The sequence below is a fragment of the Anolis carolinensis genome, chromosome 1 (genome assembly GCF_035594765.1).
Source record: "Anolis carolinensis isolate JA03-04 chromosome 1, rAnoCar3.1.pri, whole genome shotgun sequence".
In the NCBI taxonomy this organism is placed as follows: domain Eukaryota; kingdom Metazoa; phylum Chordata; class Lepidosauria; order Squamata; family Dactyloidae; genus Anolis; species Anolis carolinensis.
In genome coordinates, this window is record NC_085841.1 from 174,800,502 (window position 1) to 174,916,692 (window position 116,191).

A 116,191-nucleotide genomic window follows, 5' to 3' on the forward strand; every position below is an offset into this window, starting at 1 on the left:
GAAAACTTCCACCAGACCATGAGACAGTGAATTCCACAGTCAAACAGATCTTACCATCAGGAAGTTCTTCCTAATGTTTAGATGAAATCTCTTTTCCTATAATTTGAATCCATTGCTCCAGGTCCTGGTCCAAGCTTGCCTCTTCCTCAATGTGACATCCTTTCAAATATTTCAACATGGCTCTCATCTCCCCTCTGTTTACATCAGTGGTTCCCAACCTGTGGTCCGTGGACCACCAGTGGTCCGCAAGAACTAAAATATGGTCCTAGGTCTCACAATTACTACTACGGATAATAACACAGCCCATGTCATAACAATAACACAGCCCAATGAAAAACTTTGTATTTGCGTCTTCATTTTCAGGCCTGTTCCTGGGGTTATTTGGGGTGCTGATTCAGAAAATTGTTTTCCTGAGTATCATAGGACTCAAGCAGATTTATACAGGATGATATGGCCATTCAGGTGTCCTATACTTGACATGTATATTAGTTTATAGAGTATAATCAGAACTTTCAATTGTGCCTAGAAACAAACAAGTAGCTCTTGGTACTTTGTAACAGGTATACATAATCTAACTTGCAATTTTAGCCAACTGCAGTATCTGAGTACTTTTCAAAACCAGTTCCATATGCCTCAGTCATCCAAACAGCATTGGCACATGTCATTGTGTCCGACATTTCAAGGGATATTCATAACTGGAGCATGTTTTAATTTTAATCAGCATTCCTGGCTGATACAGAAATCTGGGCCCCACAACCTCAGGGCCAAGTTCAGGAGTACATCCCAATTGTGAAACTGCATTTTCCTGGAGAATATAACCCTATCCAGCACAATGTGAACCCCCATTTTCTGATCTCAGCTTAACTTTAGCTACCTAAGGATCTAACATGGGATGTAATTATAGAACTATCATTTCACATTAGAGAACTGTCAGACTATAATGCTTCAGACAGAATTACAACTCCAAGACTTCTATAGGAAATAGCCATGACAGTTAAAGTGAAATCATAGTGTTCTAACTACCCTGTTTCCCCGAAAATAAGACAGGGTCTTATATTAATTTTTGCTCCCAAAGACGCACTAGGTCTTATTTTCAGGGGATGTCTTATTTTTCCATGAAGAAGAGCTCACATTTATTGTTGAACAACAAAATGAACATTTATTATATACTGTAAAGTAGTTGTCATCACAAACCAGCATAACCAGACAAACTGTGAATCCTATCAAGAATTTCTTGTTACTACCATTATTTACATGTACAACAATCTATGGTACCTCTTGCAATTTAGGTTTCACAAGGTTTCCACGCTGATTTCTCTCTATTCTAGTTTCAGTGTAGTCATGAATGATGAATAATATAATATACTATAATAATAATATGATAATATAATAATAATATAATGATATACAATATATTAATTAGATAATATAATAATAGGATATAATAATAATAGAATATGATAATAATATGGTATTAATAGGATAATATAATAATGAGATATAATAACAGAATAGCATAATAATATAATAATAATAGGATAATATAATAGAATAATAGAATGGAATAGAATGATATAAAATATATTAATAAGATAATATAAAATGGAATATAATAATAATAAAAGAATATGCTAATAATGATAAAATAATAATATGATAATATAATTGAATAATAGTATAGAATATAATGATATAAAATATATTAATAGGATAATATAAAATGGAATATAATAATAATAGAATAATAATAGAATAATATGAAAATATAATAGAATAATAATATAATGATATAATAATAATAATAGAAAAATATAATATAATGATTTAAAATATATTAATAGGATAATATAATAATGGGATATAATAATAGTAACAGAATATGATGATAATAATATGGCAATAGAATAATAGTATAAAATAATGTTTCAGGGCATAGGATAGGAATAAGGATGAGAGGAGAATCCCAATGCGTCCTGTACCTTTAAGAAACTGAAAGAGCAGGACGAGTGGAAAGCCCTCTTCCTTCCCTCCCTCCTTCCCTTGCCCTGGCTCCAGGAGCCAATCAGAAGCCTTGGGGGCGAAGCAAGCATGGCCAGGAAGCATGGCCTTGTCTCCGGAGGAAGAAACGGCAGCGCAGCAGCAGCCACGGAGGCTGGGGGACAGGCAAGGCAAGGCCAGCAAGCACTTTCTCTCCCTCCCTCCGGTGTGTATGAGGAGTGCTGCTTTAGCCCTGCAGCCATGCTTCCCAATGGAACTCTGCTGCAGCCTTAGTTGCTAGGTCTTACTTTCAGGGGAGGCCTTATATTTGGCAATCCCCCCAAACCCCTGCTAGGTCTTATTCTTTGGGGAGGTCTTATTTTCGGGGAAACACGGTATGTATTGTGAAAAGGCCCCAGGAGAACCATTTCATATATAGAAATAAATACAGATATAGTTGTTACTATGATATGCAAGTTGGAGAAAGGAACACCTACAATTTAAGATAAATTCATGATACGAATAGTGTTGTGGTTTATTCATTCAGTCGCTTCTGCCTCTTTGTGACCTCATGGACCAGCCAACGCCAGAGCTCCCTGTCGGCTATCGGCACCCCCAGCTCCTTCAAGGTCCAGCCAGTCCTTTCAAGGATACCATCCATCCATCTTGACCTTGGTCGGCCTCTCTTCCTTTTTCCTTCCTTTTTCCCCAGCATCATTCTCTTCCCCAAACTTTCCTGTCTTCTCATGATGTGGCCAATGTACTTCATCTTTGCCTCTAATATCCTTCCCTCCAGTGAGCAGCTGGGCATTATTTCCTGGAGTATGGACTGGTTGGATCTTCTTGCGGTCCAAGGCACTCTCAGGATTTTCCTCCAAAACCACAGTTCAAAGGCGTCGATCTTCCTTCGCTCAGCCTTCCTTATAGTCCAGTTCTCGCATCCATAGGCTACTATGGGGAATACCATTGCTTTCACTATGCGGACCTTCATTGCCAGTGTGATGTCTCTACTCTTCACTATTTTATTAAAGTTGGTCATTACTCTCCTCCCAAGAAGTAAATGACTTCTGATTTCCTGGCTGCAGTCTGCATCTGCAATAATCTTTGTGCCTAGAAATACAAAGTCTGTCACTTCCGCCATGTTTTCTCCCTCTATTTGCCAGTTATCAATCCATCTGGTTGCCATAATCTTGGTATTCTTGATGTTTAACTGCAACCCAGCTTTTGCACTTTCTTCTTTCACCGTGGTGATAAGGCTCCTCAGCTCCTCCTCACTTTCAGCCATCAAAGTGGTATCATCTGCGTATCTAAGGTTGTTAATGTTTCTTCCAGGCATTTTAACTCCAGGCTTGGATTTGTCAAGCCCTGCACGTCGCATGATGTGTTCTGCGTACAAGTTGAATAGGGAGGGTGAAAGTATGCAGCCCTGCCATACTCCTTTCCCAATTTTGAACCAGTCTGTTGTTCCGTGGTCTGTTCTTACTGTGTCTACTTGGTCATTATACAGATTCTTCTGGAGACAGACATGGTGATTTGATACCAATAGTACTAGCAGAAAATATGAAAGTCTGGGAACAGCAATTGGGGAAATATGAAGACAAGCAAAAGTAGAGTTGCAGTTGGATGTCCAAAAAGCAATGATAATGGCTACAGATGATGTACATAATGTTGAAAACTGAAATAGTTAAACAGTAATAAATCAAAATGGAGACTGCAGTCAAGAAATCAGAAGACTAGGACCTAGAGGAACAACTATGAAGAACTAGACAAAATCATCAATTTTAAATATGTATCACTGAATAACAAAGTCAGGAGCGTTCTTGCATAGTATTTCAGATTTCTGTCTGTGGTTGTGAAAGTTGAACAGTGAAGAAAAAAGAATAGTGCTTTATTAAGGTAGAAGGCAGAAGAACATTTTCCAAGTGGATAGACTCTGTCGAGGAAGTCTTTATGACCTTAGTTGGGGTTTTTTTTTTTAGGCTTTGTGTGGTAAGTTAGTACCTGCACAGTTGAGTAACTGTGACTACAGGAAATGTACTAGATGACAGGTGACCTAGTTTCCTTTCTCTAACTGAATACTGAGGTGTGGGAATGGTAAGCATATATTCATTGTGTTATTGCCAGGTAGTGTATCAAGTGGAAAAGCATTATTACAGATAATATGAAGGCTAGAATTGCCTAACAAAATTTCCATCAGTGCCTTCCTCTACTGCTGCTGCTGCTGCTCAGTCGCATAGTCATTTCCAACTCTTCATGACCTCATGGACCAGTCCATGCCAGAGCTCCCTGTCGGCCGTCGCCGCTCCCAGTTCCTTCAAGGTGAAGCCAGTCACTTCAAGGATCCCATCCATCCATCTTGCCCTTGGTCAGCCTCTCTTCCTTTTTCCTTCCTTTTTCCACAGCATCATGATCTTTTCCAAGCTTTCCTGTTGCCTCATTATGTGGCCTTCCTCTATTTTTACAAGAATCTAGTCCGGTAAATGTTGTCATTTGCATCAAAATATTTCTGTTCAGACTTACATCGATTTGATTTTTTACAAATGTGGGGTATGAGTGGTTAAAGCCAATATGATACATAATGAGAGATGTCAATAAATATCCAAACAAAACCATTTTCTCATTGGCAGAATATTTTTGTTTTTATTTCTATGCAACAACCACCTCCAATCCAAATGACATCTTTTAGGGTTACATTTCTTTCATTCAGAAATTGCGCTTACTATGCTTACTATGTGTTTGTTCACACACTTTCCTTGGGTTTTTAAGATCTCCAGATCTTAGTATCTTAAAGTTAAGCAGCGCTGCTTTTGAACTGAGCTATTTATTTGAACTATGTTGCTGTTTAATGTCTATTCTGCTTGTTTACATTTTTAATTTGTTTTAAATTTTTCTAATTTTATTTCTGTTGTATCTTGCTGTCTTGTTTACCCTAGTAACATAAATTTATTTCAAAGATAAGGTTTGAACAATATGAAATACTTTCCATGTACTCTCCAAGAATTCTTAAAACAGGTGATATAAAAGTCATATAAAATGACTGATACATATACTGGAAATGCTTGAGAGACTAGTTTACTTCAGCACTTGTGAAAATGCAAGTTCAGTATAAATAATAGCAGCCATATCCCTAAAACCCTTAATTCCAGTACAACTTAAATGTACTAATGAGCCTATGGATTTTATTTGGAGTTTAATTAGACTGCTATATCAGTCTGCTTTGGACTGACATAAAGATGGCCCGCTGCTAAGCCATGCTAAGCTGTGTTAAGGGTAGAATGGTATTAAGTGTACTGAAAAAAACTGATTTCTTATATGTATTCAAACGTACTATATTTTGGCAATAAAAAAGAAATGCACAGATATAGGATGGGTGGAACCTGGTTTGAAAACAGTACATGTCAAAGGGATTAGTAGCTAAACATTTAATAGGAGTGTAATGTCTAGATTTTTTTTTCTCGTGTCAAGAGCGACTTGAGAAACTGCAAGTCGCTTCTGGTGTGAGAGAATTGGCCGTCTGCAAGGACGTTGCCCAGGGGACACCCGGATGTTTGACGTTTTACCATCCTTTTGGGAGGCTTCTCTCATATCCCCACATGGGGAGCTGGAACTGACAGATGGGAGCTCACCCACACCCCAGATTCAAAAAGTCAAGATGACTAAACTGACTCTACATACTTATCATGGCCACTTTTGTAGTGAGTCATGTATTCTCATGATATGGCCATACATATAATGGCCATATCATGAGAATACATGACTCACTACAAAAGAATGAGATAAAAGACAGTAGAAAAAAATGGAACACCATATTACAATTGAATTGACTCAGTCAGGGAAGCCACAGTTCTGAGAGGTCTCTCATTCATATGGTTGCTCTAAGTCCAAGTACACTTGATAACAGTTACTATCTTATCACATTGAGAAATTTCCCCGTCATAGGACACTTCAGTCTCTTTTCAAGCATGGAGAGGCACTAAGCTCATCACATGAGTTACACTATTTCCAGCCATCGTGCATAGCCCCCCTTGGTTTAAAAAAGATAGAAGTGCTCTGAAAGGAGGGAACTCAAGCAATCGACCTCATCACATTGAGAAATTTCCCCCTGGTTTTATTATTTCGTGTCAAAAGCATTGTACATTTCAAATAATGGAAATAAAAATAAAATTAAAAAAAGAAAAAAAAATGAAATCACAAGCAACTAAATAGTTTTGGACCAAAAGCGGGCAACAGCAACCGCATTGTCTGTAGCTTTAAACAACTCCTCCTCCGTACATGAGGCAGGGCATTGTGGGCAAGCATACATATGATGAGTTGTTTGTTCAGCTCCACAGTCACACAAGGTGGAGAATTCCTCCAGGTAGTGCCACCTTGCCAAGTTGTCTTTAGATCTGCCCACTCCGCTTCTGAGTCTGTTCAGGGACTTCCAAATTGCCCATTCTTGGTTTGCCCCGGGAGGAAGCCATCCAGTTAGAATTGCCAGGTTTAGCTGCCCAGAGGGACACCCTTGCTGTTGCTGGAGGAACATCAAGAGGAGTGGTGGTTCTCATGAAGCCCTTCCTTGATTTGATTTCCCCCTGGTAGGACACTTTAGCTTCTTTTCAAGCATGGAGAGGCACAGAGCTCATCACATGTTCCGAGGTTAAAAAGAGGCAAAAATGTCCTGAAAGGTGGGAACTCTGAACACGTGCCAGGAATCATGTTCAAAGCTCCTACGTGTTATTGCACTTTACTTCCATGGTTCCAACTGAAAAACTGGTGGGATGGGAACCGTCAAGTTTCCTATCCTGTTTTATCACTCAAACATTAGCAGTTTCTTGTATCATATGGTGTTTGGGACAGAACAATATTATCCCATGGAAAGAAATGGTTTTAACCTGGAGCACTGTCTTTTGTATCATATGGGATTTGGGGCAGAATAATTTTATCCCATGGAAAGAAATAGTTTTAAACTGGTCTCAGTTTCTTTTAATGTAAGAGGCTTTGGGCAGGGCAAGGGATCTCTTGGTTTTCAAATACTTTTGTTTCTCCTGGTTAAAAAAAAAGTAATACTGTGTAATTAATGTAAGATGAATGTATTGCCAGCTCTTAGGTTTCTACATGTGTGATGAGGAGGCAGAACTCAAAATGGGACTGCTGATGATATAAGAGGGGTGATTCTCTACGCTAAAAGGACAGTCAACTGTGCTTTCCGATCTCAGTGTGATGAAGTTGTTAATATCAATATAAATGTCTATTTGAAAAGTGTTACTGACCTCAAAATGCAAAATAGGATTAATACTGCTTCAACAAAATTTAAGTTCATGCCTCTTTTCACTGAAATATACCATTAGTTGTGTGAGCCTAATAAAGATGAGAAATGATCCACAATATGCTTGGTCTCTAAATGAATGCCTCTATCCTGGAAATGGCTGTATGATATGAGGAACCTCCACAATGAATATGTAACTGCATAAGCTAGTTAGCTTTGACTCGTAAATATAAAAAAGGTTATAAACCTGCAAGTTTATTCTCTGGCTATATACATTTTCAAAAAATCCTCAACCTTGGAGATCCTTAATGATGGAAGATAGTAAGATTCAGTGGTTGATTTACACAAATAGACAAGAAAGTTTAGCCACAGGCTTGTTGAGGCATTAACTGCCCTCATATTGGGAGGATACGAGCCTTGTGGAAAGGGGCAGTGGTAGGCACATGTTGGTCAAGCAGCCGTAGCCCCAGCCAGGAACCCTAGAAGGCTGCAGCAGAGTCAATCCCTAACATTTAACGAATGGCAAGCACAGCTCCAAATTCAAGCAGGGCAGTTTTCAATTTTAACCAACAATCTACACAGCAGGGCTGAGTATGTAAACTATACACGATAAGAATCAAAAGTACCACCTCATTATTGGGCTAATTTTCATATGTTTCATATTTGCATATTACAAAGCTGCTAGAGATTTCTATCTTGAAAACCATTAGATTCGGAAAGCATTTGGAGGGAACAAGGGGGACTTAAATGTATTACATGTTAAAGAGACAGCACACTTGGACATATCTGACCTAGTGATTATAGCTTTCATCACCCCAATATATCCTGCCAAAATAGGGCAGAAGAGATGTAATTTCAACAGAGATACATAGGGAAGACTATGAACAGATGGCATGAGCCTCCTGAATCTGTTGCCCATGTGATAACCATGAAAAAGCTTGAACTCAAAATTGTATTCAGACAGAAAAGCCCTTCATATAGAGGAAGTTTATCTGAAAGCCCTTGAAATTCAACACCAGCCCTCTTTCTGTTATATGTCTTTGTGCAACTGTTTTCTTATACTCACAAGTAAAAAAAAATCAAATCAAGGTTGTGTGGAATAAAATAAAATCAGATTTGGGTATTGTTCCATTATCTGGGTGGAGGCCAAAAATAGGGTGCTAGACAGAGAAGGATAGTAATTTTACAGGGGGGAGTTGGAGGAAAACATTTCCCCCCATTTTCAGTTGTCATTTCCTCCCCCCACCCTTCCCATGTCATACACGAGGGTTGTTTCTATGACAGCAACATGGGTGGGGGGAATAACAGGAAAAAAGGGGGAAATAGTTTTACTCCTTCAACTCCCCGTCCCCGTAAAATGGACTATCCTTCTCTGTCTAGCACCCACCTTTGGCCTCCGCCCAGATAATGAAACATTACCCAGATTTGTAGCACCCATTGCCAGCCTGATTAGGAAGAAATAGACACCACCATCACCACCCCCCATGCATGCACACACAATCTCACACACCAAAAAAAGGTCCAGCACCACTGAACAGTGGGATGCTATTTCCAGTGTTTCATTGAAGGTGATGAACAGTCTACAATCAGCCTTGTACATTCATGAAAGTTAAGGGCACAGAACCCCTTGAAAGTGGGGAATACTTTAAGCCCCACCAATCATGCATGGAGCAGACTGTTTTCAACTGCACCACTCACTCATTTTCCCACCAAGATGCCTCAATCAGATTTCAAACCCCTTTCCAGCCCATCACCAAGTTCCTTTCCCTCCAATTCTCCTCCTCTCAATCTCATGTCATTCCAATAACTCAATCTAAGAGGTGTTTATAGTCTAGGAAAGGGGTTTAAAATATGGCTGGCACTATTGAAAGCACAGGAGATGGAGAGAATTGGGAGAAAGCAGAGTGATGCAAGGAGATTATTAGGCTGCAAAAGGATATTATTGAACTGTAGCGATCACGCCTCACCACTGGCATGTTGGCAGTAAACAGACATGAATGTCAGTAAGGGACAGCTTGCCACAAGTGGAGGATATGGGGAATTGGGCAGAGTAAAAAGTTACTAATTGTTCTGTGAGTCCTGCATTCCACCACTGATGTATGCAGTCATCACTGATAAACAAAACTTTTACTCATCCATACTAATATACTTTGTTTCCCTCTAATGCAGTGGTTCCCAAACTTATTTGGCCTACCGCCCCCTTTCCAGAAAAAATATTACTCAGCGCCTCCTGGAATTTTTTTTACAATTTTAATAGCAATTAAACAGAAAGATATATGTATCAATGTTTCTACCTTTTTCGTAAAATATAGTAAAGAAAGCTGTAAATTAGAAACATTGAAGTTTGAAATTATGAATCTATTTTTTGAACTCAGAATAGAAAGGTAATACAAAAAAAATTTAAAACCTGTGGCCATCACCGCCCCCCTGGATTGCTGCAGCGCCCGCCAGGGGGTGGTAGCGCCCACTTTGGGAATCACTGGTCTAATGGATTGTTATGATGAAAACCCTTTGTCTCCTTCTGAAAAAAGTGATCATTTTTAATGTACCCCAGCATATCTCAATACATTAAGCTAATTTCCTTATAAAAGCACCCAAAACACTGATTTTTGTTCCTGGTTTATAAATGCCATTTCCTAGTTGGTTCTATCATTAAAACACAGAAAAAGTTGATTAAATTGCAAAAACTTTGTTTTTGTGGTCTGCACAAAAGGTTAAAAATAGCATATGAAAGGTTAAAAATGGCAGCCACAAAAAACAAAGTTTCTGGAGTATAACAACTACAGTATGTCCCCTGCTACTTTGCAGTTCACTTATTGTGGACTCGCTGTTTTGCCAGAAATTTATTTATTTATTTGCCCCATTGCTGCTTCTCCTCCTCAGGGCTGCTCCCTTGCTTCGGCCCTGCCATGTGGCTCTGGCTGCCTCTGCCAGGGAAGAAGGAACGCCGCTCCACTTGGTGAGTGAGCGAGGGAGGGCGGCAGCAGCAGTGGCAGAAGGGCCTGGAAGAGGCAGCCAGACTCCTCTTCTGCTGCTGCTCCAGCTGGCCATACCGGGAAACGTGGAGGACTCACAAGAGGGGGCGGGACTCGTGGAGGACTCCGCCCCCTCTTCAGAGTCCTCCAAGTTTCCCGGCATGGCCGGCTGGAGCAGCAGTAGAAGAGGAGTCTGGCCCCCTCTTCCAGGACCTTCTGCCACCACCGCTGCCCTCCCTCCCTCGCTCACTCACCAAGCGTCATTCCTTCTTCCCTGGCAGAGGCAGCCAGAGCCGCATGGCAGAGCCAAAGCAAGGGGGCAGCCCTGAGGAGAAGCAGCAATGGGGTAAATAAAATAATGTATAAATATTAAAATTAAAACAATGTCCCTACTTCGCGGATTTCCACTTATCGCAGGTGGTCCTGGAACGTTACCCCCTTAATTAACACTGTACTTTCAAAGTAAGGACCACACAATTAAACAGGAAATAACACTTTCATACCAGGAACAAACTGTTTTCCAAATTTTGTTACATTGTGTAACAGTTACACTGCTTAATTGAGTTATATGTATACCATGAGAGACATCATGGTCAAATGGTTTGAGATTGTGCTTCTGGAGACCAGAAATTCAAATCCCCACTCAGCCATGAAGTGAGGATTCAATGGCTAACCTTGGGCAAATCATACTGTCTCAGAGGAGGGCAAAGGCAAATGCTAAACAAATCCGTCAGAAGAAACCCTGTAATATGTTTGCTTTAGGATTGTTGTTAGTCGGAAACGACGTCGCACCACACAACTTTGGCACTATTTTGCCACAATGGTGGGGCTGGATGCTCTTGTGAGGTAAAAGACTATGATGCAAAACACAGGCCCTTCCATGTCAAACAGACTTTTGCTGAAAAGCTAGGCTAAACGTACCATGCAGCTACTGGGTCGCAGTAGGAATGGGCTGTGACAATGGGAGAGGATTTTATTTATTTATTTATTTCAAATATTTCTATCCCGCCCTTCTCACCCGGAGGGACTCAGGGCGGCGTACAATTGGCAACAATTCGATGCCGATACATCATTAAAAACAACATATAAAAAATACAACCAATTAAATACAGTATAAAATATAAAACATAAAACGTGTTTAAAATCCGTTCATCCAATATCCTCCAACTTTATCCATATAACAATCTGGGTCGTCTTTATCATTTATTCATTAAAAGCCTGGGCACAAAGCCATGTTTTTAAGGCTTTTCTAAAACTCAAAAGGGTTGGGGCTTGCCGTATATCTCTGGGGAGGGTGTTCCATAGCCGGGGAGCCACCACCGAGAAGGCCCTGTCCCTTGTTCCCACCAGCCGCGCCTGTGAGGCAGGCGGGACTGAGAGCAGGGCCTCTCCAGATGACCTCAGGGATCTTCCTGGCTCATAGGAGGAGATACGTTCGGACAAGTAGATTGGGCCAGAACCGTTTAGGGCTTTATAGGTCAAAACCAGCACTTTGAATTGGGCTCGGTAGCATATCGGCAGCCAGTGGAGCTGGCTTAACAAGGGGGTGGTACGCTCCCTATAAGCCGCCCCAGTTATTAGTCTGGCTGCTGCCCGTTGTACTAGTTGGAGCTTCCGGGCCGTCTTCAGAGGCAACCCCACGTAGAGAGCGTTGCCGTAGTCCAAACGGGATGTAACCAGAGCGTGGAGCACCGTGGCCAAGTCAGACCTCCCAAGGAACGGGCGCAGCTGGCGCACAAGTCTTAGTTGTGCGAAGGCTCCCCTGGCCACCGCCGAGACCTGGGGTTCCAGGCTCAGCGATGAATCCAGGAGAACCCCCAGACTGCGAACCTGCGTCTTCAAGGGGAGTGCGACCCCGTCCAGCACAGGCTGTAACCCTATTCTCTGTTCAGCCCTGCGACAGACCAGGAGGACCTCTGTCTTGTCTGGATTAAGTTTCAATTTGTTCGCCCTCATCCAGTCCGATACAGCGGCCAGACACCTGTTCAGGACCTGAACAGCCTCCTTAGTGACAGGTGGAAAGGAGTGACAGAGCTGGACATCATATGCGTACAGATGACACTTCACCCCGAAACTCCGGATGATCTCTCCCAGCGGCTTCATGTAGATGTTAAACAACATGGGGGACAGTACTGAACCCTGCGAGGATATCTCGGACAACATAAGCACTTTATCTACCTTTTGTTGGTACTGAACTGAAGGTCGCAATGCCTTTTATATTAAAAAAAACATTGCAATTAGACAATGAAACTAACAAAAAGGGAGTGTTGGAAGGTGGAGTGCGAAGGCTCTCAACATGCTACTGGAGGACAGGTGAAGGCAAGTATGGATACCGTTGTGTATAAAGATACAACTGCATTCAAGCTGAAAAATGTTCAGCACTTGATATGCTCAGATGTGAAAGAAAAGTCCAAAGTATCCACTATTTTATTTAGTCAGGTCTACCTTCAGTTCTTAATTGATTGTGGTAGAAAGCTGTTTTAATGGAGTGCACTGTACTGCTATCTCTCTGATTTTGGAAAATGCGTTTAAAATTGTTTTCAAAATTAAACAACTTATTTAATGCTTTAAAACTTTTTTATTATTGGGGGTTTACTGCATTTTACTTTATTCTGCAATGTATAAAGCATTAAACCTTCAGTCATGTGTTGGGAGATAGGCAAGATATAAACACACATACACACACTTTGATACATTATCAACACAACCCATTGATGAATCTGGATGTATAACTGTGAGCAATTCTGTCTAAATTGTATTAAGCTTTATCCTACACCAAATTATGTTATATAGCATTAAATCTTTATTGCAATCTTTATATTTAAAATGGAATTGAATGGTTTTGCAGATTAGAATACAATGAAGTAAGGACCCAAGTCAGAATACAACTCTGCTTTCGTAATTCAACATAGTTACCACCATGTTGGGAGGCGGGGAGGGGGGAGGACATGCAAATGCAAATATAGAAACAACTCTCTCTAGATAAATGTAATACTAGGCCCAATTTCAGTGTTTTGAATCAGTTTACCACAGAAACCAAAGATATTCCAGGAAGAAGTTGGTGATTCAAAATGATTCTTTCCATGATTCAAATGACAATGTTGGTGGCAATGGAAAGAGATATATGCATGTATAGGCACATAGCTTGCAGTTCCTAATCATAGTGATGCCATGTTTGTTTGTAAATTCATTTTAATATGCTGTAATACACAATTCTATTAACATTAATAAAACTGATGACTGAAATTAAAGATACATAACCTAGGCTTTAATTCCCAGGGCAGCAGAAAGAATAAAGGGCAGGACTCTACCATACATCAATCTCTATTGTGAAAACATTGAACTGTAAGGGATCGGTGTTTTCCTTTCTTCCATCCAATGTGTCCTTCTAACTTGAAGAAGGGGGTTTCCTTTGGATTTGAAAGAAGGAAACCTTTATTCTTCATATCTACTCCTTGAACTCAAATAAGAAGCAAAAACCAAAAAACCAGTTTCATAACATAGATGCCAGATCCAGTTTTCCTTACACCAATCAACTCAAACCGAAGACAATGTTCTGATCACGAGTCCTCAGGTCAATCAAGCCAAGGGATAGTCCCTGCGCAGGAGGTATTAACAGAAGTCATATTAAAGCAGTGAAAAGAAATTCCTACTGGCCTAGGAGTCAGTTCAAATCAAGAAAATTATGTCATCTGACATCATGATTTGATTGTCATCTTGCATTTTTTCCAGGGCTATATTGACTTCTTCAGGAGAAAAAGGGCTTGGGTTGTCTTCATTGATGGATTTCATCAGACTCTTCAGGCCCACAGACTGTGCATGGGCCTCTCTGAACACCCCCAGAAGAGCACTCTTGAATTCTTTAAGCCTATGTGTGCAGAAGAAACACATTTTCAAAGAGTAAGATCCTACTAGTCCTATCATTTAGGACTGATTTAAAATACATCTAGAGGTTTCCACTGCATTGCTATGCCACTCATGCACTAACTCTCCTTACTAAAGCAGCTATAGGACAGTGAGAATAGTTTTCAGAGGGAACAATCAGAATGGGAGAGAAGCCCGAATGAAGCGACTGGAAATGCACCTTGATTTTCCAGGCAATCTGTCATCACAAAACAGTTGTTTCAATAAGGTCTCTCTGCCTTCTCTATAGCCATGTGCATTTTGGAACAGTTCAGCTTCAGACAAAATACCTAAACAGAATATCTAACCCCCCCCTTCCCACACACCCTTTTAATGGTGCAGGGGGAATAGTAAGCTCTTTGGGGTGTTGTGTCGCTTCCAGGCTGTATGGCCATGTTCTAGCAGCATTTCCTCCTGATGTTTCGCCTGCATCTGTGACTGCCCTCATTGCAGAGGATCCACAGATGCAGGTGAATCATCAGGAGAAAATGCTGCTAGAACATGGACATACAGCCCAGAAACCACGCACCACCCCAATGATTCTGGCCGTGAAAGCCTTCAACAGTAAGCTCTTTTATAACAAGTCAGATTTTTTCTGCATCTTGATCAGCAGTGCCTACTCTGAATGGAAACAATTTTCAACTTGATATATATTGCCATCACATTTCTTCTCTATTGATCCTTAAAGAAGTAAATAATTAATTATTACATTAATTTATAGGATGAAGGGGTGCTTCAATAAAACTGCAAACATTATTTTTATATTCTTAACCGCTTGGATTGGAATCCCTTGCAGCAAACTGTCAAGATTCAATAGCATTAAGGCAGCTCACTTATGCAATACTTTTCCAAATCACATGCTCTACAATATTAAAGCATATATTGCCCTTATGTAATCACATGGAGAATTCATCATTGAAACATAATACAGTATATAGGCACTTTAATAACAATATTCCGGCAATGGTCCATCAGGCAAGGAGACAGCAATATAAAAGTTGCTTGTTGTGTCAAAGATGTTTTGCCCAAGCAAATAACTTGAGGCTTTGAAAAGAATGAGGTGTCAGAATAAATATAATCTACTTTACTTTATTTTACTGCTATAAACCCTAGCAATTGTACACGAGCACTTGAGAAAAACATTTTATTAAAATCTGTCCTATAATACTTTGTTTCATACTACTCACCTCGATTCAGAGAGCTTTGATTTCATTTCCCCAGTGTCTGTGGGTTCAGAAGTCTTTGGAGTATGGGCTTGAACTAGAATATATCAAGGAAGGAGATGAAATGAGCAAGATGTTATGTATTTCTTGTTTATATCTACAAAAAAGGCCACTGAGGCAGTCTAACAAGAAGGCATAGGTTCAAATCTCACTTTAAAAGTAAACTAACTGTATATATTTGGATTTTACTTGATATCAGTTTGAATCCTCCATCCATAAAACACAGGCAAAAGGATGTACAGCTATTGATCTGCACAGAGGTGATAGGAAATTCAAAACTGCACAAAACATAGTATAGGAAAATGGAATGTGAGAAGCAAGAATCACAGGAGGCCATAAATAGCAAAGCAAGTAACAGGGCTTATAAATATTGCAATACTTGGTGTGTGTGTGCGTGTGTGTGCAAGCGCGCGCACGCGCTAAATTGGACAAAAAGGGGACATTTTCAGTCAATTACAGTTTTTCTCAAGAAATGGAAATGAATGAAGAAATGGGGCGGAATTAATATAGAGGAAGGATATAGATATAGATATAGTGGAGGAAGCAGTAAATAACCGAGAAATAATCAAATCTGCAAAGGTTTCAACCACAAATGTGGAGGGATGACTGTACATGGACATTATCAGAAATCAAATAGATTGCAAAGTTGTAAGATGAACAAGATGGTGGTCATTCCATTCTCTCTGACAAGCAAGACCTGGACAGACTATTTGACAGACTCTGGAGTAGTAAAATTAAAGTCAAGCTAAAGAGGCGCACTAAATCACCATCATGCCTAACTACAATCTGAAGAATATACCTGTAGAATTAAAGATAATGTAAAAATAGAATTGCACGATTAAAAGCCAGAAAAATTGTAGAATGAAGTCACAAGCACTGGCAATCCCTCATTCACAGGGCCACCATGTGTTAACTTTGGTTAACTTGATGGCAGTTATCAATGAACAATGCTATTAAAAAATTAAAATCCCGCTCAAATCTATTCAAAGCAAAGGATAGGGGGGATCTGTTCACCTTCTGGCATTTCTTCTTCAGTGGCTTTAAAGTCATAAGGATCGTAGGTTTCCTCTTCCATGGTCTCCTGATCACTAGACTGTGTCTTCCTTCTGCAAAATAATAAAAAGTTAGCAGCAATGTTTTTATCAATTCTGTATGAGAAATTATTCCATATTAGTGACTAACATAGATCATACTAACTCTACAATAGAGTCTGAATTATTTTGTGAAAATTAATTCATTTTATGTATTTTCCATGTCAGACTAAAAACTATTGGAAGTTGGAGGGAGGGACAAAGACAAAGTTCACTTTTTTTAATTTAATTTTTATTGGAAGAAATAAAGTAGCCATTTCGTTCATTCATTATTTTCAATGTCTAAAAACCAAAGGAAGAAAAAATATGGTGAACTAACATTCTGAAAGATGAAAAAAGACAAACAGAAAAAAAAACAAAAGTCAAAAAAGAAAAAAAAGTGGAGTTGAAGACTTCCAATCTTCTCCACTGATATTTTAATTATCTATTTCCCAAGTAATTATATTTCTAATCCCTCTTCGTGTCACTCTCCTTTGGAGAACAATTGTCCTAATAATTAATCCCTTCTGTCCATTTCATTTTTCTTGTTTCATAAATTTCGTCTGTGGTGTCCAATCTGTTACCTTCTTTTTTCCCTGAACATCTTGGTTCATTAATTGAGTTAATTTGGCCATTATTTGGCTAAATAATGTTTATTTTTAGCATCCATTGTTCCCTTTAGATCCTTTCAATTTCTGGAATTATTACAAAGCATACATCTAAATAGTGAACCATGCAATAATCAATCAGACAAATAGTTGGCTAGTTCCACAGTGACCTCAATGTATCAATTATAACAGACAGCTATAAGAGGATGAAAATAGTTATAAACCATCCAGTAGACCAGTGGTTCCCAACCTTTGGGCCTCTAGGTGTTTTGGACTTCAACTCCCAGAAATCCCAGCCAGCTTACCAGCTGTTAGGAGCTGAAGTCCAAAACACCTGGAGGCAAAAGGTTGAGAACCACCGCAGTAGACAATGGAGCATTATGTTTTGGTACTCCCTGAAAGCATAATATAAGATCAGATCTCCTGGGTAACTGAAACATTTGGAGAAAAAGGTTATAAACCATTGCTATAGACTCTAATAATAACGATAACAACAATAACAATAATAATCTTACCCCTCTTTTCCCCTTACCTCTTTTTTTGTTGTCTTTCATTTTCACCTGTAACTTCCTCATTTGTTTCCTGGTCTGTATCATCTTCAGTCTGCTTTCTACGTTTTCTTTCTTTTTTCAGGACCTTTTCAAATGAGAGAAGCCAACCAAGCTACAGTTATGCTTATCAGATGTCTTTAGCAGTTATAAAATAACAAAATTTCACTGAAGCAGCTAATTAGCAAAGTGGCACTTCACACAGGAATGGAAAATTTCAGTGGGGCAGTTCCAACTTCACATATACACTGATGATATTTATGCTAACAGTACTTGACCAAAAATGACATCTTGGACCAGTGGCAGATAAACTGATTAAAATGCTGAGCCTGTGTGTGTGTGTTGATTAAAAAGGCTAGCTCCATGTTCAATGTAAAACTCTCCTCTTCAAACTACCCTTACCCAAAGTTTTGGTATGACCACACTTGGAATACTGGTCAATGCACTGGAAAATCATATCAAAGAGCTGATAAAGGTGCAGAAAGGGGCAATAGAAAGATTAAGGAACTGGAGCTCTGAGGAAAGGCTACAACACTAGCTTTTTTAACTTTGGAAAAATATATAAGGGGGAAGTGTATCTACTGAATTTGAGTGGTATCACATAATAGAAAGACAAAGTACTTTTTTTTCACAAAGTACTAATTGGCTACTGAATGGAATGTTAGGAAATATGTTGATTAGTGAGATATCTAAGGGGATTTTAAAGAGGCCAGTTGGTCAGGGATGAGAGGGAGTCTTGTCAAGATCAGGCATTGGTAACGGGTTTAGGAGTCTGAGTGGTGAGGAAGGTCAGAGAGAAAGAAAAGTTTGTATCAGTGCCAAGGTCTACCTAACTCTGACCCCAACTAATGGGGATGAGTGTATGGGAGAGATGACTTAAATCACGTGTCAAACTCAATGCCAGTGCACTAAATCTGGCATTCAATGTCATTTTATGAGGCCCTCCAGATACTGGACGACAACTCCATTATTCCTCATCATCAGAAATCATGACCAGAGCTGATGGGAGTTGTGATACTGTAATATCTGGAAGGCTGCAGTTTGTTCTGATTAGTCAGAATAGTGGGTTTGAATTTAAATACAAGGCTTGTGGTTATGATGCCTGACTTTGAGATGTCCTTTAACCTTTCCCACACATCAGAGTCCCATGTGTTGTTGGGTTGCAGTTCCCATGATCCCCAGTCCTCATGGTGGATAATACAAAGTTATGGGAGTTGTCATTCAGTAAGACCTGGGGGCACAAACTGGGTAAAAAATATAGAGCATGGACCGCTATGTATAAAAATTATAGTTGGCCCTCTGTATCTGTGGATACTTTGTCCACTGATTCAACAGCCTTTTAAAGGTAACCATATGGCTGACGTGGCCCTTGATGAAAATAAGTTTGACACCTCTGACTTAAGATATATAAAATAAGCAATCTGTGATGTTATCTTCAATTTCTGTTGAATAAATATTTTTGCATTATAAACTTTTTCCTCTGAGAATGCTACATATTGTAAAGTTGCACTGCGACATGGTGTTTGTGGTGGTTTCAGAAAATAATCAGAGGGTGGTAGGTGGCGATTGCTGAAATGTCTGAGACTATTTGAATAAGGTGAGTGGATGACAGTTAACAGACTCATAGTTAGTTTATGATGGTGAGAAAGAATGAAAGAATGAAGTGAGGTTAAGAGAATCTAATAAGCAGACAGGAGGAATTGCTTACAGTGAGAGCAGAGGTGGGGAAAGGAAAACCCCTCACTGTTGGTGGTACCCAATGTTGGTGGCAGCAGTAGCAACCCTCTAAAGTCTCCAAAGCTGGCCACAAAGGTCAAAGGCGGTGCTTGGGATATATGAAAGCCCTCACATTTGATGGCAGCAGACGGTTAGACAGAACCTTGTAGGTGGCCACTAGGCAGAACGGTTTCCAAAGAAGACCAAAGAAGTCTGGCTGATAGTTATGTTAGCTATCTATTACTTCCACTATATTTCCCACTATGTTTCTCACTATGAGTCCCTAAACAACCCAAGTGGACACTATGTTAACAAGAACACCAGATAGGACAGGAAATTCATCAAAACCAGCATACCTTTTGTTTAAAATGTGAATGCACAACCCGAACTAAACTGCCAAATATTAGATCTGAGAACCACACTGCATCAGCTAAGTATCTATCCCAATTTGGCTTTGCATTTTGTTTCATTTGAAAGCAGGCAACATTACATTTGTCAACACACCTTTCTAAAGTAGGCAAATTGAACAAGCTCTAAAGCAGCTTCAGCATCTTGTTTGCCAATTGTTTTACTCATCCTTGCTTTAGCATGTGCAGTTGAGAGTCGAATCAGTGTCTCCAATGTGCGGGCTGTAATAGGAGAAGTCTGGAAAAGAACAAATGTGGGCAATCAGCCCCCAAAGGACAAGAAAGCAACAGATCCAGATATTTATGGTTGTAATGACTCAACAGGAGAAACCCACATTCAATGGGAACAACCAACATGACATAGCTGCTTGTTGCAACTGAAGCACAAGCATATCAACAGGAGAGCATTACCCACTTTATGTGATCTTCTGTGATATAAGAGACAGCAAGTGTCACAACTTAATCTAACTTGCAGGCTGCAGTGGATCATATTTGGCTGCCTTCCAACTGTATTGATATTAAACTGTGTCCAGTGCTGTAGTTTTGGCATGCAGGCCCTCCACCAGAATCTATTTGGTTCTCAAAGAAAGGAAGAAATTGTCTTCTCAAAATTTAGAGGTTTTTCTCAAAACAAAAAATTAAGACTTCCAGACAGAATTATCCTGATCCTACAAATAGCCAATCTACATTATCTGAAGGCAAAACATGCATCCATTCAGCAGCAGTATGTACATCCAGGACACTTTCTAATTTATCAGAAAGTTAAACCTTGGTTCAGCCATGTGCAGATACAATGCTCCAGCCACAAAAGTGCAAAAACAAACCAAATATAACATTCTGTCAGAGGCAGCATGTGGTATTCAAATCCAGTCTGCAGGATCTTTGGTCTAATTTGCTCTTCCCCCACCCTTTTCATTAAAAAAAAATCTCACTTGGTACTCACTCTGGCAATATCTGAGCTGATCTGATCCTGACTGCGAAGGGAAGAATATTCCTGTGCTATGAAGGCAGCAGCCTCCTCAGTCAAGACGGGCTTGAGCATCTTGGCAAAATGAATATATTTCCTCATGAATGCCACACTTACTATTTTCTCTCTGTGTAACAAAGCAATCAAGTTTCATAAATATATCAGCTTCAGTTGCAAACATACCAGGCTTCATGCTTTTAAGAATCAAATAACACAGCTCAAGGAGTGTGCCAATATGTAAAAGTAACCAAGTAAACACTTTCATTATTTAGAACAGTGTGGTCCAACCTGCAGCCCACCAATTCATTTTTGTTGGCCCTTGCCCTTCTTACTGGAAAAATATTTTAATTTAACATTTGGAAAAAATCATTTACCCTTCTTACTGCTTTAAGTTTTTAAGAAATGTTTTCTTTCTGGAATGTCTCTGGCCCTCACATTCCTATACTAAAGTTTGATTGGTCCTCGGGTAACTAAAGGTTGGGCCACACTGATTTAGAACTTGGGACTTGGTGCTTTAAAAGGAAAAAGAAATCTGAGAGATCAGGCTATATGACATGCTCAACAATGTACTCCCATTATCTCTTTTATCATAACACATAGGATCATCCCAATGAAGTCAGACTGGTATCAGATCCAAAATAAATGGATGTATTTTACCCAGTTCTCTATATAATATATAACAGTTGAGGAATTGTCTCCTGTTACACTCCTGCCTATGCAAATGTTGTCTCCCTCCCCCAGAAAACTGATCAAGTTTGTGAGAGTCATAACAAAAATGTTCCTGCCAACCACTGAGGGGTGCAAATTATCCCTTGCCACAGGCCCAACGTCATTAAACTTCAGACCGTGGTCCATGAAGCCAAATAATTTCTGGCAGCACTATCTGCAAAGCCAGGCATTGACTTCAATTATTCTCTTTTCTTGGGCCATGTCCTTGAACTGGAAAAGGGAATACTGCCCAGGAATCTTCCTAAGCATAAATATAATACATTAAACTTCCCTCATTCACTGTCTTCAACAATTAGCAGTTTCATTTGAAGCTGAGAAAATGCTGAATTAGTACACGTGGTTGATCATTCACCAACTGCCCTGGCTTTAGGGTGAGAGAAGAAGAGAAAGGTACAGCTTCACCATGCCTCGGCCCAGAAGCAGATGAAAGGCCCTCCCTCCCTCCAAGTGCCACTGCCCTGACTGTGGAGGGAGAGAAGAAGCAGGCTAGACTTTTTCAGGCACAGAAGCAGATGAAAAGTCCTCTCTCCATCCAAGATGCCACTACCGTGGAGCATACTGACTCCATCAAAGAGCCAGCATTTGCTGGACTTAATCCCCTCCCACAGTGCCATGCCATGTCCTTATGTCCAATTTAAATTGTGAGCCAGAGGTCATGGGACTGTTAAATTAACAATCTGTAAGGCTCTGAGAGTCTACACAGTGAAATATCAGGGTAATTAATATTCTTAATAAATAAATGCACACGGACTATCCTCAAAAAAGGCTACTGAAGAAAATGCTTACTTCCGCCTTTTAGGTCCATGTAGTAGGTCATCGTGTTTCTCATACACTTGTACCTCCTGGTTCTCCTCTGCAGCAAAAGCAGGATCATCGGTAGCCAGAAGGTCTACTGTGCTTCCTAATGGCATGGCTGCAAATATAAAGGAAGAGTTCCTGAAAGACACCCAGCTAGGATACTGGACAACATGATAACATATACAAGCTGCATTTTCAACACAAGAAAATCACATTGTTCTTTATTGCTATAGTGAGAGTGCAAATTTAGTAAAAACAGTGAAAACATTTGAGATATACTGATATGCCTCTGCAAAGACTGGTTTAAAATCAAGCACATCATGCTGATAGGAAATAAACCTTGGGCTTAATTATATTATTCTTATGCCTCTAATAATTATGTTGAAAAGTAATGTTTAGAGTTCTGTACCTTGTCCTATAGAGGAAAGAGCCACACTTGTCAAAGTTCATTCTAATAATCAAATATGTCTAACTGAAACAAGAACATATTCACTCCTTTTTGCAATTATCTCTACAGAAAGTTGTTTCCCTGTGCCTATTTTAGACTGTAAACCTCTTAGGGAAAGCAGCCCATTTTGTCAACCATCACATGCATTCAATCTAAAAGTATGTAATCCTTAACTGTTAGGAATACTTGGGTTCTCTTGATCCCCAATATTTGATATACAGATATACTACCTCTGAATTAGGACATTTAACCTGGTTATCTTGAAGGAGCCACTATTAAGGACACATAAGATGATTAGATAAGGATAGAAAAAGCAGTTTGTGGCTAAATTAAAAGATGACTAATAACAATTTTCAGTAGACAATCAGCATGTGAAACTTGTATCATGACTAACCTTTAACTCCTATTCCACTCTACTGTTGTTAATAGACCCTGAGACTTCTATTTTATAGAAGCTTTACTAAAGCTCCAAAGGCCTATAATGGATACCTCATAACCTCTGAGGATGCCTGCCATAGATGTGGGCAAAACATCAGGAGAGAATACTTCTGGAATATGGCCATACTGCCCGGAAAACATACAACAACCCTGTGATTCCAGCCATGAAAGCCTTTGTCAACACCTATAATGGATCCTTCGTGAAACACATCTTTCATCTTCTGTCTATGCAGTGAAGCTCCACTACAGCTACAACTCCTGCTTTTTATTCAGATCTTTTTATCAGAATTGGAAAATTTATTGCAGGAACAGTGTACATCCATAGTTGTAGGGACTGTTCCCTTGCATCTAGCAGGATTTTTCTATGCATCCAGTATCAATGTGACACACATAGGCAAATTCTGATTTTCCCTTTACCTTCCAGCCTGGATTCTGATTAGATGGGATAAATTGTCCTTTTGGCTATTATGTTAAGGAAACAGTCCTTGACTGCACAAAGGCAATAAAACATCTATGAAGATTTAGAAAGCAAAATGAAGGGCCAGAAAATTGTAACTCCATGAGACATTTTTACTAAATCTCCGCTTACTACACTGAAAGGAACAGGGAACAGACACTCACCATCCCCATCCTGTTCATCAGCTGCCCTGAAACGATGCATTCGCAAGACATGGTCTGAGATCTCTCTATCTCGTTCCGGATCCATTTGATCCAAAACGATGAAAAGCAAATCAAAACGAGACAGCAAAGAGTCTTGAAGGCCAATATTCTCCATGGGAGTTTTGTACTGATCATACTGTAAGGAGGAATCAAAGATGGCAATTTTATCGCTTGACTGTTAGAAAGTAAAATAAAACATGCAGTGTTAAAGGTGTGTGTGTCAAGTCGACTGTTAAGCCCATGAATTTCATTGGGTATTCTTAGGGAAGGAACCATCTCAGGTAGTTTTGCCAGATCCTTCTTCTGAAATATAGCCTATTACACCTGCTATTTATTGGAAGTCTCCCACCCGAGTACTAACTAGAGGTAACCTGCTAAGCTTCCAAGATTAGATGGGATCCAGTGACTTTAGGATATCTGGACCATGATACAGGTGTATAGGTATTCAAAAACATTTTATTAAACCAAATCTACAAATCTTCCCACTTGTAAGAAAAATCAACTGTTTTTCTGTTCTGAATATTTAGAGAAAGGCCATCCAGTGGTTGCTATGTCTTTTATTCTGCGATTCTTTCAGGAGGAAAATGGCAATGACCCTGATAAGTCTGATGCCATCTGAAAAAGCCAGTTATATTGTCACATGTCCATGTTTGGATCCTTGACACTCCTGCCAACCCTCCACTTGTGGATACCAAAATCTGTGAGTGCTCAAGTCCCATTATATACAATGGCATAGTGAAATGGTGTCCCTTATATAAAAAGGCAAAATCAATGTATAATAATAATAATAATAATAATAGTAAGTATTATTATTGACATAAAGACACAGTATGACACAGCAAATGAGATATATATGCTGGATGATGATGATGATGATTATTATTTATAAGCCATGGATATAGAGGGCTAACTATATTTAATCCCTTTAACTGTCACAACCATATTTATTTAAAATAGTCCCATTAGGGTTCAGTGTACTTACCCTGCCATACACTGGATTGGCAGCTGCCAGAACGCTGCAGCGAGCGTTGAGCTGAGCCTGAATGCCTGCTTTAGCAATGGTAACGTGGCCTTGCTCCATAACTTCATGGATAGCTGTGCGGTCAATATCAGACATTTTATCAAATTCGTCAATGCAAACCACACCCCGATCAGCCAGGACCATGGCACCTGCCTCTAGACAGCGCTCTCCTAAAGAGAAAATGTTAAGACCAGAGAGGGGATGGTTTTGAATACACACATGAACACAGGCATTTTCACTTGAGCGAATAGGCATGAATTTGTAGAAGCTCCACTAGGTGGCAGAATTACAAGGAGGATAAGTCCCAATACTATTCTAAATGTTTATCATTCCAAGCCTATGACACAAAAACAAGAGTGGCAGAAGACATTTTATTTTTATATATTAAATAGGTATACAACAAAGCACAATTCCTCCTCTTTGTTCATATGCTTTTTGGTCAAATGTTTTGCATCCTCCCCCCTTCACTTATGTGATTCTGTTTGGGGTCAAGACCCCTACTTAAGGAAGCTTTGTTCTAAACAAAATAGAAACAAGTAAACCTAGATACACTGACATACTCATTTATTGCAACCAATGAATATTTAATCTTCATATCCATGGCAGAAACTAAGAAGCCTCGTGTTAACCAAAGAATACTCAATCAGACCAGTGGCAAGGCCCAAGGCGGATTGATCAGCAAAAGACAAAAATTGCCCTAAAAGTCAATTTCCAGCTACAACAGATGTCAACCTCCACATGGTCTCTTGACATAACAGAATATGTATTTCTGGTATTCAATACAATCGTTTTACTGAACCTTCATTCCTGCTTTTAAAAAAACCCTGAATGAATTCAAAAAGAAAAAAGGAAATATATGAAATCTAAAGTATAACAAAAACTTCCAAATCACCACCTATTTATGATAAGAGGCACTTGGTCAAGCAAGTGGCAGACCAAGAAATCAGCTGCTTTAACATTAACAGTAGTCCAGTCCAGGGCTTCTTAAACTATGTGTCTCGAATCCAAACTCATGTTGGGATCACAAAAGAAAAATGGGAACAGTAAAAGGTTTCTGAGTGCCATTCATTTACACAATATATTAGCAACTCTGCAGAAAATGTTTTAGATGTACTTCACAAAAAGGAAAATCAGCCTGCTTAGCAAGCCTTGCAAATGCTGATTTGTTATCAGAAAATATTTGATTTTTATCTCAATCTTATACACCTATATACCTAAGTTCTTGTAAACATTTCTTGTGCGGAAAGGGGTTGCGAGTCAGAAAAGTTTAAGAAGCTCTGTTCTAGTGCCCAAAAGCAAATCTGCTACCCCTAGTTCCCTGTGAGCTTTAGGCTCACTGCAATGTTAAATTCCCACGCATGATGCATGAGAGCCAAACACTGTAGTCACTCTTTTGCCTTACAATCCAAAGTGCTCCTTACCAGTTTCTTGATCTGTGGTGACTGCAGCAGTCAAACCAACCCCAGAAGAGCCCCTGCCTGTCGTTGGGATGGCCCGGGGAGCTGTACACAACACGTAACGGAGCAACTGAGATTTTGCCACAGAAGGATCACCTGAAACAGAGGGAACAATCGTTGGATGCTCTGAGAAAAACTTCTCATTAAACACCGCATAATTCCCATAACTAGATGTGAATGTCCTCAAGAAATGTTACCCAAAGTCTGTCCCTCCAGTGCCCAGCCATACCAATGAGCAGGATGTTAATGTCCCCTCTGAGGCGGCTTCTGTTTTCCAGCACTTTCTCCACACCCCCCAGAAGCATGCACAGAATGGCCTTCTTGATATATTCATGCCCATGGATGCTGGGAGCCAGAGACTTGGAGAGCTGGTCGAATACATCCTATGACAGAGGAAGGAAAGAGGACTATAGAGGGGAAGATAATCATTTCAAGTGGCACCGAAAAGCAAAGTTTTTATTTCAAGGTACAAAGCAGCATATTCAGAGAAGGAGATTAATACCATTCTGTAGAGTATTTTGCCACAAAAAAACTCTAAACTAAATAAAGTTAAGCACTCAGGCTAAAAACGTTTTGATTCCGACAGGCTTTTACAAAAGGAAGTGTTTAAGATCATTTCAGTGATTTTAGCCACCAACAGGTTTTAATCAGTTTTAACTGTTTATTTTTAATACTGTTAATATTTAATTCTATTTTCATATTTGTTTGAATATTTCTAGGTTTTAAATGGTTGTGACGGCGCGAGTGGCGCCATCTATATGTTGAACTATAAGTTGCAAGATTTGAATTGTTGTATCATGCCTGATTTTGCCCTTACCCTGTAAATGTAGTTGGATTGGTTATTTATATCTGTCAATCAATGTTGTTTGTACCTGTTATATTGCTCACTCAGCAAAACTGTTTGGCTCCACCTCTTCCTGGAGTAGGACTGTGTTTCCTCCTTTTCATTCCATCAGCAAGTTCTCTATCGGATGGACGTGAAAGAGAGGCTTGGCTCAAAAAGCCCTTCAAAAGTTACCTCTCAGCATCAATTCTGAGGTTCTTACCCTTGGGACTCACACTTCATGTTCAGGGCCAACCTGAACAACGTTGAGGAGTTTCAAGCGCCTTCACATCAGTCCTTTGGCAACAGAGGAAGACTCTTGTCTTCAGATATAGGTCATTGGACTGAGGCTGAGTTTGCTCCGGCATTCACAGCCAGAGAAAGAGGGATCTGGACAAGCTTCATGGACTTAAACAATCAAAGACTGTAATGTATGTTTTCTTTTACCCCCCTTTGTGAACAATAAACCCAGTTTTTGAGTTATCTACAGTGTTTTGGTCCTTGGGAGTTCCAGTTTCCCTAAAGGAGGGCAAGAAGCAATCCCCTGGGGAAAGATGTCACGTCCATGCCTCTTTCACTAAGAGTACAGCCCCAGGCGCGACGGCACAATGGTATTGTATTGGTTTTGTTACAAGTTGCTTTTTGGGCTCTTTTTTAGAGAGAAGAAGTGGGATACAAATAAATAAAATAGTAACATTTAAGTAGAAGACTTGTGTAATTTAAAAAAAATGTTTTATGTAGTCTTGATTGTTTTTAGATTTTTACTGTGAGTATTTTAAACTGCTCTGGAAGCTGCCTCTATGAGAAAAGGAGCACACAGATTGAAAACAGGAAGCATTACTGAGTTCTGTACTCATGAGGGATTGTCATTATGAGAGAATAATGTAAACCTTCACTCAATATTCCTTTTCTTTATTATAGGCCATCATCTAACAAAATTCTTGGAGCAGCTTTCAGTAAAAGCTGACAGTATGTTAAGCTGACAGTATGTCAAACCTGACATTGCTATCGTAAGAATGTCACATCTGCCATACTGTCAGCTTAACAACTTAACAGTATTTTTTTTACTGAAAGCTGTTCCAAGAATTTTGTTGGATAGTGGCCTATGTGCTGTATTACTAACACCATTGATCTCTAGCATACCTTTTGGTGGGTTTTGCTGAATTTCTTAATCTTGTTAAGATCACTGGAAGAAAATTCAGGCTGAACTTCCTTGTTCATTTGCTTCACCTGGCAAGCGATCAGAATGGTCCTACGGATGGCAAAGGGAGAAAATGATGTCTTATTACAACCTTTCTACAGTCACTGTTGTGGTTTAGTGGTAAATATTTTCCTATCCAGTCCCATCCCCCTGCCAATACAACTTGTATACAAATATATTCTTTTTCAGACTCTTCAGAAGAAACAGCTGTTTTTATACCACACTCCAGATCTATTCCCAATGAACACTTCTGGACTTCAATAATTTATAAAAGGACTCACGACAAGTTAAAAGATGTCTACAAGTAATCAGGCATGGGATTTCTGAATATCTATGTAGGTAATATCATGTACTGAACTTCTAGTCCCAACTAGACCCACCAAATGATAAATCAACTTATCCTACTGATTCAATGGTCCTATTCTACTAGAACTTGCAAACGAACAACTGCAAACAGACCTCTTATTAAAAGGCCAATATAACTTCTGTCCAATATAGTGGGAATGCCCTTCTACAATTAACTTCAAATAGCCTAAAACAATATGCCTGTAGTTTTACTATAATCTGACTGATAAATAAAAATATAAACCTATACTCTATTTTTCCAGATAAGGCTATGTGTTTGTCCTAGTTAAACTGTAACGCTATGCTGTATCCATTTTTATCAGTTGTATAGGTCCAAGAGAAGTTCTCTCTTCTTCTATTTGTCTTGTAAGTTGATACAATATAATCAATAAAATGTATCTTGTTATTGTACTTATACAGCGAATCCCTTTACAAAACTTATCAGGGTGTCTGAGAAATGCAACATGTAAACACAGTATAAAATAATGCATTTTTAAAAATAGACTAAAAAACTCAAAGTAGGAAAGGCATAACTAGACAAAATGATTGTTTTTTCTGTGATCCCTTTTACATTGATCATTTAATGCAGCTTGAAGCTAGATTCAAGCTACAATGGCTAGACAATGAAGGCTCAAAAAAGTGTGTGATTGAAAGACCTTAAAGGTCTGTTGTTTACCACCTGGGCCACAGGCTGGTTATATGATTTTCTATGTAATTATTATCTGCATAGCGAAAACACTTTCTTCAATACTGGTTTCCAACTTCATTAAATGATCAGTGTAGATGTGTACTATATTGGTGGGATTATATTGTGTCCATCAAATGAAGCTGAATCCCTCCTTCAATTTTTCAAGGTTTACAATCTAGTTTTCTGAAAGGTCACCTTCTTTCAGAACTTCACTGAATGCCTTCCCAAAAAATAGTGAAGTAGGTATCTCCAGGGAGAGGGAGCCCCTTTAATGATGAACATGTTTTTTACAGGCTCCACCTGTCTTTTGCTATGTTTTCAGATTAAATCTTTTTATCCACTCAGATCTTTTGATTTCAGTTTAGGCCTGTTTTTTTTCTTACTGTTGCAGTTGTCCAGGGTCTACTGTTCTCACCAACAGCTGGGCTCACTCTATGTCTTTATATACACAGTTGCTGTATATGGCAATAATATTGTTTTATTTTTTAAAGCTAGTGCTTAACAAAGCAGCCAGATCTTCTGGGAACTTTTCAGGTAAAAAATAATACCGTCATGAGAAGAAAAAGATCATCGTATCATTTAGGAAAATTAGTTTCCTACTAGATAGCAATGAGAAGTACACATTGCACAGGAGCTCCACAGCAGTTATGCACTAAGTCAACAATAAGCAACTGTCTCGGCTCTTGCTGGGAAACTGAAATGTATGGTATCGAGTCAAAGGATTTCTTTCATACTGCACAAGTTACCTAAATGTTCCTGAAGTGTAGCCTCCTTTCTTCCCAGGAAGGCAGCGAAACGTCCCAATGACTTGCACTCGGTCTCCTGGCTTTACCCCATCCACCAAGTCATCATCTAAAATGATGTCTACGGAGCGAGGGAGCTGTCCAGCTGGTGCTTTTTCTGGCATCTCTTGAATTGTGATGGTCTGATGGTCCTTGTAAGTAGATAGGCCAAATTCTGTTTCAAGAGGATTGTTTTCTTCATCCTAGACAACACACATTTTTTAAAAAAGGTTACTTTGCTTTATTTGGAGAGATCTCAAAACTTGTTCAGAGCATAAAAACAGTAGTGTGCTTTTCTTTCCTTGATTATTAGGAGAGAAGAGATCTGAAAACTTGTTCAGAGTATATAAACAGTCCTTGCAAGCACTATAAGGCAGAAAATGTACATCAAGGAAAATGGAAGGTTAGCAGCATCTATTCCTTTTAGCTATAAAATAAAGCAAGGGGAAGGGGGATCAAAGCTGGAAGTGACGACACATTGGTTTTCAGTTCAGAGAGAGTCAGTTGCAGGTTTGAAGAGACTTCACAACTTTTTACATTAGTTCCAGGTGAAATGGAATGTGCTCTTAGTCCATAGAAATTAGAATATTGAGGGTACAGGGAAGAGCTTTCAAAACATTTAATTTTTATGACATACTTTATAGACATTTCATGACAAGTAATTCAGCAAATCGGGAAGGTAAAACAACTCCTTACAAGAGGTTTAGACACATACATAAATTGCAGTAACGAAATGTATGGGGACACAACTTATCTCATGAAAACCTTTCATTTATATTTTCAAAAATGTTATTTGTAAGGTAAGACATACATTTCCAAGATTTTTTGCCATTTCCTGATATGTTTGTGCAACACAGCTACACACTGTAGTTTCCACGCTAAAGTGTTGCAACACAAGAGTTTGGAAAGTTCTGGTATAGAGTATAATATGACGTAATTAGGCCTATTTTAAATAGTAACTTTCAAGCAACCAGAAACTACATTTATCCAGCATCTACCAATCCCCATGGGTGTCGGCCAGGGCTGTAGCCGGGAGGGGGGCGGGATGCAGATGGTGGTTAGGGGTTCAACCCCCCCCCCCCATTTTTTTAAGGTTTTACAAAAAACCTGGTTTACTCATGAATTTTAAGTGGTTAACCAAATCCCCATGAGTATCCACTGAAGTTTATCTGTCTTGAGTGTCCACTAAAGTTTATCGATGGAGCCTGATTTCTAAATTATTTTGCATTATGGAATATTCTTCATGATTCACCAATTTTTTTCTGGCTATGGTCCTGGTGTCGGCTATCTGAGAGTCTACTACATTTCATTTTTCTGGATTTACAGATTTTCAACCTGTAGAAAGAACATAGCTCAATTAAGCATAACTGAATAAAAGACCCTCTGAAGGACTCCTTTTTTATTTGAAGGAATGCTTTAAGAACATTAAATCAACTTAGTTCACCTTAGTAGGATAAGCAGCTGTGGAAGGAAAAGCTTCCAGAGATGTCATGTCTGTATACCGGCGCTCTATAGTTTTCTTTGTAGCAGGGCAGTAATGTACACTGCGGACTATCTTTGGGCGTATCAAGGAGCCTGTGTTTGGATGAGAAGGAAGCAAAATCTTGAGTTTGTACAGTTCACACCCTTCCCAAATGAGCATGTCAGGTAAGACAGTTCACTACTAAATTTCACTTCACAGAATATTATTTTTTATTCTAACACTAACATATTAATTTTATGTAGATTCCCTGAAAACTACATCCCTCTAATTGCAGTGTAATTTAATCTTAAGCTAACACGCAAACATTACAGGACTCTCATACCTTAGCTTTTGAATAGAGGATAAGTGAAACAAAATCTTCTGGACATAAAACCTGATGGCACCCACAGATGTGCTGGTTCCTACCTAATAACCAAATGCTAGTGCCTCCCTCAGTAACACATTACCAATATACCCATCAGAACTGGGGGCCATTCTCAGCCAGGATTGAAAATAATAATTATTAGTAGCATTTTATTTCTTTCCTGCCTCTCTTCGTGACTTAAGGTAGGTCACAACATACCTATACTTAGCTTTTCCTGTCAAAACATGATTATCTACCTAGTCTTCATCCCTAACATTTGGAAAGTACAAAAGGCACTTTGAAAAGTGAACAAGATAAAGATTGTATGGTTAAAAGTGCCAGCTTTTGGATATAATGTTGAAGACATGGGGGGGAAAGTGGCCTAAAAGACTGAAAGACATACTGTGCACTTTATTGGCCCAGCTCCAGATATTGGAATGATTGCACACATATATAATTTATCGCCTGACCCCACCGAATTCCATAACAGTGCTTTGCTTACTGTTTATTGTGTTTTATTGTTTATATGCTTGTTTTATATGCTTGTTTATGTGTTCTTGTATTAAATGTATTTGACACCGTATTTTATGATGTACCAGGCCTCGTCCCCATGTGAGCCACGCCAAGTCCCTTCGGGGAGATGGGGTGGGATACAAAAATAAAGTTATTGTTGTTATTGTTATTGTTATTATTATTATGATTATCTTAAAGAAATGTTCATAAATGATGTACAGACACCTGAACCCGACAAGACTATCTGAGGTGCATAAATGGTCCAAGAATACATGCTGGAAATGTAAAATGCAGGAGGGAATGCAAGGTATAAGCAGGAACTATCAAACGTCATTGACATGTGATAAATGTAAGAAGTAATGGAAGCAGTTATAGTTGCTAATGGAAAATATATTTAAAACAAGAATACAGTTGAGACCAGAGTTGTTTTTATGTGGATTACCAAATAAGCAGATAAGGGGCTTAGATTGTTCTATGCTCAAAAATGAAAAAACTCTGTAGTACCAACAAAAGAGGATATTGAAGATTTTTGAAGAGTTCCTTAGAAAGAAGTCTTTAGATATTTTTTTAAAAAAATGGGAAGTGTTCTTATATTTTGTAAAGAAGCAAGACTTCTTGGGGATTTTGAATACTGGGGAGTCTTTTGTATAATCATCAGGCAGAAGTTTACATGTTACTTAAGTAATAACGAGGAAGCAAACAATACTTTTTACAGTTATGTCTTTGGTATAGACTGGAGAAGTCAATTTGTAAACTGTTTTTGTTTGTGAATAGGGATGGAGAGTAGATCACTGTTTGCTTGTTTTATTTTGTTACTTCTGTTGTTTTGTGTGTGTTATAATAAAAAAGAAAACTGCAGAAGTCTAGGCACTTCTTGGAAAAATCAGTTCAGATCAATGGGACCATGCAAATATAAATCAGGCTCCTTCCCTTCCTCTCCTTTTCTTTTTATCTTTATTTTAGCAGAGAGGGATATACCATATGATAAAGTCTCCAACCATGAGAGCCAGAAGTGGAGGGTAAAGTTAACTGAGGCCCCTTCTACATTGACATACAACCCAGACTATCAAATCAGATAATTCACATTATCTGCTCTGAACTGAATTATACGAGACTAAACTGCCAAATAATCCAGATCAAAGCAGATAATGTGGATTTTATATGGCCTGAGAGGGGGCCTGAGAGACTGTCAGAATAAACTATATCACAAGACTACCACTGGGCATCCCCACCCAACCCCTTTCACTCACATTTTGTAACAATGCCTTCCACACAGACAATGCAGCTGAGAAATTGTGATGTCAATGTCCGAGGTGTCACATGTTTGGAACCAAAGCTCCCTTCAAGTCCAATGTAAAAATCTTCATACTGCTTCGAATAGGTTGCATCAATAGAAGCAACGAAGTCCTTCAGGGCACGTTGGAATGCCACCATCTCTTCAAAGGCACTGTTTAGCAAACTGAAAGAAATATGAGTCAGACTTGGGCCCCTTCTACACTGCCATATAATCCAGATTATCAAAGCAGATAGTCCACATTACCTGTTTTGAACTGGATTATGAGTCTACATGGCCATGTAATCCAGTTTAAAGTAGATAATCTGGATTTTATATGGCAGTGTAGATAGGGCACAGTCAATGCTACGCAGAAGGGGAAAAAAATCAAACTGTTGTGTCAGACTCTATTAAAATGTTAACAACTGCCAGGTGTTTGGGGGAAACAGGTTGAGTATCCATTTTCCAAAATGCCTTGGACGAAACATATTTTGGATTTCAGATTTTTTTGAATTTCAGAATATTTGTATCTGTACATAAGAACGTAATAAGATATATTGGACATGGGACCTATGTCTAAATGTCAAATTTATTTGTATTGCATATGCACCTTATACACATTGTGCATTTTATAAATAATATATTTTAATAATAATGTACATGAAAAAGTTTTGTGTACAGTAAACCATCTGAAAGCAAAGGTGGCACTATCTCAGCCAACTATGTGGGCAATTTTTTTTTCAGAACTCGGTTTTATTGAAGGAAACCTGTTACTTTTTCTCTCCAATCTGGCAAACTTACATCTTTGTTTATAAAGAGAAACTGCACCAGCTTTTGTCCCTCATTAGAACAGGGCTTCTTGAATTGTGGGCCCTGACCAAATGGGATCCAAAAAATTGGGGAACAGTAAGTAAAAGTTTTTTTGAACATTTACATAAATCTATTGTATAGTGTTTACAGTAGACTCTGCAGAAGATACTTCAGCTGTATTTCAAAAAAAGAAAAACCACCCTATTTAGCAAGCTTTGCAACTGCTGATTTGCTATCTGTAAATGTTTTGATTAGTATACCTGTATTATATACCTATATACCTGGGGTCACATAAAAATTTATCAGGCAGAGAAGGATTCCGAGTGGAAAAGGTTTAAGTCCTGGCATTAGAAAATTCTCGGGCACATTTACTAATTACAAATAGCAAGCTAGGGACTCTCTTCTGATATAGGAGCCCACATAAATATACTAATTTTTTAATGGCATAAATAATGACATAACTCTACAGTTTAGGTCTAGGCCGATACCTTTTATGCATATCACAGAAAACATGTGAATTAATTTCCCCCTCACTAAATCTTTTCTATGAGTACTCAATTTGTTACTGTAACATGTGCTTTTGAGAAGGAAACTTTTTGCCATTTACCATGGAGCATACATATACATGCAGCATGCTGTTCTTTGTGTTTCTATCTTCATGTGACTCAATATTCAATCCCCTGGAGCATTATATCTCTATTATTGTGAATTTAATACTTCTTTACATGCAGAAGTGTATTCATTTCTACAATAGTTGAAGCATATGTTCTTCATAATAGTTTATTTATTTATTATTTATTACAATATTTATATCCCGCCCTTCTCACCCAACAGGGGACTCAGGGTGGCTTACAATAAAACACACCTGTACAATACACTATAAATCAGTTAAAAATTAACTTACATAGGATATTCATAAAACGCATTATAAAATACAGATAGGCGTGTTCAAGTTTAAAAGACTGGGTCTGTCAATTGAGTTCCAGCGTACATAATAGTAATTAATGCTGCTGATTCTTATTCGAAAGCCTGGCCCCACAACCAAGTTTTAACCTTCCTACGGAAGGATAGGAGGGAGGGAGCCTGCCTGACTTCAATGTTGCACTACATGCAACAGTAGCAAGTGTATGTTTAAACTTATCTTGCTGCTTTTTGTAGGGCTAGCAGTTTTTAAACTGAGAAGATGTGAAAAAGAGGGAAGGAGAAACACTGCCCTGAAAACCCCTGGAGAACCCCTGGGAAAAAATACATAAGCCAGACCAAACTCCTTATAAGTAAAGGAGAGAGAAAGCAGAATACAATTACATGAAACACAATGCTGACAACACAGGTACATATATACCACATGCAAAAGACTTACCGACTGGCTCTTTTTTCATTCTTTCTTCGGAGATCATTGATATTCACAATCAGACGATACCGATTGTCACTGATCATGTTGCGGACTTTATTCTGGTAAATTCCCCGATCCTCCTGCAATAGAGTAAGTGTTACCAAGGTTGTGGCATTTATTTTTTGCTTCAGATCTCTCTGAAAGGAATTTCTTTAGGGTACAAATTAACATCCTTTCCCTGTTTTATTAAAGGTTATTCTTAATCTCCCCCCCCCCCCCCCGGTGGACCACTGAAAATTGAATACAACCATTTTCTTTTTCTGATGATGATAAACAGTTTAAGGAACTACACAAACTATTATATGAGAAATAGCAGGATACAATGGGTCCTCATAGAGTTTGAAAGGGGCCCCATGGGTGATCGGATCCAACTACCTGCTCAATGCAGGGTCACCAACTAAAGCTGCCCAAGCTTTTTGAAGAGTGCAACGTCTATATTGACCATTAGTTCTCTTCATTAACAGAACATCTGGATTTCTTTATCAATGACTTGGATGATATAATAGAAGGCATGCTTATCAAATGTGCAGATGACAACAAATCAGGAGGGGAAGATAATACTCCAGAAAACAGAATCAAAATCTCAAACGACCTTGACAGATTATAACTGGGCCAAAACTAATCAACTAATTTTGACAATGAGAAATACAGGACATTCCCTATGACGCACACTTACGTATGTCCTTGTGGTGCTGGCTCAGTGGAGACAATAAGAAATGTATTGTTATATTGTTCTTTCTACAGTGGCTTCCAACATACTTTTATCCATTCAATTCTACAAAGCATTCTTGGAAGAATTGATGAGTTTTATATACACTATTTGCTTGCAGATCAGAATCCAATGGTAACAATTAAAGTGGCCAGCTTTTGTGCAGCAGCACTCACTTGTCGGCAAAAAATAACATCATAAACTTAAGGGGATTTTTACCTGTATTTAATGGTATTTGTTTTTGTATGATCTTGTTATTGATATTGTTTGTTCGGTTCTACTTGTTTTGTCTGATCCGTTGATTACAATAAATCTTATTCAGCTAAAAACAGCAATGGGATTCAAGGGCTTCACCAATAAGCGTGTTGCTTTCTGCTGCTTCTAGGGACTAGGAAATGGAGCAATGCATTCAAATTTCAGGGGGGAAAGATTCCACCTAAGCGTAAGGAAGGACATTCTGACAAGAAGAGTTATTTGCTATCTGGGAAGTTTGATGGAGTCTCCTTCTCTTGAAATGTTTAAGCAAAAGCTGGATTGCTATCTGTCAGGAGTACTTTGATTGTATTGTCATGCATGGCAAAATGGGGCTGGACTGGATGGCCCTTAAGGTCTCTGCCAACTCTGGCCCCTTGCACACAGTTGTATAAAATCCACATTGAACAGAAAAGTTACATGATCACCATTATTAAATGACTGACCAGTGAGATAAGACATAAACCAGCTGAATACTAATCAATCAATCCTACATCATACAAAGAGTATGATCAACTATGTCAAAGGCTGCAGAGAGGACAGGGAGGATAAGAACTGGATAAGTCCTTTTGGGCCCCTTCCTCACAGCTGTATAAAATCCACATTGAACTGGATTATATAACATTGTGGACTCAGCTAACCCAGTTCAAAGTAGATATTGTGTATTATTTGCCTTGATATTCTGGATTATATGGCTGTGTGGAAGGGCCCTCTATGGGTCTGAGGTCTTGATGCCAATAGTAATAAGCTTATTGCTTTCATTAAACAGGAAAGGGGAAATTGATAACAGGATTCTCAAAACATTAGAAACCACCCTCCATTGAGCGCATTCCAGGCCCCTTCTATACTGCCCTATCAAAGCAGATAATCCACATTATCTGCTTTGACCTGGATTATATGAGTCTACCCTGCTATATAATCCAGTTCAATGCGAATAATCTGATTTTTATATGACAGTGTAGAAGGGGCCCAATTCTCCCTATGACACCTTCCACGCAGCAGTATAAAATCCACATTGAACTGGAATATATGGCAGTGTGGACTCAGATAACCCAGTTCAAAGCAGATATTGTGGGATTTTCTGTCTTGATATTCTGGGTTATATTGCTGTGTGGAAGGGCCCCTAGGACGATGAAGCTTGCAGTATTAGGAGTGGATAAAGCAAGCCTGAGGAAGGCTGCATCAACGTCTCAGCTGCCCCAAACGGCTCTCCCCCCCCCCCCCCCCGCTTTGAATTCTGCATGGCGCGAACTAAGGGCCAGGAACACAAGGGGGGCTTCCTTCCCCGCCTTTTCCTCTGCTCCCGGCTCACCTCGTCGTCCAAGAAGTCCAGGTAGTCTCGTTGAGCCTCTCGCAGCTCCGCGTCGTCCAGCGCGCCTGCCGTGGGGAGAGCCATGGCGACAGGAGACGATGCTTTCTTCCGCGGCCTAGAAGTCGCTTGTGCACAGCTTCTCCGGAGGCCTTGGCGCGAAAACCTGACACTTTTTCCCGCCAAGGGAGGAGCCAAGACGCGGCCTCGAACCTTGCCGCTCCATTGGTCTAGACAACGGGACTGCTGACCAATGGTGTGCCACAGATCGGAAGCACTCCCGCCTTTCCAAAGTGTAGCCAATCGGTGAATCTGCGTCTTTAAGGCGTGAGTCATTCTGAGTCTCTTGACTGTAGCTCTGCCAAACTGGGGGCCCTTCCACACAGCTGTATGCAATCCACATTGAACCGCGTTTTATGGGAGTGTGGACTCAGGGACTTTCCACACAGCCATATAACTCAAATCCCACAATATCTGTTTTGAATTGGATCATCTGAGTCTACACTACTATATATTCCAGTTCAAAGCAGATAAAGTGAGATTTTGTTCAGCTGTGTGGAAGGGGCCTCAGTTAACCCAGTTCAAAGCAGATATTGTGGATTATCTAACTTGATATTATGGGTTACATGGTTGTGTGGAAAGACCCTGGGTTATCTGAGTCCACACTGCTATATATCCGTTCGGGGCCGGGCTGTGGCGCAGCTGTTGAGCAGCTGCCTTAAATCACTCTGACCATGAGGTCATGAGTTCGAGGCCAGCCCGTGGCGGGGTGAGCACCCGTCAATTAAAAATAAAAAATAGCCCCTGCTCGTTGCTAACCTAGCAACCCGAAAGATAGTTGCATCTATCAAGTAGGAGATAAGGTACCACTTATAAAAAGTGGGGAGGCAAGATTAACTAATTTACGACCTGGAATGAGGAAGTGCCGTCAGTGTGGATGATGAAGCAGCTGCTCCCCCCTGTGGCCAGAATCGAACATCCCCTCAGAAGAAGGTTAACTTGCCTCTGCGTGTCTCTCTCTGTCTCTGTTTGATGTGTTTATGGGCATTGAATGTTTGCCCTATGTGTGTTATAATGTGATCCGCCCTGAGTCCCCTTCGGGGTGAGAAGGGCGGAATATAAATACTGTAAATAAATAAATAAATAAAGCAGATAATGAGGGATTTTGTACAGTTGTGTGGAAGGGGTCTCAGTTATTGTGGATTATCTGCCTTGATATTCTGCGTTATATGGCCGTGTAGAAGGGCCCCGTGCGTAAACCTTTGCATTTAATGTCTTGACAGTGTTCCGTGTCCAAAGAGGACTGCACCATGAATCAAAACGAGTCTTAATTGATTTACCTGCTAATTATGAAAAAGTTCAAAGTGCAGTGAAGAAGTTTAAACCTGAACACAATCCATATTGGAACAATCTTTATGTACAACATGACCCCCATATCGGCAGGGATTAGGTTCCAGAAAAGCGGAAATTTCTTAAGCAAATGGGGTTTCCGGGTCGTTGCAGGAAGCGTCGGCGGCGGACTTCTTCCAGCAAGACAGGAAAACTGGCGAGACGCGCTTTGTCTAATCTAACGAGGGCGCATGCGCACTCTGAATGTGTAGCGTTACCAAGGAAACGGTGGAAGCGTGTGGGCATGGCAACCCGCGGCCGCCGCGCGACAGAGACTCTGCCGTCCGCTGCCTGCCGCCATGAGTTCCCAGCCGGTGCAAGGGCTGCCCATCCTGCCGGGCTCGACGTTTCGAGACCCCACGGTGAGGAAACCCAAAAGCCTGGTCCTTTGCCTCGCCGCCCCACGTCCCACAGGAAGGCCCCCGGTGGCCTCTCCCCCTTCTTTGCGACGGTGCGGCATTTCTGCCCTCAGCTGCCGCCAAGAGGAGCCCTGTCCAGAAGGCCCAAAGGGGGCGGGGCAAGAGAAGCCCACCGGCAGTGTGCGCGCGTGCGCAATTGGGACATTCCTGGAATGCAAGGGTAAACCGCGGGGGAAATAAGGCCAAGAATGCCCCGTTTGCGCGAGCTTGAAGGCACCAGACACACAAAGCCTTATGGCCGGGGGCGTGGCTTGTTTTTCTTGTGTGTCTTGTGCCTCTTCCACACAGCTGAATAAAACTCCACATTACGTGCTTTGAACTGTGATATATGGCAGTGTGGACTCGGTTCAAAGCAGATATTGTGGGTTATTCTGTCTTGATATTCTGTGTGGAAGGGCCCTGAGACTCAGCCTTTGTGGGCACAAAGTCCTTGTGCAAGCTTTGGGTCTCATGTTGTGCAGACCTGCTCTAGAGACTAAGGGCTCTTCCACACAGCCACATAACCCAGAATATCAAGGCAGATAATCCACAACATCTGCTTTGAACTGGATTATCTGAGGCCCCTTCCACACAGCTTTATAAAATCCACATTGAGCTGGATTATATGGAAGTGTTGAATCAGATAACCCAGTTCAAAGCAGATATTCTGGGTTATATGGCTGTGTGGAAGGGCCCTAAATCCACACTGCCATATAATCCACTTCAATACAGCTGTGTGGAAAGGGCCTACGACAGAACTGGATTTAAATTGCTGGGGGGGGGGGGATGCAGGATTCCACCTAAACGTTAGGAAGGCATCCTGGTAAAAGCTGTTTGATAGTGGGACTCTGCCTCAGAATATGATGGAGTCTCCTTCTCTGGAGGTTTTTAAAGGCGGGATGTCCATCTGTCAGTGGTGCTTTGTTTCTGTGTTCCTACAGAATACACAGGCGGTTGAATTTGATGGCTCTTTTGCTCACTTACAATGCTATAATTCTATGATACTTTCCCCAAGTTGACGTTCACTTATGGTAACCTTAATAAGAGCATCACATTTCAAATTGATTTTGTTCCTATTAGCTTTCTTCACTGTCCAGTCTTCACATCCCATGTTCTATAATACTGTATTTCTTCAATTGTAAGACATCATTGATCATAATTTCAGTACTGCCACCACCAACAAAAAATATATAAGATACACCTGCATTTTAGAGATGTTAATATAGGGAAAAGTGCACTTTAGAATCAAAGTATGGTCTCTGAGAGGTCCACCAGTGTTACTCCCCACTACTGCATCATAATAGCTCTTTGGCATATTTAGTCTGATGTCTCAGCTGTGTAACATGAGGTACTCTACTATCAGCCCTGCTGCCATCAACATACCCTTGTGCCTCATAGGGGCACACAATCCCTCCACCACAGAAAGGTAGTTTCATGCTGGGGAGATTGTTTTATCTTAAGCCTATCACCAGAAGTTATGACTCATTAAGACAGACAATCGTATTTGGGTTTTGTGTGTGTGTGTGTGTGTGTGTGTGTGTGTCAGGAGCAACTTGAGAAACTGCAATTTGCTTCTGTTGTGTGAGAATTGAGCACATTTCTTGCAAGGACTTGTACAGGGGACACTTGGATGTTTGATGTGTTACATCCTATGGGAGGTTTCTCTCATGTCCCTGGATGGGAAGCTGGAGCTGACAGACGAGAACTCACCCCACTCCCCGGATTCAGACTGCAAACGATTCGGTCAGCAGTCCTGCCAGCACAAGGGTTTAACTCATCGTGCCATCGGGGGCTCCCTTAGTGTTTGATAAAGTATAAGGTAATCGGAAAATAGACAGACTGCATTACAGATAGATTGATTCCATTAAAAGGGCCATGGTTCTGAGTTTGGAAAACCTGAGCAGGATGATGGCCAGGAATCTTGGGGTCTGTCACCATAAGGCTCATCATAAGTCAAAGGCATCTTGATGGCAATTATTAACAACAAACTTACAGCTTTGCAACTAAATAAGACACTTTTTTGAAAGCCCTTGGAAGAATGAGAAGCCTTTACCTCTTTGTAAGTGAGCATATTTGCTTAGTTAATCATCATGTGACTTTTTTTCTTTCCATAGAAAACTGCTTTTCATCGTTCTCAGACTCTAAGTTATAAAAATGGTTTTGCCTTTAAGCAAACTCCAACTGTGGGCATAGGTGGAACTCGACTTTATGTAAATCAGCTGTCCCAAGCTGAACTGGATGAACTCTCCAACAAGAGACCCACATTAACGTATGGTCAACCAAAGCAAGCTCCACCATCGGATTTCATCCCTGCACATGTGGCTTTTGACAAAAAGGTATTGCCGAATAACATTAATTGGCAGATAGTGTGTGGAAATAGCCATAGAAATGCAAAACATGTGAGTATGGTGATGAGGCAACAATTTCAGTCTTAACAATGGTCGCTGAGGAACAAAGGTTGCCTGAAGCCAGGGTGTATAGATAACCCTATGAATTATGATTTTAATTTGAATGAGTGTGATGCTGGCTGGGAACCAGAAATGAGATTTTAAAAACCGACCAAGAGGTTCTGATAAGGCTAGGGTGTAATATGTGTAATGTGCCAAGAGGCTGTTTGACCTCATCACAAGGACTTCTTGCTCTGTCCTAGGATGCTGCTAGGACAGAATCTGATGGAACACTTCACACAACGCAGGATTACTTCTGGTGGGGCTCCGTCCTGGGAGTGTCCTAGAACAGAGCCCTGAGAACTCGTACTGTCATAGCCTATAACGGGGCCAGTGTAGGGGGAAGCCGGGCAGTGATGCTTTTCCCCTTGAGTTGGGGAAGGCGGCAATGTGGGACATGAAACAACGTTTTTCACACTGTCTCATGGATTTGCTATGTTGCTCGGCGAATTCCCAGGCTGTCATCCATGTTGGGGCCTCAATATGATGTTTGTTGTTTTCAAATTACTATCAATGGTCTGGAGTTTCTTGATATATTCCATTTCCACTGTTTATATTTCCAATCTTTTATAGTTGTTGTTGTTGTTGTTGTTATTCAAGGACAGCTGCCATGAGGTCAGAGATAGAACACCCAGGAAGATTTATGTGTTCTGCAGATGCATTTTGTGTATTCCCATTCCTAATATCTGATTTATGTCTATTTAAACTTTGGCACAGAGACTGACCATTTTGCCTAAAGTAACATTAGGCAAACTTGGGCAGGGAAAGAGAACTGGACAAAAATACAATAATTCAACAAAAATAGGCAAAAAAATTAAACAGCTAGATGAGAATGAACCATGGACATTTGGTGTCTCTACACTAATGCACAGAGCATGGGAAATAAACAAGATGAACTTGACCTCTTGGCACAACAAAACAAATACGACATACCAATTTCTTCAATCATAAGACACAATTTATTGTAAGATGCACCCTAATTTCAGTACCAACAACAACAAAAAGACACACCCCATTTTTAGAGATATTCACATAGGAAAAAGTGTGTTTTAGAACTGAAGAAATGCAGTAATTGGCATCACTGAAATATGGTGAGATGAGTCACATGATTGGAATGTAGTAATAGAGGGGTATAACCTATTTATAAAAAGTAAAACCAACAGGAAAGAAGAAGTAGAATTGTATGTCAAGGATGTTTACATTCATGATGTAAATTCTGAAAGCCAAATTGAAAGTATCTGGGTAAAAATTAAAGGAGGAAGAAATAACAGGGACATCACTGTGTGGGTTCCTGGAACAGATGGCTATACATTCAGTGTCTAAAGAAACCAGAATGGATGTCTAAGAAATGTGCAGATTTCAGCTAAACTATGTTTTAAAGGGCTATATACAAGAAATGGGAAAAGGGAGAAATCAGTAGAGAAGAATTCAGATAAATAGCCAGCTTGTGAGGGAAGAAAGTTAGAACAACCTAAGTGCAGAATGAGCTCAGTCTTGCTAGAGAAGTAAAACACATAAAAGGGCTTATTTAGTCCATAGCAAAACAAAGGATAATGAGACGGATGGGCCACTGCATATAAGTAATGGTGAAATGGTAACGGGACAGAGAAAAGGCAGAACTACTCAATACCTTCTTTGCCTCAGTCTTTTCCCAAAAGGTAACACTTGGTGATAATAGAGAAGAGGATGCAGTTGAGCAGTGGTTCTCAATCTGTGGGTCCCCAGGTGTTTTGGCCTACAACTCCCAGAAATCCCAGCTAGTTTACCAGCTGTTAGGGTTTCTGGGAGTTGAAGGCCAAAATGTCTGGGGACCCACAAGTTGAGAACCACTGCAGTAGAGGAATATAGCACAGGATATGTAAAGAGGCAGTACAGGAATATCTGGCTAATCTAAATGAATTCAAATCTCCTGGGCCAGGTAAACTACATCCAAGAGTAAGGAACTAGCAGAAGTAATTTCAGAACCATCTACAATAGTTTTTGAAAATTCCTGGAGAGCAGAAGTTCCATCAAACAAGGGGGGAAAGAGGACCCAAAGACCACATAGCCATCAATACCAGGACAATCTGTAAGCTTTTGGGAAGGAATACTATGGGCCCTTCTACACTGCCATATAATCCAGAATACCAAAGCAGATAATCCACGTTATCTGCTTTGAATTGGATTATTTGAACCTACACTGCCATATAATCCAGTTCAAATCAGATAATCTGAATTTTATTCAGCTGTGTAGAAGGGGCCAGAGTTATTTAAAGTCAACATGGTTTTTTCAAACACAAATCATGCTAGACTAATCTCTCTCTTTATGAGCTTGATAGATGAAGGGAATTCTCTGGATGTAACATATCTTTATTTCAGTGAGGCCTTTAACAAGGTTTCCCATGCCGTTCTCACAAAGAAACTAATAAAATATGGCCTAAAATGTTTTGACTTGCCACTCCTGCCAAAGAAATGTTTATGTTACCCCAGGAATATAGCTATATAAAGTAGGTATAAAAATCAAACATTTACTGATAATAAATCAGCATTTGCAAACTCTACAAGTTAGCTGGCATTGCCCCTCCTGACGTGCGACGGGAGGTTGCTGCTAACTGTGAGAGAAATAAGGTCGAACATTGTGAAAGCCACCCACTGCATGACTATCAGCCTCCTCCCACCAGACTCAAATCAAGGAAGGGGTTCATGAGAACCACCACTCCTCTTGATGTTCCTCCAGCAACAGCAAGGGTGTCCCTCTGGGCAGATAAATCAGGCAATTCCAACTGGATGGCCCCCCACGAGGGTCTTCTCCTGGGGCAAATCAAGAATGGGCAACTTGGAAGTCCTTGAACAGACTCAGAAGCGGAGTGGGCAGATCTAAAGACAACTTGGCAAGGTGGCACTACCTGGAGGAATCCTCCACCTTGTGTGACTGTGGAGCAGAACAAACAACTCCGCATATGTATGCTTGCCCACAATGTCCTGCCTCATGTACGGAGGAGGAGTTGTTTAAAGCTACGGACAATGCGGTTGCTGTTGCCCGCTTTTGGTCTAAAACTATTTAGTTGTTTGTGATTTCCTCTATTTTATTTCATCATTTTTAAAATGTATTTGTTATGCAATGCTTTTGACACGAAATATATAAAGCATTTGCAAGGCTTTCTTAACAGGCTGGTTTTCCATTTTGTAGAATATAACTCAAGCATTTTCCACAGGGCCCACTGTAAACAGTGCATGTTGTTGCTAACATTTGTGTAAATGAGTACATTACAAAATCCTTTACAGTTGCCAATTTTTGTGACCCCCAACATTGAGCTAAGAGCACTCCATTTGTGGTCGGGACCGATATTTTAAGAAGCAGTGAGCTAAACAATGCTGCTGTTAGGTGAATTGGAAATTGGTTGACTGGTTGAACGCAATAGCTCCTCTCCATCCTGGAGAGTAGTGACCGCTGTTGTGCCACAGGGTTCTGTCCTGGACTCACTGGTATTCAACATTTTTATCATTGACTTGGACGATGGAATAGAAGGGATGCTTATCAAATTTGCAAATGACACAACATTGGGAGGGCTACTTAATACGATTCCCAAACTGTGTGCCATGGAACCCTCACAGGGTTTTCACACAAAAAAAACAACTAAATTTTTTGTTAAAGCCCATGCCAGAGAATACAGGTCTTATTAAAATTTAATGCGCATTTGTTTTAAAAACAAAATTTAATTTTCTACCACTGAATGATTATTGGATAGGACTGACTGATAATATGTAAAGCCTTAAGTAGCCGAAAAGGTTGTCTGAATACTCCCCTTCATGTCTACCTATCAATGTGAATCAGGATTTTTAGCTAATGCTTATACCAAAATCAAATTTTGGAGGAAGTTGGATGCTGTCCCAAATTTACATATTCAGCTTTCAGACATAAAACCCATTTTCAAAACTATTTTAAGTACAAAAGCAAAATAATTTCATTTGTCCCATTAAGTGTGAATCCAGTATTTCCCTGTACCAAAATGTATGTTTGTGGGTATATTTAAAATATGTTCTCTTTATTTTAAAACCTACTATATTGTACAAAACGTACAAGCAATACTTACTTACTTAGGCGATCCCTCGTAGCTCGAGGACGATTGTCTTCCATCTCTGGTGTCTTGGGGGTGGGTTCTTAGGTGGCTGAAGAGACCTATTCTTGACCCGCATATTCTCCCGCAGTGAGGACATCGGTTTCCAGGTGGAAGGCGGTCCCGGTCAGGGTTAGCTTGATGCTCCTTCCTCTTGGCACGTTTCTCCCTTAAGCCCTCCATTCGTGCCTCTTCGAACTCCGCAGCACTGCTGGTCACAACTGACCTCCAATTAGAGCGCTCAAGGGCCAGGGCTTCCCAGTTCTCAGTGTCTATGCCACAGTTTTTAAGGTTGGCTTTAAGCCCATCTTTTAATCTCTTTTCCTGCCCACCAACATTCCGTTTCCCATTCTTGAGTTCAGAGTAGAGTAACTGCTTTGGGAGACTGTGATCGGGCATTTGGACAACGTGGCCAGTCCAGCGGAGTTGATGGCATAGGAGCATCGCTTCTATGCTGGTGGTCTTTGCTTCTTCCAGCACGCTGACATTTGTCCGTCTGTCTTCCCAAGAGATTTGCAGAATTTTTCTGAGGCAACGCTGATGGAAACGCTCCAGGAGTTTGGTGTGATGTCTGTAGACCGTCCACGTTTCGCAGGCGTAGAGCAGGGTTGGGAGGACAATGGCTTTATAAACAAGCACCTTGGTCTCTCTACGGATGTCCCGGTCATCAAACACTCTCTGCTTCATACGGAAAAATGCTGCACTCGCAGAGCTCAGGCAGTGTTGTATTTCAGTGTCGATGTTGACTTTTGTGGAGAGGTGGCTGCCAAGGTAGCGGAAATGGTCAACATTTTCTAATGTTACACCATTAAGCTGTATTCCTGGCTTTGCAGAGGGATTAGCTGGTGCCTGTTGGAAGAGCACTTTGGTTTTCTCGATGTTCAGTGAGAGGCTGAGCTTCTCGTATGCTTCTGCGAAGGTCTTTAGAGTGGCTGTACAAGCAATAGGAGCAGATGAAAGAAGGAAGAACTTTATGGGCTTGTAGGTTCACAGTATTGTGGAAAATATTTTGGGCATCAGGGAAAAAGATCTTCGGGAAGGGTCTCATGATTGAAAAAGCTTGGGAACCACTGCCCTAGAGGGCTAGATAATTCTACTGTTAGGTAGATTGAGAACTGGTTGACTGGCTGAACCCAAAGAGTGCTTCCCAATGACTCCTCATCCTGGAGAGAAGTGACCAGTAGGGTGCCACAGAGTTTGTCCCAGCCCAGTGCTATTCAACACCTCTATCAGCGAGTTGAACACTGGAATAGAAGACATGCTTTTCAAATTTATGGATGACACAAAATTGGGAGGGACAATTAATACTCCAGAGGACAAAATCAAAATCCAAAATGACTGTACCCAATTAGAGAGCTGCGCCAAAACTAACAAAATGAATTTCAATGGGGAGAAATCTAAGGTATTACACTTAGACAGAAAAAAATGAAATGCATAGGTATAGATGTTTGACATCTGGTTTTAAAACTATATATGAAAGTGATTTCGTGGACTTTTATTTTGTGTCAAAAGCATTGCATAATAAATAAATTTAAAAGTGATGAAATAAAGGAAACCACAAGCAGCTAAATGGTTTTAGACCAAAAGCGAGCAACAGCGACTGCATTGTCCGTAGCTTTAAACAACTCCTCCTCTGTACATGAGGCAGGACATTGTGGGCAAGCATACACATGTGGATTTGTTTGTTCTGCTCTACACACAAGGTGGAGGATTCTTCCAGGTAGTGCCACCTTGCCAAGTTGTCTTTTGATCTGCCCACTCTGCTTCTGAGTCTGTTTAGGGACTTCCAAGTTGCCCATTCTTGGTTTGCCCCTGGAGGAAGACCCTCATGGGGGGCCATCCAGTTAGAATTGCCTGGTTTAGCTGCCCACCCTTGCTGTTGCTGGAAGGAACATCAAGAGGAGTGGTGGTTCTCATGAAGCCCTTCCTTGATTTGAGTCTGGTGGGAGGAGGCTGATAGTCATGCAGTGGGTGGCTTTCACAATGTTCGACCTTATTTCTCTCACAGTTGGCAGCAACTTCAGGTAGCATTGCTTTTAAACTTTTAACATTTCATGGACTTAGTAGACCACAAGATGAACATGAGTCAGCAGTATGATGCAGCACAATCTGAATCAATCTGATTCCAGGCTGCATCAAAAGGAGTATAGTGTCAAGATCGAGGGAAGCCATGGTGGCCCTCTATTCTGCTATGGTCAGACCTCACCTGAACAAATGTATCCAGTTCTGGGCACCAAAATTCAAGAAAGATATTGTCAAAATGGAATGTGTCCAGAGAAGGGCAAGGATCTTTTATAATTTTATAATTTGGATCCTGATTGAGGCTCCCTTTTTTTTTTTTTTGCAGGTGCTGAAGTTTGATGGTTACTTTCAAGAAGATGTCCCTATATCTACAGAAGAGCATTTCCGCATCCGTCAAGTGGGCATATATTACTATCTGGAAGATGATAGTATGTCTGTCATGGAACCAATTGTGGAAAACTCTGGGATGCCTCAGGGCAAACTGATCAAACGGCAACGCCTACCAAAGAATGATTGTGGGGACCATTATCACTGGAAAGATCTGAACCGAGGAATCAATATCACTATCTATGGCAAGACTTTCCGGATAGTTGATTGCGATGCATTCACAGAGGTACTGTAAACTTGTACACTACAGAATCAACTTGACATAATATTGCTAAGAAATATAATTAAACAAAAATACTTTGAAGGCCAGCTATATAAAAATACTTGTCCATCCATAATGTCACAAAAGCTGTGCATGTATTTTACAGGCTGTTAGGGGAATCCTTAGATTTTTGCTTCTGTTTTATGTCTTAAATAAATCTCTGTCAGTAAGCTATTTAAAATACATTTTTACGGGGGGGGGGGGGGGGGGTTACATCTGAAAATATAATTGTGTAAAATATATCTAGGAATTTATCTAGATTAAAAAAGAATTATATAGACAAAAAACTGCCTAGGAATAACTAAGACATTGGTTAAGGTTTTAAAATTTATCTTCATAACCAAGAATTACTTTATAGGGAGCTCAAAAAAAAAAAAGATGTAGTAAAATCTGAAGCTATTCAGTTGTAAGATTCCAGCTTTTCTATGGAATAGAAAAATAAAAAATATGGTTTTATTTATCTATTTAAGACAAAGTATAGGCAATCAGAAATATCTCTCAATGTTTTCTCTTTACTCCTACCTCAATTTCTTTCTTCCTTTGTTACCTATAGTAGGTAAACAGCTGGGGTGATGAAATGCCATGCCTCTTTTCTATAAATTAACATGTTGCAATATAAACTAGTATTGTTGACATTGCTGTCTTTTTCTAGACTTTTCTGCAGAGCCAAGGAATTGAGCTGAATCCTCCAGAGAAAATGATTTTTGACCCTTACACAGAACTCCGTAATATGCCTCTGCGCATGTATGTCACACCTTCTGACTTCGACCAGCTCAAACAATTTTTAACCTTTGACAGAATGGTGAGTCTGGGTTTTGTTGCACTTGTTTTACATCGAATATTAAGCCAGAGTGTTCCAACTTGCCAGCACATTTTTTCTGGTGAGGGAACCTTAAAGGGATAGTTATATGTGTATGTTGGGGGATGGGAGTAGAATCTTCATCATTTATCAGATAGCAAAAAAAGTTTGCATGTAATCATTGCCCTGTCATTTCATAGCATTTGCACAATTATAATATCATTACGTTATATTGCTATTTGCCACTGTTTTCATGAAGATGACATTTTATTTGGTTTTTTGTACTGTAGTGTAAACTACTTTGAGTATATATTTAATAGAAAGAGGTATAAATATTGACTACATTTTTCATGTGTGACATTTTTCTTTTCTTATCATGACCATATCTGAACTCTTTGAAAGATTTTCAATGTATCATTTTTTATCTTTAATATGATTTCTGTCCAGAATGTGTCTTTGGCATAATGTCTCTAATTCATTTGGTGAGTCCCTGTCCCCAAAACATTTTATGACTGTTCTTAGCTTTAGTGTGATTGTGATGATAATTGTTTTGGGATTTTACAGCCTGACTGTATAAAAAAGAAAATGTAGCCGCTGAAGGGTACTGGTTAAAGGGAACAATTCATTAAAAGCAAGTTTGGAGAACATTATTTGGTTGAAATACAAGTCCAATCTATCATTAAAGTACATCTTTGAAAAGTTTTTTGTTTGTAACAAAGTTTGGGAAAATCAGGATTTTTTTTCCTCTTCTGTTTGGTTACGATTCCTTGTTTTTTATTTGAATAACATGTTCTGAGATCTATGGTAAGAGCAAATCCATACCATAAATAATCCAACATCTAAAGAATAGACAATGACAAAGCAAAAGACATTACAAGCCCCGTTGTTGTCATAGCAGAATGTTAGTATCCTGACAAAACACATACACCATGGAAATTACAAAGTGTATCATAATACATCACTAATAGAGCACATTTCTTGGCACATTTGTTCTTGGCAAACTACGTAAGCACCCCAAAGGACTTTTTCATTAGCTGCACTAAGACTGTGGAATGACCTGCCAGAAGAGCTCCAACAGCAAAATTATCTGTCAGAGGGCCCTTCTACACAGGCCAAAAATCCAAGAGGAATTGAGATTTTACATCCCACTTCCTCTCATGATGGAGGCCACACAGCTGGCCCAACGCCAGGATTTTGCAAGGAGGGTGCCTAGATGCTCTCCCATGCTGAACCCAGATCAGCACTGGTGGGCATTGGCACTGCCAGTCTCCCCCTCCCTGCCCTCCATTTCCCCCTCCACTTAAGAAGCCTCCCCCCAAGGGCTGAAAAAGGGCTTTGGCTAGGGGAGGGGGATTTTTCCTCCAGGGTCCCCTCTGGGCTTTTCCAGGGCGAAGGGAGGGAGGAGAAAGGCTCCAGGCCCGCATCGTAGGCTTCCTCCAGTAAGTTGAGAGGGAAATGGGGGCCACTGAAGAAGTTTACAGGGAGGGGGGAAGGAAAGCACATGTTTTCCATGCCTGCATGCCTGATTTAACCTGGGTTATAATGCATATGTTGAAAGACCCTAAGACGTAAGTGAAGACCACTCTCTTACAGCTGACCTATCTGGTCAATTTTAGCTTGTGAATTTTATCTGCATTTATCAGTGAATTTTAACATGAATTTTAACTATGTGTATCTTATATTTTAATAGTGTTTTATCTCTTTGTTTTCATGAAGTTGTACCCCACCTTCAGTTGAAAAGAGACTAGTAGTAAATGTGTTGTTATTGTTCAATTATTTCATTAGTACAGTAGCCCCATTGTTGGAGCTGTGTGATTTACTAGGACAGTGAGCAAAAACATCACAATTTAGACATTTTCTGTGGCCTTTTGTGCCAGCTAGAATAATTTTAGGTACCTTGCCTTGAAATTGCTTTAGAAATAAAAAGTGATGAAGATACTAAGTAAATTAATTTATAAAGTCAACTAGCTGTGCCCGGCCACGCGTTGCTGTGGCTTAGTCTGGTGGAGTTGGTCAGTCTACATTAGGTTGTATTTATGCTGTGACCTCCACCCTTCTTTATACTCACATTAGTAGTAGTATTTGAAGTCTGTTACTTTCTTCAATTTTTGTGTTGATTGATAATTGCTTGAGATCCCTGTTGTCTTTGGTTTGTTGTTAATTGTAATGTCTGATTCTGCTGAGTGCGGTTTATATTTTTATTATGGTACAATAGTCCTTTTTTTTGTTTTGCCTGTGTAGGTGTTTATTATTATTGTTGTTGTAGTGATTATGAAGGTTGGATAAGTTAGATGCTACTGTATTGTTTTTTGGAGGCTCAGTGTAGCACTGACTGGCCTCTCAGCCTCAGTACCTGGCTGCTTCTTGCCTGTGATGGTGTTGATTCTTATTGTTGTTGTTGTTGTCATTGTTATTATTGTAATTGTTTTTTTGGAGGCCAAGTGTGAATGTAGGGATTGGGGAGGTGGATGAGTTGTGTTGTCAAATGTTGTATTTGTTATAGTCACAATGCGTTGTTGTGAGTTTTGTGGGTCTGGATTGTGGTTTTGTGGTGTGGTTGTGTTGTTACAACTGAGAGGCAAGGCTTTTGTGTTGTGTTGCGAAGTTTTGTATTTCTGGGTCGTTTAGTTGTGTGCCAAGTTTTGTATTTCTGGGGCGTTTAGTTGTGTTGTTATAGTCACGATGCATTGTTGTGAGTTTTATGGGTCCGGATTGTGGTTTTGTGGTGTGGTTGTGTTGTTACAATCGGGAGGGAATGCTTTTGTGTTGTGTTGCCAAGTTTCGTATTTCTGGGGCGTTTAGTTGTGTTGTTATAGTCATGATGCGTTGTTGTGAGTTTTGTGGGTCCGGATTGTGGTTTTGTGTTGTGGTTGTGTTCTTACAACTGGGAGGCAAGGCTTTTGCGTTGTGTTGTCAAATTTTGTATTTCTGGGGTGTTTTGTTGTGTTATAGTCACAATGCGTTGTTGTGAGTTTTGTGGGTCCGGATTGTGGTTTTGTGGTGTAGTTGTGTTGTTACAACCGGGAGAAAAGGCTTTTGTGTTGTGTTGTCAAGTTTTGTATTTCTGGGGTGTTTAGTTGTGTGCCAAGTTTCATATTTCTGGGGCGTTTAGTTGTGTTGTTATAGTCACAATGCATTGTTGTGAGTTTTGTGGGTCCAGATTGTGGTTTTGTGGTGTGGTTGTGTTGTTACAACCGGGAGGCAAGGTTTTTGCGTTGTGTTGTCAAGTTTTATATTTCTGGGGCGTTTAGTTGTGTGCCAAGTTTTGTATTTCTGGGCGTTTAGTTGTGTTGATATAGTCACGATGCGTTGTTGTGAGTTTTATGGGTCCGGATTGTGGTTTTGTGGTGTGGTTGTGTTGTTACAACCTGGAGGGAAGGCTTTTGCCTTGTGCTGCCAAGTTTCGTATTTACGGGGCGTTTAGTTGTGTTGTTATAGTCACGATGCGTTGTTGTGAGTTTTGTGGGTCCTGTGTGGTTTTGTGGTGTGGTTGTGTCGTTACAACTGGGAGGCAAGGCTTTTGCATTGTGTTGCCAAGTTTTGTATTTCTGGGGCGTTTAGTTGTGTTGTTATCGCATGATGCGTTGTTGTGAGTGTTGTGGGTCTGGATTGTGGTTTTGTGGTGTGGTTGTGTTGTTGTAACCTGGAGGCAAGCCTTTTGTATTGTGTTGCCAAATTTCGTATTTCTGGGATGTTTAGTTTTGTTGTTATAGTCACTGCGCAAACAACTTTATCATTTTATATATATAGATATCTCTTTATCAGATGATAAAGAACTTTCTTGTACCCTGTCAGATCACTTGATACAGTACAATCTCATCCAATCTGTAACATCAAGATCTCTTTCTCAGATTTCTTCCCCAAGTCTCTTTTGAATGAAGACGTTGTAGATTTAAATGTATAACTTTATCTGACCAAAACATGCTGTATCACACTATGCTCTGGTCTCACAGGTCCTTCGTTTCTATGCCATATGGGATGACACAGTGAACATGTTTGGCGAGAACCGTTGTTTTATCATCCACTATTATTTGGCGGATGATACAGTAGAGGTGCGGGAAGTCCACGAGCGGAATGATGGCAGAGATCCTTTCCCAGTCCTGATAAGACGCCAGCGCCTGCCCAAAAGGATTGTGGAAAACAAAGGTGATAAGAGCATTAGTCCCTTCCATTTAAGGATTTTCAGGTTTAATGCATATAATGATAAGTAAATTGCCGTGCATGTAGCTATATGAATGCTGTTAAACACTGTCATGTCTGGAACATAGGAATCAAATATATGACAGGCACAGAATAGATTAACATCAAATTATCAATTATTCCACTAAAATATTTAATTCTAATCATAGTGTGATATCGAAGGCTTTCATGGCCGGAATCACAGGGTTGTGGTATGTTTTTCAGGCTTTATGCCCATATTCCAGAAGTATTCTCTCCTGACTTTTTGCCCACATTTATGGCAGGCATCCTCAGCGGTTGTGAGGTATATACCTCACAACCTCTGAGGATGCCTGGCATAGATGTGGATGAAATGTCAGGAGAGAATACTTCTGGAACATGGCCATATAGCCTGAAAAACACACAACAACCCTCTAATCATAGTCTTTGATTTATATACTATACTATGTATACTAAATACGAGGGCTATCCAGAAAGTTCATTACGTTTTGGAATTAAAAATAAAGAAAGTATAGGAGAAAACATTTACCATATTCAGTTGAAAGCCAGACCCAAATACTAGTTATCACCATAGTCCCCATTGAAATCTAGGCAGTTATCATAGCGATAAAAGTGCTTGAAAAGCCCTCCCCCCCCCAACATTTCCGCCTGGCTTGCGTCCTGAACCAGGCTGGCTTCCCTTCCCTCAGCTGTCAAGTGCTGCGAGCTCAGCTTTCTGCTGATTGCTCTTTTGTTTTGCAAATGCTTGCAAGGAAGGTTTTTTGGGACAGGAAAGGTGTGCTTCTTGCAAACCTTAGAAGAGCACCTTCCTTGCAAGCATCTGAAAAACAAAAGAGCGATCCAGGACGATCTGTGCGGAAAGCTGAGCGCAGCACTTGACAGCTGAGGGAAGGGAAGCCACCCTGGTTCAGGACGCAAGCCAGGCGGAAATGTTGGGGGGGGGGAGTGCTTTTCAAACACTTTTATCGCTATGATAACTGCTTAGATTTCAATGGGGACTATGGTGAGAACTAGTATTTGGGTCTGGCTTTCAACTGAATATGGTACATGTTTTCTCCTATACTTTGTTTATTTTTAATTCCAAAATGTAATCAACTCTCTGGATAACCCTCGTAAAATGTACACGGACACTATATATACACTACATCTCATCCTACATCTAGTTTTCTCTAAATGCTGTATGTTCTTTAGAATCTTGTTAAATATTGCCTAATGTTTCATGCACCTGTTTGAATTACTTCCAGAATCTACATATGCTTTGAACAGTTTCTTTCTTAATATGCCAGATTAAGGGAAGCCTAGTTATTTTCAGCTGTTTCTGGGAAAAGTCTGTTCTTCTTTTTGATATTTTTTTCTAGAATTTACACAAGGCTAATCCACATATCTTCATTTCATAAGGAACCTTCCCATCCTGTGTCCTTGAGATCTCCGATCAGGAGGTCTTGGAATGGTTTACATCTAAAGATTTTGCTGTTGGCAAATCTACTACTCTTCTTGGGCGCTCATTTTTTATATACAATTGTGATGAATTCACTCGGCAGTACTATCAAGATAAGTTTGGCATCACTGATTTCCAGCCAGTCAATATAAAGAAACAGCCCCCAGAAGAAATCAAACAGGTAATGGATAGATGTGAGAGCAATCACTTAAAGATAAAGCTTAGTTTCAGCTTATTTTCTTGCAAAATAATTTCAGTGGGTCATATTTCTAAATTTTGTGCTCCATCTTGCAAAGCTCTGAACAGTCACAGAACAGTATCTCTGTATTAGTCATTTCCTAAAATTCCACATAAAATAAAAAAATAAATGAAAAAGATGGTGGAGCTAACAAATTTTCTAACACAGAAAAGATTTAGAAAAATAGTATGACACAAAAATATGAAAACATCATGTGTTGTATGTAAAACTGCAAAACCAATTAGCAACTATCAAAAATATAAACAATACACCATTTCTCAAGAGGAAACAGAATTTCAGCAAAGAATATCCAATTTATAGTTATTTATAGAGTCATGTTTAAAGGAAAATCAACAATTAGTACAAAGCAAATGTAGTTCCAAGACAATAATCTGGCAGAACTGCAAGTAGGTTATTTGAAATTGTCCCTATCCATTCACTTGTTGTGTGTCCTTATCCATACATTGGTAGCACAGAAACAACACACATGAGATGAGACCAAAATATAACTGGCTGCGGGTGAATGAAATTAGAATTCTTAGTCCTGGGATGTATCCATAGTTATTTTGATTTTCCTGTCTTCTTCATTCAGAGTAGCTGAAAACCAATGTAAATTTCCAGTGATACCATAATTCAAACATATATATGAAATTACAACCCCCATTTCCAATAATACAGTAGACTCCCAGTTAACTGGAATGCAAGGTAACCGGAACATTCAAGGAACTGGCAAAATATATATCTAGCTAAAATTGCATACTGCATTCACAAAGCTGTAAAACTGTTGCATTAGGTTTGTCTTAATTTGCTTTTAATTATTGAAAAAAAAGATAATGCTAGTCTGGCATAACTTGTTTTTGAGAAACCCATGTGGACTATTGGTGAGCATCACATTCCTTTCTAAGTGCTTACAAATGTCCTGTTTGGTGATCTGCCTTAAAAGCTTCCCTGGTATTGATGTCAGGCTGGCTAGTCAGTAAGGAAATCATTCAGGAGTTTTCATGTTGGGTGCTGTCAGTATGCTGATGACACCTAGCTCTACCTTTCCTTGTCATTGATAATTGTGAAGGCACTGGAGTAGTGCCTGGATACTATAAAGGACTGGATTAGGGCCAATACAATGAAGCTGAATCCAGGAAAGATAGAGCTTTGTGAATTGATTGTGATTTAAGTCCCTGGAATTAGGTAGGCTATCTGCCTGGATGAAGTTGCACTCCCCCTGGAAAGACCAAATGTGTAATCTGTGAATACCACTAGACCAGGGTGTCAAACTCATTTTCAACCCTCAGCCTTCTGATTGCCTTCAAAGGGCCGTTGAATTCATGGATAGAGAATCCATGACTACAGAGGACCAACTATAATGTTTTAAAATAGTTTTAAAACTATTTTAAAGTTTAAACTAAATAGTTCTTAGTTTTTACCGAATTCTCATCATTTTTGATGATCTGCCATGTAGTCTGGGGATTATTGGAATTGTAACCCAATAGCTCTTGTGGCTCTGAGGTTAGGGAAAGATTAAATGACATATTGTGAGACATCATATCCAGAAGCCTTGTATTTCAGTTCAAACCCCACTATCCTGAACAAACAGAACAAACTGCAACCTTCCAGGGATCTTATGAGATGCAGTCTTCTCTGCGCGTCCCAGGAGTGCCTTTGGAGAAGTCTGGTGTTACCTGACTCCTAATTGGAGAACACAACTCCTTTACTTCTACACCAAAGCCATTTTTAATTTACATATGCTTTCTAGAACTGGGCTTTTTAATTGATGATGCTATAGTTTTTATCAAGGTCTGCAGCCTTCTAAAGCGTAGTCAGAGGCAGTCCAGGATTTAAAGCCATAGTCAATTCAATTAACAGGAGCAAGCAAGTCAATTCCAATGTCTGTTCCACTACGTTTAATACACAGAGTTTCACCAACAAGGCCAGGTCTGATATCCAAAAACATAGTCTGAGGTTCAAGGCACAAGTCCACCAAAGATTACCAGCTGTAGCACTAACCCAACAATCACTTCCAGCAGCCAACTGTTCCAAATGCCAGCCCTTTATCCTGCTCCTGAAATGTCTTTACAGCTGCAAGAATCTCTTTGAGCCTGCCAATTGGACCTTCGCAGCTGGATGGCATCGACCCTGAGCTAGAGCCGGGTCGGGCAAGTTAACACCTGCTCTTTCTCCTCCTCCTGCTTAGGTGCTTCCATTCCTGAAAGGTCCTGCCCCTGTTCAGCCTTAGCAGTATCATGCTGTCCCTCTTCCTGAGGCTCAGATTCTGCTGTTAGGAGGAAAATCTCCTACCCATCATCCTCATCTTGCCCCATGGTCCTGACACTTTTATTCTTGGCTGATAAATGTTTTAAGCTGTTTTAAATTAACGTTTTAATAGTAAAGCTTAGTTTGTTTTTCAACTTTTCATTACAATATGTGGCTGGAATCTTGTTGTGAAGGTTTTTGCCAGTTGATAGAAGTCTCAGGGAATTAGAATTTTGCAATTCTGTAATGTCCATATTCATTAAACAGCTGCTATTGCATAACACATAGAAAGCCGGCAAAATGCATCATTCCTGTTGTGCATCAGGGCACTAACTAGAGAATTACTTGCTTTTACCAGTTTCCTATTATGCATCTTTGGAATTTACTAACAGGGTTTCTTAGTGCCTCCGCTATGTTGCTAAATCTACCAGAGTCTCTCCCTTTTTTAAACCTTTATTTTGGTTAAACCTATACTGTAAACCACATTGGATCTTACAGTGATAGAACGATGATATATATGTATGAAATATATAATAAAAATATTATCCTTTCTTCTTGACTTTTTAAAATCTACAGATAATCCCACCTTACAATGGTTATGGATTCCTGGAGGACTCTCTCCAGAACTGCTTCAGCCTGATTCCACAACCACCTAGGAAAAATATTATTAAGATGCTAGAGAACGACCGTAAAGTGTTGCGCTATGCCGTTAGATTGGTGAGACATTCTAATACGTGATATGCTTTCTGGAAACCATCCAGTTTGCAAACTTCTCTGAATTTGAGCTTCCCATAAGCATCAGGTTTGTAGGCAGTTGCTACTACCTATCTAATTTTCGTCTTCTCTAAATTGCTACAGGAATCGCCACGTCCTGAGGATGAGAAGCGTCAATTTATCCTCTCTTACTGTCTTGCTACTGACATGATCAGTATCTATGAACCCCCTGTGCGTAATTCAGGAATTATCGGGGGGAAATTCCTAGGGAAGACGCGTGTTCCCAAGCCAGGGTCTTCTACAGAAAATCCTGTTTATTATGAACCATCTGACTTCACAGTTGGAGCTATGGTGGAAGGTATGTGGAAACTCTTTCAATGTCAACATTTAATTAGGGGTCATTGGGTAAATCTTAGGTTTTGGTAACCGTTTCCCATGATCCAATTTGATCGCACAATCTGTCAGATGATTGGGAGGGGCATGATTTATCATATAAGGGTTGTGTCCAAGATAATTTCCCACACAACAACCTACATTTTGTTGACACCATGGTGGCCAAGGCAACCTTGGTTTGAGACCCTTCTGCAAAATGCCAAGGGCAAATTTAATTGATTTCCTCACCACATTGACCCCACAATCAACGAGGGTCAGGTCTGCCACACAATAGTTGACTCTCTTTATCTTATGACCTTCCCCTTATCTCTGTGGTGATGAACCCTAAGTTTGATACCAGAAAGACAAGGTAGAGTCCCTCCTCCTTGAGAAGATGTTGCATTTAGATGTAAGATGGACACTTGCCTTTTACATCAATATAATAGCCTCCAAAAGGCAGACTTTCAGACTTTTTGCAAAATATTTTTCACCTGGGATGGGCTTATCTGTATCCCCCCCAAAGACTCTTGTAGTGGATAGTAGCCACAGTTCACCTGCCCTATGATCTTACAGGTTAACAGACTTCAGAGGATCTTCAGCCACCACACTCATGCACTGCCGTCTTTTTGAAGAGAGTACTACTGCAAGCAGAGCCGGTCCAACAATGAGGCGAATTAAGCAGTCACTTCGGGTGCAAAACATACAAGGGCGCAGTCGACACTGCTTTTTCTGTTGATTTGTTGTAAAACATGGTGTTTTGGTGCTTAATTTTTAAAATCTTAATGTAATTTGATGTTTAATAGGCTTTTCCTTAATCCCTCCTTATTATCCAACATTTTCGCTTATCCAATGCTTTTATTTTTCAGTGATTGGTTTTTTTTGGGGGGGGGGGGCGCCGAAATTCTGTTCGCCTACACTTGAAAAATACCTAGGGCCGGCTCTGACTGCAAGACATTGTCCACATTGCTTATCTTTGTATCCCATTATTGAATGTGTACAAGATAGACACTGCTTTTGACAGTGCTTTTCTTTTATCTTGTGTGGCATGACACCCACCATCTATGGTTAGTAGTAGTTTGCTAGTCACTCATTTGTGTGATTCACAAGAACCACGAAGGAGGACAGGTTGCTTACCTATAACTGTTTTTCTCCGATTAGTCACCTGTGAAACCACACAACCCCACCCATTCCTACTGGAGTCATGCCTTCCCTAACTGATATTGGCTGCTACTTGGTGGGCATGGAATTGGAGATTTGAGGTAGCTACCTGCTTATTCTGAATGGAAAAAGTGGACGGGGCTACTGCCAAAATGTATTTTCAGAGCTCTAGGAGGTTCTGATTATGCTCTATGCAGGTGCAAGTCAACCCATTTGTGATTGTAAGTAACCTGTCTTTCCTTGGATTGTATGTTTGTCTACAGAGAAAAATACTTCTCTATTTTTTGTAAGTGTCGTGATCAGTATTCATGATTATTATTTTTGTTTTCTTTCATGCAGTATTTAGTCACAGGTTCATCATTGTGGATGTTGATGAATATGTCATGAATTATATTGAACACAATTTGGAGAGCTTCCCAGCATCTGTTGTGGAGTCTATGAGGAATCACTTTGCACCTCGCAAGGCAGCAAAAGAGGCGCTAAAAAAGTGAGCTTCTAAAGAAAATATTCATTGAGATTTTAGTTGTTAGTCTGTTTGGATTTCTTAGCATGACACAGTGACTCTGAGGCTTTCATAAACAGTATATAAACTTACTTCCCTCATTATGATGAAGGCAAGCCTCAAGCCATATGGGAGAAGCATGAGCTATGGTTCCTTTACCAGTTTTGGGGCCACAAAAAATACAAACCAGGAAAATACTGTCTTATTTTTAAATCTCAGAGGAAGTATCTGTTACAGTGGGAAACGGGATACTGGATGAGATTTATGCTGTTGCAGGAGGGCACATCATCTGTTGTTTCTGTTCGCATTTTAATTCTGCAACAGTTAGGCTCATGTTCACTCAGACTTAATGAAGATAAGCAATTAGTAATCAAGATGCTCTAATCAGCATGTCATGTCTGCGTATATACACAAAATGTACCTTACTCAGAAAAGGGAAAGAAAAGTAGATAGTATGTCTGTTTTTTGTTATTAGAAAAAATTGCTGAAGATGAAAATTGTTAGTCATATTTTAAGTGATTTCAAAGGCATAAAGCTAAACCTTTCTCCCTGTTCTGCACATTTGTACATGCATAGGATTATTTCCTGTTGAGCATAAAAATGCAGTTTTCCAGTATAGTGTACCTAGCCCATATCCATTGTAGACTACCACACTAAGATACCTTGCTGCTGATAAACCAGCAGCAAAATGTAGTAGGGGAGAAATTATTGCAAATAAGCTTGCCTAGTTTATTCCATTTAATCAATCTCAGATATTGTTTGTGTGACAGATATTGTTAATGGCCAGTTGTGACAATTCAGTTTGAGGAATCATGTATTTTAACCAGAAAATGTTAATGCCTGTCAGAATACAGCTTGAAGGTTTTGAAATTTACAGTTGTTCATAGAATCATGCAGTTGGAAGAGACCCTCAGGACCATCCAGCCCCACCCATTCTCCTATGCAGGAAGAAACAGTCAAAGCACTCCTGCCATTCATCCTCTGTTTAAAAGTCTCCAGAGGAAACTCCACCAGACTCTGAGGCAGTGTATTCAACTACTGCTGTTCTTGTTGATGATTTAAAGAGATTTGTGATTTGTAGGGTTGGAAAGTTTATTTTGTAGGCTTAATTGATAAGATGATTGCTTCCAAATTTAGTAAACTCATATTTGGCGATGATTTTTAACTTGGTGTTTAGGGGCAAATGTGTGAACTTTGAGTCGCTTACATTAAACCATTGAAAGACTCATGCGATGTGACAGACCAGATTCGGCTTGTGGGCCCTTGTGTATTAAATGTGTGCAGTAGAGCAGGGGTCTCCAAGGTCATTTACCTGGCCCCCGCCCTCAGTTTTAGACTTAGGCTCACCCAAAGTCTGAAATGCTTGAAGGCACACAACAATAATCCTAATTAACTATCTCAGAAGCAGGCCCACACTCCCCATTGAAATTCTGATAGGTTTGTGTTGGTTAAAATTGTTCTTATTTTTAAATAGTGTATTGTTCTTTCATTGTTGTTATTTTTTTTTTGCACTACAAATAAGACAGTGTGCATAAGAATTTGTTCGGGTTTTTTTTCAAATGGTAATTCAGCCCTTCAACAGTCTGAAGGATTGTGGATCGGCCCTCTGCTTAAAAAGTTTGAGGACCCCTGCATTTGAGGATAGAAATAACAAAGGGAGAGAAGAACATATTACTGCTTGCCAGAATGCAACTCATGTTTTTTAAAAAAACTATTCTCATTACTTGAAAGATTGTAGATACATTGAACTATGTTTGACTTGTATTATTATGGTCAATATCTAGCTTGGATTGAATATGGTCAAGTCTTCTCTGATCCATATCAGCCACATACCTCCCCCTTTTCTTGGATGTTCTCACTTACTTGTTGTTTCTTCTTTTGATGCATTTCTTAAGCTTTTTACTCCTTGAAGACAGGGAGGAAAGATTTTGCAGTTACACCATCAAATCAAAACTACCCACCATAGTTCAATAACAGAATCTTTGTCTCCAAACAGAATACCTTCACATGAGTCTTATACACAGGAACTGGATGCATTCATTAAGCAGATACAGGAACATATGAGGCGACATAATTACTTGCCAGATAGCAACATGCATGCAGCCTTCCTTGAGCAAGACAAAAAAGGCTCAGGGCTACTGAACAAAGAAGAGTTCTTTGCTCTCTGTGATCATTTTAAAGTGCCTATTGATGACCCCATTTTCCAACAGGTAAATAGTTATAGTAGTAACACTAATTAGTGTGTCTTAATTCTAGCAGAAAATCTGTGTCTTCTTTTGCATACTGGCTTCTTAAATCTGGCGACCCCTTTTTATCTAAGAATTTTTTATGTGAATCTGGAGTATGTATGTATATAAAATAGGCATACAAATCAAATATATTTTGAATGTTAGAGGATTAAATCTGTGGATATGGAGGACCAGTTGTATCACAATAATAACAATTAGGACATACCTAACTTCCAAGTATGTGAAAACCAAACCCTTTTAGTAAAATAGAGTGGTCCTCAGCATCTGCAGGCATTTGGTTCCAGGACCTGCTGTGAATACCCTTGGTTGTTCAAATCCCATGATATACAAAGGTGTGGTAAAATGATATCTCTTATATAAAATGGCAACGTCAAAGTTTATATTGAACTGGGAATTGTTGAATTTGTGGGTGCAGGGGGCTCATACTATTGCAAGCCAATCTCTGTACAAAGATCAAGGTGCGAACAAAAAAAATCAAATTTCCTTCAAGCAAGGGGGTGTGGTAGAGCAGAAGGGCAGTAAATACCTGAAAAGGATGGCAAGGTTCCATTGCCTCCTCTTCCTCCTTATCCTCATCCTCCTCTGTTGCCGTGGCTTTTTTTTACTCTCCTCCATGTGGTTGGTTGCCTGGTTGGGCCTGTTTCCCTTCCCTTAGCAGCTTGAGCTGGGCTTTTTCTTTTTCTCCTTTGAGAGAAGGAGCAGCAACCAATCCTACTCTGTGGTGGTGGGGAAAAGCGGAGGAGCCTTTCATGACCCCATCACTGAGCTAAGGGGACACCATTTGAGGTCAGGACCCACAATTTAAGAAGCTCAGAGTTAGAAGAAAGGTAGAAAAATTCAGTTGAGAACATTGCAAGACTGGACTGAACTGTAATCATAATTTTGTAATTAGAAGGTAAGATGGAAGCCTTACTGGAATGAGTGAAACTCGGGAATGAAGCGAGGATTCAGCAGGGCCTCCTTAGAACAGTGCAGACCAACTTCTGTGTGGGAAGAGGTCTTCCCACAGAATGGTTTTCTGCCATTTAAGCAGCAGCTTAAACTCCTGCTGCTAAAAAAGTAAAGTCCAGTTTCCCCAGTTCCTTTTTTATTAATATGGGAAAGATGACAAAATGTATTTCAGGGAATGGGATAATGCTGAGTATGTTGCTTCCTTAACTGACTTAATACCCCACCCCCAGTGAAGTCATTTTTTGTTGTGGGTGTGGTAGAGAAAGTATCCAGCGTAGTGTTTCTTTCTTGTATCATGCCTACCCTTGGAATCTGCTCCTTGGGGAAACTATCTCTTACATTTTGGCACCAGGTGAGGACTGCTGCCTACTTTTTAAGGATGTTTAATTTAACTGATTTGGATTTATTAGAGGCTTCAAAATGCTGCCCCACTATAATCTTCTTCAGGAATGTTGCATTTTCGTTGATACTGCATAATTTGATAATTTTGTAAAATAAAAGTTGGGTGATTGTGTACTTTAAAAGTCATGTATACACATTGGGAAAAATCAACAATTTTACCCTGTCCAAATCACACAGAGCAAGCCAAACATGTCACAAATTCTGAGCCGTTGATTTACTCTCACCATGAAGTGGGAGAGGGAGATGTTTGTTGTATTTCTTTCAGTGCAGTAGACCTTATATCTGAAGAGTTGTAACTGACCTAGTATTTCTGTTCCTTGAACAACAACGCAAATAACTGGGATTGAAAGAAATACATATCTTATTGAGACCTAACTCAGGATATTTATGTGTGTTGGTCATATTTTGGTCCTCAAACTCTAGTTTATGATTTGACAGGAGAAAGGTTGTTAAATGATCTTAGAAATGTTATTTTTGGGAAATAGAATAGAGAGTATTCCCCAACTATTATATTGGTCACTTATGGAACCATCACAGAAATATCTGAAGGGAGGAAAAAATGTGTTGCAGTATACATAGCACTTTTGGGTACATATACTAGAAATCCAACATATCTGTTCATAGAAAGCTACTCACAGAAGAAAAAGAAGCAGTCTGTTTCCACTTCCTATGGGTAATCAGTTCTTCATCCATGGGGAAACAATGCCTATTTTTTTCTATAATGATAGCCAACACGTTTTAATCCTAATGAAATTATAGCATTTCCAGTTTTTCAATCACTTAGCATCTCTTGCTTTTGTCTTCCAGCTTATTAAACTGTGTTCTCATGGGGAAGACCAGATAAATTATCCGAGCTTTCTGAAAGCTTTCCAGTGCCAATTGCCATGAAAAAAAAATACAAGCAGGAACCCTATAGATCAATGTATTAAAAGGTGATCATTTTAAAGCATTTGTCTGGTCTCTGTCATCCAAACTCACTAAACAGTGTTCAGGTTGAGAGCAGCAGTTTGTAACATGGCTAGATCTCCCACTGTATATGATAGAACGAAGTAGCAAACGTATAATCACCAAGGCACATATATAAACTATTTTACAGCATTATATAAACTATTTCACAGCATTATAGCAAACATAGCATTCATGTTTATATATTGCCAAAATAAAGGAGTTCATAAACTGAGGTTAAAACTCAGTATTCAGTGTTGTCTTGAAGCTTGGTAGAAAAAGCATCTCAATTGATGATCTTTATAAATGAGGGTTGTACCCTTTAAACAAATTATCAAAGTCCCAAGCAAGAAAGAGTCTTCAGAATGTACATTCAAAGAAAGCAACAGCAAAAAACAACAAAGGTTCCCGGGGTATTCTATGTCCTTGTTTCAGGATGGGTGTCCCTTCTTCAGGTTTAGTTGCTTCTTGTATAGTCTTCTGAAGATTTTTACAAACTGTATTATAAGGAGACAATATAATAGATTTGCTGTTACCAGCACCCAGTAGCATGAAACAAAATTTAAGGATATTTGCAAAAAAAACTTACTTTCACTTTTCTAGGTAGTGGCTCTGCTGTAATTCCAGCTCAGGATAGCAACTTTTTCTTTTTCCAAGAGCGAGCAAATTGACTGATAAGGGCTACTCCCTTTTAAGGATTGTGAGCTAATTGCAAGGCTAATTCACAGGTAACAAGAGAGATCTAATTTATCATTCAGACCATGTGGCTGCATAGTTTGTAATTTGGAAATCCAGAAAGCTTCTCTCTGGAGTAGAACCCTTTTAACATCACCATGAGGTTTTATGGTGATCTTTTCTAAGGCACAAAAAGTAAAGCTGGTATATGAGTGGGCTTTCTCTAAAAAATGAGAGTAGAGGGTAGACTCTGATGATTTATTTTTGATGCGTGAGCAGTGTTCAAGTATTCTAATTTTTAACGATCTGGAGGTCATGCCTACATATAGAAGTCCACAGGGACACTGTATAACATAAATGACCTGGTCAGTGATACATGTAGTAAAACTTCGTAGTTGTATATGGATTTTTAGAGTTGGATGTAAAAAATGTTTAGTTCTGAGAGACTGTGTGCAACATTGACAATGTCCACAGTTTGAGTGGCCTCTAAGGTTAGATTTCTTGATAGTAGAAGTTGTTAAATCAGAGCTTATTAGCATATCCTTAAGATTTCTTGAGCGTTTATTAGCTATCATAGGTAAGTATTTGCAACCAGGGATATCTCTAATAAGATGCCAATGTTTCTTAAGTATTTTGTGAATTTTTGGAGTGAACTGAGTCAAAGTTAAGGGCCAGATGATACGGTCATTGTGTTTCTTTACTTGGTCTTTCAGTAAATTTCTTCTATCAATGGTTTCTACTTTCCTAATGGCAGTGTTTAGAATTCCTCTAGGATAACCTCTCTCATTAAATTGGTCTCTGAAGAGAGATACCTCTGCTACGAAATCCTCAGGTGTACTGGTGTTGCGTTTTAATCTCATTAATTGTGCAAAAGGTAAGTTGGTTTTTAACTTGTGGTGGTGAAAGCTGGAGTAATGCATAATAGAGTTTTTGTCTGTAGGCTTTCTATAGTTCTTGACCAACAGTTTATTATCCTTTTTGTAAACTGTGACGTCCAAAAAATTGACTAAATTGGCTAAATACTATACACAATAACATAAAATTTACTAGTACCCACAGCCATACCAGTGTCAATTTACTGAAGAAATTTACTGAAAGACCAAGTAAAGAAACACAATGACCGTATATCTGGCCCTTAACTTTGACTCAGTTCACTCCAAAAATTCACAAAATACTTAAGAAACATTGGCATCTTATTAGAGATATCCCTGGTTGCAAATACTTACCTATGATAGCTAATAAACGCTCAAGAAATCTTAAGGATATGCTAATAAGCTCTGATTTAACAACTTCTACTATCAAGAAATCTAACCTTAGAGGCCACTCAAACTGTGGACATTGTCAATGTTGCACACAGTCTCTCAGAACTAAACATTTTTTACATCCAACTCTAAAAATCCATATACAACTACGAAGTTTTACTACATGTATCACTGACCAGGTCATTTATGTTATACAGTGTCCCTGTGGACTTCTATATGTAGGCATGACCTCCAGATCGTTAAAAATTAGAATACTTGAACACTGCTCACGCATCAAAAATAAATCATCAGAGTCTACCCTCTACTCTCATTTTTTAGAGAAAGCCCACTCATATACCAGCTTTACTTTTTGTGCCTTAGAAAAGATCACCATAAAACCTCATGGTGATGTTAAAAGGGTTCTACTCCAGAGAGAAGCTTTCTGGATTTCCAAATTACAAACTATGCAGCCACATGGTCTGAATGATAAATTAGATCTCTCTTGTTACCTGTGAATTAGCCTTGCAATTAGCTCACAATCCTTAAAAGGGAGTAGCCCTTATCAGTCAATTTGCTCGCTCTTGGAAAAAGAAAAAGTTGCTATCCTGAGCTGGAATTACAGCAGAGCCACTACCTAGAAAAGTGAAAGTAAGTTTTTTTTGCAAATATCCTTAAATTTTGTTTCATGCTACTGGGTGCTGGTAACAGCAAATCTATTATATTGTCTCCTTATAATACAGTTTGTAAAAATCTTCAGAAGACTATACAAGAAGCAACTAAACCTGAAGAAGGGACACCCATCCTGAAACAAGGACATAGAATACCCCGGGAACCTTTGTTGTTTTTTGCTGTTGCTTTCTTTGAATGTACATTCTGAAGACTCTTTCTTGCTTGGGACTTTGATAATTTGTTTAAAGGGTACAACCCTCATTTATAAAGATCATCAATTGAGATGCTTTTTCTACCAAGCTTCAAGACAACACTGAATACTGAGTTTTAACCTCAGTTTATGAACTCCTTTATTTTGGCAATATATAAACATGAATGCTATGTTTGCTATAATGCTGTGAAATAGTTTATATAATGCTGTAAAATAGTTTATATATGTGCCTTGGTGATTATACGTTTGCTACTTCGTTCTATTATATACTGTGTGTAACAGGACAACCTTTCTCTACACTATATATAGGTTTCTGTGTTATATTAGTTTTAGATCTCCCACTGGCCTACACAAGTTTGGGTGCCTCAAATGTTAGCTGTATGTGGATATATTTGATGTATTGATTCCAAAAATGGCACAAGTTTTCTCTTATCCCTTATCTAGTTTTTGAGATAGAGAACATATGCCATCTACCAGTTGCCATCTGCTTGCCCATAGAGAAACGTTATAACCGTATCTAAGGAATTAGAGCTGACGCAGTCTATCTAATGCAATTTTCTGAATCAGTACCCAAATAACCCTAGGAACAAGCCTAAAAATCAAGACACCAAGATTTTTTTTGTTGGGCTGCGCAATTAATCTATGTGGCAGCCACCTCACTTTAGCAGTGTTGCATTTTTTAGCAAAAGGGAGCATATGGGCTTTTCTATTCTGAGCACCAAATAACTTGATCAGCATTTCTTCTGTGGCTATGCACCGTCATTTGGAGAAGAGAAATGTGCCCTTTGCTCTGGCAGTCAAATTCTTGGAGTTGGCATTTGCAGCAGGCAGGACTTTTTATTATGAATGAGCACTCTACATCTTCTCAGGGATGTTTTCAAAATCCCGCTACTATAAACGTCAGGCAGTGTGAAGAAACATGAGCTCCACCAGTGTCCATATTCATAGTCTCAAGTGCAGAATGGAACAGAACTCTGGGCTCTCTTGCAAACTATCCCTCTAAGCACCCGTTTGCCTCACTCGAGAAACGGAGTGTCCTTTGTATGTTATCAAAGAAGCATCCATGTGAAATTATCTAAAATACTCTTACCTTTGATTTCGTTTTGTAGACAAATACTGACATGTTTTTTTCTGGCTAAAATGATCTCAGAAAGGAGGGCAATTTAGGGATTGCACTGATAATCTCCATTCTACAGCCCATAGCAGTTCTAAAGCTGTTGCTCTTTTTCAGTCATCCAAACTGAAGATTAACCACAATGTCATAAGGACACATTTACTGTAGTAACCTTCAAGAAGAAGCCATGTTTCCTGAAGAGATTGATTTTGCCAATATCTGAGTGCCTGTGTAAAAGTTCTTGAATTAACAATTTTGATCATTCTATGCTTTTTTATTTCAGAAAATATTGTGTCACAGACAGCTTTTATAAAAACTGGATTAACAATAAAAATCTATACACAAAAATACAACCTTGAATTGTCAGGGGCAGAACTGAAATATACCAGGAGGAAAATTCTGAAAAGAAAATTCGATGCCTTTCCTTCCAGGAACCATCCAGATTAAATTTAAAAATAGTCAAGCAGGTTCCTGATTCAAATTTGAACTATAATTAGAGACATTCATGGCAGCCATGTACACACACACACACAATTTTCAGGTATATCCCTCCCTGTTGTCATTTTGCATAAAAATGGTAACAGTACTGAATATTAACAACATATTGATCTAGCTGTGTTCTCAGAATAATGAAGCATGTTCCTTTGGAAGACACAAAATCATTCTCCACATACAGCCACAGAAAGTTGTTTTTCACCATTAGCAACAGAGTTAACAACTAAAAGTCAATCTGTACTGAAATCCTCACAACTCATTTTTTATCCAGCTTCTGCATTGTTTCAGAAGTGTTCACTAAATACATTAAATTTCAGTGGGCAGGACAGTGAAAGGAAATTTGCTTTTCTTAACCGTTTTGCTAGATGAGTAGTTAAACACAAACCACAAATTAAGCTATTTTTAAAATATCCTGCTGTGGATAGATCTATGTACTGAGTTTCGGAAAGTTTCTCGTTAAACCCAAAAATGCTGCTACGGATCTTGAGACACCTAGGACAGGACAGGCAGGAAGGACTACGAGACTCCCTTTCTCCATACAGAGTAGGCAATCTTGGAAGAAGAGGAACATGGGTACGTTCCAAACATATATATCACCTCCCTCACAGAAACATGATCACATTAAAGATGAACCATTCTATTTCTTCTCTCATGGTGAGATTACTCCCAAGACATCTCAAGCCTTGGCAAGCTTTTAAATTGGCCAGCCTTAGAGGCCATTGCAGTACAGCCCTGGTTCATTTCTATATGAACAAGGCTATGCCTGTTTTCCTCTCCACATGCAGAAGGAATCCCCTCTCGGGTGGAAACAAATGTTACACAACATTCTGTGATGCGCCTGGAAAGCTCTTTGCACACACATGTGCACACAGACATGCTGCGATGGCTACGGCAGACTACCTGTGCAGGGGAGCCAGGTTTCAGAAGATATTTCCAGATGCCTGCTCACAAGCTGCCTTCATTTCTACTGTAAGAAGTCCACATCTTTTGTGAAAGTGTGAAAGCAGTGGACTTATGGAATGCAATTTTCAATGGAAAAGTGAAACAATGGGAGACATCTTCCCTTCCTTATAAACTGCAGCCTCCACAAACGCAGAGTGTTTCAAATAATTCCACAGCAAAATCGCAAAACTAGCTATAACTGTTCTATCAATAGCATTTCCTACTAAAGGACCTCAGAACAGAAATTAGACTTTTATGCTCTCTGTGATTTCAGAAATGGTTACATGAAATTAAAAGCAGGAAACAAACTGATCTGCAAAGTAAGTGAAAAATCGTATGGCTTGTGGTATTTTGCTATAACAGAACAAATACAAATATATCTAGCAGTGTTCCAATGAGAAGAAAGTATATATTTACCAAGAAGGATTGACTTACAGTCAAAAAGGCATAGAAACTGAGGCAATTCTGTTTAGCAAAGGCTGTCCCTTTTATAAAAAGCTAAACTAGTGTATATATATGAAACATCAAAACATACAAGAAAGACATAAATGAAAGGTAAAAAGGTACTAAAGGCAATGTAAGGCACTTTCACAAACTGTAATACACTATACTGTGGCATAATAACCTCGTGCATGACAAACGTAATTGAGCTAATGGAAAACTAATTTATTCAGCTTTTATTGCAATCCTCTGAAAAGCCTTGGAAGATGTTAGACTGGTGTTTGCCACAAAGCAGGCAAAATCCCATTTGATAAATGTGAGTTCAGTCACAGCAGCTCAAGATCCACATGAAATGGGAAGAGCTCCCAATTTAGAACTGTGATCTCTGTCTTTGGAATAGTGTCCAATTCCCTGTAGCAAAGAGGGTGGCCGAAAGAAAGCAGGATTGTTTCCATCAGTATGCCAAAGAATCTTGTAGCATGTTTCAGATTTAGGCTCCACTTACACTGTCATATAATGCAGACTGAACAGCATTGGATTATATAAGTCTACACTGCCATATAATCCAGTTTAATGCAATTAATCTGCATTCTGACATTGCAATATATGGCAGTGCAGATGGGACCTAACAGAAAGTAAAGAAGTTTATAGCATAAACTTTCACAAATTTAAGTTTTTCAGTTTCAAAGATGCTACAAAATCCCTTCACATACCGATTCAGCCTAACATGCCTATGTCTTTGGTTTTCAACAGGTTCTACTGACAGAACTGGTTCACTGCTCCATCATGCTAACTTGATCACACCCCACCTGACTTGCATAGCACCACTCAGTTTAACCCCTTCACTCCTACATATAGAAATTAACACAGATGAGGTAAATTTGGGACTCAGCAAGAGCTTAGAGGTGACAGGCACAATGTGGGAAAATTTGCTTCAGCTCAAATATTCCAAGGATCTGAAGAGGAAAATCAGCATAATACTTTCCAAAAAGTGCAAGCAGAACTAGAATGCACAGGAAAAGGGCAAGGAAAGAGCTGCACATAGTGCCAGATCAGTCAAATACAATAAGCAGTTTAGGCAGCTTTGTTCATCTCATAATGTAGTTAACACTCCCTAAAAAGCTTTAGTGCAGCCCCGTACCTGGGACCCATCAAGATGACTTTACTTTACTAGCTACACATTATGGTTTAACAGAGTTGTGGCAATCTATCAGGTAGGTATCTCCAGAGAAAAGTAATTGATGACTTGTAACACATGGCTGATGCACCACATTAGATTTTGTGAATCACAAGTTGTGCTAAGTTTAGGAACGTGAAGGAGGAATGGAAAGGCAACCTGAAAATGAAATCTTTATCATTTACTAACAGATTCCGATTTTGCTAAAATGATTTAAAACCTGTAAAACAGGTACTTCTCATTGACCTGAGGTGGTTGTTTTGCATCAGCCACAAGGCTAACTTTCAGTAAAATGAAGTATTCACTACTGTGAATGAACAGTCTCAACAGTCCATAGCCCTGTTCCATCGTGAAAAACAAAATGTCCTTAATGTGTATCAATCAGAAAGAACTGTTGTTGTGTCAAGAAAGAAGAGCTCTAAAGAAAACAATTATCTATTAAAGGGTATGGCCAAAAAGAGAGGGGAAAAATGATGTCCTTTCTTTGTGATTATCTAAAATTCAGGGGAGCCTCACAAAGAAAAATTTCATAATGTACCCAGTTGCATTTGATCTCAAGGTGGCCCTTAGGACAATCATAGTACTCAGACCTAAATCTCCTGAATGAACCTCAGCTGTCTAAGGATATGCCTTTTAAAAAAGGAACCAGTGTAGCAGTACAAATAACCCATTATTCCTGTGTAAGGGACCAATTCTCTTTCTTTTTCCTGTGTCACTTCTAATTCTGTTTTAAGAACAAGAAGCAATGTGAAAAAAAATTCAGAAAGCAGTGGCCTTTGAGGTAGAGTTCATATTTAACACTAATCACCACCTTTTAGGAAAAGATGGCCTAATAGCTGGAGAAATCCCCCCCTTATTCAATAATTTCCCTCTTATCACATTCATAATTCAGGCAAATTAGTAGGAAACAGTCCATGTAAGTCTCATTAGCAGGGGAAGAATATTGTTGACAGCCTCAGATCATCTTAGGCAAAACTTATGAAGAGGGAGATGTGGAAACAATAAAAGCCAAAGGTTGCAATCCAAAGGGCAATTGCTAGGATGGAAATCCATTTGAATATATTGGGGCATACCTCTGAGTAAATATGCAAAGGGTCGCACTACCTGCGTAACAATATTGCTATCCTGTGTTCAGTTGGTCTCAGGCATGCAAATCACACCACCACCATGTTGAAGAACACTGCTACTTAGGAATAAATGTTTTAGGGAAGCTGTCCCCATATTCAATAAAAAAGTCAGAGGCTATACATAAAGACTTATGTAGAGTATGAGCCCAGTCCATGGGAGAATACATTTCTGAACTTATTGTGGAAATAAGAAACTGGATAATAGAAACCCTACTGAAATTGACATCTTAGTTACCACATAGGCACCCTGAAGGACCTAAGACATTCTAGGAATTTGTTAGGTGTTCCAAGACAACCCCATGATAGCCTCCATTAGAAGCATACCATAGAATCACCTGGAGGACCCAGAGAGGACACATTTGTCAGATGTAGGTAGGTTAAACTGTGGGTAAAGGTGCAGAGACCATACTATATTGCCTGAATGGCTTTGAGTGAATGATGACACTGCTCCCTTCACTAAGGCACTGTAGGTTAAGCAAAATTATCTGAGGGAGTTGAGATGGAAAGTGCTCCACACAGATACTAAGAAGTTAGGCAGGCAGATCACCATTTTGGTGTTTTAAGGGGATTTCCATTCTTGCTAAGATATTAGCAAATCTATTTGAAAGAAGAGGTTTACATCTGCCTAACTTTCCAGAATTCAACAGAAGTCACAGGTTAATGTTTCACCCTCTGAAATATGCACTATACGGTTTTCTCTCTGTTGGTAGAACCTGCAACACTGTAAGTATTTGCTCTGTCTCCAGTATAAAGTGTTGCTAGATGAAGAGTGGCTGGAGTAAGGAATAGATTTCTGGAGAAAAGAAATGCCTGTCAAACGTGTCCAAGTGAAGGAAAACAAAGGAAGAAAGCATGTTGAAGAAGGATAGAGAAAAGATACACAATAAGGTAATACACCAGGCAGTGTGTTTGGTGTTCTTAAACCCCAATATAAAAGAAGTTTTCTTTTTCTTTTCTTTTTTGGTTTTCGCAAACTGATAAAGAGAAAATAAGATAGTTCCATAATGTGTCTTCAAGCTACTTGAGGTGGAACTTGATAAGGCCAAAAGAGAGGAATATGTTCCTCTTCCCAGAATCCTCCATCTCACTTTCACCACATCCTCGTCAAATATCCCTTGCAAGCTGTGGTTTGGCTCTATGGAGACTTGAGTTTCTTGGTCCGTGGTGAGGTACCGTTTTCTGCTTTTATAACTCCATTTTCATGGTAACCTATGGTGGGGTAAGGGAAATAAAGTAAATTTTTAAAAGATAAATAAAATCTACATATACTAACATATTAGCAAAAACAACCATTTGAAGAATATACACATTCTTCTATATGCTCCATACAATGGTAGATGCACCTCTTAAGATTCCACCATGTCTTTTAAACAGGATATTTAATAGAATCATACAGTTGGAAGAAACCCCACAAACCATCCAGTCCAACCCCCAGCCATGCAGGAAAAGCACAATCAAAGCATCCCAAACAGATGGCCATCCGGCCTGTTTAAAAGTCTCCAAAGAAGCTTCCACCACACTCTGAAGCAGGGAGTTCCACTGTTGAATAGTTCTTATGCTATAGCAATTTTGATAAATGTTTTAGAGATGACCAGCTATTTAATAAATCTGTTTAACTGATGGAAATATTTTTTCAGTGGTTTATGTCACTGACTTGACTGACTATGACACACATAAAATCAAGTATGATGCGCACCAGACTCCCTTTTCATGGCCTTGAGTTGTTGTTTGGCATGGACAGTGGCTGCAGTTCTTTTTCTTGCACTCTGTTCATTCCAGTACTCCCGCCAGCGTCGTAGCTGAAAGTGGATGAAATGCCACATCATCCAGGCCTGCGAGAAGCACACCAGAAGCAACACACACATCCTGGGAGAAGACAAGAGAGATAGGCTGTTAATTACCTATGGCCCACCCGATAACTTCTAAGGAGCTATCAAAGGGATGCACCTCAGCCCTCAAAACAATGAAATAATCCTTATGGATTTAAGTGATCTGCTCCCAAACCATCTTTCCTTACTGAAAAAGGTACAAGACCACTAATCCAAATCTTTCTCTGTCCAACAAACTAAAATATTGGAAAACAAAGACATTTATTTTGATTTACAGCAAGCTATCCATAAAACCTTCAAAACAAGGCTTCTTCACAAAAAAATAATTCATTTACTGCTGTTGCTACTGTGAAGGGCAACTCTTTTAAAAAAATAAAACAAAGAATCTCATATTAAAGATATGTCAATCCTGTGCATTACCACATAAAAATAACAGCTCACAGTGTTTAGGAGTGTAGTTATCTGTGTAATGTACCTGATTATTTATTAGAAACATCATGCATTCCTGGGATAAAGAAACGGAACTAAATGAGAGGTTGAATGTCTCTCCATCACCCCATGGAAGAAATGCTTACCATCTATTCCCCAGGTAGCCTTAATTACTAGTAACAGCTATGTCAGAACAATCACAGAGCAAGATTTGCTAATAGAACGTTGGTTTGAAATACTAGCCAAGAAGGGTTCTTTAATATGTAACTGTGTTTAAAACAAGGACAGGAGACAGAACATCCAACCTTGCAGCTGGCTCCCATTCTAACTCACTGAAAAGGAGAACATACATTTGCTCCAGCCCTACTATAAATGCCAAATGGATGAATTCTAGGACCCCTATTCTCCTATGTGCTAAACCCATCCTTTCTTTTCCTGTTGGAAATAAAAACTGTAAGAGTCTTACCTCAAAAGCAAAGTGTTGAAATTTCCTTTCTCTGGGTCAAACACTTGGTTTTCTTCCCGAGCCAATCCAAAACCAATGACCAACACAGAAAGGGTAAGAGTGAAAAGCCGAGTGATGACAAACACCACCGCCCATGCATGGAACCTTAGAAACAGAAACAGGAATTAATTTCACTACTAGCAACTGCAAATCAAAACGTACTGTGTTCTTGTGTGGTCCTATAAATCACCAACACAAATGTAGCCAGAGGTAACATTCAGCTTCTGCATCAAAATATCATATAAATCAAGGTAATTGCCCTTGGCTGCTGATTATGGAGATCCACCAATAATAAGCACGGATCTAAAAATTTTAGGACTGAAAACCAAATCATACACCTAGAATCATAGAGTTGGAAGAGACCACATCTAAAATACGTTATTTAAAACAATCACCAGATGGCATTCGCCTTTTACTGTTCCCAAAGATTTCGCTATCCCAACACACAGTTAATGCAATCCCATTTGGGGGTTTAAACCCACAGTTTAAAAAGCTTTGGTCTAGCCCACATTTTACTAGTTTCTTTTGAGAATATCATGAGGGACCTTGTCAAAGGCCTCACTGAAATTGCAATAGGCTATATCACTTCATCTAACAAGCTTGTAACCCTAACAAAAAGAAAGTTTGCCTGTCATGACCTGTTTTTGAGAAACCCATGTTGACTTTCAGTGATCACACCATTCTTTTCTAAGTGGTTACAGACTGCCTCCTTCATGATCTGCTCCAGAATCTTTCCTGGTATGAATGTTAGGCTGACTGTACTATAATTGTTTGGGTCCTCCCCCACCCCCACCCCCACCGCCTTTTAAAGATGGAAACAACATTTGCCCTCCTCCAGTCTGTTGGAACTTCTCCTGTTCTCCAAGAATTACCAAAGATTATTGCCAGTGGTTCTGAAATTGCTTCTGTTACTCCTTTTACCCTTGTATGTGATTAATCTGTCCCTGGAGGCTTAAATTAGCCAGGTATTATGGTACTGCCTCTATATTTATTCTGTGCTACATCTTCCCTACTGCATATTTTGCTCCATCGTTGAGCACTGGTAACCTTTTGAGTAAAGACTGAGGCAAAGAAAGCGTTGAATAGTTCTGCCTTTTCTCTGTCCCCTCTTAGCATTTTGCCATCACCTGTATGCAGCGGCACTATCATTTCCTTGTTCTTTCTTTTGCCATGGACCAATCAAGCCCTTTTATGGTATTAACTTCTTTATCAAGCCTCATTCTGTTCTAAGGCATTTCTAACTTTCCCCTGCGTATGCTGGCTATTTGTTTGAACCCCTCATTGGTGATTTCTCCCCTTTTCTATTTATTGTACATGCCCCTTTTAAATTTTAGCTCAATTAAAAGATCCTTAGACATCAATTCTGGGTTTTTTTTAGGCACCTGCCTTTTTCCCTCTCATTGGAACTGTTTGAATTTGTGCCTCCAAAATCTCACTTTTCAGAAACTCCCATCCACCTTGAACTCTCTTTTAGTATTCCCAACCATGGGCTCACACTAGGTTTTCTTCTAAGTTTACTAAAATTAACTTTTTAAAAGTGTAGAATGTGTGTCTATGCTTAACTTCCTTTCTCTGCTGCATCACAATCTTGGTTACTCCTGCCTAAGGAACCTACCACTTCTATCCCATATATCAAGTCACCACCTACGTGTCTTTTTACGAGTGCCAAGTATTTCATCTGTTATAATATCCAGAATATATAGAAAACAACACTCCCCCAGTTCCTAAAGGAAGCTACTGGAAAATGAAGGTGCACATTTTGTACAATTTGTATGAAAGCAGGAGGGAGATGAGCTTATTTATTTATTTATTTGCAGGACTTATACCCCACCCTTCTCACCTGAGGGGACTCAGGGCGGCTTACAGAGTTTGGCAAAATTTAATGCCCAAAAACACAAACATTAAAATCAAAACAATACATAGAAATCAGTTAATAATACTATTAAAATACATTATAAAACCTTAAAAGTATAAATCCATTCATCCAGAACCTTGAGCATAAACTTGTGTACACTTCCTACACATATTTACCAGGTAATTGTCCAGGATGTGGCTATTGCCAATGATGAGCACCCTTTGCTTAGTACTGTTAGCTCATTGAGCCACCAGCTCTATAAAGAAGAAGGAATATTTGGCTGGTGCTCTGCATGGATTAAGGGGTAGGGGAGTTTTTTACTTCCACCTGCTTTCCTGCCTATATGCCTTACTTTAATAGTAAGTACAGCAAGTAAGCTGCTTTCTCAATTTTTTGAAATAGAAAAGTAACTGCAAAAACATACTCTGATGAAAAAGCATACTAATTTGGGGAAAGGAAGACCAAGAATATTTAAGCAGAGAATCCCAGAATTCCAAGATTTGCATCAGATTTAACAGGTGAATAAAATATACAACTCTTATTGTGAGAAGCCTTCAGCTTATTCAACAATTTTATTAGCAGCTATCATTATGTAATTTTAAATCCAAAACACAAGAGATACTGAAGTGAAGACTCTGCCTGTGGAATCACTGAAAACTTTGCTAGTCGCCTTCAGAAGCTGTGCCTAAGCATGAAAAGGAAAGGCGTATCTTCAGTTCAAGCACACTCCAAAGAACTTACAGCTTTTCATTGTTTTCATCTGTGAAATAGAAAAGGCGAGCCATGTGGAAGAGGAATTCAGCCACGTACTGCAGCAGCAGCAAGATTAGTCCCAGGCGTGTGAGGCTGGAAAAATGGAAGACAAATGCTTAGTCTGATAAAGTGACCAACATTTAGTGAACTTTCTCCCCAGCCATACCACTCTGGCCAGCCCCCTCCCCAATATTTATTCCTAATGTCAAGATGTGTCTTGATCAAGATAGTTTTATTTTAACACGCACTTTACAACGCAACGCTAACAATACACAAACAGTAAAATCTGCAGAAATCAAGTACATATGCATTTGTAATGTTTGCTAATTCTGTAGCGTGTGCTATTTTCTCCAAAGAAAGTAGCACTCACCACACGAGACTCCACAAGCCCTGCAAGGACACATAATTAAGTTCCAATTCTATAACAGTACTAGCTGTGCCCGGCCACGCGTGGCTGTGGCATTGTCTGGTGGTGTTGGTGAGAACTTGTTGAGGTAGTGGTGGTATTGAATGTCTGTTGTATGGTTGTCTTTATGTTTAGTATACATTTGGTTGTTTGTGTACTGTGAAAGAGGGGGGTCTATGTCCCTGTGTAGTATTGTATAGTATTTATACGTTGTCCATGTGTTGTGAATGCTTGGATTGTGTCCTGCTGCATAGTAGAAAGGGTTGGGCTGGATGGCCCTGAGGGGTCTCTCCAAACTCTTGGATTCTATGCTGTTGTTGTTGTTGTTGTTGTTATTATTATTATTATTATCATCATCTTCATCATCATTATTATGTAGAGGCTGGATGGTCATCTGTCAGGAGTGCTTGGATTGTGTCCTCCTGAATGGTAGAAGTAAGTTGATCTGGATGATCCTTAGGGGTCACTCCAAACCTTAGGATTGTATGATGTTGTTGTTATTATTATTAGTATTAGTATTGAGAGGCTGGGTGGCCATCTTTTGGGAGTGCTTGGATTGTGTCCTGCATGGCAGAATTGGGTTGGACTGGATGGCCTTTAGGGGTGTCTCTAACTGTCTGATGCTATCATTCAATGTGTATTATTATTGTACAGATATTGGATGGCCATCTGTCAGGAGTGGTTGGATTGTGTCCTCCTGCATGATATAAGGAAACTGAACTGGATGATCCTTAGGGGTATCTGCTAACCTTAGGATTGTATGATATTATTATTATTATTATTATTATTATTATTATTATTATTATTATTATTATTATTATTGAGAGGCTGGCTGGTCATCTGTTGGGAGTGCTTGGATTGTATCGCCCAATGGCAGAGTTGGGTTGGACTGGATGGCCTTTAGGGGTCTCTCCTAACTGTCTGATTCTATGATTCGATTTGTATTATTACTGTGCAGATTTTGGATGGCCATCTGTCAGGAGTGCTTGGTTTGTGTCATCCTGCATGGTAGAAGCAAGTTGAACTGGATGATCCTTAGGGGTGTCTCCTAACCTTATGATTGTATGATATTATTATTATTATTATTATTATTATTATTATTATTATTATTATTATTGAGAGGCTGGCTGGCCATCTGTTGGGCGTGCTTGGATTGTGTCCTCCATGGCAGAATTGGGTTGGACTGGATTACCACAGTAATTATTTCATATTACAGTAGAATCTCATTTATCCAACATTCGCTTATCCAGTGTTCTGGATTATCCAACGCAGTCTGCCTTTTAGTAGTCAATGTTTTTGTAGTCAATGTTTTAAATTCATTGTGATATTTTGGTGCTAAATTTGTAAATACAGTAATTACAACATAGCATTACTGAGCACTGAACTACTTTTTGTCAAATTTGTTGTATAACATGATGTTTGGCGCTTAATTTGTATAATCATTACCTAATTTGATGTTTAATCGTCTTTTCCTGAATCCCTTCTTATTATCCAACTTATCCAACATTCTGCCGGCCTGTTTATGTTGGATAAGTAAGACTCTACTATATATTTATAATCTTATATTATCTGCTTAGAACTGGATTATATGAGGCCCCTTCTACACAGCTGTATAAAATGCACACCGAAGTGAATTATCTGGCAGTGTGGACTCAAGATAATCCAGTTCAAAGCAGATAATCTAAGATTATAAATGGGTAATATAGCTGTGTGGAAGGGCCTTGAGTCTACACTGCCATATAATCCAGTTAAAATCAGATAATCTGTATTTTATAGGCAGTGTGGAAGAGGCCTAAGTGAGGCCTAACTCTGCCTGTCCCCTGGGCTGAGTGGGTTGCTAGGAGACCACGTGGGCGGAGCTTAGCCTTCTAACAGGCAGCAATTGGATAAAAACAATTATTCCTCTCCCTCTAATTAGGACTTTATTTTTCTTTTCTTTTTGTTGTATGAACGTAGAGGCATGGATGAGGGGTTGTGCTGCCAAGTTTAGTGTTTCTGGGATGTGTAGTTTTGTTGTTTTGTCCTAGGCTGAAATTTCATTACCCTTATATATATATAGATGCAGGAGCTTCTCGAGGTGATGGGGCTACTTTGTTCCCGAAGAACGTTTGGTATGCCCCCATGCAGGCTACATAGCCTGATATCCTAGCCAAGAACGAGGTTGATGAATAGACATTGTAGTCCTGATTGTCCAGCTTCCCCACTCTTTATTTATAGGCATTAAATGGACTTATTGCAACATCCTGGACTATAATGTGAGTTGACTATGATGTGTTCTATCGAGGGTGTTTCATAAGTCAGTCAAGGGAGGTGTCATCTTTCCCCTCTTTCCTCCTCTTCTTTAATGGTTCTTGTGCGTGAAAAGAGTAATGTTCGCGTGAAGAAGAAAAGGCTTTCCTTAGACAGCATGGCCCCAGACTGAGTGCACAAAATCAACTCAAACTAGCTCGAGGTGCTCAGATGGCACAAAAAGCGGAGACTTTGAAAGGGCTCCTTTGCCCCTTCAATAAAAAAGATAAAGAGGAAAAAGCAATCTTTTAAAAAAAATGAAAAATGGGTAGCAGAAAATAGGAACAGAAAGAGAAATAGATGTAATAAGGTAAAGCTTGAAAAATGTGAAGAGACCCATGATGGGAGAAGCCAATTCAGTTTCATTAAAAAGTGCAATCCTGAGCAATGACAGGAGAGCCAAGGATCTGCTGTTCCCTTGTTAACAAGCAAGCTATCCAAGCTTCCATAGGAACAAAGTGCAAAAGTTTGGAAGGTCTCTTATTCTTATCCAACAAGATTAGAAAATAATGGAACAGAGAAAAGGGCATCTCTGAAAGATGTTGGAAGTTCTAACACGCTTATATTGCATCTCACAACTAGCCTGGACCTGATCCATGTAAGTTTCTGAATTGTGCCCAAAAACAGAAGAGCTACCAGTGGGGCTTTACAACAAGGGGGTTATGTGCTTCCTTTAGCTACCGTACCAATCTGGTAGCAGTTTTTTAGGCCAAGTGAAGTTTCTGAACACATTCTGGAAGATGCTTTCAGTCTCCTTGTGGAGAGAAAAAGCAGGGTATAAATAAACATAATAATAATTAATAATAATTTCAAAGGCATATAAAGCACATTATAGTATTCTGAACAGGATGTAAACAAAGTGCTACTTTTCACAGCCAGATCAGACTTCTGCAAGAATGCGTACAGTTGATGCACTAGCCCACAGGTCACTATCAAAACCTGGGACCTCCAAGCTCAAACAGATTCAAGAGTACATGCAAACCTCAATTTCGGGGTGACTCACCTAGCACAAACTGAATTAACATTCCAAAGTCTGCCTTTTAAAGGTTAACTCACCTAGCAAAACTGAATTTAACAAAATGCAAAAAAGGGGGGGAAACTAAAATATTTTTATAAAGTTGCAGATATGCTTTTTAGAAGAATATGAGCTCAGAAGCACTTACTTTAAGAGGTATGCTCCAGCTATATGCACCAAATAAAGGCTGATATATTGCAGTTGACGAGGAATCTCCTCCTGGAAAACAAGAAAAAAAAACCCAATGAGAATTCTAAGCCACCATAAATGGGTGCATAGCCCTGGCTACTCCCAATTAGATTTTGAAGTTAGATTCAGTACTTTTACAGATCTCCCATCAACACAATAGGTGCACCAGTACATGAAAAGGCTATAATTCCAGAAGGAGTCATTTCAGTGTAGTACTGATAATCTGGAGTACCTAGAGCTAGTAAACAAAGACAACTAGATACATTTCATACCACATTAGAATCTGGATAAGAACTTTGAAAGACATTTTCAAAATTCATTCTGCAAAGGAGACAATTAATTTGTGGATGTTCTTGTCTCAAGTTCAACATTTGATACATTCTTTCATCTGAAATATTGAGGGTCCCCCCCCCCCCCACTCAAATTTCTTTCCAAAGGCAATGAAGATTTCCATGTATATAAATGAGCTGGCTGGTGGTAGAGAAACATACTTCTTCTATCAGTTTAACTGGTTTTCATACTGACAGAAGAGGGAGAGAAGGCACTCTCTTAGCTGTGCTAACACATGTTGTAGAATGCATTTCATTGCTTCCATTAGCCTACTATAAGCCTAGTACCCTGTTTTTCAGAAGGAAGACGGGTTCTTTCTGCAGCCAGCATTAAGCGAAAATTTTAGGCTTGGAACCTGGCATTTGTTTAAGTTGTTTGGCATTTCATATTAGAGACACCACATGACTATACATCGTGGGACTGGAGCATTCATGAATTTTGATATCCACAGAAGGTTATAGAATCAACCCTCAGTGTATTATGTGTTTTTGTCCATTTAAATTATAATGGATCTTCATCAGAAAAATTTACGAATAACACACAGCACTCCAGTTTTTCTTAAACTCAACTATATAACCCCTCAATTCTGTAGACTAGTGGCTGCGAACACAAACCCAATTCCAATATCCTCTGAAGATGCCGGACACAGAAGCAGGAGAAACATCAGGAGAAAATGCTACTAGAACACAGCCATACAGCCTAAAAACCACACAACACAACTGACCCAATTGCCCAATTGAGTAAGTTCTTCATTCATTCTCAGTGGAAGTCCTGCCTCTTTAGACTATATGCTTAGAGAGAGTAGAATTATCAAAACAAACCTTCAAACAATTCATTCTAATTATTAGCCTTGATCCACAAAACACAATGTCATCCTTTTTTTGCCTCTGCACAGACTGAACTCCAGAGAATCCGACAGAAGCTCCATCACTCTGAGATATCATTTTAGAAAAAGTGGTCTATAAATATATTTAGTTAATCTATAAATATGTAAATAAATACACAACTGATTTAAAAAGAATTCATTGGTATCCAATTCTAACACAATGCCTATAAAGCAAAACTCCAACTCTATGTAACAGGTTGGAACTCACCTTTCGCACCTTCTGGAAATACAGTTCAGGTAGTGCATGCAGCCAATAGGACAGCTGGCAAAGGTAGAAAAACTTCACCTGGAACCTATTATTTAAGAATATCAAAGAGCATCATGATTTATTTTACTCATTTACAGCAATCAATACAACATCCCAGTTAAATATTTTTATATTCTCTTACTTAAATGCAAGGTGACCTGTCTCAAGTTCAGATGCTGCCTTGACTCTCTCCTCTCCTCTTCCAGAGACTGAGAGGAGGAGGAGACACGTTGTTGCAGAGAGCTCTCCAGAGAGCACTTGGCAGCCATGTGTCCCTGCCTTGGCCCTCCTCTTAGCCTGAGGAGAGGAGGGTTGAGGCAGATGAGGGTTAGAGCCCAAGGGCCCACAGGCCTAGGTTTGCCCATGCCTGGTATATAAGATAGTTGTCTTCAATGTGAGAACTGTAACTTAACTCTTATTAAAAATGGAATCATCTCCTTCTCTGAATAGAGTGCTGAAAGCCAAGAGATTAGTCCATCCTGGAAAAACTGAAAGAACCATTCGCCCTCATAATGCTTTTCATTGTGGCACTGTATCTGGCCTTTCTGAATGCTTAAGTGGAAAAATGGCAGTGGTTGTATTTCTAAAGATTAATTTTTTGACAGTACAGTATTTAAAAATGGAGGGTAGCATAGAATTGTTTAGTTTTAGTTGACAGGGGTGGGGGAGTTATGGGGAGGGAATATTATGGGATTATTTTGGGTTTTGTTTTCTATTTCAGTGTCTATTATTTGTTGATTTTCAAATTGTCAGATTTGTAATGTTCCAGTAAAAACATTTGACTACGACTCTGGACACCAAGATTCAATTCCTCATTTAGCTACAGAAACCCACTAGGTGATCTTGGATGAGTCATACACATTCAGACCCAGAAAATCCTGTGAGTCTTTGGATACCATAAGTTAGAAACTACTTTAAAGCACACATATATTGAATAATGATGCCCAGAGAATTCCGGTTTTGGAGAAATGCAGGAATACCGTAAAACATATGCATCTTGCTGGGGGTCACACACTTTTATTAACAACAGCATGAATAAATGTGTCAAGGACATCCAAGTTTTTCACAGAGGTATTCTAAGCAGTAGTGCTCTCTGGGGCAAGTATAGGGTTAAATTATGTATTTCACCTCTAAATTTCTATGAGAGATAGCTATTTGGAGTACTACTGGGGACCAGTCAGTCAGAATAACTGACTTTATGAAAGCTCTAAGATCTGGAATAATATTAAAGTAATACTGTGATTTAAATGCTTTAAGGAAAGAGATCACAAAAAGCCAAATTCTTGTATCTGCTAGAGGTTGCACTTCTTCGTTCCTCTTTTTAAAAAAAATTGTATTGGTTTTATAAGAAAATGGAGGGAGAGGAACATATATAAGATCACGTGAAGATCAAAAGATCAAAATGCAGTTGCAAATTAAATCAAAACAGAAGAGGATCAAGTATTATTTGACAATACATCATTCTACAGACCTACATTAATAGTTGGAGGGAAATGTTTTTCTGTTCCCATTTGTTTAAGTGATATAAGAAATAACGTTTCTTGATTTTCAAAAAACAAGGCTAAAAAAACATTCAAATATTCACTATCACTAATAGTTTCTACTTAGTTAGGCTTTTTTTCCAGTAATGCCACATAGCATCTTTTTTTTTTCTATTCCACTATTGAAGATCTTACTGTATTTAGTAAATTACCAACTGATCAGGGAAACTCATAAATTAAATTAGGAGTGTGTGAGACTAGTTATTGCTATAAAACTGAAAAACTAAATCTAGTTCTCGTGAAGATCTATGGTTGTGACTTAGATTTGTTATAATACATTTGTAACCAAAAGCAATTCAATAGTGGGCATAACCACCATGTCTGGATGAGATCCTACAATCCCATACCCATCCACTCTGTCTCCAACTCCAGCTAGGTAGATTTGACCCTCCACTTTCACAGGGGTTAGAAGTGACCATGCCTTTCTCCTGTCCCATCCCTCCCCAATCCCACCCACATAAAGTGACCCAACATGCAAACCCTCTTCCCATCCCAGTCTCTTTCCTGCCTGTGTGAGATAATAGGTGTGTACCCTACTCCTCTCCACGCAATCCCTTCTTGCCAATATGAGAGACTTAGTGAATAAACACTTGGCCCCACAATGCCAACAGTTTTATTTCCTCCAAACAATAGTGTCATTAAAGATCCTGTTAAAAATGGCATAAGGCGGCATCAGAGACAGCAGCAAATACAGCAGCTCACAAAAAAATCTGCAAATGCATGACTCATAAATGTGGAAAGCTAGATGTACTATTCTCCAATGTTTACACAGATTGGTTTAGTTGGTCCTAGGATTCTAACTAACCATTCTTAATTTCCACATGCTAGATACGGTCCCAGTTTTAGGAAATTTTGAGATAAAACACGTTAAAACTTTAGTATTCTCCTATACATACACAAGTAATTCTTCAAATAGGAACAAAAAGAGTGAATAGCACTAGTAAGAGGAAAATTTCTAAAAAAATCAACTGTAGCTTTTGGGAGCAACAAGCTGCATGAAATTATACAGCAGATAAATAAAAATATATTTCTACATAAATGAAAGTCTTCAATGGAATTAAAGTGGTGTTTGAAGTCTGAAAAGTGTCCCAAATTATTGTTTTTAACACTAGCATGCAGCTATTCAAGATAAAAGTAATTCAGTTCCCCTTTGGAAGGATTCTGTTTGTGATAAAACACAGTTCACTGGAGGGAGCTTTGAGATAATTTTTTAGGGAGTGAAAAAGCTATAGAAGCATTTGATGCAATATTATTGTTATCATCACTATGTTCTCACTAATATAGGCAAACTAAACCAGGAGAAAGGAGTTGTTTCATAGTATATAGGTTACTCTATGGCTACTTACGGGAGATGAATATGAGGGTAGCTCTCCCACAGACTCTTGGGATTTGATAAGTATCCTTCCTGAATAGAGAGGGAGGGGAAAGGGGAAGATGTTCAAAGTAAGTCAGCAGCCATATTTTGGTTTAGTAACAACCTTCCTAAGTTCTTCTGGGTCATACTGAGGCAAACTAATGATAGGCAAGCTCTCCAGACATAACATCTCTAACAGGTAGATGTCTTGCCTCATTTAGAAAACATCAAGAAAAGGAGACTCCTACAAGTCTCTAGGCATTGGTTCCATTGCTGAACTGCTCTATCAAAAAGTCCTTCTAATATTTATTCGAAATCTACCTTCCTGGAACTGCCCTCTGAAGGAGTAATGAACAAGCTTCATATCTCTTATAATCCTCTAAATACACCCCTATTTGTCTATATCCTTAAAATAAGGTGCTCATAATTGAAAACAGTACTCCAAATGAGGTCTGACCAGCACAGAATAGAGGGCAAATAAACTTCCTTAGAATCATAGTGTCGGAAGAGACCACAACGGTAATCCAGTCCAATCTCAAGCCATGCAGGAATACACATTCAAAACATTTTTGTCAGATAGCCATCCAGTCTCCATTTAAAAACCTCCAAAGGAGACTTCATGGCAGCGTATTCCAGTGTCAAACAGTTCTTACTGTGAGGAAAATCCCTAATTTTCAGGTGGAATATGTTTGGTTGTAGTTTGAATCCATTGACCCTGAATTTCTAAAGCAGTAGAAAATAAGCCTGCTCAGTTTTCAAAATGACATTTTGTCATGTGTCCTCTTAAACTTTCTCTTCCCAGGCTAAAGACATCCAGATCCCTAAACCACTCTTAACAGAATTAACAACAATCCCAAGATTCACATGTAGTACTGCTGAGCCGAGAGCTCACCATTCTATACCTGTGGATTTGGATTTTCTTGTTGAAATGCAAGATTTCACACTGTCCCTGTTAAATTTCATTTTATTAATTTCAACCCGGCTTTCTAGTTTATCAAGAACTTATTGCATTCTGCTCTAATTTCCAATGAGTTAGCCACCCTTTTAATTTTGTATTATCTGCAATTTTGATAAGGATTCCATCTACTACATCATCTAAATAATTGAGAAAAATAATGAAGTGTGTCAGCCCCAGGTCATTCTGAGAAAACAGATGGAGTCCATTTCTGTTTATTAAAAATTTATTGTTCTGTAATAAAAGGAAGGAACTGTTAAAACCAGCTCTGAGTATTCCCTGCTTAAGAAAAGGCCAGGTTGCTAACCTGTAACAGTAGTTCTTTGAGTGGTCATCTGTGTGGGCCTCCCATCTTTGCAGATCCATCCACAGAATTTTTCAGAGCTGAGTAGCTTCTGGAAGAAACCCCACCCATTTTAGGCACCAGCTACTACCTCTCATTTGCACCTTTTGCTATGAGTAGACTAGACCTGCAGAAAGAAAGGAGAGGAGGAAGGGTTGTGTGAGGGCACTGATGACCACTAGAAGAACTATAGTTATAGGTAAGCAACATGTTCCCTTTCTTCAGGGTCTGTGTCTCATACATTTGGGCTTACCATTAAAGGTAGGGCAGATCAAGCAAGAATAGACCACAGCATTTCCCTTCTAAACAAGGCATCAGCTGAGCTTGAAATCTATTCAATAGTGCCAGATGAAAGTAGACAGCTGACTCCAAGTAGATGCTCTGCCAATCTCTAACAATTTTTCCTTAGATATGTGTTGGAAATACAGGCTGCTCAGCTGGAACAGGATTTGAGGACTAATGCTTGAAGTTTATTGGCTAGTTGGTAAGTCTAATTGATCATTTTGACAACCCTTGTTGACAGTGTCTAAGCAGAAACAAAGAAACTTGCTTTCCCTTCTCCACAGTATATGAAGAATCTGGGGAGCTTCCTGACAGCAGCACTATAAATAGGCCAAGCAATACATCCAAGTAATGAAAAAGCCCTTTTCAGGTGGGATGAAGGGCCCTGGTGGAAGGCTGGTAATGCAATGTCTTGGTGAAAGTACAATGAAGACACCACCTTAAGAAAAATGCTAGGTCAAAGTGAAACATCACATTGTCCCTGTGGAACACTATAAAGGACTGGTCTAACCACAAGCTGCAGAGTTCCCCAGCCCACTTAATGAAGATGGAAGTCACTAGGAAGACTGCCTTGAGTGTAAGAATTTAGTAATCCACTGTAGCCATTGGTTTGAAGGGCTTCCAGATAAGCCTGTGTGAAGAGTGAAGTCAACTATGGCAGAACAGGGTCACTGACAAGTGGGTAGAGGTGAGATAAACCTGCGTAGAAACCTTTTGACAGTCACATATGTCAACACACTACTATGACTGCCAAGTAAGCCCTCAGAGAAGAGATAAGAGACCCATCTCTTGAGGTGTAGCAAGAACATCATTGCTGCCTTCATATTTGTTCATAGTGTCAAGAGATCTGAATCCCAGGTCAAGTAGTAAAAGCAAGTCATTTGGGAGTATAAGACTAATAAATGGAGGGCTTACATGAGACCAGTAGTAAATGTACATTTCTAGTACCTGAAGCCACCAAGTGACCAAGTAAAAAAGATTTGAAATCCAGGTGTTCCACTCCCCTGCCTTGGGTGAGTAAAATGGATAAACTCAGGAGACAAGAGTTACTCATGGTATGATATTTCCAAAAGTATCACAAGTCCTAGACCACCAATTAACAAAGACACAGAAATATCCTCCTGAATCTTGACCACCATTCTGATGATTAGAGGAAATGGTGGAAACAGGAAGACCAGAGACCTCAGCCAATGTACCCACCAGTGCACAATAACATGAAAGCATGCTAGGACAGGGATCATCTGAGTGCTTTCGCAAGTGCCTGATTAGAATCTGCTAGGAGATTGTCTTGTCCATGGGCAAGCAGAACCAATGGAAATATGAACTTGCAAATACACCAATCCTACTGGTGCATGTTGAGAGTGCTCACTGTGGAGAACTTGGTGCTGGGTTTTTTTTTTTAATGTAAAAGACTGTAGGCAAAACTGTCTGAAAGTACCACTATTACCAAGATGAAGCCTTCAAACACCCTGAAGTCTTTTGTGACTGCGATCTTCTCCAAGGTAGCATATCCACTTCCCTAACCATTTCCCCTGCACTGTGAGGATGTGCAGCAAATGCCCCATCTCAACCAGGAATCATCTAACATCGTGAGGGTTGAAGGCTGAGGGAATCAAAGGGCATGCTTTTGGCTTGGTTGACAGGCCGAAGCCATCAGCGCAGTGTGTCAACCAAATATGACAGGGAGAGATTAAGACAGGATGAAAAGAGATTTCTCGACATTCCTCTGGAGAACCAAATAAATGAGAAGGAAAAAAGCTCTACCTATATCTTTATGCAGTTTGTCTTCTACTGAGGTAATAACCAGCCAATCATCTAAATATGGGATGATCCTTAGCCCTTCGTTTTGGAAGTGAAAAGTGAACACTGTCATTACATTTGTGAAAACCTAGGAGTGATAGCCAAACTAATGGGAAGGAACTTGTACTGGTTCAGCTTGTAACCGATCATGAAATCCAATTATTTCCTGTACTGAGAGCAGATGTGAATATGGTAGACTTCTTGTAGCTCCAAAGAGGCAAAGCAGTCTCCACGTTTCAGGAGGAGAAGAATGATGGACAGCATGACCATTCACAGCCTTTTGGCCCAAATTTAACTGTTTACCCCTCTGAATTCCATGACAGACCTCAGCAAACCACATCTCTTTGGTATGGTGAAATACCAGGAGAAAGAAAAACTAAATATGAGTATATGGTGAGGAAACTATTTAATAGGATCCTTTTGAAACAGTGGCATGACCTCTTGCCAGAGGATCTGTAAATGGCAGATGTAGTGGAAGATGCTCAATGAAGACAGCAAGCACAGCCAATTGCATAGTTCAGGAGCATTTTGGGAGCAATGACAGATGACGAGGGGAGTAGTAGTTTAGTCACATTCCTATACATTTTCTAATGAATCCATTCATCAAATCCAAAACCAAACTATTATTTCTAATTATTATCCTTACCAAATGCCTAACTCGGGCATCACCAGGTATGTAAGCTAGTCGACTAATAAATAAAATCCACACAAAATAAAAAATCTACATAATTGAAAACAAAAGAAATGTCATAAAAACTGAAAGCAGTGGAAACAAGAACCATAGATGCTACAAGAATATCTGGTAAAGAAAAGCCAGAGATGACATGATATTTTTTCTTAATAAGAAAGCTCCACTGAAAAGTGATCAACTGCCATGAGATACCTTGTACTTGGATTTTTTAAAATAAAATTAATTTTTGTAAGGAAGTTTTTGTAGAAAACCAACAAAACCAAGTCACACAGAAATATTTTTTGCCGAAGTCATTTTTTTTTTTGCAAAAAACTCCTAAGTCATTGTAACATGCATCAAAAATCTCCTGCAATGGAAATAAAGTTTTTGAAAATAATCATTCCTGCATGTGGGAAGGAACTGTGGGAAGGGTCCTGCTAAGTTCAATTCAATGAAAGGAGGAAAAGGAAAAGCAAACAGAATGAGTCTCTCTGCAGCAGCTCCTTGGCCAAGGTCTCCTCCTCCTTGTGAGCCTCATTTCTCTCCTGAATAGACAGAGAATCCATCCTCTGCCGAAAAGAGGAAGTTGGTTGCACCCTTCTCTACTGTAGTAGGACAGAGGGCCCTTCTTTAACTGAGTGAAGCACGAGACGCATACTAAGCTGATTGGGTTTCTCTCCCATTGAAGGATGGAGAGATCTTCCTTGGCCAAGAAAACCCCAAGAAGCCTCCTGGGCCCTTCTCAGCCAAACAAAAAAGCCGTCTGAGCCGCACTCAGTCAAACTCACTGGACAAATATTGGAGGCTGGCTGTATCCTTTTCTTAAGTGTTGTAGAGCAGCAGCAGTGGAGGCAACAGTGGTAAGTCATCTACAAATAATCAGTCTGTGAAAGCTAAACCCACAAGTGTTGAGGTCCAACTGTACGTGGGTTGAAGCAGCCTAGAATGCCATTGAATGTTTTTTGCTACCACTGTAGACTCATTTTTAGCTTGTGAACTTTTGGCCTTTTCCTATTAGCTAATAGTTATCTATAACTCGCAATAGTTTGACACTGGATGAAACCAGTGGTGCAAAATCTATTAAAATACAAGCGACATCACCACAGTTTACAAATATCAGTTGACACACTGAGCTTGTTTTTACCTCAGTGCATGTGTATATACATACATATACTTATGAACAATTATTCTTTTTGAGATTAACATTTCAAAGTGATGAAGGGTCATATCAGGATAAAATGGCTTCTAAATGTCCAGGGGATGCATGTGCCTCCACCAGAGCTTGAAAGGTGGCACTCCCCCCATTTGCTGCATGTTCTTTTCCTGGGGAATGGGAAGCAGTACTGCTGTTTCCCCCTCCCTCTTCCATTGTTACAGGGCTGGAAGAGGCTTTTTTCAGAAGTAGACTGGCAGTCAAAGAATAATAATAACAACCTACCTCTCCCCACTGACACATCTCCAGATAGGGGGAAAACAACATAGGAAAACTGGCCACCCTTTTTTACCATCAAAATTAATTACCCACATTTTAAAAGAAATTAAATAACCTACCGTTATTACCACATATAAGCACCATGCTACAGAGGCAAGATGGAATGCTATCAGCTGTCCAGACTCATTGAACTTGCTGTGCTTGATCTTAGAGAGATGGAGCCTCCGGTTGATTTTCTAGAGAGGAAAGAAGGAAATGAGAAAAAAAATAGAGATAAGAAAAAATTACATCCCATCTACTTTCATAAAAGTATACAGTACTTTGGTCTATATGCCATCATAATAGCATTTGCATTTTTGACATCTTACTACCCGACAGCCATTATCTTGTCTGCTCTCTCTTTTCCCATTTCCTGATGTAAAGAAAGAAAGAACACAAATACACCAGAAAGGTAGTCAGTCTATGGGCACCTCTTGATAGAGAAAACTCTCTGAAAATCCCAGGTTTTGTTCCTGTACAAAACAATTTTATTCAGGTGATTTACATGATGTGTACCTCATTCTGAAGCCTTTCTCTGAAAACTTATTAACCTGACGCTTTCCAAAATGAATTGTATTTGCATGTGTCTCAAAACTTTTCTGGACTATACCAAGTAAAAACAGCTATTGTTTTCAGGACACAGATTCAACAGAGACTAAACAAGGGAAAGAGCAATGTTAGTATTAAAACAAAATGATCCTAATGCTTAATTAGTACATTATCATTAAAGCACTTTAGCACTTCGCTTATAATTCCTGTATTATAACAAAAATGGCTCAGTGGAAATGTGTGAAAATTTGTTCCAGAAATACTGCATGAGACTATATCGGCACATTATCAATGGGAAGAAGAGGTAGGTGGAAAGAAAAAAAAACATTTCAAGGAAGATGCAGGGACAAAAAAGAACTGGAAAGTCTTGCAACTTAATGAGATTTTCTTAGTCATCTGGAATCACCTTAAGCCTTCATTGAATCATAGTCTTGGTAAAGACCACAAGGGTCAACCAATCTAATCCCCTGCCATGCAAAAGCACACAATCAAAGCACTCACAACAGGTGATCATATAGCCTCCATTGTGGGAGTGGTTCCAACCACAGTTGCTCTGTTATTTCCACTGGAAACAATTGGAAAATACTAAACAATAAAGAATGCACACATCTCCCACACAGGAGTCTTCACTTATTTTCACCCATGCAACGTTGCCTTTGACACCTGCCCTGGGATGGGAAGGAAAAAGTGTTAAATATTCCTAGAGAAACTAACAGCATCAAATTATTCCTCCCAAAAGGGAGAGTATCTTTTTTAAGGAAAATTGATTATGAGAGTAAGCAGAAGAAATGAGAAACTTAAGTTATGCCACAGACAAGAGAAAACAGAAGTAAGAATTAAAGAAAAAGCAAATATTATTGAAGCAGCCACTAGCTCAGAAGTCAACGAATTCAGGCCCATGCTTTAATTAAAACCTAATGTGAAACAAAGACTGCTGGTTTCCTGCAAGTTCATTCAACTACAATATGAAACAATTCTGGCTTTATAGGGACAATGTGAAAAACCAATACCACATTCTCAATAGTCCCCTATGACAAGAAAAAAACGTAGGAGTGTAGTAACTTATTTTGAAAGCAAAACTTACATCCAAGACATATTCCTGCACCACAGCGTGCAAAATTATTGCTATGAAGATGTAGAAGAGTATTGTGACCAAATCCTTTAGCCCATAGTGATAAAGAACAAGTTCACCATCTAAAGAAAATGAATTGAAATGAAATTAATATCAACATTTAAGTTCAGAAGCCTCAGGCTGTTGATACTTAAAAGCATGTTATGACTGATGCAGAAAGCAAAAATAAAGTAAAATAAAATTGACAAGCTCACATTTTTCTTTACAAATAGTTGTGGTTTGGGGAATAAGCAAAAAAAATAAATAAATAGAAGAAGAGTATCACGCAGAAACTGATACTGCACCATTCATTCATGTGGTATTTCAACACTCTAGTTCCAAAATACAAATGTGAATACCCAAGGAAGCACATCCAAAACTGCATATGTTCCATAATTGGACAGCCCAGGTCAGAGCTAGAAGTGATACAGTTCAGGTCCAAATAGTCATACTGCCTGGAAATCAAGGGAGCAGTGGGCATAGCTATGATATACAGTTAAGAAACAGTACTGACATTACCATTGTGCTGATGAGGTCCTTATCTTATGGTATCTACAGCTATTTTTGGAAGGTTCAGCTGGTTTTACAATTTAGCAAGAATGAGAAGGAATATCAGTGTGTGGAAGTCAATGTCATGAAAGAACTTCCATAATAATCCTTAATTTCTGCTTTGTAGAAATGCATCTTACCTGTGAGACTATCCTTTCCTGTGAAAAGTGACTGGACATCCTAAATGTGGGGTAGTCCCCACTTTCATATAGGCAGGAACAACAGAACCCTTTGAGAGTGACCAGTAGGAAGAGCAATCCCATGTGACAGCTCATTGATTCGGTATAGAATAAAATTGTGAGCCTCTCTCATAGATAAGAATGAGCCTCATGATACAAATTTATTATCTCTCTCTTTATTTTTTAGAGTAGGGAGCTATCATAATACATTTCTGTAACAAAAGGGAACAAAAGACTGAAGGAATGCAGACAGAAGAAAAAACAGACAGAACCAATAGGTAAGAAATGGGCAAAAGGATAGCTACCCTCATTTCTATCCCCATGAAAATTATGTACAAAACCTGCTCAAATTCCAGGCCTGTGAAAAGGGAGGAAGACCCTTTCACAGGAAAACACTATCTCACAAATAAGACAGTCTGTTTCCTTGTGTAGGGGAGCTGAAAATCCTTAAATGTGCAAAACACCAAAGTACCTGGCTGTGTGAGAAGGCTGCAGCTCAATTAGAATTACTGATTTGTATTGTGCTGGAGAACCCACCTTCCAAAGCCCTCTTGGCTAAGGTAATCACATCACATTTGTAGTGTCTTACAAAGACAGAGGGAGATTTCCAAATCACCAAAGATCTCAACTAGTGATGACTTGGTTCCAAAAACAGCCAAAGTTGTTGCACTCAATTTTTTTTTGGTGGCAGGAGTTGCTAATTCCATGATCCACCTACTTTAAATGTGAAAACCTTCTTTTCTAGTGAACGCTGACTGTAAGAGATGACGAGGAAGTCCATCCGGTGCAGATCACTCAAGTACACTTCAAGTACACTTTAATGATATGGAGCATGTGCCAAATCCTCCCCAAGTTTTTGGAAGGCAAAAGGAATGCAGTAGGACTGCCGATATCTTTAGGGAATGGGGACTTCACTTTCAGAATGAAGATAGGATTCTACCTCAGAAGAATTAAGTTGGGCCTTACAATGCATTAGCTCCCCCCCTAGTGGCTCTCCCAGTTCAGAAACCCAGTGTGCTGAGGGGACTGCTGTTAACAGAAGAGACTTCCAAGTGAGGTACTTTAGTGATATCTTTATGACAGGCACAAACAGTGACACAGTGATTCTTCTGCGTGCCTTCGAAACAGTATGGAAATCCCAAGAAGACAATCTGTGGGTTGTTGTGAGAGCTGTAAATGTTAGCTCCTTGACAAAATGGTGTGGTTGAGATGAAATTCAAAGACCCTTCTGAGGAAAGAAGATGAATGTGATAGCAGCAGCCTATATTTTGATTGTACTGGCTCGCAATCCTCTCTCTACTCCCTCTTAGACAAACTATAGGAGCAAGGAATGGAAACTTTAGGGAAGTTCCGCTTCTTATGTTTTCACTAATGTCTGAATACTCAAAAAGTGTACCCATACATTCTGTTCTCAATGCCAAAATGGTTTCTGCAATCTTATCAGAGTATTTGCGCCTCTGCAGGACATACTTCCTAATAGCAATACATGAAGCTGAAGCCAGTTGGGTCTGGGTAGAATACTTTGTCCTGTAACAGTTGTTTGTGTCTTGATGGAAGTGGAACGCAGGCCACAAGAATCAGTTTGGTATTTTCAGTTCTTGCCTTTCTTAGAACTCTAGTTAAAAGAGCTATTCGTGGGAATATATATATAGTAGCCCTCTGACCAAATTAAGGGCAGGGTATCTAGCCCCTCCACTTCCTCTGTCCAGTATCTTGATAGACCATGAGAACTTTGTGGTTGATGGGTGTTGCAAATACGTCAATCTTCAGCTCCTGTAGCAACTCACTATTAATTAGAAAATAAGTGGTGGAGACTGGTCCAAGTGAACCAATTCATTTTGGAATTGAGAATACCTTGGTGGTATTTTGATTCAATGAATAGGAGATGGCATTTACTCGGGGGGGGGATGATATCTGGTCCTCTGTTAATCTACATTCCAACTCTTCAGCCATACCTGGCATCTCCCCACTATGACAAAAGCCCATGCTTGGCATTACAGCAAAACCTTTAGAAGCGTACTGAAACTTTTTTCTTTTGTTCTGGAGGGATGTTCCTGATAAGTTGGACGAGGTTCCCTTTCAATAGCTTGCTGGGCATGCTCAAACAGTTTTCTGGCTTGCTGGTGGTGAAGTTTGAGACAGGAAATTGGTTGAGCTAACTACCCAGTCTCCAGCCCCCCCTCCCCAATCACACCCAGTTGTGCCAGCATTTCCAGCAGCACTCATCTGCTCCCATTGTTGGTTGTATTAGAAGTAGAGGAGAAATATGCCACAGTCTCATAAAACAGCAACTACATGAGCTAGGCTATGGAATCTGTAAGGGGATTCCATAGCCCTAACATGCTTGAATTAAATAGTCCTTTTACCTCTACTGTTGTCTGTTGGTCTGCCTTTGACCCTTATGGATGGTCGTCACTCATAAATGTTACTGGCTCACTTTGTCTTGCATTGCACAATAACCGACCCTGATACTCACCAGCATTTGGGTAGGGGCTCTTATAAAGTCTTTTATTTCCCTGATGTGGCCAGGGACTCCTTCACCAGCTTATAGCACTCACTCTCCTTTTCCATGTGGCCATCCAAATAGAGGGAGAGGGAGGAGGAAGGTCAGTGAAAGAGGAAAACTAGAGTACTCAAGAAGAGAAAATAGGAATGGATTGAGTAATTCATGAATGTAAAGGGTTTTTAAGGAGGAAGATGAAAAAAAAAAGCAGAAGAGGGGGAAAGCCTACAGAAAATGGTGATGAGAACATGGAGCAATGAAAAAATGCATAGAAATGGAGAAAAGACAGGAACAACTAATGGCCTTGTGATGAGGGCTGCTTCCTAGTACCACACTCAAAAGCTTCCATATTTCTGCCTATGGAAAACTACAAGCTCAATTCCCACTTTAGATGATTCCTCCTCTCTTCGCAGGAAAATATAAATTGAGAAAATCTGAATCAGGCAATGAATAGCAAACCTTTCTCTCTTATTTTTCCAAAATGAAGTCAGCAGGCATTTCTTCACACTAGCTCATCTTTTCAGATTGAGTTCTCACCATGTGTCTTGCGTGTACCATTCCAGACTAAACACACACACACACACACACACACACACACACATATATATATATATATATACACACACACACACACACACACACACACACAGATTTTAAAAAAGAGTCAGGTGGAAGATAGCAGTTCAGTAGAGGTGTGCTCCCTGACATCCATTCTTCTCTGTGAAAGGAACTTTTTCTATAGTTCAGCAAGCCTCTACTTGCAACCTGAAGTAGTAGTATAGCCTTAGTGTGTGGCTGTTTTGCTTGGCTCAGGAAGCCATACTTAACAAGGGCTTGCACAAGTAGAAAGCTTTGAGCTCAAAGCCATCATGTAGAGGAATTCTCTTGTATAAGCAGTTGTATTATAAGTAGTCCAACCTCGTTTCCTTATATGCAACTATCACCTCAGGGTCTTCCTGTAACTGTGTCTGTTGCATAAAAATGAATGATTTGATAGAAAAGCAACTCAACTGCACAGATATATAATATGAGGTAATCCCAGACTTAGGTTGGTATGGGGGGGGGGGGGGGACAAAATGTAGGTCCTTATATACAAATGAAAACAGATGGTTTTGTTTCAAATGCTTACACAAATAAAAACAATGGTTTGTTCAAATAAACCACCTGGAACTGGCAACAAAATAAAAATATGCTTAGGCACTCTTACCTGTTGTAGGCACACTAACATTATACTGAGGTAAGATAAACAAGAAGGCAGTCTTGGCTGTGGCCTGTAAAGATAAATATTCCATGTTAGTTTGAATCCCTTAATACCAAAAAGGAAACATTTTTGCAGCCAACATTTTGCCAGTATGGTGTCAAGAAAACTAGGTGGTCATTGGATCAGAAAGGACTTAAAAGTCACGCAGCAACAATAACTCAAACTGCTAAGTCAACCATTTGAACATCCTTGATATGAAACCCTGAAAATCTTTAAAAAAGAGAGCACCACCAAAAATGTGTCCCCAAAATCAGGAAGTTTGTTATTTTTCTTTTTAACTATTTCAGAAATATAATCACCATAAATTCAAACAATTACATTTTTTTAGTTTATAGATTTCATTTCATTTCAACCTTTAGAAGAAAAAAATCTCTTAAAGGACAAATAGTTGTTTTTCCTTTGCTTTCAGGTGATTTCAGTTTAACTGGAAATGCTAGGGATTGAAGTACTGAACCATTTCCTCAACGTTAATTCATACAAATGTGCATCATGGCTTCTAGGGAAAAGATGAAGAGTTTATGCTTTCATCCCCGCAGGAGGAAAGAAGCAACAGCCGAGACTTCACTAGCTGGAGACAAGCTCTGGTCAGCAATTTAATTTCATAAAGGAAAGATCTAAGGTAATATCTAAGAGGGCTTTCTTTAACCCAGCATTTGTTGTGGAAACCAAAAAGATAGTTTAATGCAATCTGTTGCTCCCCCTACTGTTATTTAGTATGGTAAGTTATTTCTTCTAAATATACCAACAAAATGGATAAATTATAGAAAGAATGGTATTTTTGGTTTAAAATTTGATGTTTTTATTTTGTCTAATGTTAAACAGGATGGAGAAGGCTTAATTAAGATTTAGTTCTAATAGATGTGAAAAGATTGGGATATACTTTTATTTTTCAATTATTTTTATTACTCTTTTTTCTTTTTCAATATTTTTACTTTCTATGTTTTATATAGTATTTAGATCTTTATCTACTTTTAGTTGTACTGCATTTTCATAAAAATATTAAAAATACTACTACACATCATTCATGCAGATCTTAATGCAGTGAACACTAATAAATCCAGCTTATCCCTGCACAATATAGACTGGCATCTCTGAAATACACTGAAGTATTTCATGGGCATGAAAAGAGACAAATGCAATTTTCTATATTTAGGCCACAAAAACCAATGGTATACTGACAAGATGGAGAATAGTAGCAGTACATGTCAAAAAGATCTTGGGATTACCATTGATCATAAGTTCATTTTGAGTCAGCAGCATGATACTGCAGCAGGTAGATGAATGCTATTTTAGCCTGCATTAAGAGAAGCATGGTTTTATGTGAGGGGAGGTAAGAGTCTCACTACATTCTCCACTGATCAGACCTCATCCAGGGCGCTATGTTCCATTCTGGGCATTTCAGATCTTGGAAGAATCCATTTGATAAATTTCTATCTTGCCTTTTATGCAATGACTGCAAAACAATATACATTGACATCTTCATTCTCAAATCCTTACATGAGCCCTAAGAAGCATTGTATTGTACAAGCACCTCCTGTTAGATTGAAAGGTTTTCCAAGAAGTCTTAACTGATCAAACTGTTACCCTCTTCTAGTTTTGCAACATCTCTTCTCACTTATAATGTACCAAAGTAATTTCCAGAATAAAGCACAGTGTGATAATATGTTCAATTCCTTGTCATTTTTGCTCACTCACACCAAGTATGGCTACGTCTATATGTTCCATTTCATATTTCATGAGTTTCACATTTCTCTGATTTATGCTTTCCACATTCCATGTTCCAGTTGCATTCACTGTGCAGTGTTAGACTTTTTTTCACCGCTGAGCACATCAGCAGCTGAACGTCTTTCGCTTAAAGCCAAGTGTATCATTAATCACAGCAGTGATCATATTTGTCTTCTGCTCTTCCCCAGCAACAAGTTATGTGCCTTTCGATGCAGGAGTCTCAATCTCTAGCACTATCCCTTGTTCCATTCTGGAATGTCTCATTTTGGAGTTTTCAAGGTAACATGCATTTAGGAATACCTTATAGCTGACTGCTTTTAGAGTTATTTTATTTTATTATTTACTGTTGTGTTTTTTATGGCATTGGATGTTTGCCTTTTATGCTGTGAGCTGCCCTGAGTACCCATGGGAAGATAGGGCGGGATAGAAATAAAGTTTTACTTACTTGTGTAAAGTGCTACTGACATCATGACTGAGAGATCATCTGTCCATTTCACAGAATCACATAGTTGGAAAAGATCACATGGCCATCAAGTCCAACCCCGTGCCATGCAGGAAAAGCAGAATGTGAGTACCCCCAACAGATAGCCATTCATCTGTTGGGGGTACTTTGTGGACATACAGATGGCCATCCATCTCTATGTCTATGATACATACCAACATACAGTTGCTACAGTCCAGTAGCTGCATGGTACTTTGGCTTGGAGGAGCCTACCAACAGCAATCCTCCTGCCAACATTCCTATTACTTGATTGGAGCATGCAAACCCAACACTACAGGAAAGTGGTGCCAAGGTGAGAAGTTTTGGCATGGTTATTGCAAACCAGGAAGCTGGCATTTAAAACAACCTGATCCCGTGCTATTTAAGATTGAAGAAGGTTGAATCTAGTGCCTCCTGCTCTCTCCCCAGAGACCTTCTTGAACTGTGAGTCTCTGAATTGGACATAGGATTCCACATCTGGTCTGACTGGATAAGAATAGAGTAGTAGTATTACTTCCCATGATCTAGAACACTATACTCCTACTGTTGCAACCCAGAATTGCATTGGCTTTTTTCCTGCTGCTTCACACTCATGTTTAACTTATAGTCTACCAAAAGCACAAAATCACATGTACTGCTTTCAAGCCAGAGGACATACCTTTATGCCCAGATCCACCCTTCAAACGTTCGTAAGCATCTCCGTCCTTTCTGGATTAAGCTTCAGTTTGTCCCCCTGATCCAATTCCAAACGGATGCTCTAGTCTAGACAATCCCACCCAGTGGCTCCGTGTGTAAACTGCAGAACTGAAGCAAGCAGGAAAGGACTCCAGAAATCAACAGCCAAGTGAATAGGAATCTTTCTGCACTACATCTAGGTTTGCTCCACTACCACAATACAGTATGTCTAGGTCCCATCCCTATAAGGCAGCAGCCCAAAAGGATATTATGGCATATATTTGTGCAACTATCTGTAATGTTGGACCAAATAACACCCTAAAGTTGTGGGCATGGTCCAAAGCCTTAGGATATTGTCCAAAGTTTATAATTTTCTTAGATCCATCAGGCTAATGGGGAAGAGCTATTTCATGCAGAATAGGACATACCATAAAACTTTCAACTCTCAATTGGATTTTCATGAAAATCCACTTTTTGTTAAGTAAATATGTTTTAATAGCTGTTTAAATTAATCTTATGAATATGGGTTTGTTCCTACAATAAACCTTTTGACTGATATTTATTTTCTCATGGAAGAAAATCTGTCATCAAAGTCTAGCTCCTTTCTCATGCTCTAAATAAAAAAATGACCAAATAGCACAATCTTTATACCAAATAACAAAAAATGTATGGAGGAACGCCAAAAGTATTTCACTTCAATGTAACCCTCTTCACTGGTCAACCATATTAAACTGAGATCATCTCAAAGTTAAAACTATCATTTCTCACTTTATACAAACAGAGGTCAGCTCCAAATAATTTCTATCACATTGTTTGTCCCTGAATATTTCACCTAAAGGTTAAGTTAAATTTCCCTTCCAGGTTAATGAGATTCACAGCATTCACAGATTACCAAGTTTTGAAATATTTCATTTCTAAAAATGTACAGTAGCTACAAAACTTGGAGCCAATATTTGCATGTGGTTTTGAAATTCAAATCCCTGCCAGCTGGATTTTTGACTAATTAAATCAGCTCCTTTCAACCTCTCTCCCTCAGACCATTAAAGTTTCTGTGTACATGTTCATCCAAATGAATGGAAAGCAGGAAGGCTAGAAATGTGCTAGGCAAAGCAGTTAAAATTTCCTTTTCTTTAATTTGCTAGTTCAAAACTCTCAGCGTTGCTCTCCTCCCCACACCAGTTTGCTTTGAAACGTGGCACTGAGCTGGAAAAGAGAAGGTGCCTTTTTAATGCTGAATGCCTCAATCAGTCAACAGAGTTAGACATGGGTGTACACACACATACACACACACCATTGCTATTGGCAGGGCTACCCTAGAATTCATGTCAGGAATATACGATGGATCAAGTTCGCAAGAAATGTTACTCTGCCTAGAAAGGCAGAAGGGAATAAAGAGGAGACAGGAGAGGGGGGAGGGCGCTAGAAAGATGGAAGGAAGAGCTCAGCATTCCTGGCATTTCTATGCAAAGTGCCAGGACTGCTGAGGCAAAAAGCATACAGTTACACAGAAAAAGAACTTGAACGGAACCACAAGGGGGAGGGAAAGTCTCCATTCACAACTACACAAAATATTACTATATGGCTGCAGTTTGGGACTGTATAAAGATCAGAAAGGAAGCCTTCTGCTGCATGCCACAAAAAGGCAAGTCTGCACAGTATCTTATAGAGAACATTCTCATATCAAGTTAGTAGTAAAATGTTCAAAAACGTCCACCAGGAAGGAGATGAGACACCAGAGGAAAAGAAACCCAAAGGAAATGTGACGTTGGATCCCAGGCATCTGTTATAGAGAAATGTGGTTGAAGAAACTGAGAAAAGGGTAAAATAACAGAGTAAAGCAAGAAAGCCAGAATTCTACCAAGTACCAAAGCCTCACAACAAAGATAACAATATAAAGGGAAAAGGGAGGAAAGTATTTTATTACTGTATAGTTTGATGCTGTTTTAACTAGGTTTCAGGTCTACTATATTTGGTTTCAGATCTATAATGCTGAGCTTTAAGATTTATTGTTTGGTTTGTTTGGGTTTTTTTGTTATTTTATGGTTATGGTATACTTTAATTAAACTCCTGTTATACTAGAAAGTGCATTGAGATGTTTTTATTCAAAAAGAAAGTAATTTTTTTTTAAAGCCTGCTTAGGAACCCTTCCGATTGTAAGTGATCACTGCTACATAAGGAACCTATGCATGCAACCTTACATGGAAGGTATGCTTTATTTCACCATTCAGAGAAGCCCCTAAAAAGCTTCTGGGGCGTCGTTTTAAAAGCAATGACACATACAGAGGTTGTTAATCAGCATACACCCCTTAAATCAATGGGAGTTACCTGTTTGTTAACTTACCATTCAACAATTGATTGAATGGATCTACTCTAGTTGTAAGTAATCAACAGGATGCCAGTCATAGATGACAAAACTTCATGACCCAGTGACTGAAGACAGCTGCATCAGTGTGGCAACTTCAATAGGGCTACTCTGTTTTATGACAAAATAAGAAATGCAGCAAACATGGAAGACCACACAAACAAAATAATTTATAAAGCCAACAGAGCCTCTTGTTTAAGTATGGACAATATCCTTACAATGATACAGAATATAGATTAATAAACCCCAGAAGTTCATACATGAACCAGGAGAATATTGAAAAGGAATTCAGAATTAACATTCCATAGAAACACCAAACAGTGGACATAGATGAAAACTAATGTCTCCATGGAAAGCTTTTACACTTTAAAACAAAGCAAAAGAACAACAGCTCTTTGCTCCCAGTTTAAAATATTCTGTTTCTACTTTGGTCCTTGAGTATCTTGGAAAAGACTTCAGAATCAAGTGAAAAGGAAAACAGATAGTAATAGTATTAATAGAAGAGGAAACTTTGTCTAACTGCAGAGCACTGTTAGGACAGAACAGAATAGCACAATTGTACAAAGGTGAACATGGGATGCATCCTAAAATGGGCAGCTTCTGTGGCTGTGAAGTAAACATGGAAGGAAGGGCAATTCATGGAATTCCATCCTCCTCACCTCTTTTTTTTTCCTTTGGAAAATGTGGCACTTACGACTTGTACCTGCTGTGCCACAGAGAAGGAACAGCACAGCAAGCGAAGGTAACATCTTTTCCCTGCAAAAATCTTTTTGCACAAGAAAGTAGCAAAGGGATGAGCTGGCAGATCAAGAAAACAACCAGTTGGGAGTAGTAACGGGCAGATGCTGCTTTCATTTATTTTAAGGCCCTGGCCTGTTGAACCCCGTTTTAACAGGTGCACCTTCCTAAAACACAGAAGCCACTGCTGCTTCACTTCACAGCCATCTGTATTACTTTATTCATGTGGACAGCAGCAAGGAGCAGTGCCTATAAGACTCTCCACTTACTTACTCTCTCCCTCAGCAGCATTTTAGGAAGAATTAGGTCCAGGTTTATGAGTTTCACAACCAACAGAGGAAATAAAATCAACAAGAGTGAGTAGAAGCAATTCCTTTAGCTTGGCCACTTGCTTTGCCTCTGCAAGTGACCAGGCAACAAACCATCAGCAGCCAGGCATTCGTTCCCCCTTTCTCTGGGCAGCACAATAGAACAATCAGTACCAGCAGATCTATACTACACAGATCAACCAAAAGCCTTGGAATTTGACGAAGGGTGGGGAATAGCTGTATTGATCAAAGTTTTTATATATCTACATGAAGTTATTATTGTATCATTGTTTTTCTCTTGAAATTCCACTCATAGCCCCAACCTTTTATATACATAGAAGTATGGATTTTGTTGTTGTGGGGTTTTTTTCCTGTTACTGAAGTTCTGATACAGCCAAAGATACATTTTACATGGCCCCTGTGACATATTTTAGGGTGTTCCACTGATGACATTTCAAATGGAATGTGAGCATCACTACTTACCTGCATTTCCTCATTACATTTCAAATTACATGTTGATCTTCCTCACCACCCTTTGCAGAGATAGGGTATTAATGTGGTACAGTATTACTTTAGAATTATTGTTTTTCAAAAAACTAAATAAATAAAAGATTAGAAATAATGTGTGGTGTAAATATCTGCACAATCCTGTCACCAGACCGAACTCTTCTTTTCAGGGTCACAATGCCACTTTATGTGCAAGACTAGGGGTGCAGAATATTGGGAAGAGAAAGTAGTATATGGGGGAAGGTGCTGAATTTCCAGCGGGAATGGCAAAGTTGTCAGGAAATCAATCATAGCTTAGCCATACCTCAAAGAGAAAAATGGTCATGTTTAGCTCAGGAATAGCAATAAACCCTAGCAGCAACAAGCAAGGGTCAAAGCCCTGGGATAGTTAAGGCATTGCTGCTTGCGGTAGCACAAATAAGTATTACAAGGAATTACAATGAATGAAATCCCACACCTGAACACCCCACTACCTGACAGAACCACTGGGAAGTCTAGGGAAGGTCTTAAAGCACATGTATCAAAACCAAGGCCTGTAGGCCAAATCTGGCCCTCCATGTCATCTTAGTTGGTCCTCCAGATGCTGGGCAACAACTCAGTAAGGCCTTTAACAAAGTCCCCCATGATATTCTTGCAACAACAAAACAAAACAAAAAAAACCAAATGCAGGCTAGTAGCCAATGCTACTATTAGGTGTATCTGTAATTGATTAAACAACCAAATCCAAAGAGTGCTTACCAATGGTTCCTCTGCATCCTGAAAAGAAGTGAGTAATGGTGTACAGCAGGGTTCTGTCCTAGACCCAGTATTGTTCAACGTCTTTATTAATGACTTAGATCAGTGGTTCTCAATCTGTGGGCCCCCATGTGTTTTGGACTACAACTCCCAGAAATCCCAGCCAGTTTATCAGCTATTAGGATTCTGGGGAGTTGAAGGCCAAAACTTCTGGGGACCCACAGGTTGAGAACCATTGACTTAGATGAAGGTTTAGAGGGAATGCTTATCAAGTTTACAGATGGCACCAAATTAAAAGGGACAGCTAATACCCTAGAAGACAAGATCAGAATTCAAAATTATCTCAATAGATTAGAGAGATGGGTCCAAACTAAAAAAATGAATTTCAACAAGGAGAAATGTAGGCTACTACACTTAGGCAGAAAAAAATGAAATGCACAGATACAGGATGGGTGACACTTGGCTCAACAAATGTGAAAAAAAATCTTGGAGCCTTAGCAGCTAACAAGTTGAACATCAGCCAACAATGTGATGCAGCAGCTAAAAAAACCAATGGGATTTTGGGCTACCTCAAAAGGAATTTAGTGTTTATATGGAGGGAAATCATGGTGCCTCTCTAGTATGCTTTGGTCAGACCTCATCTAGAATACTGTCCAATTTTGGGCATCACAATTTATCATGACAAGCTGGAACGTGTCCTGAGAAGGGTGACTAAAATGATCAAAGGGTTGGAGACCATGAATCCCTATGAAGAGCGACTTAAAGAGCTGGGGATGTTTAGCCTGCAGAAGGGAAGGTTGAAAGGAGACATGATAGCCATGTTTAAATATGTGAACAGCTGTCATAAAGAAGAGGGAGTAGGATTGTTTTCAGTTGCCCTGAAAACTAGAACTTGAAACAATGGGTTCAAATGACAGGAAAGGCGATTCCAGCTGAACATTAGAAAGAACTTCTTCACTGTGGGCTCTCTGCCTTCAAGTCTGATGGAAGCTCCATCCTTGGAAGCTTTTAAACAGAGGTTGGATAGCAATCTGTCGGGGGTGCTTTAATTATGCTTCTCCTGCCTGGCAGGGAGTTGAACTGGATGCCCATGTAGTCCATGCTGGTGATTTTCTACTGCTGTGCTAAGATAGCCTGATCATAGGAATTGGCTGATTTTAAAAGGCATTTATATATATACTGACACGAGAAAAAAATATTTTGTTTGTTTTGTTGTAAGCCACCCCGAGTCCCTTCGGGGAGAGGGGGCAGGATATAAATAAAGCTCATTATTATTATATAGTGTCTTAACCTACTGCATCTGTGCATGACTTGGTAGCTGCACAGTGGCAGACAGAAATGCACTCCAAAGGGTCACCACTTCTGCACAGAGAATCATTGGCTGCCCTCTTCTCTCTTTGGAAGAACTTTATAATTCCTGCTGCCTTCAGAAAGCCCAGAGCATTCTTGGGGATCCATCTCACCCGGCATTTTATTTGTAATTATTGCCATCTGGCAGACGATACAGGGTGACAAGGACAGACTAAAGCTTTAATCCTAGTGCTTTGGTTATGTTGAACTCTATAGTGGCATTGGGGGCTGTGTGGTGGAGTGGGGGTGTGGAGGGATGGGTGTGTTGTTATGTAGTATCTGCAGGGGAAGGCATACAATTTCATCGTGAAATAGCACAATGACAAATAAAGCTATTCTATGTGTTGTCTAAGGCTTCAATGGTTAGAATCACTGGGTTGCTGTGAGTTTTTCGGACTGTATGGCCATGTTTCAGAAGTATTCTCTCCTAACAAAGGATTCCCCCAGGCAGGAATCAGCCAGGCCTTGAAGCTGCAAGGCTTTTCAACGTTTATCAAAGTGATTAATTGCAGCATTCACACATTGCCTTCAACAGACAGGAGTTCTTTCTCCCACCCTGGACCTTCCACGGATATATAAACCTCCCTTGCATAGTTCCCAATATACGGTACCTCACAACCTCTGAGGATGCCTGCAATAGCTGTGGGCGAAACGTCAAGATAGAATGCTTCTGGAACATGGCCATGTAGCCTGGAAAACTCACAGCAACCCAACCTTATAATTCCTGCTGCCTTAAGAAAGGTCTGAGCATTCTTGGGAATACACCTCATTCGGCATATCTTTTAAAAAAATTATTGCCATCTGGCAGACGGTACAGGGTGACAAAGACAAGGACAAACAGACTGAAGTTTTTATCCTAGAGCGGTGATTATGTTGGACTCTGTGGTTTCGCAATGACATGGGATTGGGGGCTCTGTGGTGGGGGTGTGGAAGGATGGGGGTTTTGTTTTGTAGTATGTGCAGGGGAAGGCATGTAATTACAGTAGAGCCTCACTTATCCAACACTAGCTTATCCAATGTTCTGGATTATCCAACGCATTTTTGTAGACAATGTTTTCAATACATCATGATATTTTGGTACTAAATTGGTAAACACAGTAATTACTACATAGCATTACCATGTATTGGCCTACTTTTTCTGTCAAATTTGTTGTATAACATGATGTTTTGGTACTTAATTTGTAAAATCATCACCTAATTTGATGTTTAATAGGCTTTTCCTTGATCCCTCCTTATTATCCAACATATTCGCTTATCCAACGTTCTGCTGGCCCGTTTATGTTGGATAAGTGAGACTCTACTGTACATGACAAATAAAGCTATTCTATTCCAACTCTACGATTCTATTCCCGTTTTCCTCATCACCAGACATCATGACTGGTGCTGATGAGAGTTGTGCGACAGCAGGCATGGGCCAACTTGGGCCCTCCAGGTGTTTTGGGCTTCAACTTCCACCATTCCGAACAGCCTGAGGCCCTTTCCTTTTCCTCCTCAGCCGCTTAAGATGAGGGGGAAAAGGAAAGGGCCTCAGGTTGTTCGGAATGGTGGAAGCTGAAGCCCAAAACACCTGGAGGGCCCAAGTTGGCCCATGCCTGCGCGACGGCCACATCTGGAAGGCTGTGGCCCTCAGTGGGAGGCCTTGGCCTTGTCTGAGGGGCCCACAGCACTTCGGCCCTCAGTCCTGTGACCCCAAAGGCGGGAGGAGAGACGAGGAGTCAAGGGGAGGGGGGAGCTGCTCACCTCGAACATGAGCGAGACCAGGACGCAGAGCACCAGGCAGAAGCCGATGTCGGCGTGGTTGTGGATGAGGAACTCCTGGCTGAAGAGAGGGTGGCTCTTGGCCCGCCTCCGGAACGCCATGGCCGGCCGGCAGACAGCGGCTAGGCGCCGCCAACTTCTCCCCAGATGCCCCTGGGGCAACTTTTCCAGCGGCTTAGACCGCGCCTCAAGCCTGGGCCACTCTGCGCAGGCGCGGCGGCGGGCGCCTGATTGGCTGACCGTGTGGCCTAAAGCCCCGCCTACTGGCGCTTAACCCCTCGCCTGCCAGACCGGGCCCAGGAGACAGCCCGGCAGTGCCGCGTGGCAGGAGCAGCCCTCCCTTCTTCTCCCCCTCCCTCCCTCCCGGTACCAAGTCTTGAGCCTGGAGCCCTTTCTCTGCTAAGAGGAGGCCCTTCCACACAGCCCTATATCCCAGAATATGAAGGCAGAAAGCCCCACAATATCTGCTTTGAACTGGGATGTATAGCAATGTGGACACAGACGGCCCAGTTCAAAGCAGACATTGTATTTTCTGCCTTGATATTCTGGGTTATAGGGCTATGTGGAAGGACCCTAAAGCGCTGCCTTCGAACCCAGCTCTTTTGCAGCCTGTGTCTAAGGAGTGGGTGGGTGTAGAGTCCTTGGGCCCTTCCACACAGCCATATATAACCCAGACTATCAAAGCAGATAATCCACAATATCTGCTTTGAACTGAGGTGTCAGAGGCCCCTCCTACACAGCTGATTAAAATCCCACATCTGCTTTGCCCTGAGATATATGGCAGTGTGGACTCAGATAACTCAGTTCAAAGCAGGTATTGTGGATTTTCAGCCTTGATATTCTGGGTTATATGACTGTACGGAAGGGCCCTCTTCATCATAGAATAACACTATGTAACAAAATCTGGGGCCGAAAAATCTGTTCCTGGTTTGAAAATTTTATTTCTGCCTCAATTGTGCAGTGCTGACTTTGAAAGTAGTTGTTATACTCCAGAAACATCGTTTTTTTGTGGCTGTCCCAAACCTTGGGCCCTCCCACACAGCTATGTTTATGTGGTATTATTTTTTAATTGCTGTTTGGTTTTAACTTGTATGTTTCTTGTTGTATTGGAAAGTCCCTCAAGGAGACAGGGCTGTATATAAATAAAGTTTATTATTACTATTATATATTATTATGTAACACAGATCAAAGCAGATAGTCAACAATACCTGCTTTCAACTGGATTATCTGTCCACACTGCCATATATTCCCATTCAATGTGTATTTTATACACTGTGTGGAAGGGGCCTAAATTAAATCGGTTGAGGCTCTGTGAGATATTCATTGAAAAACTAAAGCAAAATTTGCTGCAGGTAAAGGTTTCCCTCTGACATTAAGTCTAGTTGTGTCTCACTCTGAGGGTTGGTGCTCATCTCCATTTTTAAGCCAAAGAGCCATTATTGTCTGTAGGTCCAAGGTCATGTGGCCAGCATGACTGCATGGAGCGGCATTACCATCCTGCTGGAGCAGTACCTATTGATCTACTCACGTTTGCATGTTTTTGAACTGCTAGGTTGGCAGAAGCTGGAGCTAACAGCAGGAGCTCACTCTGCTCCCCAGATTCAAACCGCCGACCTTTCGATCAGCAAATTCAGCAGCCTAGCAGTTTAATCCACTGTGCCACCGGGGGCTTCCAGTGCAGAATGTCCCACAAAAACAAGGTTTTTGCAGTTTAATCAGTGTTTTCCATGTTTTTATGATAGAACCAATTAGGAAAGGACATTTATGACCCAGGAACAAAAATCATGTTACGTAGTATAATATAGTTGAACGAGGCCATGTGGCTATGTAGTTCAAGCACAAACAAAGCACCCCCAACATATGGCCATCCAGCCTTTGTTTAAAGGCTTCCAAGGAAGGAGCTTTCACCACACTCCAAAGCAGGGAGTTCCTCTGGTGAACAGCTCTCCCAAGACCCACCCACACAGCCATATAACCCAGAATATCAAGACAGATAATCCACAATATCAGCTTTGAACTGGAATATATGAGTCTACATTACCAGATAATCTAGTTCAATGTGGATTTTATACAGCTGTGTGGAACGGGACTGAGTTCTAGTCTCCAGGGCAGCAGAAAACAGCATGCTCCTCTTCCTTATGACATCCATATTTAAACATGCCGACCATGTCTACTCTTAACCTTCTGTAGGCTAAACATGCCCAGTTTGAGGTAAGTTTGGGGCATAGCATATCTAAAAGTAAGTCCCATTCAGTTTAATGGTGTCTACTCCCACGTGCATAGGAATGAGCCTTTACATGAGTCTGTGCAGTTATATGACTAATATTATGTACAGATCAAAACAATCAAAATGCACGAAATCACTCTGATATAGGGTTTGGAAAATGGCATTTTATAGCAAAAGAGTGCACATCCTCAGCACATGTTTTTCAGTTCTTGCAAAATTTGGTACCTTTTGGAAACAAGCTCCACAATTTGTGTCTGGTGCATTCTGGGGTTGCACTAATCCTCATGAATTGGTGGGATTTTTACATGAAATACATCCAAATCTTATCTCCTTCCTGTAGCCACAGGGTCAGTCGCAGCTACCACACCAGCAAGTTTTAAGTGATCCGAATTAGGAATGACAACTGAATTCAACCTGACAGGTATCATTTTTTTCACCTTTCCAAAACAGAGGATGTTTCAGCATTAACTAATCTGACCAAGGCATCTTTACAAACCAGTATTCCCTGGGAAAAAGTTGAATATGGTGAGAACTTACCAAAAAGCCTGAAATGAAGAAATTAATGCATTTAGGAAATGCCATTCCTAGAACTTCCCATATTTTTTGTCCTCATCTTTAAGAGCAACATGCTATGAAGGCTCCTGTTAAGCTTAACAGTACCTGCTCTACTTTCATTCCATTTTTGTCCCATATTCTTATGAAACAGCCAAGTTATCTCATCTTTCTTCTGTCCTTACTAAGTCAAATAGCTATCTGATCCTTATTACTTTCTTATTGTTTATTTGTTGTTGTTTATTCGTCCGGTTGCTTCCGACTCTTCATGACCTCATGGACCAGCCCACGCCAGAGCTCCCTGTCTGCTGTGGCCACCCCCATCTCCTTCAAGGACAAGCCAGTCACTTCAAGGATACCGTCCATCCATCTTGCTCTTGGTCGGCCCCTCTTCCTTTTTCTTTCCATTTTCCCCAGCATCATGATTTTCTCCAAGCTTTCCTGTCTTCTCATGATGTGGCCAAAGTACTTCATCTTTGCCTCTAATATCCCTCCCTCCACTGAGCAGTTGGGCATTATTTCCTGGAGTATGGACACAGTATTGTTTATAGTTAGTTACAAATAATTCAATACTTATAACCTACTAGCTGTGCCTGGCCACGCGTTGCTGTGGCTAAGTATGGTGGTATGGGAAATAAAGTATTGAGGAATTGGTGGTAGTTAAGGTAAAGGGTAAAGGTTTTCCCCTGACATTAAGTCCAGTCGTGTCTGACTCTGGGGGTTGCTGCTCATCTCCATTTCTAAGCTGAAGAGCTGGCATTGTCCATAGACTCCTCCAAGGTCATGTGGCATGACTGCATGGAGCGCCGTTACCTTCCCACCGGAGCAGTACCTATTCATCTACTCTCATTTGCATGTTTTCAAACTTTAGGGTTGGCAGAAGCTGAGGCAAAGAATGGGGGCTCTCTCCGCTCCCCCAATTCAAACCTACAGCCTTTCGGTCCAGAAGTTCAGCAGCTCAGCGCTTTAACACGCTGCGCCATCAGGAGATATTATTTTCTAAAGATTGTGAATATACAATATTTCTGATTGGTTTTTTTGTCTGTTGGAGGCAAGTATGAATGCTGCAATTAGGCAAAATGATTAGCATGTAATGGCCTTGCAGCTTTAAAGCCTGGCTGCTTCCTCCCTGAGTGAATTTTTTTGTTGGGAGGTGTTAGCTGGCCCTGATTGTTTCCTGTCTGGAATTCCCTTGTTTTCAGAGTGGTGTTCTTTGCGGTATTTTATATGCTTCGATTGTCTGTGGCCCTCAGAAAACAGAGGATTTGCCAGACTTTGGTGATGGGAATACTTTGTTGGGAGGTGTTAGCTGGCCCTGATTGTTTCCTGTGTGGAATTTCCCTGTTTTCAGAGTGTTGTTCTTTATTTAGTGTTCTGATTTTAGAGATTGTATTGTTGTGTTTTATTATACCACAGTAATTTTTACATATTCTGATTTTAGTGTTTTTGAATACTTGGAGTCAGATTGTATTCATTTTCATGGTTGACAGCAACACAATAATAATAATAATAATAATAATAATAATAATAATAATAATAATAATAATAATAGTAATAATAATGACTTTGGTAATACACACTGCTTCACTCTGTTCTCAGCTTCCTTTCTGGAAGAATCCTTTTTTGGGAGGTGTTAGCTGGCCCTGATTGTTTCCTTCGTGGAATTCCCAATTTCCCTGGTTTCAGAGTGTTGCTTCACTTCACTTTATTTCTTAATTAGTCGCTCTCCACCAGAGTGCTCCGAGCTCTTTATTTACTGTCCTGGTTTTAGAGATTATATTGTTGTGTATTATTCTACCACAGTAATTATTTCATATTACAGTAGAATCTCACTTATCCAACATTTGCTTATCCAATGTTCTGGATTATCCAATGCAGTCTGCCTTTTAGTAGTCAGTGTTTTTGTAGTCAGTGTTTTAAATTCATTGTGATATTCTGGTGGTAAGTTTGTAAATACAGTAATTACTACATGGCATTACTGCGCATGGAACTACTTTTTCTGTCAAATTTGTTGTATAACATGATGTTTTGGTCCTTAATTTGTATAATGATTACCTAATTTGATGTTTAATCGGCTTTTCCTGAATCCCTTCTTATTATCCAACATATTCACTTATCCAATGTTCTGCCGGCCTGTTTATGTTGGATAAGTGAGACTGTACTGTATATTTATAATCTTATATTATCTGCTAAGAACTGGATTATATGAGGCCCCTTCTACATAGCTGTATAAAATGTACACTGAAGTGGATTATATGGCAGTGTGGAGTCAAGATAATCCAGTTCAAAGCAGATAATATAAGATTCTAAATGGGCTATATAGCTGTGTGGAAGGTCCTTGAGTCTACACTGCCATATAATCCAGTTCAAATCTGATAATCTGTATTTTATAGGGAGTGGGGAAGAGGCCTAAGTGAGGCCCAAGTGTGCCTGTCCCCTGGTCTGAGTGGGTTGCTAGGAGACCAAGTGGGCGAAGCTTAGCCTCTAACTGGCAGCAATTGGATAAAAACAATTATTCCTCTCCCTGTAATTAGGACTTTATTTTTATTTTTTGTTGTATCAACCTAGAGGCGTGGATGAGGGGTTGTGCTGTCAATTTTCGAGGTTGTGGGGTGTTTAGTTTTGTTGTTTTGTCGGTTGCCAGGATTCCATCTCTCTTTTATATGTATAAATGGGTTTTTCCACTGAAAGATGTGTGACTTTGTAACTTAATAAAAAGAGCTCAAACTCTTTACTCCCTTTCACTGCATGAAAAATACAGTTACTATTTAATTTGGTATTTTATAATGTTCTGGTTGTTACACTAACTAAAAACTGTTACTCTGAAAAATTGTAACTCTGATAGAATCATAGAATAGTAGAGTTGGAAGAGACCTCATGGGCCATCCAGTCCAACCCCCTGCCAAGAAGCAGGAAATTGCATTCAAAGCACCCCGACAGATGGCCATCCAGCCTCTGCTTAAAAGCCTCCAAAGAAGGAGCCTCCACCATAGTCCAGAGGAGAGTGTTCCACTGCCTCCACATCCACTGCCCAAGACACAAGGGGCAAGACACAAGGAGGCTCTGCAATGGCAGGGATCCCCTGTCCTCCCCTCCCCCCCCCCCCCCCGGCCACCGCCCTCTTCCTGGGCTTTGGGGCAGAGACAGCGGAGAGACCACCCACCCAAAACAAGGCCTGCATCTCTTCCACATTTCCCAATGTGTAAACTCAATCTGCTCATCTTCCTTTGAATCAAAAGCTCTCTTGGGCTGAATAGATCACTCACCAACTATGAAAGGAACTTGAAACATTCTTTTGTTCTCTGTCAGCCTCTGCTGGCAATTTGGAAAATTACATCGAATGTGCACAGATTAAAAACAAAGGGAGGCCTGATATTTTGTAGAAGACACTTTTCCCACAATTTAGTTTTGCATCTCATAGATGTTTCAAGTTTTTTCCCCTCTACGTAATAAACAGGAACTATAGTGCAGACTGGATTGGTGAAAGGAGGGGAGAATGGTGGTGGGGGATAACTAGAGCAGCATTAAATTACCTAGTTTTCCTATTAGGAAATCTAAGCCCTATAGGTTTTTTGCTTCTTCATAGATTTGATGAAACTGGGAGGTCTAATAGATCCTTTTTTGTGTGTGTCAGGAGTGACTTGAATAACTGCAAGTCTCTTCTCTGCCGGCACAAGTGTTTAACCCACTGCGCTCTGGGGGGTTCCTATAGAGGAGATTAAGCATGCCAAATTGCACAAGTATCAGGAGCCTCTGTATGATAAGTAGTTTGGGATTTTTTAAAAAAAACATTTAGTTCTGTTTTCATTGAAGAATGTCATTTTTGAAAACTGTTGTGTGTGGATAGGATTAGTAGGTGCCTTTTGTTACCAAAGATGTCCTCTATTTGAGGATTTGTAAACATTTACTTTTATGCTGACTGGACAAATAGAATAGGTAGAAATTTCACTCCAATGGTTATAGGGGCAGGATCAATATATAACTCATTTATTATATCATTCCCTCCTTGACATGTGTGATGTCATGGGCTTTATATGGGAACTTGTGCCCTTTCATGTATGAGACAT

At 39.7% G+C, this 116,191-nt stretch overlaps 3 protein-coding genes and 1 long non-coding RNA gene across 6 annotated transcripts; 2 read left to right on the forward strand and 2 right to left on the reverse strand.

Annotated features, from left to right (window-relative positions):
• Positions 1-13,374: 13,374 nt before the first annotated feature.
• Positions 13,375-38,468, reverse strand: mcm3 (minichromosome maintenance complex component 3). The gene is made up of 17 exons (XM_003215199.4): positions 38,121-38,468; positions 35,815-35,927; positions 33,622-33,830; positions 31,477-31,607; positions 29,997-30,235; positions 28,160-28,268; positions 26,423-26,576; positions 26,158-26,289; positions 24,698-24,906; positions 23,677-23,851; positions 22,158-22,284; positions 20,619-20,769; positions 19,773-19,913; positions 17,537-17,640; positions 16,341-16,432; positions 15,291-15,363; positions 13,375-14,068 (listed from the first exon to the last, which is right to left on the reverse strand). Exons 1-17 carry the CDS (start codon positions 38,451-38,453, stop codon positions 13,870-13,872), a joined length of 2,691 nt encoding a protein of 896 aa, XP_003215247.2. The 5' UTR covers positions 38,454-38,468; the 3' UTR covers positions 13,375-13,869.
• A 1,242-nt stretch (positions 38,469-39,710) lies between these two features.
• efhc1 (EF-hand domain containing 1) lies at positions 39,711-74,344 on the forward strand. 2 transcript variants are annotated; one of them, XM_062959376.1, is made up of 11 exons: positions 39,711-39,868; positions 42,019-42,240; positions 48,796-49,083; positions 49,772-49,921; positions 53,872-54,064; positions 55,496-55,716; positions 58,597-58,737; positions 58,879-59,092; positions 60,604-60,751; positions 62,763-62,976; positions 67,970-74,344. In XM_062959376.1, the coding sequence occupies exons 1-11, from the start codon at positions 39,806-39,808 to the stop codon at positions 68,033-68,035; spliced, it is 1,920 nt and encodes a 639-aa protein (XP_062815446.1). In that variant the 5' UTR covers positions 39,711-39,805; the 3' UTR covers positions 68,036-74,344. The 2 variants fall into 2 exon arrangements, with proteins under 2 accessions (XP_062815446.1, XP_062815437.1); XM_062959367.1 differs by lacking the exon at positions 67,970-74,344 and adding an exon at positions 65,176-65,314.
• Positions 69,477-109,559, reverse strand: tram2 (translocation associated membrane protein 2). Of its 2 annotated transcripts, XM_008114450.2 has the most exons (12): positions 109,328-109,461; positions 103,929-104,060; positions 98,653-98,716; positions 94,188-94,297; positions 92,635-92,751; positions 87,026-87,084; positions 84,100-84,184; positions 82,635-82,705; positions 78,765-78,869; positions 76,130-76,273; positions 75,102-75,271; positions 69,477-74,614 (listed from the first exon to the last, which is right to left on the reverse strand). In XM_008114450.2, the coding sequence occupies exons 2-12, from the start codon at positions 103,929-103,931 to the stop codon at positions 74,541-74,543; spliced, it is 1,002 nt and encodes a 333-aa protein (XP_008112657.1). In that variant the 5' UTR covers positions 103,932-104,060; positions 109,328-109,461; the 3' UTR covers positions 69,477-74,540. The 2 variants fall into 2 exon arrangements, with proteins under 2 accessions (XP_008112657.1, XP_003215248.1); XM_003215200.4 differs by lacking the exon at positions 103,929-104,060 and having other exon boundaries at positions 109,328-109,559.
• LOC134293056 (uncharacterized) lies at positions 94,295-100,376 on the forward strand. Its single transcript, XR_010000112.1, has 2 exons — positions 94,295-95,220; positions 99,116-100,376. It is a non-coding gene; the product is annotated as an uncharacterized LOC134293056 (long non-coding RNA).
• Positions 109,560-116,191: the final 6,632 nt, after the last annotated feature.

What these genes read in the sequence shown, in the direction of transcription:
- tram2 (XM_003215200.4), bottom strand. Translation starts at nt 109,447, where the DNA reads ATGGCGTTCCGGAGGCGGGCCAAGAGCCACCCTCTCTTCAGCCAGGAG. An exon ending in GCTGGAGCATACCTCTTAAA is followed by an intron (nt 78,870 to 82,634) that starts GTAAGTGCTTCT and finishes CCATTTTTCCAG; the next exon opens with CCTCACACGCCTGGGACTAA. An exon ending in GGCCATGAAAAGGGAGTCTG is followed by an intron (nt 74,615 to 75,101) that starts GTGCGCATCATA and finishes ACCCCACCATAG; the next exon opens with GTTACCATGAAAATGGAGTT.
- mcm3 (XM_003215199.4), bottom strand. Translation starts at nt 38,453, where the DNA reads ATGACTCACGCCTTAAAGACGCAGATTCACCGATTGGCTACACTTTGG. An exon ending in TGGACTTCTTGGACGACGAG is followed by an intron (nt 35,928 to 38,120) that starts GTGAGCCGGGAG and finishes ACTCTATTGCAG; the next exon opens with GAGGATCGGGGAATTTACCA. An exon ending in AATGAAAAAAGAGCCAGTCG is followed by an intron (nt 33,831 to 35,814) that starts GTAAGTCTTTTG and finishes TATTTCTTTCAG; the next exon opens with TTTGCTAAACAGTGCCTTTG.
- efhc1 (XM_062959367.1), top strand. Translation starts at nt 39,806, where the DNA reads ATGAGTTCCCAGCCGGTGCAAGGGCTGCCCATCCTGCCGGGCTCGACG. An exon ending in CGACGTTTCGAGACCCCACG is followed by an intron (nt 39,869 to 42,018) that starts GTGAGGAAACCC and finishes TTCTTTCCATAG; the next exon opens with AAAACTGCTTTTCATCGTTC. An exon ending in AAGGATTGTGGAAAACAAAG is followed by an intron (nt 54,065 to 55,495) that starts GTGATAAGAGCA and finishes TCATTTCATAAG; the next exon opens with GAACCTTCCCATCCTGTGTC.